Source organism: Peromyscus leucopus, chromosome 8b (genome assembly GCF_004664715.2).
Source record: "Peromyscus leucopus breed LL Stock chromosome 8b, UCI_PerLeu_2.1, whole genome shotgun sequence".
NCBI lineage: Eukaryota > Metazoa > Chordata > Mammalia > Rodentia > Cricetidae > Peromyscus > Peromyscus leucopus.
In genome coordinates this window covers 100,843,568-100,982,688 of record NC_051086.1, presented here as the reverse complement: position 1 = coordinate 100,982,688, position 139,121 = coordinate 100,843,568, and the positions used below count along the sequence as shown (strand labels likewise).

General features: G+C 52.2%; 5 protein-coding genes, 2 long non-coding RNA genes and 1 pseudogene across 8 annotated transcripts in view; 4 read left to right on the top strand and 4 right to left on the bottom strand.

Annotated features, from left to right (window-relative positions):
• Positions 1-4,020, bottom strand: part of Prcd (photoreceptor disc component) — an 8,848-nt gene extending 4,828 nt beyond the window's left edge. The window contains exons 1-4 of the mRNA XM_028889722.2: positions 3,417-4,020; positions 3,074-3,142; positions 1,314-1,392; positions 883-977 (exon numbers count right to left, since the gene is read on the bottom strand). Of these exons, the coding sequence (XP_028745555.1) occupies positions 1,371-1,392; positions 3,074-3,142; positions 3,417-3,487 (162 nt within the window). The 5' untranslated portion in view covers positions 3,488-4,020 and the 3' untranslated portion in view covers positions 883-977; positions 1,314-1,370. The remainder of the gene's footprint in view (positions 1-882; positions 978-1,313; positions 1,393-3,073; positions 3,143-3,416) is intronic.
• A 2,373-nt stretch (positions 4,021-6,393) lies between these two features.
• Positions 6,394-15,611, top strand: Cygb (cytoglobin). 2 transcript variants are annotated; one of them, XM_028889680.2, is made up of 4 exons: positions 6,397-6,636; positions 11,869-12,100; positions 12,427-12,590; positions 14,848-15,611. In XM_028889680.2, exons 1-4 carry the CDS (start codon positions 6,494-6,496, stop codon positions 14,879-14,881), a joined length of 573 nt encoding a protein of 190 aa, XP_028745513.1. In that variant the 5' UTR covers positions 6,397-6,493; the 3' UTR covers positions 14,882-15,611. The 2 variants fall into 2 exon arrangements, with proteins under 2 accessions (XP_028745514.1, XP_028745513.1); XM_028889681.2 differs by lacking the exon at positions 12,427-12,590 and having other exon boundaries at positions 6,394-6,636.
• Positions 15,612-28,169: 12,558 nt separating this feature from the next.
• Positions 28,170-28,779, bottom strand: LOC114707077 (annotated as a pseudogene).
• A 667-nt stretch (positions 28,780-29,446) lies between these two features.
• Positions 29,447-31,177, top strand: LOC119087032. Its single transcript, XR_005090462.1, has 2 exons — positions 29,447-29,487; positions 30,585-31,177. It is a non-coding gene; the product is annotated as an uncharacterized LOC119087032 (long non-coding RNA).
• Positions 31,178-40,506: 9,329 nt separating this feature from the next.
• Positions 40,507-68,664, top strand: Rhbdf2 (rhomboid 5 homolog 2). Its single transcript, XM_028889718.2, has 19 exons — positions 40,507-40,589; positions 54,542-54,695; positions 58,360-58,516; positions 59,559-59,683; positions 61,783-61,978; positions 62,056-62,259; positions 62,825-62,953; positions 63,247-63,365; positions 63,500-63,697; positions 64,619-64,730; positions 64,930-65,004; positions 65,135-65,296; positions 65,515-65,621; positions 65,747-65,810; positions 65,908-66,002; positions 66,224-66,299; positions 66,429-66,529; positions 66,705-66,858; positions 67,405-68,664. The coding sequence occupies exons 3-19, from the start codon at positions 58,373-58,375 to the stop codon at positions 67,822-67,824; spliced, it is 2,481 nt and encodes an 826-aa protein (XP_028745551.1). The 5' UTR covers positions 40,507-40,589; positions 54,542-54,695; positions 58,360-58,372; the 3' UTR covers positions 67,825-68,664.
• A 753-nt stretch (positions 68,665-69,417) lies between these two features.
• Aanat (aralkylamine N-acetyltransferase) lies at positions 69,418-79,678 on the bottom strand. Its single transcript, XM_028889711.2, has 4 exons — positions 79,639-79,678; positions 71,566-71,783; positions 71,137-71,291; positions 69,418-70,607 (listed from the first exon to the last, which is right to left on the bottom strand). The coding sequence occupies exons 2-4, from the start codon at positions 71,726-71,728 to the stop codon at positions 70,302-70,304; spliced, it is 624 nt and encodes a 207-aa protein (XP_028745544.1). The 5' UTR covers positions 71,729-71,783; positions 79,639-79,678; the 3' UTR covers positions 69,418-70,301.
• Positions 79,679-80,517: 839 nt separating this feature from the next.
• On the bottom strand, positions 80,518-93,135 carry LOC114707027. The gene is made up of 3 exons (XR_003736594.2): positions 93,049-93,135; positions 85,287-85,385; positions 80,518-80,677 (listed from the first exon to the last, which is right to left on the bottom strand). It is a non-coding gene; the product is annotated as an uncharacterized LOC114707027 (long non-coding RNA).
• Positions 92,757-138,607, top strand: Ube2o (ubiquitin conjugating enzyme E2 O). The gene is given in 19 exon segments (XM_028889611.2): positions 92,757-92,932; positions 92,935-93,255; positions 124,762-124,821; positions 124,979-125,089; positions 127,164-127,261; positions 127,613-127,676; positions 128,502-128,645; positions 128,949-129,058; positions 129,193-129,343; positions 129,558-130,030; positions 130,369-130,523; positions 130,721-130,833; positions 130,918-131,046; positions 131,542-131,631; positions 132,394-133,090; positions 133,365-133,501; positions 136,039-136,242; positions 136,328-136,385; positions 136,467-138,607. Coding segments are annotated over 19 exon segments (3,894 nt in total). The 5' UTR covers positions 92,757-92,821; the 3' UTR covers positions 137,135-138,607.
• The last annotated feature ends 514 nt before the right edge of the window (positions 138,608-139,121 follow it).

Here is a 139,121-nt window from a genome sequence, read left to right as displayed (position 1 = left end):
GGATCCGGGAGCAGGAGCGGAAATGTGCTTTGATCTCTGCTCTGACCGGGCAGGACAGAAAGGAGAGAAATGGCAAGCAGCTGGGGGCAGAGGAGGCCGTCAGCACAGTGGCAAAACCAGGTGCCACGCTTTCCCCTTCCAACCCGCTGCAGCCCATTTGGAGCGCACACACACGCGTGCACGCGCGCGCACACAGACACAGACACAAAGCACACTCAGAACACAAGCTGGTGTTTGCTCGCATCCAGCGTCAGGCAGACATGCCTCAGATCCAGCTGGCCTTTCTTACTGATAATTTCAGGAGAGCAGCCAATGACAGGGTGAGTTCCAGGGACTGAAAAGAGGCAGATGCCACAGGAATGAGTTATCCCTGTAGAAAAGTGACACGACCCAGCCCTGGACCACAGGGGTTTAACAGAACAGCTCCCGGGCTGACAGATGGCCGGGCCAGCAGCTGCAAAGTCGGGGAGGGGGTGGGCTTGGATCCCCCACCTAACAGCGTGGCGGCGATGGGCTTCTCCCTGTGTCTTCTTGTGCGTGTACCATAGATACCAGGACTGCCACCGTCTGTGGGTTATGGTCGGGAGTCCTTGGGGACAGCACAGGCTGTCGTTTATCCTTCCCTGGCTTCTCAAGTCTTCTTGCTCTCTGCACCTGGCCCTTGCCTGGGATGCTGGGGTTCCCTGCAGTTAGCCTGGGGGAGCCTGGAAAGTCCCTCTCCCTGTGCCTCCTCCAGCTTGGCAGTTCCTCAGAGCAGGAACTCGGGAGTGGGAGCCCAGGAGCACAGGCATCGTCTTCTTCCTGCCAGTGCCAGCCTTGCTTGGGAGCCCTGTAGTCACGGCCTGTCTAGGTGCAGACCTGGGGGCTGGGGGAAGAGCCTACCTTCTCCATGACGGCCTCTCCCATTCTCCCTCCTCCTGCTGCTGCTTCCAGCCCCACCACATCCTCCTGGGATAGGGGGTGAACCAGGACTCCAGCTAGAATGGAAAACCAAAACAGCTCACTGCTCTTTCCCATGCCCAGAGGTGGGATATGTATTTCAGGGCAGCCCATCCCAGACCACTACCCCTCCCTTAGAGGTCTGCAGCACTGCCCTCAGGACCCAGCTCAGCTACCACCTCACCCCCAAGTCTAGAAAGCATGGTCAGGACCACACTGATTCTCTTCAAACCAGCCCTTGCCCTGTGGCCTGAGGCATTAAGTAGCAAGCACAAGACAAACCAACCCTCACTCAACCTCCACCAGTGACCATGAGAGCTACAGACTGCCTCCCATGTCCCTCTGCCCTCCAGGGCTCCTGGTCCTGGCTTTACCTGTCTGGGCCGGTGGGTTACAGTCCCCAGAGCTGAGGTGCCTGAAGAAGTGAGGGCCTACCTCACAGGTTCTTTCTCCCTGGACAGAAGGAATCATTGGAGTCAAAAGCTGGAGGTGTTGGATTGTCATGCTTAGGGCTCCCCTTCCTCTTCCTCCCCCCCCAACCCCAAGCCTCCCCAGCCAGCCCTGTGCAGCCCCCATCAGCAAAACTGGGTGCCAAAGAATTAAGAGGTAACCGGACTGGTCATGGGGTCTGGGCCTTTTTTTTTTTTTTTTTTTTTTAAGGGAAGACAGCTACTTGGAAGATGGTCCCCCATTCAGATCTCCCTCGGCCATTCCATTACTGAGTGATTATAAACAAACAGCCACATCCTACTAAGCCTGAGGTTATTGAGAATTACTGCATAAGAAAGGTTTGGGAGATGGGCGGTGGTGGCACACGTCTTTAATCCCAGCACTCAGGAGGCAGAGGAAGGCGGATCTCTGTGAGTTTGAAGCCAGCCTGGTCTACAGAGCGAGTTCCAGGGCAGCATAGTAAGACCCTGTCTGAAAACAATCAAATGAAAAATAAAATAAAAGAAAGGAAGGTCTAGGGAAGCACAAAGCATCCACTGGCTATGCATCCCAGAAATAGCATTTCAGGAGTAGCATCTCAGGAGTAGCATCCCAAGAGTATGCATCCCGGGAGTAGCATCCCAGGAGTATGCATCCCAGGAGTAGCATCCCAGGAGTGGCATCCTGGGAGTAGCATCCCAGGAGTGGCATCCCGGGAGTACCACTAGCGCTAGCACACTAGCACACTAGCACACTAGCACACTAGCACTGGCCCAGCAGTTAAGTGCTTCCCAGCAGCCTTGCAACTACTGTTTCAACTCCAGCTTTAGGGTCACGGTATGTATTTGCCTTTCCACACTGACTGAGGACAAGTCAGTCGGGACATCCTCCTTCCAGTGGGCCCTGAATCCCAGAGCTCCTGGGAATCATTTTTTGCCCTTTGTTTTCACTAGGAGTGAGAGATGATCTCTAGATGTCTCCCATGCTAGGGAGTCCATGGGCAGGCACATAATGTCTTACACATAAGTACTAGATACTGCTTCGCTTTTTCAGTGTTTTGAAGGGCATAGAGGCCCTTATTATCCAAAAGTCTTTGGTAAGCCAGGGAAGGAAAAGCCAGAAGAATACACAACTTTGCCCCCTACCCCACAAAGGCCACATGGCTTCAACCTAGGGAAGAGTTAACTTTCTGGCCACTGGAGACAGCGTCCTGCCCGCAGGGGCTGCCCAGCCAATGGTACTCAGTGCTGATGACGTCATGCTCCTCCTGCGCCTTCTATTGGGGACTGGACAACGAATCCTGCCGGAGGTTCAGGCATCTGAGATGCAGAGCCGGTTGGTGGCAGAGGAAGGAGGAGGAGGAGGGAGGACCAAGGACAAGAGAGCAAATCACCCCAGGGTGGCTCCTGCCTCCTCCCTCTGCTCCCCGATCCTTCAACAGAAGGTCCTCCTGGGGACTGTCCCACAGTCACGTCACAGAAGCAAAACAACACCGCCCTGGTCCAGAAGAAGGGGTCAAGGGCTCCCTCTGTCACCTAACCTGCCCACCACACACACAAGGAGTGACTCTGGAGAGGGCTAGAACACACACACACACACACACACACACACACACACACACACACACACACACACACACACACGCACACGCACGCACGCCAATCGTTCCCTTGGCACCATTTCCCCGCCCCCCATTCTCCTTCACCTGTCGGAGGACTGAAGGTCTGTGTCCGGGCTGCTGCCCACTACTGCCCCATCCACTCCGCTGGGCTCCCTGGAAGGAAAGAGCAGGCAAGAGAACCTGTAGGCAATGCTCAGCTTCTGTCCCTTCCCCTTTTCACAGTCCAGCAGCGCGGGACTACTGGGCGGGCTGCTCCAACCCAGCGCCACCTGCTCTGAGAGCGGCCCTTTCAGGGTGTCCTTCAAATCCCCTCCCAGACCAGCTAGAGGCCCAGGCAGACACTGCTCACCCTCTGCTTATCTGTAGCCCACCCTGGAAGTTCCTCCCACCCGCAACCCCAATGCACACAGCCCCCTTCGTCTCTCACGGTTCCACCCGGTTGGCAAATCTGCGGCGCCACAGCATGGCCAAGCTGAGCAGGAAGAGGGTGGTGCACATGGCTCAGCTGCCCCATCCCCCCTGAAGACCAACTCTACAGAAGAAAGGCCCAGGTGAGGGGCCTCAATGGCCCTGGCCACCTCTCACAAGCCACCCGCTGTGTTTCCTGAAGTTCCTGGGGACGGATTAGGAGGTTCAAGCTGATTAGTGGAGTCAGCAGAACTGACCTTGTGAAGAGAGATTAAACTCGCCAGGCCCAAGATCTCCCCTCTAGTGGCAGAGTAAGCCAACCTCCTTCAAGGCATACGGGATGGCTCTGAGCGCCTGTCCAGAATGTTCTATTTAGAGCCTTCAGTTCTGCCTGGGTTTCAGCTTCAAGGGCAGGCAGTGCAATCGGGTTAAGTGAGTTACTTCCACAGTGTTAACGGCACCTGCAGAGCACTGAGGGCGTGGCAAACATCAAGGATAGCTTCACAGACGACCTGGGGCCTGGTCCAATGACAAGGACCTGGAAGTCACTGGGGAAGGGGTGGGATCTCAAGTTCAAGCCTGGCTGAGCTACAGAGAGAGCTGGAGGCCAGCCTGGGAAACCTAACGAGAGTGTCAAAGAGGCTCAGTGGTAGATCGCTTACCTCGCTTCCCAAGGCCCTGAGTTCAAGCTCAGTACTGGAGAGAGGGAGCATGGCTGTGGGAGGTATCTGAACTTGCAGGTGCTGGAGAAGGTTGAGCCCTCAGCCATCTCCCGAGGCTGCTGACATGAAAGGACGCAGGACTCTTCAGTGACAGAGCCTGTGAGGCTGAGGGACTGCGCTGTCACAACAGAGCCATCCAGAGAAGGGAAGGGAAGAGGCCTGGCTGAGGAAAGCGGAAAGCCCGGGAGAGCAGAGCATACGTGTGACCCCGGCTCCCTCGCTCCCTCTGGCAGCCCTCTGAACTCTTCTCTCGTTACACTCTCTTTCCAGTAAAAGGCAGAGTCGAGGTGTGCACGCACAGATGTGAACTATAAATTCTGTCTTATATAATGATCTTATGTAATTTAGATGTAAATTATAAGTGTATCGGTTACATGCTAGATTACTGTACCAATACATTCCTATGTTAGGAGGTATGGCAATTGGAGGAGAAGATGAAAATCAATAGAAATATCTTTGCATATCCCCCCTGGACCTCCTGGGCAGTAGAGCAGGAGTCATCAGGGCAGGGCAGGGGCATGTGCAGAGTGATGTTGGGACCTGAACCCACACTGTGCTTCATCCTCTCTAAGACTTTCAGTTTTCCTTCCCTAACCACGATGGGAGGTAATGCCTCCTGCCCAGGAATCCCATCAGGCACCCCAATACTGTGCTCCAGGGACGACCCTGCCCGGTCTGTAAAGGGTCTTGCCGATTGCCATGACTGAATCTTAAAGTCTGGTTTTATGTTTTAGATTTCTTATTTTTGTTATTATTAGTGTGTGTGTGTGTGTGTGTGTGTGTGTGTGTGTGTGTGTGAGAGAGAGAGAGAGAGAGAGAGAGAGAGAGAGAGAGAGAGAGAGAGAGCATGTGGAGGTCAGAGGACAACTTCAGGAGTCCTTCCTTGCCCATGTGGTTCCCAGGGATGGAACTCAGGTCATCAAGGCTTTGGGAGTGGGCCAGCACCTTTAAAGATTCTAAATCAACAGGAGCCCAAGCTGAAGAGGAGAGCCATCTCCTGGGCAGCAGGACAGGACTCCCATCTCACTCACTCCTGAGCAGGGTAAGGGCTAACAGGGAACCTTGAGGAGAACCAGAGCCACCCCACTCATCTGTATCAGGCCCAGTGGGCACTTGTGGTCTCGGGGTTCCCGCTGTCCATGCCCAGGCCCGAGCTGGCAAGGTGAGGTTTCTGGTCTCTCAAGACAGAACAATCCTCCCTCTGTCCCGATCTCTCCTCTCCACGAGCAGTCTACGATGAAGGATTTGCCTTCTGGTTTTCAAATTGAATCCTTGATGGTGACAGATGTCTCCACTGTCCTGTGCCTTGTGACTTCTGGCTCCCCAGATCCTCTCCATCACACCTGACTGCCACTGCCTCTATGAAACTTTACCAAGGCCAGGGCCAGAATTCAGGACAGTGTCTGGTTCTTACCTGTCTGTCACTATTTGGCCACTCGGGACTTCCTTCCTGCTTGCCCTCATGGGGTGGCATCGGTGAGGAGGAAAGGGGAGCACGGGCCTCTGGTTCCCCAGACTGGACATGTGTTCAAGTTCCGAGAGCCAGCAGGAACAGCAGATGAGAAGGGACACTATCCATAGCCCTAAACCTGCCAGAACTTGAGGTCCCCGGGTTTGAGAACAGTGGTTCGGGCCCAGGCTCAGGCTCAGGAGCGGCGGGACTACAGAAGTCCAGCTTTGTCTGCAAGTGTGTCCTCTCCAGCAGGCAACCGGAGGGAGGCAAAGCCTGGGTGTGTTTGACTTTGTGTCAGTTCCCCACCGCGTGAAGGGTACGCACGCGCACAGGTCCAGACACCGCGCACCGAGAGCCGGGTCCCTTCGCCCCCAGCCCCGCACCAGCCCCGGGCGCACGCGGGTGCAGCTCGCTCTGCCCATGCCGCGTGACCCCCTGGTCCTCCCAGCCCCTTCTGCACATTGGCCACACCTACCTCTCCCAGCGAGGACCGCGGTGGCCTTGCTGGCGGGTGGGTGGGCAGGCGGGCAGACGCCAGCCGCGACGCCCCCATCCCGCCCAGTCTTTACCTTGCCAGAATTGGCTCCCCGACACAGGACTGGGGGTTTGGAACGGATTCATTTTTTTAAAACATTTTTTCCCAGCAGACCACATCCCCGCCCCCAGCTCGCAGTCCCCCGCCCCCTGCACATATACCCTGCACACACGCGCGCGCGCACACTCACTCACACACACGCGCGCACACACACACACACACACCCGGCGCGCACAGACACACACACTCCCTCCCTCCCTCCGGCGCTCTACTCCGCGCCCTCCCGCCCTCCCGCCCGCCCGCCCGCCCGCCTCGCACGCACCAACCTCGGCTCCGGCTCCCCGCTCCCGCCGCCTAGCGAAGCCGCGCTGGGCTCGGAGCTGCTCATGGAGAAAGTGCCGGGCGACATGGAGAGAGATCGCAGGGAGCGGAGCGAGGAGCTGTCCGAGGCAGAGAGGAAGGCGGTCCAGGCTACGTGGGCCCGGCTGTATGCCAACTGCGAGGACGTGGGGGTGGCCATCCTGGTGAGGTAGGTGTCGCTCCCGGGGCTTGGCGGGGCCCAGGACAGGGAGGGTGACAGCGGCTGCTGGCAGAGGCGGGCTCGGCCCGCTGCGAGCTCCGGCGCCACCTCCCCAGCGATTGGGGACGGGTCACGGTGGTGGGGGCGCCTTGGGGCGATGGAAACCTTACCAGATTCCTTCCCGGCTCGGGGCGTGGGGCTCTCAAGGAACTAGACGCGAGAGGGCACTTGGTCCCCCTGGCCTCAGAACTCACTCAGCCCGGTCCGTCTTCTTCATGAGTGACCCTAGAGACCCAGCTAAGAGGTATGGCTCAGGCATCTGACCAGCCCCTCAAAGGGGGCTCCCCGTTTTAGAGACAGGCAGAGAAACTGAGGTTCAGCCAGGAAAGGGTTTAAAGAGGAAACGGGACCCCCTGTCCAGCTCGGCCCTTTGGAAGAGTACAGCAGAGGGCAGGGGTCTAGAGGTCAAGAGGCCCAGCTGCTCAGCTGTCCCTCTCGGCCCCAAAAGTGAGGCCAGTGCGAGCTGCAGGTGAGACAGGTGAGTGAGACCATTCGGCTTCTAGGATGCAACGGTGGAGTTTGTTAGGGTTTTTTTGGGGGGGTGGGGGTAGCTTTCAGAAGACAGGGCCCTACTCTGGACCCTCCAGCCAGGTAGGAAGTATAGTGTCTGTCCCCAGCCAGTATCTCTGAGGACCCCCCCCCACCCTAGGTGATGCTGGATTTACACACCTGTACACGCACAATGTCTCCAAGCCCAACAAGCTGGAGACTGACTCCAGCTGCAAATCACATCGAGATCCTTCCAACACATACTGGACCCAGGGGTCCAGGCAGGGCCACCACATTCACCCTCAGCTTCCGTCTTGGCAAGGGGAGGCTGTCAGACCCAGGGCAGAGCAGCAGCCTTTGTGGAGACAGGGTGAGACCTGGGGTGGACCCACAGGACATCGCCTTTCCAGTCCCGGCCCCTCCTCTGGCTCTTCTCCCCTTCTGCCTCTGCCTCCTGCAAGCCTGGGACCTACCCAGCTCCCTGCTGATATGCCTGGATTCCAACTCAGAAGTAGATTTTGGAGGAAAAGAGCAGAAGTATTTTAGAGGAGTTGGGGGAGGGTTCCTGAGGAAGAGGAAGGAGCAGCTATTTCAGAATTCTCTCGCCCAGCAACACTGGCCTGGGTGGCGGGAACCAAGGAGGGCCACTGGGATCCTGAAGCTGCAGACAGATTGGCGGTGTGGGCACCCACACACAAGCACACAGTGGGAATGGAGCCTCGGATGCATGCGCCAGCGCGCATCCCCAGAGGGCTGCTCTCTGCCTGTGTTGCACCCCTAAGCCCACAGAGCACATGTTAGGGCACCAAGAGGAAACAAGGCAAGGTCCACGGGACCTGGAGATGCTCCGCGCAGCCTTGTCAGTGAGTTGCTTCCCCAGGGGGAGGGGCAGAAGGAGGACAGGGTCTGAGGTACTCATTCTCTATCCTGTGAGCCCTTTCTTCTTCGGTAACATCCCCTGACACCCAGGGACCAGGCCTGGCTGGGGAAGGTATTCACTGATAGACTCCAGGCTCGGGAGGCCTACAGTGAACCCGAGAAGACCTGAGATGGCGATCAGATCTGGCTCGCCGCCGAGCTTCCCAACACCACACACTTCACCTAACTCCATGCCTGTATTGACCAAAGCCCGCCTGACAACCCTGGGCCAACACTCAATCAGCCACTCCCCATGGCTCCAGATGCCACCGACTCCTCAGCTGCTATCTGCCCCAGGCCCGGCCAATGGAAAGGGGCAAGACCAAGACCCTTAGCTTCTCATAGCTTCCCAGGACCCATCGTAGATCCTGCTCACAAACTCGTGTTTTGGCAAGCCCAACATGTTCATCCACGGGACCAGGCCCCCTGGCCGCCCCTCCCCCTCGTCTGTCCTCACTGCCCACTCTGCCTGCCGGATAGGAGGCAAGGAAGAGGCTGGCGACCAGCAGGAGTTCCTGGCAGATATGGTGTCGCAGAGGAGGAGCTAGCTGCCTTAGGGTCTGAGGCAGACCCCATGCCGCCAGTCCCTGTCAGAGAGAAGCCCCGGGAGGGAACACCACCCTCCCTCCTGGTTGTAACGCTGACACCTTCCCCCTCACACGCAGACAAGCCTATTTCAGGCTCTTGGAAGCCCAGATGCCTCTGGGAGCTGAGAAACTCCCCAAGACTGGCTGCTGAGGCTTCTCCCTGGCAGCTCAAGCCAGCCAGGGCGGGGTGGGAGGAAACATGGGCTGGAGAGGAAGCCAGGATGACAGAACTCAAGGTCCCTGCTCCCTGGGAAGGTCCTCCCTCAGGGCCACACACAGTGCTGATGTGTGGACTCACCTGCACTCAGGACCCATCCCTGGCCACCAGCGTGGAAGTCTGGTCCATTCTGCTGGTGCCTTTTGAGCAGCCTTGGGGACCAGCCAGTTCCTGATCCATAAGATGGGGAACGGAGCAACACTCAATGAGTGTTCCCTGGGACGCTCTCCTTGGGGAGAGGAAACAACAGCTTCTAGACCTCAGCAACTAAATTCTCTAAGAGATGTCTTGCAAATGGCAACATATCCCCCCCAATCATTTTTTTTTTCAATTGTGAAAGCCAAAAAGCCCGACGTGCTTACTATTTTGTGTAGGGTGAGGAGGGCACGTTTGGATGTCATGGCAAGCATGTGGAAATCAGAGGCCAACTGTCTGGAGTCAGTTCTCTCCTTCCCCCTTGTTGAGGGAGTCTGTCTTGTTTTTACCACTGTACTGTGTCCTAGGGACCCTGTCTCTTAGGAGTGCTGGGGTTAGGCGTGTGCCGTGGTGTCCTGCCTTTGGGTTTTCACACATTCTGAGGACCAAACTTGGTGGCTAGGCTTGTGCACTGAGGGATTTGACTCACTGGCTTTTCTCCTGGCCACTGAGGCATCTTCCCTCATGTGCCCTCGTTCCAAAGCTTCCAGAGAAGTCCTGTGTGTTTTCAGGCCCAGCGCCACCTTGGTCCACACCCATGCGCCTCTGAAGAGGCCAGCTGTGAAGCTTTTCCCAAACTTTAATGACAGGAGGAGGGGGTCATAAAGTGTCTGTTCAAGGTCACACTCAGCATCCAAGAAGGTCCCTCTCCTTCTCCACATGGATGGTGCCCTGGCCACCCATTTAGAACCTTCCTGCCAAAAGCAGCTGTAGCCCCAGAAGGGCAGAGGCTGGCCAGATGTTCTGTGTCTATCTCCCTCACATCAGACTCTCAGGCCTGATCCACAAGCTGTGAGCTTCCTCTGATGCTTCAGAGGGACAGGCGGAGGGTGATGACATCCAGCGACACAGGTCAGGACACTTTACACACTTTCTGAAGAACCATTGAATAAAACAGTTTCTCATTGAGTTCCAGCTAGGGGGCCCAAAGGTTGGGGTGATGAGTCAGAGCATTTGTGAGACCCCCACCTCCACTTACAGTGTGGGGTCTGGTCCAACAGACAGAAAGGGTAGCAGAGAAAACTACCCCATGGCACCAGTGGCCGTAAGTGGCACCAGTGGCTGTGGGTGGCACCAGTGGCCGTGGGTGGCACCAGTGGCCGTGGGTGGCACCAGTGGCCATGGGTGGCACCAGAGGCCGCGGGTGGCACCAGTGGCCGCAAGTGGCACCAGTGGCCGCGGGTGGCACCAGTGGCCGTGGGTGGCACCAGTGGCCGTGGGTGGCACCAGTGGCCGTGGGTGGCACCAGTGGCCGTGGCGGAAAGGCCACACTGGGTGGCCAGAGGGGGGCAGGTCTGACAGGGGACGTGTCATGGAAAGGAAGGCTGGCCAATGGTAAGTGTAGCTGTTGGGCTGGGACGGAGGACTCTGGGCAGCGGCACTGGAGAAGTCGGGGGACAGTTCATAAGAAGTCTGGGACATCTGACTTGGGCATAAAACTAGGGAGCTGATGAATGTTTTTGAGTGTGAGAATGATGTAACAAAAGAAGGCGGGGGAACTAAACCAATTTAGATAAACTTGAGCAGGAAATGGCCAGTGCTAGGAAAGCCCAGATTCTGTGTCAAGGGACTTTTTTTGTGGGGGAGTATGGCGATCATGCCTCCAACCCCATCATTTGAGAGGCAGAGACAGGGGATGTCTGAGTTCAAGACCTCACAGATAAGTAATTACAAACCATACCACAAAGGTAAAATCAGTTGTTTAAATTAGTTCGACCAGTCAGTATTTGCTTCAGGGCACCAAGGAGGAAGAGGCTGAGCTGGGAGAGAAGGTGTCTCTCGTCAGCTCTTCACTGGCTGAGTGAGTACAGATAGGTCACCCCAGCCTCACTTCATTCACAAGGAGGGCTCTCACTAAGGACGCTGCGTTGACTGAGGGACACCTTGCTGATGACAAGCACTTTCCTTCATACTCACAGCCCCCATGGTGTAGGAACGCAACGTGGGTGCCCATTTTACAGATAAGGAATCCGAGGCTCAGAGAAGACAAATAATGAGCGCTCCTCACTCGCCTGGGAGCACCAGACCCTGGATTCAATGCCCAGCACTGAGAGAAAAAGTTAAATAAGAAGCTGGCTATGGGGGTGGGGGACATGGTAGTGCACGCCTGTAACCCCAGCACTCCGGAGACAGAATGTGCAAGTTTCAAAGCCAGCCTGGCCTACACAGAGATCCAGTGAACCAGGGGTGCTTGGCAAGATCTTGTCTCAAAAAAGAAGAGAAAGAAGTGAATCAGGGTACAGTGGCTCACACTTGGGAGGCTGAAGCAGGATGGATGGCTTGAGCCCACAAGTTCAGGGTCATCCTGGGCAACATAGTAAGTCTTTAATGCCTTTAATCCCAGCACTAAGGAGGCAGAGGCAAGCAGATCTCTTTCACTTTGAGGCCAGCTTGGTCTACAGAGTGAGTTTCAGGACAGCCAGGGCTACACAGAGAAACCTTTTATGGAAAAACCAAAAACAAGCCTAGAACAAATGTCCCAGAATCTCTCTCTCTCTGGGTGACCAGAGCAGGCCTCAGTGGGGTGTAGCTCAGACGGTACTCAAGAAGAAGGCAGCCGGTGGCCTGGCACAAGAGGCTGCCAGCCTAAACAGGTCCAGCAGGTGGTCCCTGCAGGGCCTGGCCAGAGGGGGAGCCTGTGGCTGAGGGAGAGCTCCATATGAGCATTACCAGTGCGGGAGTATGCCTGCCTGGTTCTCCACCCCCACCTCCACTTTGGCCCCTCCTGAGGGACTTGGAGCCCTGCTTCAGCCCTCACCCCCTCCCTCCTGCCAGGTTCTTTGTGAACTTCCCATCAGCCAAGCAGTACTTCAGCCAGTTTAGACACATGGAGGACCCCTTGGAGATGGAGAGGAGTCCCCAGCTTCGGAAGCATGCCTGTCGGGTCATGGGGGCCCTCAACACTGTCGTGGAGAACCTGCATGACCCAGACAAGGTCTCCTCTGTGCTTGCCCTGGTCGGCAAGGCCCACGCCCTCAAGCACAAGGTGGAACCGGTGTACTTCAAGGTATGTCCTTCCGTTTGCTCTTGTCCAGAGCCCCCAGGCCACTTGGCCGTAGCTCCCTATGGCCTGTCTGTCGCTCAGGGAGGGCTCCCTGAAGAGCAGAGATGGCCGCTGTGCTGCCAGCCTTTTCCCTCAGAGAGGTCGTGGCAGGAAGGGCAGCATGAGAGAAGGGTGCAGGGCAGAGCTTGTCTTGAGACCACGGTCTCCAGTAACCACCAGGCTGTCAGTTTGCGTCCATCGCCCAGGCCAACACGGCTCTCAGGGATCCTGGGGACGGCGGGAGGCAGGGTGTCCAGGCGTTTACTCCCCCTTCCCTCCTTTGCCCCCAGATTCTCTCTGGGGTCATTCTGGAGGTGATCGCCGAGGAGTTTGCCAATGACTTCCCTCCTGAGACGCAGAAAGCCTGGGCCAAGCTGCGCGGTCTCATCTACAGCCACGTGGCGGCTGCCTACAAGGAAGTGGGCTGGGTACTGCAGGTCCCCAACAGCACCACGTGAGGAGGGGGTGCGGGTGGGCTGGGCAGCCTCCCTGCTGTGTCCCCTCGGGTCCCCTAGGCTTCCCACTGCTCCTGGGACCAGGGACTGACCGCTGGTGGGCGCAGACACAGGAGTCGGGCGCATTGAAGAGCAGGCACCGCACAAAGGGTCTGCGTGGCAGCGCCCTCCTGACCTCAGGCCTGCTTCTGTCCAGCCCCAGCTCTTGGCTTCACAGAGCTGAGAACTCCAAGTTGATTTGTCTGGGCAGTGCTTCTCCATGTCTGGAGCAGGGATGGCTCAGGTCACCCAAGGCTATGACAGTCTCCTGGTGGGGCGTTGGCTCCTCAGACTCCAAGCAGCCCCACCCCTTCCTCCCCACACCAGTCCTTCAGGCCTGTTCCTCATCTCACACTGACCAGCGAGTGCTTCCATACACTGGCAACACAGCTGGAGCCAGGAGGGGTCAGGAGGACATATACACACGCCTGGGCCCACAGGGGACCTCCGTGGGTGTCACTCACAGGGACCCAACTAGGGGATGTTTACTTCCAGTCTGACCAGAGAGAGGCAGCAGTCACTTGCAGGCTCCGACAGGGTGGCCGGACTCATTGACTCCTGCTGGCTAGGAAGGAGCATGTCGAGGGCTGGCCTTCCCAGGCGGTGATGTGGCGGCTGGGAACACTCAGACCCCCTAGACCCCCAGGAGGCAGCGAACTCTGGGAGCTGAATGGAAGGGCAGAGGCAGGGCTGAACTGGGAAAGAGAGGAGCGGGGGCGGGGACAGGAACCAGGGGTCAGCCAGCGGCTTGGACACGTGTTGTGGAGAAACATTCCCGGCAGTTTCCCATGGAAAAGGCTCTTCCGAGGCCCCCCATGCCACCTCCTGTTTACAGGCCTTCCCACCCGGCTCTGCAGAGGAGGTCCCTAAGGGCAGGGGGAGGCCAGGCCCCTTGCCCTTCCTGCCACTGACCAACCAGTCAGGTTGTGTGCCTCCCCCACCTCGGGCAGCTCCCCAGGAGAGCAGAGCAGTTCTCGGGAATGGCTAGTTGCAGCCAGGTCAACTTCAGATGTGTACAGCTGGACCTGGCCTGCCCCAGAGCCTGGAATAATTGAGAGGCAGGAAGAGTTTTACCTGCCGGAGGAGGGCATTGGCCCGGGCGGGAAACTGGGGTTCCCTCCATCTGCCACTGAGAGGGACCAGGGAGGGGAGACAGCGGAGGGGCTCCCCTCCCCCGCACTCTCCTCCCCAGACAGGCTATGCCGCCCAAGATGAGTTTGTTTACAGCCATGACACAAGACTTCCTGCTTTTGGAGAAAAGAGCTTTTTACGGGGCCTGGAGGGACTGTGGGGAGAACTGGCCGGCGAGCCCCAGTGAATCAGAAACACATGGCTGGAGCCTTCCCGCTCCTGCCCCAGCTGGACCCCAGGGACTGAGTGCTGGCCAAACCCCAAACATCATCTTGCCCTGCTTTGGTCCTGGTGGGCTGAATGGGGATGGAAGACACAGGGCCCAGCTAGCCCGGGGCCTAGCCCCTCACCTGGGCCTGACCACCCGTACTGTCTTCCCAGCTGTCACCTTGTGGAACTGGCCCTTCATCCCGTGACAGCCGCTGTCCCCATCTCTGGTCTCCTAGGGTCTTGGGCATGGACCAGGGCCTGCGGATCCCAACCTATTGCCAGGGCCACCCCCACCCCCACCCAGCTGCCTTGCCTCACAGGGTGGGGTGGAATTTTCAGGGCTGACTTCTAGAAGGGCCCTGTCCAACTTCTCTTATCAGGGACACACTGAGCCAGACACCACTGTTTATTGAACTCTCTGCCTCAGGGTGTGTGACTCTGTGTGGGTGGAGGGGCTCTGGGGCGGGGAATGTGACCGCCAGCGAGCTAAAAGGAGTTTCATGGACGGAGACCCTGCGTGGAAGCCAGGCAGTCCTCTGCGAGGACAAGCCGCACATCCTTTTTTCAAATGGATAGAAACAAGTTCACATCTGTGTGGTGTTTGTAAAATGCCTCGGTTCTCAGCAGGCCAGACGCTGGCCACACCCCCTGCTCCTTCAAAGGACAGGTCCAGGCCTCTCTTCTCAAGGGCGACTAGACTAGCTTGAGGTAGCACAATAGGCTGGAGGTAATGGGGGGTTGCGCAACCGTGTTGGGTCTCTCGGTGGAAGTGGCCATGTCTCCTGATTCCCAGTCCCCTTTCCCAGCACCCCAGGTGTCCCATCCGGCCTTCCCCCACCGACCCCAGTAACCTGTCATCTCCTGTCTCATCCACAGCCCACCGACCACGCTGCCCTCTTCCGGGCCATAGGGCCCCTCCCAGCTCCCCCCTCCCTGGCAGCACTTTGGGCAGAAGGCTGAGTTCTGAAGACACTCCTTGACCTTCCATTTCTGGGTGCCAAGGAAGCTGGAGGAATCCCGACTCAACTTCCCGAAAGGAGGCCTTCCTCATGGCCCTGGCCCCCCAGGCTGCTGGGAGGTGGGGCGGCTACCTTGATGCTGAACCTAGCCGTGGGGACCCTTCTGCCTCACAGCAGGGGGCGCTCTCGTCTTGGCTTTTCTACTTACTGTTAGAGAGGGCCCCAGCAAGTGGCCGGTGGGAAGCGAGGACAAGCCTACGAGTCACTGCAGAAAGGAACTAGCCCCGCTTCGTCTGCCCACCAGCATGCAGGCTCACCTCGCCATCTTAGAGTATCACGCACACATGTCTACCATATATACAGATATATCTATATACGACCTCTATATAAATATATATACGTACATATCTATCGCGTGTACCTGCAGGCCCAGAAGCCTGGGTCTTGCCCAGCTATGGGAGGCCAGGAGGAGTCCTGGTCATGCTTCTGGGAAGTTCTATGAGGAGCAGAGAGAAATCCTCCAACAGCACTGGGGGGGGGGCAGTGGTAGAGTTGGGGTGACTCACCTCATCCCCATAGCTCAGCGCTCTGCATTCCTGCCCCTCTACAAAAAAGAAAAGGAAGGAAGGAAGGAAGGAAGGAAGGAAGGAAGGAAGGAAGGAAGGAAGGAAGGAAGGAAGGAAGGAAGGAATCTGGTTTCCCAGGTGTAGTGGCACACACCTGTAATCCCAGAGCTTGGGAGGCAGAGGACAGAGAATCGTGGCAAGTTTGAGGTCAGGTGGTCAATACCTGGTCTCCATGGCATTGAGTTTCAGGCTAGTCGGGGCTACACAGGGAGACCCTGTCTCAAACCAAACAAAATTAAGATCTGGCTGCCCTCGCCCTCCTGGAGGGTTGGCTGACTGATGTGCCCTAGACAGGGCAAGGACCAGGGCACACAAAGAACTCAGAAGATCCCAATGGGGTGGCGGCCAGTGTGTGTCCCCCCTGTATGCGTGTGTGGAGGGGTGAGGAACAGCCTCAGAAAAGAGCCCTAGAATGTCAGCCTTACCTGCTCACTTCAGACGGCAGCCGGCCACAGGACCGGGGACTCCATCCTCAGTGGAGACCCAGGGCCTCTCCCTCCCGCCCTCCTCCAGGCCACCAGGCCATCCTCTCCACCTAGTCTCCTTGACATTGCTGGGGCCCCCGTGTGTACCCCTTGGTCACGTGTACTGTCCCAGAGGGTGTCTTGCTGCTGTGGCTCCTGTGCCTGCATCCCCTCCATCCCGTTCCCACGCAGCCTCCCGATAACCGCCTGTCTTTTTTGTCGTTTCTGATGTTTGTAACCAGATCCAGCTGGGTCATTAAACAGGTCTGTTCTTCCTGTATCTGGCCTCTGTTCTTCCCCGCCCCCGAGACCTGCCTTCACCTCTCTCTTTCCCCTCAGCGGGCGGTGGTTCTAGATAAGGGCATTTTCATCAGAAACAGTTCCATCGAGGGTACCCCTTCCCCTGTGCTGGCCCTGGCTGCTCCTGGGGCGCTCTGTGTGTTGGAACTGAAGATTGATCAGCGGCTAAGCAAGAAGCCAGAAGACGGGGCAGGGGTTGGGTCTGTCTTATTAAAAATTCAGAGAAGCTGGACCTACCTGGTGGCTCACAGCTGTCTCACTGCAGAAGGCTGAGCCCTGAGGGTGGGGCTGGGGGCCCAAGTTGAAAGCCAGCGTAGGCGACTAGGTAAGAACTTGTCTCAAAATGAAAAATGAAGAAAGCTGGGGGCACTGGCCCAGCGTTCACCGGGCTCTGGGCTTCATCTCTGGTACCGCCACTGGGGCATAAAAAAGTCAGTGCCTTTGGGTTTTGTCCTGGAAATCTAGCAAGGACAGCGTCAACGTGGAACAAAGGGCACAATGTCAGAGCTGGGCTTGGTGACACCCTCCTGCCACCCCAACACTCAGCAGTCTGAGATAGGAGGATTACATGTCGGAGGACAGCCTGGGCTACATGATGAGTCTGCCTCAGAAAAGAGGGGGAGGGGAGAGAATGGGGGGCTCGTGTCTAGATGTCGACGCAGAAGGGGCCTATTTGCGTGCTCCAGTCACACAGCCCAAGAGTAAACCTTGACCTTCTCCTAGGCCTGCTCACTGGGCATTCCACACTGGACGCTGAGTGCAGGCCCGGATGCTCCAGAGGTCAGTCCTCGGGTACCGCAGAAAGCCTGCTGGAGTCAGCCTTCAACCTCGAGCTCCCAGCCTAGAATCTCTTCCCAAGCTCTGCTGGCCAGGCCTATCCATCCCCCAGGCAATGGTCACAAGAACAGTATCAAGTCCCTGAGGAGGGATCAAGGAGGTCACCACAGGGAGGGGGTGCAGGAGGAACAGGAAACAGCTTCTGCCCCTTGGGAAGGCTTCAGGCTGTCTGGAAGGACTCAGCTGACATGGGCAGAAGTCTTGTCTCCCAGCCCATGCACTCGAATGTGAGCTGTGCCTTCCTTTATCTTCTGGGCCTGCCTGGCACAGCAGAGCACACGCTGGAAATCCAAAGAATAAATAAATACAGTCTTAGAAAGCAGGACAAGCACCCGGGCCAAGAGCAAGCCGCGAACTGGAGGAGAATGCCGGGTGCCGGGAGGGCAGCGCACACCAGACCTTTCCAGGGAGGGAGTGTGCCAGACTGGTGGCCTCCCAGCTCACACTCAGTCTTGGCGCTGCTGTGTGACTCTGGGCAAGACACCGAGAGCCTGGATTTTAAAATAGGGAGCCTGGTGTGGTGGCGTTCCCAGCTCTGGGGAGGCTAAGGGAGGAGGACGGAGAGTTCAAGACCAGCCTGGATGATGCAGCCAGACACCATCTCAAAACGAAAATACTAATGTCATTAAGCAAAACTGTCTTTCAAGGCAGGCAGAAGAAGCATGGCGGACAACAGGAAAGGTGTCCGGAGCAGGGCTGCCTGCATGGACACAGACTGAGCTCCTGAGCAGAATCCTGTGAGAGAAGTCGGGGTGAGAGGGCGAGGGGTGATCCCTGGGGGACTGGTTGGTGGGGTATTTATTAGAGGGTCATGATGGGGCATCTGAGGTCACGGCGGGGGACCATCCCTGAGAAGACCTCCCCACACAGCAGCCTTGAGAATGGCGTAGGTGGAAACTGGAGTCATCCTGGAACAGGCCATCGAGAAGGACTCTCCCCACTTCCTGTCTTCTAGAGAGGATGTGGGACATCCCACCCGATCCGCCGGGGATGAGGAGGGAACAGGGCAGGATGCTGGAGACTGGGTTTTAAGACAGACAGAGGCAGGGGCAACGTCTGGGCTGAGAATGTCTGGCGCGCAGAACAAACAGTGCTCGTCTGCAGTCAGCCTTCTTTCTGAAAAGCGAAGCAACTGGGTCAGCTCCCCTGGTGAGCTCAAGCTGAGAGCCATCGCAGTGTGGGCAAGGAAGGGGCGGGGGAGCGTTGCGAGGAGACGGCGGCCTCCGCGCAGACGAGGATGCCGGCGGTACAGCCTCACAGCGACCCCTGCTGGCGTCAACGGGAACCTCACCCAAGAAAGCCACCATCTGGCCCGCTTCCGCTGTGGGGGCCCCGGGTCAGGGTGGGGAGCCGCGCATCGGCTCCACCTCCCTCCAAAAGGGATGCAGCCTTACTGACACCTGAGACAAAACCAAAAGTGTGCATGCCTGAACTACAGGAATTACCTTCCCAAAGTCACCAAGTGGAAAAAGTTAATAAACCAAGGCGCTGGCACCAGATAACATGTGTCTATAATCCCAGCGTTTGGTAAACTGAGGCAGGAAGATCCTAAGTTTAAAGCCAACCTTGGCTACTATGTAGTGAGTTCCAGGCCAGCCAGCGTTATGTAGGGTGACCCTTCTCTAAGTAAGCAAATAGAGGAGACGGCTCACCTCCTGAGTGCTTGCCCGTAAGCACAAGAATCCCAACCCAATACCGAGGACCCCGGTAAAAAGCTGGGTATGGTGACACATGCTTGGAGTCCCAGGAGGACCCCTGGGGCTTGCTGTCTAGTCTCCCCTAATTGGTGAACCCCAGGTCCCAGGGGAAGACCCTGTCCCAAAACACCGGTGGAGAGGAACCTAAGGTTGACACCTGACCTTGAGAAGCACACAAAGAAAGGGGGGGTGGAGTGGGGTGGGGGCGGGGGGGTGGGGTGGGTGGGCTTGAAGCTCACGTCTCTAATTCCAGCGCTCAGTAGGCTGAGAAAAGAAACACTTTAAGGTAAAAAGGCTACAGAGTGAGACTCTGCGCAAAGAACAAAGGGGCAGGGGTGGGTCAATTAGTTTCTGTTTTGTTTTTTTGTTTTTGTTTTTGCCAACTTGATACAAGCTAGGATCATCTGGGAAGAGGGAACCTCAACTGAGAAAATGCCCCCATGAGGCTCCTGTAGGCAAGTCTGTGGGGCATTCTCTCTCTCTCTCTCTCTCTCTCTCTCTCTCTCTCTCTCTCTCTCTCTCTCTCTTTCCGGTTTTCAAAACAGTGTTTCACTGTGTAACAGCTTTGTCTGTCCCTGGAACTAGCTGTGTAGTTCAGGAACTAGCTGAAGCCTCTGTAGCGCAGGCTGGCCTCAAACTCACAGAGATCCTCCTGCCTCTGCCTCCCGAGTGCTGGGATTAAAGGCGTGCGCCACCACTGCCTGGCTGGCATTTTCTTGATTAATGATTGGTGTGGGTGGGCCTAGTCCTCTGTGAGCTGTGCCTCCCTTGGGCATGGAGAAAGCCCTGGGGAGCAAGACCTCCTGCCCCCGCCCCCCACCCGCCCCCGAGTGCTGGGGTTAAAGGCATGCGCTGCCACCCCTTGCTCTGACGTCCCTCTGACTGATTAAAATAACCCCTTTCCTCCCCAGGTTGCTTTCAGTCATGGTGTTTATCATCGCAGCAGCAGACAGTCAGCCAGAGCAGGTGTCCTCCTCTGGGGGATGGCCAACATAGCGCCATTTTGTCCCCCATTGCTGCTTTCCCTGAACAGCTGTGCCCCGACCGGCCTGCCTCGGAGAAAGACAGACCCGGGGTAGGGAGAGTTGGGGGTCCTGCTGTGGTCTTGACTAAGGTGCCCAGTTACATACAACCAAGTTGGACGGGCAGTTTAAAAAGAGCAATGGTGCTGGGTGGTGGTGGCCCACGCCCTTAATCCCAGCACTCGGGAGGCAGAGGGGCGCGGATCTCTGAGTTCGAAGCCAGCCTGGTCTACAGAGCGAGTCCCAGGACAGCCAAGACTACCAAGAGAAACCTTGTCTTTAAAAAAAAAAAGAGGCCGGGCGGTGGTGGCGCACGCCTTTAATCCCAGCACTCGGGAGGCAGAGCCAGGCGGATCTCTGTGAGTTCGAGGCCAGCCTGGACTACCAAGTGAGTTCCAGGAAAGGCGCAAAGCTACGCAGAGAAACCCGGTCTCGAAAAACCAAAAAAAAAAAAAGAGAGAGAGAGCAACAGCAAGCTTCAGGGCTACAGCCTGGCTTTACCTTCACGCCCTTTGAGTGGGCTGTGAAGGAGACCTGGGCCTGTTTTACCAACAGCTTTGAGCAGGGCCGGAAGTGAAGCCTGTGGCAAGCAGGTGCTCAGCGGGCAGCGCCATGGCCACCATCCTCAGACCTCGCCAAGAACGGAGGTAGTGTCGAGCCACCTGGGCCACATGCTGGCCTCTCGGCCAGGGCCTCCGTACAGTTCTCCAGACAGCACCTCACTTCCCCTCCATACCCCAGTCTCGTGCATCTACTCTGCCCCATGTCTAGCTCTCTCCTCACCACAACAATCCCTGACCTGGCTCCTCTCCAATGGAAATGGTACCTTTTCTCTCAGGCTGCTCAAGTCTCCTTTCCAGAACCTTCCCTGACAGCCTTTCTGTGAAAGGTACTGCTGTGGGATGTTCTGTATGTCAAATGTGTTGCTCTGATTGGTTAATAAATAAAACACTGATTGGCCAGTAGCCAGGCAGGAAGTATAGGAGGGACAAGAAGAGAGGAGAATTCTGGGAAGTGGAAGGCTGAGGCAGAGACACTGCCAGCCGCCGCCATGAGAAGATGTAAAGATACCGGTAAGCCACGAGCCACGTGGCAGCTTATAGATTAATAGATATGGGTTGATTTAAGATATAAGAACAGTTAGCAAGAAGCCTGCCACGGCCATACAGTTTGTAAGCAAGATAAGTCTCTGTGTTTACTTGGTTGGGTCTGAGTGGCTTCGGGACTGGTGGGTGACAGATTTGTCCTGACCATGGGCCAGGCAGGACCAGAAAAATGCTAGCTACAAGGTACCTTCTTTGGATGTTGCCAGAACAAGCTCAAATGAATACTGTGGTGGACAAACATTGGGAGGTTTGAAAGGAGAAACCCACCTCTCAAGACCATTGGCCCTAGGAGCTGGTGAGATGGCTCAGTGGTTAAGAAAACTGGCTGTTCTTCCAGAGGACCTGGGTTCAATTCCCAGCACCCACATGGCAGCTCACAACTGTCTGTAACTCCAGTTCCAGAGGATCTGACACCCTCACACAGACACACATGCAGGTAAAACACCAATGTACATGAAATAAAAGTTTTTTTTTTTTTTATTAAAAAAAGACCCGTGGTCCTAATGCATCACTTTTGACACTTGGGGCTTGCTGCTGGAAGGTCATGTGACCAGGCTCCTGAACACATCGGGGAGAGGACCAGTGCTTACACAGAGGTGCAGCCGTGGGGATGCCAGAGACGAGACAGCAATCCAAGAATGGTTTTCTTTCTTTCTTTCTTTCTTTCTTTCTTTCTTTCTTTCTTTCTTTCTTTCTTTCTTTCTTTCTTTCTTTCTTTCTTTCCTTCCTTCCTTCCTTCTTTCCTTCCTTTCTTTCTTTCTTTTTCTGTTTCCTTCCTTCCTTCTTTCCTTTCTTCTCTCTCTCTCTCTCTCTCTCTCTCTCTCTCTCTCTCTCTCTCTCTCTCTTTTTTTTAATGACAGGTTCTTGCTGTGTAGGCCCGGCTGGCCTTGAACTTATAACCCTGAAATGATAAGATCACACAAACCCGCCATGACTCTGAGCTTGGAGACTGTATCTGGAAGCTGACTCAACATGACTGCCTGATGGGATGGATGTGTGTGTATGTGTGTGTTGGGGGGTGTCCTGTGGCAGAGTACAGCAGAGCTGACTCCAGGGTCACCATTTTCCAAGGAGAGTTCTGTTGTGTGTGTCAAGCACACGGTGGCCAGTGGACGCTGGATGCTCTAACCACAAGCATCTCAGAGGTGCCAAGGCTGGGATTTCCACTCACGACTGATCAACAAGTAGGATGTGGGAAGCAGAGCCCCTAGCTCAGAGGTGGAAGGGAGGAGAGGGAGGAGGAGGAGCAGGGAGCAGGCAGAAGCCAGGAAGCTGCGGGAAGTGGTCAGCTGGGTCAGCGCTCCAGCTCACTGCTTTGAGGACAGACAGCAAGGCAGGGCCTGGGGAGAGGGAAGCCTGCTTGGAAGGGCAGTAGAGGTGAGCACAAAGCAGAGGTGAGCCCAGGAACACTCACGCGGGTCGGGAGACAGGCCTCAGCAATGAGAAAGGATCCCTGATTCAGAGACGGGGTAGAGGGCAATCAGTGCGTCAGATGGCAAGGGGGAAGTCCGCAAATACAAAGACGGGTACCCTGTCCATCTGGGCATTGTACTGGAAGCTTGTAAACCCCAGGAATTTACTGCTCACCGTTTGGGAGACTGGGAAGATCAAGGAGCCCATTGGTGGGCTCGGGGAGGGCACAGTTTCCAGTCCATACATATTCCTTCCCTGTGTGGTCCTGAGGTGGAAGCGGGTGGAGTCTGACTCCTTTTTGTTTGGTTGGTTTTTTGAGGCAAAATTCTAGGCTGGCCTTGAACTCATTATGTAGCTGAGGATGGGCTTGAACTCCTGATTTTCCTGCTTCCACTTGTCAAGTTTTTCATTGCAGGCATGCACCACCATGCCTGCTTCAGGATCTCTTTATAAGGTCTCCAATCTGCCCAGCATGATTGCTCACGCCCATAATCCCTGCACTTGGGAGGCTTGGTTGAGAGGATTGCCACAGGTTTAAGGCCAACCTGGGCTACATAGTGAGTCTGGGATACATAGCAAAAATCTTATCTTTTAAAAAAGGTATTCTTAAATGTGCGTGATTGTTTTGTCTGCATGTGTATCTGTACTGTGCGTGTTCCTGGTGCTCTCGGAGATCAGAAGAGGGTGTCGGACATGGTGAACTTGCAGATACAGTCTCCAAGCTCAGGACTGAACCCTGGTCCTCTGGAAGAGCAGCCAGTGCTTCTAACTGCTGAGCCGTCTCTGAAGCCCCATAATCCTTTACGTTTTTTACGTGCAGCTTTAGCAGGCTTTGGCAGAATTTTCAAAGATGTGATAAGATTGTTAGGGAAATGTAGGGGACAGGAAACCACGCAAGGACCATGTCCAAGAAGCAGGCAGACTGCAGCCTGGAGGTCGCCAGGGCCGGGACAACAGAAATCATGTGTGAAGCCTCTGCCCTAGACAGACAGGTGCGGAATCCTTCCCTCTTCCCCCTGGCCTTCTGCACATTCCATGCTACACACATACACATTGTGCCAAGTCAGGATCATGTGATAACTACTGGCTTTACTAAGACTCTTGAGGAAGGACATCTCCCAGGGCCACGAAGTGAGTGGGTTTATATCCAGGGCACATGGGATGGTAACAGCATCTAGGGGCTGGGGAGATGGTTCAGTTGGTAGCCACACAAGCATGAGGACCTGAGTTTGAGCCCCAGCAGTGATTCAAATACTGAGTGCAACAGCACACGTGTGTAATCCCAGTGTTGGAGAGGCAGAGCTGGCTAGACAGTCTAGTGGGATTGGCAAACTCCAATTTCAGTGAGAGCCCTTGTCTCAAAATAAGATAGACAGTGTCTTAGTTAGGATTTCAATTTCTGTGAAGAGAGACCATGACCACAGCTACTCTCTCTCTTTTTTTTTTCCTCGAGACAGGGTTTCTCTGTGTAGTTTTGTGCCTTTCCTGGAACTCACGTGGTAGACCAGGCTGGCCTTGAACTCACAGAGATCCACCTGCCTCTGCCTCCCGAGTGCTGGGATTAAAGGCGTGCACCACCACCGCCTGGCTCACAGCACCTCTTATAAAGGAAAAATATTGGGCTGGAGAGATGGCTCAGCGGTTAAGAGGACTAGCTGTTCTTCCAGAGGTCCTGAGTTCAATTCCCAGCAACCACATAGTGGCTCACAATCACAATCTATAATGAGATCTGGCGCCCTCTTCTGGCCTGCAGGGACACATGCAAGCAGAACACTGTATACATAATAAATAAATAAATCTTTAAAAAAAGGGAAAAATATTTAATTGTGGTGGCAGCTTACAGTTCAGATGTTTAGTTCATCATCATCATGGTGGTGGGAAGCATGGTGGCATGGTGCTGGAGAAGGAGCTGAGAGTTCTACATCTTGATCTGAAGGCAACAGGAAGTGAATTGAGACACTGGGCATAGCTTGAGCATAGGAGACCTCAGTGCCCACCCTGACAATGACACACTTTCTCCAACAAGGCCATGCCTACTCCAAAATAGTGCCACTCCCTGAACCCCTCAGTGGTGGCACACGCCTTTAATCCCAGCACTCTGGAGGCAGAGGCAGGTGGATCTCTGTGAGTTTGAGGCCACCATGGTCTACAGAGTAAGTTCCAGGACAGCCAGGACTACACAGAGAAACCCTGTCTCAAAAAAACCAACTAACTAACTAAGTAAATAAATAAATACTGCTGCTCCCTACAAGCCAAGCATTCACATACACGAGCCCAGGGGGCCATACTCATACCCATTCAGACCACCACAGACCGTGATCAGGGAAGATATTAGATATTGATCTCCATCCCCAACATGCACTCTTCTGTGGTGGTTTGAGTAACAATGTCCCCATCAGCTCATGCGTTGGAACCTTTGGTCCCCACTTGGTGGCACTGTTTGAGGAGGTTTAGAAGATGTGGCCTTGTTGGAGGAAGTGTGCCATCTCAGGGCTCTCTCTCTGCGTCCGTGTTTATAGTAAAGGATGTGTGTCCTCAGCATCCTGCTCCAACCATCCACGCCTCCACTCTATGGTCACGGACTCGTCCCTCTGGACTATAAGAACCGTTTTCCTCCTCAGGTCCCCCTGGTTATGGTGTTTTATCACAGCTACAGAAAAATACAGGCACACACAGAAAAACCATGAAACAAATGCAGTGTGACTCTGTAGCAGCGTGGGGGCAGCAGCAGGATTACCAAAATTATCCTGGGTTCAAACAATGCCAGGCCAACCAGCAAGGTATACCCAGTGAGACCCTGTCTCAACGAAAACACAAACTACAATCACTGGCCACTGAAGAAGAGCTAGCCGTGGGGGCTGATGGAGGAAGGTCCCCTCCCGGGGGCCATGGCCTGCTTGTGGTCCAGGTGTGGGTGAAGAGAGGCCAGTTTGAGGCAGGAACTAAACGGATGCAGGATCGTGTTCAAGATCACAGGCTCCATGTGTCCACAAGAGAGGAAAACATTCTGTATGTCAATTGAGCATCCAGAAACAAGCTATTGAGAGAGCCAAGTGCATTTATTCACATAAAGAATCAACTAGTAGCCAGGTGGTGGCGCACGCCATTAATCCCAGCACTTGGGAGGCAGAGGCAGGTGGATCTCTGTGAGTTTGAGGCCAGCCTGGTCTACAGAGCAAGATCCAGGACAGGCGCCAAAACTACACAGAGAAACCATCTCGGGGGATGGGGGAAGAATCAGCTAGCAGGCAGTTTAGCAGCATTTCACATCCATAATCCCTCTCCTTGAGGGGGCGCAGGGGCTGAGGCAGGAGGATGGAAACACCCACCTCCACCCCCAAACCTGAGTTACAGACAGTTGTGAGCCATCTTTTGGGTCCTGGGAACTGAACCCAGGTCCTCTGTAAGAGTAACTAGTGCTCTTAACCACAGGGCCACCTCTCCAGCCCCGGAACATAAATTTTCCCTTTAGCTGTCTCACTTAAGATGCTTTTCTGAGGGCAGGTGTGGTGACAAACCTTTAATCCCAGCACTCAGGAGGCAGAGGCAGGTGGACCTCTGTGAGTTCGAGGCCAGAGTAAGTGCAGGTCTGTATAGAGAGACCCTTTAAACAAGATGTTTTCTTCCCATCATTTTCTGTTTGTTTGTTTACAGAGACAGGGCCTCATGTATCCCATGCTCGTCCCAAACTCACTGTGTAGTCAAGGGTGAGCTTGAATCAAGTCTCTAAGCCTCCAGTCTTCATCTGAGTGCCGAGATTGCTGGAGTGGGTCACCATACCCAATGACGCCCTAATCAGTGGAGACGGAAAAATTGAACCTAGAATTTTAGTTTTTTTGTTTTATTTGAGATAGCATTTCTCTGTGTAGCCCTGGCTGTCCTGGAACTCAATCTGTAGACCAGGCTGGCCTCAAACTCACGGAAATCCTCCTGTCTCTGCCTCCCAAGTGCTGGGATTAAAGACGTGCACCGCCGCCGCCCAGCTTCATAATTTTAAAATACTTTTCTGATGAAAGTTAGAGAACAATTTCCAGGAGCTGATTCTTTTTCCAGCCTGTAGGTCCCAGGGATTAACCTCAGCCTTGATGGTAAGCAGCAGAGCGCGCGTGAGCAGGAGCGTCATGTGGAGAACCATTGCAGTCACAGCTTGGGTTTCACAACTTGTTCTTGGACCTCGGCCGGCATTGTTCTCGCCAGAGCAGCCAAATGCTGCACAAAACCAGCTCAACCGGTTTATTTCACTTCATTCTACAGTACTCCATGGAAGCCCGTGGCTGCCCGGAACGTCCCTGTACATTACATCCTGAGGGTACCACCCACCTTACAGTACCCAGGAGCACCGCTGAATAGCCCGGTTGCTTCCCTAGCAGAAGTGTGGCCCTGGGTTCCTTCTCTAACACTTCATGGACAGAATGTAGTAAGGAGAAAAACAGTCGCTGGGCGGTGGGGGCGCGCGCCTTTAATCCCAGCACTCGGGAGGCAGAGTCAGGCGAATCTTTGTGAGTTCAAGTCCAGTCTGGTCTACAGACAGGCTTCAACACAGAGAAACCCTGTCTTGAAAAAACAAAAAACAAACCAAAACAAAACAACAACAACAAAACAAAAACAGTCTATTAAATGCAGCTAGCCCGCTGTGGTGGTTTGAACGAGAAATATCCCCCATAGTCCCAGTATTTGAATACTTGGTCTCTATTTGGTGGCACTGTCTTGGTAAACTTAGGAGGTGTGGCCTTGCTGGAGGAGGTATGTCACTGTGGGTGTACTTTGAGATTTCAAAGCCTGGTGTGGTTCCAAGCTAGCTCACTCTGCTTCGTAATTGTTGTTTAATATAACAAGCTGTTGGTTTCTTCTTTTTCTTTTTTCCTCAAGAAAGTGACTGCCTTTACTACGAAAACTTTGGCAAATCAATACAGTACCCATTGATACAATAAAATACAATGCTGGAGTCATATATTACTTTAGTGCTAATTTTTACTCCAAAAATATCATTTAAGTACCAAATCCAAACACTGGTTTCCAAAAGAATAGGTTATCTTATACAAGTTAATGTCATTTCAAATTATACAATCTCTCTCTTTTTAAGATTTATTTATTTTTTACGTATACAGAGTTCTGCCTGCATGTATGCCTGCAGGCCAGAAGAGGGCACCAGATTTCATTACAGATGGTTGTGAGCCACCATGTAGTTGCTGGGAATTGAACTCAGGACCTCTGGAAGAGCAGCCAGGCCTCTTAACCTCTGAGGCACCTAACCAGCTCCCACATTTCTTTTTAAAGAGAGTTCCTCGGGGCAAGGCCTGCCAGAGCCATGCTTGCCACACTGGAGCCTGCTAGAGCCTCTTTAACCTCTGCCTCCAGAGTTTGGGATTAAAGGTATGTACCACCCCACGCCCCCCAAAAAAGAGAATTCCTCACACAGGCAGTTCCAGCTCACAGCAGCGGGCAGCTGTGTGGACGTGAGGGTAATTGTGTGGTCGTGAGGGCAGCTGGTCTGTGTTCTGGCTGGTCCGCAGCCAGGTAGCATTCAAGTACCTGAAAGGCTTTAAGAGTCTCCCTAAGAGACTTGAGATCAACATCCATTTCTCTGAGCACTTAAATAACACCACCACCAAACAAACCTGTTCATTGCTCACATGAGCACGAGACTCCTCCAGTCAGTTCCCTCAAGCCCTTATACCTCAGACGGTCACTTTGGTTTAGAAGCTCTCCATCTTTTGTTACCCAGTTCATTAAAAAAATAAATAAATAAAATCTACCTAAAATAGTTGTATCTTTTAAATAGCAAACAAATATGATGTCAGCTCGGAGAGTCCTGGGGGCCTGTAGCTGCACACGGATTTCCACTGTCGTTTTTCCACAGCTGCCATTGGTGTTCTCGTGCTTCCGGTGTTGGCGTTCAGTTTCTGTATCACCCACTGATGCTTCTCGTCCTTCGTTAGCGTTGGAAGATACGGTGCTTGCCATGAGTCCTTCAAGGGAGCTGCTGAGGCTGGCCCCTTTGATGGTGATGGTGGCTTCTTGGGTCAGTTTCCTCCAGGTCCTGGGGCTTGTATGGGAGCCTCTTGTCTACCGAGATCAGATTTGTAAATGAGGTTTGTAAAGTAGACTGGAGCTCTGTTGTCTTCTTTGCCGGGTGGATAGAGAACTCTCTGGCGCGTATGTTTTTCTTCTTTCCACACCAGTAAGAGACTGTACAACGGAAGGAAGGCAGGACCCACTCGGTGCTGAGGAGGCTGTGGCTGTGCAGCTTTCCAGAGGAATCAATGTGTCTATCCAGCACATCAATGCCAACCACACTTGGGTTCATGAGGTATTTCTGCCTTGCAGCGGTGATAACCATTTCCCATGGGTGGTCAAGACGTGCTCCGAAGTCCAGATCTTCATAGTGTCAATCGCCTATCGGGTGCCCCACGGCATCCGGGGATGACAAGGCACAGAAGTTTACTGACCCAACCTTGTCCAGGTAGGAGGGTCTCAAAGTGTTTACACTGGGTATGGTGGCACATGCCTTTAATCCCACCACTCCAAAGGCTGGCAGGCGGATCTCTGAGTTCGAGGCCAGCCTGGTCTACAGAGCGAGTTCCAGGACAGCCAGGGCTGTTATGCAGAGAAACCCTGTTCCAAACAAACAAACAAAAAGGAGTCAGTATTCTGTGAAGCTCCCTGTATTAGTCAGGGTACTCTAGAGTCACAGAACTTATGCAATAAATGCCCCCCCTTCTGTGTATATATATATATGAATGTATATATTCATATATATATTCATATATATATATATATATATATATGAATTTATTGGAATGATTTACAGGCTGCAGTCCAACAATGGTTGGCTGTGAATGTGTGAATGGAAAGTCCAAGAATCTAGAGTTGCTCAGTCCTATGAGGCTGGGTGTCTCAGCTGGTCTTCAGTACATGCTGGAATCCTGAAGAAGCAGCCTCCAATGCCAGTGAGGGAATGGATGTGCTGATGAGGTGAGGGCGATCAGGGAAGAACTAAGCCATCCTTCTTCCCTTGTCCTTATAGACTTCCCGCAGAAGGTGTGGCCCAGATTAAAGGAGTGCCTTCCCACCTCAAAGTCTGAATTAAAGGTGTGTGTCATCTCGTCTCAAGATCCAGATGAAAACCTGGTGTCTTCCAGCCTCAAGATCCAGATCACAAGTGCACCCCCCCCCCATTTCTGGATTGTAGTTCATTCCAGATACAGTCAAGTTGACACTAAGAAAAGCCATCGCATGCATTCCCCCACCTCCTGAAACGCTCATGTACATGCCTGTGTGCCCAACCCCATGCCGGGCACTCCTAAAACTCACTTCTCTCACACTCTTCTATTCACACTAATTGTGAATTAGCCAAACACCAGATTGTGAGGCCAACCACCTTCCTGTGGGGTGGCACAGCCATCTCTGCATTAGGCACACAAAGGACCTGAGGCCAACCTTAGCAACATACACCTTGTCCATAAATAAATAAATAGATGTGTTTCAGCAGTTAGGAGTGCTTGCTTCTGTTCTAGAGGACAGAGTTCAGTTTTCTGCACCCAAAGCAGGCTGCCTGTAATCAACCTCCTGTAACTCCAAATCAGGGGATCTGACATCCTCTTCTGGCCTCTGTATTCATACACCTGTACCCACTCACAAATGCATAGCAAAAAAAATGTTAAAATTTAATATGTGTAAATTAAATAGGTTGCTAGACAAACGGCTTAGTGGTTAAGAGTATGTATTGCTCTTGCAGAGGACTGGGGTTCCCTTCCCTGTACCTCCTCCTAAGCACCTGTTGCTCCAGCTGCAGGGGGATCTGGTGCCCTCTCGAGGCGTCTGCGAGCACTACACTAAGGTGCACAAACCCACCCGCCTACACACATACATATAACTAAAATACTTTCAAATATTTTAAAACATTTTAGTGGAAAGACTGGAGTTGTAGCTCAGTGGCAGAGTGCTTGTCCGGAATGTGAGAGGCATACCCCGGGATCAGCAAGTTTAAAACGTCTCAGGTTATGGGGATGGTCTAGAGCAGTGGTCCTCAGCCTCCCTAATGCTTCAGCCCTTTAATTCAGTTCTTCATGTTGTGCTGACCCCCAATCATAAAATTATTGTCATTGCTACTTTATACTGTAATTTACTACTGCTAGGAATCATAATGCAATGTAATCGTAATCATATTATAATGTCTCGACCCGTAGGTGGAGAAACGTTGGTTTGGAGGGTAAAGATAATCACTACCAAATCTGAAGACCTGCGTTCAATTCTTAGGACCCACACAGTGAAAGAAGAGAGCGAACAGTCACAAGTTGTCCTTTGACCTCTTAATGACTGATGAGGCTGAAGTAGACAAGCCTCCGGGCACCCCGTGAGCGTTCCTAGACTCACTTAACGGGTGGGAAGGCCCTCTCCGAATGCTGGCGGCGCCATCCCACCCGCTGGGGTCCCCGACTGCAGAAAACTGGAAAGCGAGCTGAGCACCAGCGTGCATCTCTGCTTCCTGACTGAGGATGCCGTGTGACCAGCTGCCTCCCGCTCCCGCTGCCTTCTCTGTCACAGCTGACTGTGTCTCAAACCGAGAGCCGAAACAAGCCTTTAAGTTGCTTCTTGGTGGGCGTTTTGTCACAGCGACACACAAGGAACTAATTCCATCACTGGCCGCTTTAACTCCTCTGTGAATTGTCTGCTCTCCTCTCCAACTTCCTACCCCAGTACTTGGTCATTTTTTTAAGGGGCTAATGGGACCTTTGTTTAGCTTTTGGATGCTGATCCTTTATTACATTCATTGGAAATATTTTCTGCTTTTGAGCCTTTTATTTTGTTCACAGCACTCTTGTGGAACAGAAGTTTTTGTTTATTTTTGAGACAGGGTCTCACCTGCTTCTGCCTCCTGAGTGCTGGGATTAAAGGCGTGTAGCTCAACCCTTTTTTGTTGTTGAATCTGATGGGTTTTTAGCTGATGTCTAGGTAAAGTGTCTTTTTAGGGGGGTTCAGCACCCCAAAGCCAGGTCATTTGCCTGCCATCATGAACTAGCAGTGGGGGGATGGGTATACCTGAGCTCTTTTGTCCCCAAAACTGTTCCTCCAGTCCACGAGGGTGACTGCTGGCTCCAGGGAGGTGGGAAGGAGAGACGCTAAGGAGTGTGCCGTCCGGAGAGTCTGACAAGTAGGCAGTTGGGACATTAATTGTAGCTGACAAGGGATCCGAAATAGCAAAGTTCATTCCTTCCCGAAGGCCAGCTAGACTCCCTGGCTGAGAGGAGGGTGGCTCTGGTGAGCGGTGGGAAGCGTAGGCAAGGAGCCGGCTGCCAGGAGGGAAGCAAAGAAGGAGCACAAAGTCACCTTCAAGGAGGGAGGCCCCAGCAAGGGAGAATCCCAAGATCCTGGCCACCTTAGCTTCCGGCCTCATTTCCCGCGGTGCTCGCGCCCTGGTGGCAGGCAGGTCAGACATGGACTCTGGTGCCCTTCAGGAGTCGGCCTGCGCCCTTCTCTACACCTTTAGCCTTGGGGTGACTTTGTGAGGTTTTGTGTCGAGGGGGATATGTGGATTCCTCCTTGCAGTACTGAATATGACCACTAGATGGAGACGCTGCGCCATTAATACTAGCTGCTGTTACTCAATGACCTTGATCCCTTCCTTCCTCTGGAGTTAACTTTTCCTGGGTCCCCTACACCCGGATTTTGCTCCCTGAGTGAGGGAAGGCCAACCCGAGTATACTTGGGGTCTGTGCCAGTAACACTCTGAAGAGAAGGGACATCTCTAGCGTCTTTCCTGTGTCCTGCTGTCCTGGGGTCCTTCCTTTCTCCCTCTCCCAGGACTTTGCCGCTGCTCCTCAATAATTCTCCATCTTCACACAAACCAGCGTGTCCTGAGCACCGCCAGAATGATCCTCTGAAGCGCAAATATTGTTCACCATGATGGTTGGAAAGAGTGCGTGTCACACAAATCCTAAAATGGTCTTTTGTTTGTTTGTTTGTTTGTTTAAGATTTTATTTATCATGTATACAGTGTTCTGTGTGTCTGCTTGCACACCAGAAGAGGGCTCCAGATCTCATTACAGATGGCTATGAGCCACCATGTGGTTGCTGGGAATTGAACTCAGGACCTCTGGAAGAACAGCCAGTGCTCTTAACCTCTGAGCCATCTCTCCAGCCCCCATAAAATGGTCTTTAATAAAACAAACTAACAAACAAACAAACAAAAACAAAACCTGGTGCCAGATATTGGGGTAAAAGCTGAAAGATCAGAGAGACCAAGAACAAGTCACAGCCATGTCTCACCTTGGCCAACTCCACAATCCTTGGACTGAAAGCCTCTGAGTCCTCAGCCGAAAAGGCCTCCCGCTGAAAAGAGGGTTAGTTTCTGTCTCCTCACACCTTACATACCTTTCTCCTCCCAGGGATATCACTTCCTTTCTAGTGCTGGGATTAAAGGCGTGTGATTCTCAAGTACTGGGACTAAAGGTGTGTGCCACCACTGCCTGGCTCTGTTTCTCTCCTAGACTGAGTCAATCTCATGCAGTGCCAGGTGGCTTTGAACTCACAGAGATCCAGATAGATCTCTGCCTCCTGAGTGCTAGGATTGAAGGTGTGTGCCACCACTGCCTGACCTCTATGTTTAGCCCTGGGGCTTATCCTGTTCTCTGATCTTCAAGCAAATTTTATTAGGGTACATAATATATCTCCACATCCTCTCATTTAATTGTTCCATTTTCAAACCGTCCAAAGTATTATCAAACAGAGACAAAACTCTTTCCACTATAATAGTGTTTCCCATTTTTTAATGTGGGGGGAAAATGAACTCTCTCTTTCTGATTTCTTTTGAACTAATTCCCCCCTTTAAGAAATCCCAATTGAGGGATGGGGATTTAGCTCAGTGGTAGAGTCCTTGCCTAGCAAGTACAGGGCCCTGGGTTGGGTCCTCAGCTCAAAAAAAAAAAAAAAAAAAGAAAAAGAAAGAAAGAGAAGAGAAGAAAAAGAAAGAAAGAAGTCCCACTTGACTCACCAAATCTGTGGATAATGACGATTCAGATGACGGTGTGGCAGTGGCCCAAGAAGGGGGCCAGAGAAAGCCAGCACCCATCGGGAGAGGAAAGAAGCTAAAGATCCAGCTGTCTGCATGGGGAAGTGTGCAAAAGTGGCTAGCTCCTGCAGTTTCTGGAGCCCAGAACCTATGGAGTTTGCTGCAGAGGCTGCAACAAAAACAGGCAGCAGAGTAGGAACAGGATTCATGCAACAAGCATGGCCTGGCCCAGGACCCGCCCTGTCTCTGTCCTCTTTAGCTCTGGACACAGCCCTGAATCTCCAAACCTAAACAGGGACCACAGTGAAAAAAAAAAAAAAATTAAAGCCAGGCGGCGGCGGCGCATGCCCTTAATCCCAGCACTTGGGAGGCAGAGGAAGGCAGGTGTCTGTGAGTTCGAGGCCAGCCTGGTCTATAGAGTGAGTTCCAGGACAGCCAGAGCTACACAGAGAAACTCTGTCTTGAAAAACAACACAACACAAAACAAACAAACAAAATTTTAAAAAGCCAGTCACAACACTGAGAATTCATAACCCAGCAGTGAGTCTTTGTGGCTCACGGGTAAGCCAGCCTAGCCTAACTGGTGAGTCCCAGCTAGTGAGAGATACTATCTCAAAATAAGGTGGACAAAGCCTGAGAAACAACTCCTAAGACTGTCCTCCAACTCTCTCTCTCTCTCTCTCTCTCTCTCTCTCTCTCTCTCTCTCTCTCTCTCTCTCTCTCTCTCACACACACACACACACACACACACACACACACACAATCTCAGCTTTCAAAGATGGGAATAAAAAGTTAATGATTGCTGCCAAACTGATTTCAAGATCCTTTTACCAAAATCTTTCCAGAGTTGCAAGGCAAGTCTTGGAGTCTCGAGGCGTGCAAGGACTCGGGTCCCCAGCTGGGAGCATGCACTGCCTTTGATCACAGAGGGCTGCTGGAGATCTCATTTTAAAACTGAGAGCACTTGGCCTTGTGGTACATAACTATAATCCTAGCACTCAAGAAGTGGAGGCAGGAGGATTGCTGAATTTGGAGCCAGCCTGTGATAGAGAGGGAGTTACAGACCAGCTTGGACCCTGTCTAAAAACACCAAAAAAAAAAAAAAAAAAAAATCCCAACAACAATAAACAAAATGTAGCCAGGCACGGTGGTACTCTGTCATCCTAGGACTTGGGAGGGAAAGGGATGAGGAGCAAGAATTCAAGGCCAGAGGCCTGGAGAGATGGCTCAGCAGTTAAGAGCACTGGCTGCTCTTCCAGAGGACCTGGGTTCGATTCCTAGCACCCACATGACAGTTCACAACTGTCTCTAACTCCAGTTCCAGGGGATCCAATACCCTATTCTAGCCTCTACAGGCACCAGGCATGCACATAGTACATAGATCTACATGTGAGTAAAATATTCATACATATAAAACAAAAATAATAAATTTAAAAAAAGAATTGAAGGCCAGTGGGTATGATGACTCACACTTTAGTCCCAGCTCACAGGAGGCAGAGGCAGCAGAATCTCTGTGCGTTTAAGACTAGCCTGGACTACATAGCAAGTTCCAGGCTAGCCAGGAATGCATAATGAGACTTTGTCTCAAGACAAAATAAAGAAACAAACAAAATTTAAGGCCAGTCTGTTCTACAGAGCAAGGTACCATCTCAAAAATTTTTTGAGTTGTTTTTTTGTTTGTTTGTTTGGGACAGGGTTTCTCTAAGTATTCCTGGTTGTCCTGGAACTTATTCTGTAGACCAGGCTGGCCTTGAACTCAGAGATTCATCTGCCTCTGCCTCCCAAGTGCTGGGAAAAGATGTGTACCACCATGCCTGGAGAGGGTTTTTTTTCTTTCTTTCTTTGTTTCTTTCTTTCTTTTTTTAATTTAATTTATTTATATATTGCTGTGGGATATCTTTCTGTATGCTGTGAATATGTGTTGCTCTCATTGGTTGATAAATAAAGCTGTTTGGCCAATGGCAAGGCAGAACAAGGTTAGGCAGTACATTCAAACTAAAGATGGAGATGAAGAAGGGCGGAGACAGGGCAGCTGCCAGGCAGCCGCTGGAGGAGCAAGATGTATTAGAACACAGGTAAAGCCACAAGATACATGGTAAAACACAGGTTAATAGAAATGGGTTAATTTAAGTTGTAAGAGCTTGTTAGTAATAAGCCCGAGCCATAGACCAAACAGTTTGTAATTGATATAAGCCTCTGAGTGATTATTTTAAAAGTGGCTGCAGGACCGAAAAGCCTCCGTTTACAATATATTTTATGTGAGTGTTCTGTCTGCATGTATGCCTGCACACCAGAAGAGGGCATCAGATCCCATTATAGAAGGTTGTGAGCCACCATGTGGTTGCTGGAAATTGAATTCAGGACCTCTGGAAGAACAGTCAGTGCTCTTAACTGCTGAGCCAGTCCAAGTTGTTTTTTGTTTTGTTTTAAGTTATAAAACGTAGTGTATACATCCTGTTTCTTGTTTTCCCCAGTGTATCTTAGAGATAATTCTATATCAACACACAGAGTTGCCTCATTGCCTTTAACAGATGCAACCCGTTTCTCAGTCCCCCACGCCAGGACAAGTGACTCATGGCAGCCAAGCCTGTGACCCCTCTGGACCTCCAGAGCTGGGGCAGCAAGGCACAATCCTCCAATGTCTGAAGCATCACCCCGCCTATCATCCCTGTCCTTGGCCTTCCACAGCCCAGGGGCTGGAGCAGCATCTGGAAGCTGGAGGGTCAGACTGTGCCTGGATACAGTCACAGTCACGGCACCAATGCCTTCCTCTGCCTGATGCTCCTCCCCATCACGGCGTAGAGAGAATGGTACTCACATCATGGGCCTCACATGCATGCCAGGCAAGCTCAGCCACTGACCTGTGCCTCTGACCCCAAGCAAGGGCTGGTTCTTTTGCTGCCATCTGCATGGATGCCCAGCATGTGCCGAGTGTTCAGGAAAGACTTCCTGCATTTGCTTCAAAGAAACAACCCCCAGGTTTGGGGTTATTATCTGCCTTTGCTCCAGCCATGCCTTTCCATGGCTGGGGCCCGGGGAGGAGACTTGTCACCCAGATAACATGAACTGACTCAGGCTCTCATGCCCTCCTCCAAGCACATGGTGCACATAAACTCATGCAAACACACACACACACACACACACACACACACACACACACACACACACTTCGTTTTGTTTTTTGTTTTTTGTTTTTTTTGGTTTTTCGAGACAGGGTTTCTCTGTGTAGCTTTGCGCCTTTCCTGGAACTCACTTGGTAGCCCAGGCTGGCCTCGAACTCACAGAGATCCGCCTGGCTCTGCCTCCCGAGTGCTGGGATTAAAGGCGTGCGCCACCACCGCCCGGCTCTCATTTTATTATTTTTAATGTATTTATTTTCATGTGTATGAGTGTTTTGCCTGCATGTATGTATGCATCATGTGCATGCGCGTGGAGGTGGGATGAGAGCATTAGGTTATTGGAGAAATTATTTTGGCCACTCCACGTAGTTAAAAGGATATTTATTTAATGGCGTAACTCACAAATTAAGTAATGGGTAGGTCGCAGGGTCTGGGGAAGGTGTAATGCAGTCCAGCGGTGTTCTCCGGAGCTCTGCACAGTCAATCTGCACCGGTCAGCGTTCCGGCACCGATGGGGGTTGGAACTTCCAGAACCAAGCTGGAATGGCTACCCACTACATTAGGTCTCCCAGAAGGAGAGTTACTGGTGTCTGCAAGCCCCCATGTGGGTGCTGGGAACTGAACCTGGGTCTCTGCAAGAACAGCAAGTGCTTCCAACCACTGAACCATGTCTCCTGCCCCAGATTTAAGAAGGCGAGTAGATGAATGAAAAACAGGCTGGGCTGGCCAGAGTGGTCTGGTCACGGGATGAGGTGCGGGTCCCTTCACTTCTGCTTCTTATGCTCTCCAAGTGTAGCAAGAAGCAGGCAGGAGGAAACTCAGGAAGTGAGGCCAGCGGTGACATCCAGGGACATGAACTGCTCCCAGCGCAGCTTGGAGTGAATCTGGGCACAGAGCACTATGGGCCATTGGGCCAGGCTTAGTGGTTCAGGACCAACATGAAAGTATAGAGCAACCAAAGACAGTGGCCAGTGGAGTCCAAGGTCAGGAAGCCTCTCTTCCTCCCCGCCCTCTGTGTCCCTTCCTTCCTTCCTTCCTTCCTTCCTTCCTTCCTTCCTTCCTTCCTTCCTTCCTTCCTGCCTTCCTGCCTTCCTTCCTTCCTGTTTTTGATTGGTTTTTATTTTTTGGCGGGTGCTTCTTGTTTGGTTTCCTTGTATGTTTGTTTGGAGGGTTTCGAGACCAGGTCTCTTTGTGTGGCCTTGAACCCACAGAGATCCGTCTGCCTCTGCCTCCCGAGGCTGGGGTTGAAGGTATGTGTGCTGCAGCCAGGATGATTTCCCCTTCTGTCTCTTCACTCTCCACCCAACCGGAGTTTGTGGCAGACACCAAGGAGGTGGGCTGGGGCGCGGGGTGGTTAAGAGCGAGGCAAGAGGGCTGAAGCACTCCCTGGTGTGACTCTCCCCAAAGCCTGCTCTCTGGCTGGGTCAGGAAAGCAGGGGGGGAAACTGAGGCCATTGGCCATTTGGCACTAGGGCTGAGGATGGGGACTCCAGACCTGAGGCACAGTTCTTCCCTACCTTAGTCCCTTTCTGCCACAAGTTTCCACATCAAATCCCCAGTGGGAGGCTAAGCCAGGTCTTTGGCACCTGAAGAAGGGGCAGGCACCCCCTGCCCTTCTGGCCTGCAGCTCTTGGTTAGGGGCTGGACCGAGTGATGGGCGGGGGTGGGGTGTGGGGGTGAGGGGTGGGGTGTGGGGGTGAAGGGTGGAGTGTGGGGGTGAGGGGTGGGGTGTGGGGATGAGGGGTGAGGGGTGGGGTGTGGGGGTGAGGGGTGTGGGGGTGAGGGGTGGGGTGTGGGGGTGAGGGGTGAGGGGTGGGGTGTGGGGGTGAGGGGTGGGGAGTGGGGGTGAGGGGTGGGGTGTGGGGGTGAGGGGTGGGGTGTGGGGATGAGGGGTGAGGGGTGGGGTGTGGGAGTGATGGGCGGGGGCGGGGGTGGGGGTGAGGGGTGGAGTGTGGGGGTGAGGGGTGGGGTGTGGGGGTGAGGGGTGGGGTGTGGGGGTGAGGGGTGGAGTGTGGGGGTGAGGGGTGGAGTGTGGGGGTGAGGGGTGGGGTGTGGGGGTGAGGGGTGAGGGGTGGGGTGTGGGAGTGATGGGCGGGGGTGGGGTGTGGGGGTGAGGGGTGGAGTGTGGGGGTGAGGGGTGGGGTGTGGGGATGAGGGGTGAGGGGTGGGGTGTGGGGGTGAGGGGTGTGGGGGTGAGGGTGGGGTGTGGGGGTGAGGGGTGAGGGGTGGGGTGTGGGAGTGATGGGCGGGGGTGGGGTGTGGGGCTGAGAGGTGAGGTGTGGGGGTGAGGGGCGGGGTGTGGGGGTGAGGGGTGGGTGGGAGTGAGGGGTGGGTGTGGGGGTGAGGGGTGGGGTGTGGGGGTGAGGGGTGGGGTGTGGGGGTGAGGGGTGGGGTGTGGGGTGAGGGGTGAGGGGTGGGGTGTGGGGGTGAGGGGTGTGGGGGTGAGGGGTGGGGTGTGGGGGTGAGGGGTGAGGGGTGGGGTGTGGGAGTGATGGGGGGGGTGGGGTGTGGGGCTGAGAGGTGAGGTGTGGGGGTGAGGGGCGGGGTGTGGGGGTGAGGGGTGGGGTGTGGGAGTGAGGGGTGGGGTGTGGGGGTGAGGGGTGGGGTGTGGGGGTGAGGGGTGGGGTGTGGGGGTGAGGGGTGGGGTGTGGGGTGAGGGGTGGGGTGTGGGGGTGAGGGGTGGGGGTGGGCCGTGGGGTCATAAAGTTCGTCCTTAGCCCAGGGCCAGGGCCAGGAAAATGAAGCATGATTCCCTACCTGGAAGTGGGTAAGAGCACCCCAAGAGGCTGCTTCTCAGGGTGCAGCAGAGCTGGGAGGGGCTTCTGGGTCCAGGAGGGAGCTGAGGAAGCACGGCTCCTCTGGGCCCAGCGTGGCTGCGGATGTAGGCTGTGGGGCAAACTGAGGGGGTGCTGCCCTCAACACTGCTAATAATAGCAAAAATAACAGCAGCTGCTAGGTGGAGCCACGGGGCCTGCAGGGGCTTCCTGATGCTTCCCCTCACTCAGAGAGGAGGAAGCTGAGGCCCACGAAGCTTGGGGAGCTGTCCAAGGCCACAGAGGTAGTCAGTGGACCCCCAGCTCCTGAGAACAGCCGGTTAGCTTGAATCATTTATAGTTATTCCTTGTTACAGTCCATAAAGGAAGCCAGAAGCCCTGGCGGGAGTTGCTGCTTGGTCAGTTATGACTAGGCTAGAATGCCTAAGGTCTGGACCTGGGTCACCCACTGTCTAGGAGGCTGGCCACTACTCCGAGATGTGGAGAGCCTTCCTCTGTCTGCTGCAGGCTCCTCTGTGAAGCCACGTCCAGCCCCAGCAGAAAGCCTCTGCTGCCCAGCAACGCCCTAAGGGAGATCCCTAAAAAAAAAAAAAAAAAACCCGGACTGCCAGCCTCAGGCACCAAGGCTCCGCACACCTCAATCCCCTTTCCAATTGCTCTGTGTTTAGTGCTGGGGTGCTCAAGGGGACAAGACCCAGCTTCCAGCAAGACCTGGTCTGGCCTAGAAGGCATGCCAGGCCTGAGGAGAGGTCATTCTAATGGAGAGAGGAGCAACAGCTGGTAGAGAAGACCAAAGGCTCCCCGGAGGAGGAAGCTGCAGTGACTGGAGCAGCTAGAAAGGATGCCAGCAGAGACTCCTGGAGTCAAAGGAGTCAGAGGTCATGTGAGGAAGAGAAGGGGAGACTGGGCGTTTTCTGTTCGGTTGTTTTGTTGGAGGGGTGTGTGTGTGTGTGTGTGTGTGTGTGTGTGTATTGCTGGGAATCAAACCTAAGATCTGTATGCTAGGCAAGCGCTTAAGAAAGGCCTTAAGAGGAGCAGTCAGAGCCTAATGGACCTCAGGAGGTCCTCCAAGGCAGAAGCCGTGGGCCAACCACGCCCCTCTGAAGCACCGCCCCCACACCAAGAAGCCCCGCCCCAACTAGGCCCCGCCCACGCCCAGGCCCCGCCCCTGCGCCCTCGCGCAGGTAGGGAAGAGGCGGAGCGCCGGAGCCCAGCCTCGGTGGAGCCACCGCCTCGCGGCGCTGCTCGCTCAGCTCGCTGCAGCTTCCCGGGTCGCGCGGACTCTGAGAGGTGAGCGCGGGGCATTGGACGCGGCGGAGCTCGGGTTCACTAGGCCGCGGGTGTCCGAGGGGGAGTCCCGGGACTGCCCGGGACGGCCGCCGGGAGGGTCGGGGGCTGCGTGCCCTGCGGAGCGCCCCAGAGGCCGAGGCTGGACTCTGTGCCCGCTGGGCCGCTGGATACCACACGCAGCTCCTTGGCCTCACCGGGACCAGGACGCCTAAGGGGTTCCCCGGAGCACGGTCACCAATGTCCCGGCGCGTGGTTTGCGCACAAGTTTTTAAAAGCCCAGGGAGGAAGAGGGCACTGCCTAGTGTTGGAACGTGCGGCCCCGCCTTCCACCCAGAAGTCCCTTTTAGACTTTCTTAAGACTCTACTCCCCTTTCTCCCGGGTGAACTCCCAGAGCCCGGGGCTGAAGTTTGTGCGTGGAGCCTAGCCGAGGTGGAAACAGGTGCGGGGGTGGGGAGGGGGGAGGGTCACACCACCAGAGTGGACCGGAGCTCTGAAATTGTACTCAGGAATAATCCTGGTTTATGGACGGAAGGATCTGGGGAGTTGGGCCCCCAGTTGATGTTTCTGCTTTGGGTTAAAGGTTAGGGAGCTGTAGGATCTGTGGGGCCCCGGCCTCTACCCCCACCCCAGGGCAGAGAGAGAACCCAGGTCCATGCCTTGACCCAGCTCCAGGAAACAATGAGCGGGGAGTCTGTAAGAGTTGGAACTTAACAGAGCGGAGGTGATGTGTATCTGAGGAGGAATTGATTGCCCCACGAGTGGAGTGGCAGCTGTTTCTCCGCCGGCTGGGTTGGGGGTTCCAGTGTGTGTGTGTCATCTGCTGGTGGAACAGAGTCCTCAGCATCTGTGTTGTGCTCTTGTGACCCTGTGGGTCAGGGAGAAGAAAATGAAACTTGGTTTTGAGCAGTGGCTCTTGGAGGGCGCTTTTGTCTACTAAGGATGTTTGGCAATTCCTGGAGACATTCCGGCTGTCACTATTCAGGAAGGAAGCATGTGTTGTTGCTAGCATGTCATGGAAGAGACGTAGGACCCCCCCTACAATGCACAGGTCAGCCCCACAGCACAGAACTGGGCCCCCAAAAAGTCAATGTTGAGAAACCATACTGTGACCTGGTCCATCAGGGTACTGCTTGTGAATTCCCCTCGCTACCTCAGTTTTTCCAAGGGCTGTGGGAAGAACCAGGATGAATCTAAGTGAGGTAAAAGAGGTAAGGAGGTGTGAGGGCAGTTTTTGCCTTGGTGAGTGTCCTGCCTTGGTGCTACCAGGGAACGGGCCTTCTCACAGCACAGGCCTGGAGTACTTCACCCAGGATAGCTTCGCACACAGGGTGAGCCAGAGTAACCCTTGAGCTCATGTATCCCTGGAGATGGAGGACGGGCAGGACCAACATCTGTTCCCATAGTTTCCCAAAGCTGGACAAGCTGAGGCTTCATGGATGGGGATGCCATGTGACCGACTGGAATTTTCCTTCTGAACACAGAACTAACTCTTCTGGTTATTTACACCAGGAAAATAACATCCAGGGATAACGGGTCTCCTAATTCCCTGCGGCTCCCCACTCTTTCCTTCCAACAGAACAGATTGCCTCTGTGAGGTGTGAATCCTAGTCAGAGTGAGCACAGGCCCTGTTGCATTTGCTGAGTGACTGTTAAAAGCATCCTACAGAGCAGAGCGCCCAAGGGATGACCAGGAACGGTTGTGTTGGGCTCCTGGGCTCCTAGCTTTCTGGGAATGGAGGTGGAGGGTGTCGCTGGCTAGGTAGGGCAAGGCCAGAAGAGGCAGCCAGACTCTTTCTCCCAATAACTGCCATTTCCATCTCCCCTTGTCCTGTCTGTTTTTGGACTTCTTGCTTGGGAGCCCTGGTAGGGTGAGAAAGGAGGAGAGGGAGACTTTGATTGATTGGATGATTTTGGTCTTTTTGTCCTAAAAGCCCATGTGCCACCAGATCTGGTGTATGTGCCTTGAAATCCAGCACTGGCAGGAGAAAAAAAATCAGGGTTTGTCACCTCAGCCACAGAGTGAGTCTGAGGCCGTTCTGGGCGACATGGGAGACACCGTCTCAAAATTAGCCAAAGACCAGGCCTTTTCAACAGAATATGAGTGTAGTAGTTACACCCACTGTGTGTGTCTCTGAAGGCATAAAGCTGAACACCCAGACTTCCTCAAAGCCACCTACTCCAAACCTGTGACGCCAGCTTCGCTTGCTCATTCTGGTCAGTGACACCCCCCCCCCACACACACACCTGGTATACACTCTGCTGCCTGGGGAGGAGGCTCCTGAAAGAGCAGGGATAAATCCCAGCTCTGGGGGACCACTGGGGTCTCAGCCCTGCTCTGGGCTCACTGATACTTTCCTGTGACCTGCACTGTGGACAGTGGCCTACTGTGTGTGTGTGTGTGTGTGTGTGTGTGTGTGTGTGTGTGTGTGTGTGTTGCCTCCATGTATGTCTATGCAGCATAGATACGCTTGATGCTTGCTGCAGCCAGAAGAAGGTATTAGATCTCCTGGAACTGGAGTTACGGATGGTTGGGAGCTGCCATGTAGGTGCTGGGAACTGAACCCCGGTCCCCTGGAAGAGCAGCCAGTGCTGTTAACTGCTGGGCCATCTGTCCAGCTCCATTGTATAAACTGTGTCCCAGACAGGCACCAGATGACATCAGAAAGACGTCAAAGGGTTGCAGTGTACATGCTTGTGTTCTGGTGACTTGACGCTGCCCTCTGGGCCTGGGTCCCCTCACACAGCATATGGGAGCTGTGTGTTCTCCAAGCAGCTTGCCCGCTCCCCGACACCAGCCCTAACCCAACGTGTCCCTTGGGACTCATGGGATCCCGCCTAGGTATTGCCCCATTGCCTGAGGGGATTTCCAAAGTGACCTCAGCATCTGCGTTGTTGGGAGCAGGCCTAGTCTCCTCTCCAGCTGAGACAGGCTGGGGGCGGAGTGATAGGACTCAGCACTCAGTGCTGGCTGACCTCAGCGGGCTAGCACGGCCCTGAGACAGGGCCTCTCGCTGCCAGGGCAGGCGCCTCTTGGCACACAGGCGGCCTCACAAGAGGAGCCAGCCTCGCCTGCCCCGCTGTTCGGAAGAAGGAAGGTTTTTCCAGAACTGCCCTGCAAGTATCCTTGGCCTCCCCAGGCAGCAGGAAAGGAAAACACTTCTTCTCATCTTCGGGGAGCTATGGAGGGTTGCTGGGTATTACCCTCCCCTGGCCAGATGTAGTCAGGGGCCCAGATGCAAGCATTTGGGGTTCAAACGCTGCTGGGAGGCAGTTTCTGTCCATCCCACCCCCCCACACCCCCCACGTGCGCATAGTGGTTTGAGCCGAGTGAGTTCTGTCTGGCAGGGTGCTGGCCAGAAGAGCAGGTGATCCCAAGCTTAAGGATCAGAAAGCAAGATATTGGAGCCAGCCGACTCGGATCCCCGAGAGTGCTCAGTAGGATGGGAGTCATTAAGGTAGTCTTTGCCTCAGTTTCTCCAGATGTACAGTGGAGGATTATGAGGTGAGGATTTTAATGGTGACTTGTGGACCTCTTCAGCCTGGTTGTGACTGGGGGGAGGGGAGGAGACTGTGAAGTGAGCCAGCACCACACTCCTGAGGTTACATGTGTCTGGAGATAGGTTGCTGTGCCCAGCACAGATCTGGAGAGACCCTGCCTTGTAGGCTACTGGGGTGTCAGATGAGAAAGCACATTCAGATCATCTGAACCCTAAAAGGAGCTGTGACTGGGGCAGAGAACCCCCTGGGGCTGCGGGTATGCTGAGGAACCCTGCTCCTCTGCCTCAGCAGGTGGCCACTGAACCCATGATCACAGTATCACAGCTGGTGTGGAGGAGCTATCTGCCCCTTATCCCTGGCATAAGGTGGGTCTCTGAATGGTGGGAAATGTGCCGCGGGATTCTGGGTAGAAGCAGGACCGAAAACTGAAGGCTCAGCTGAGCCCTAAAGGCCTTTATCAGCCAGGCCTCATAATGACAGCTGCCTCCGCCCTGCCTCCCTTGGTGAGCTCATGTTTGTGAGAGCACTTTGATAAGGAAGAGTGCTCCTCAAGGGTTAGGTGTCAGCACTCCTCGGCCCCTGTGCCGACGGTGGAGGAGGGGTTCGCGAGCCAAAGGTCTTTGCACCCCGTCTACCTAGAGGGAGCTGCCACTCCAGACAGGTCCTCTGGCTGCCTGGCTTTTCCTGTTCCAGGAGTGGTAGGGGAGGACCTGGTGGAGAGGTGCAGACGTGGCTCCATGGTTAAGAGCACCAGCTGTTTGTGCAGAGGACTTGGATTCAGTTCCCAGCATCCATGTGGTGGATTGCAACCGTCTGTAATTCTATTTCCAGGGGACCCAACACCCTCCCCTGGCCTCCATAGGCACTGCGTGTGTGTGTGGTGTACAGACATACATGCAGGTAAACCCCCCCCACACACAAATAATAAAAGTAAATCTTTAAAAATTAAAAAAAAAACAAAAAACCAAAAACAACCTTGCTGGGTGGTAGAAGTATACACCTTTAATCCCAGCACTCAGGAGACAGAAGCAGGGGATGGATCTCTGTGAGTTGGAAGCCAGCCTGATCTATAGAGCGAGGTCCAGGACAGCCAGAACTACACAGAGAAACCCTGTCTCAAAACAACAAATAAATACATAACTCAGGACCCTAGTAGGCTGTAAGCCTACCACTTCCTGACCATGGGATCTAGACCAGGGGTTTAATAATGTTGTGCCTTGATTTTTTTTTTTTTTCTTGCCACCTGTCAAGAAGAATCCTGACACACGACTCTTGGCTCCTTCGTAGACCACGGGGGTCATGATGGTGCAGCTCAGCAGAGGAGGGAAAAAGCCATCGGTTAGCTGCTGGCTGTGCATCAGGCATTGTACATGCAGGATCTGCCCTCTTGTAGTGAATGTCACCCCGACTCATAGCAGAGGAAATTGTGACAGGGTAGCCAGGCCACATGTGACGCTGGCTCCCAGCATGCCTCACTCTTCGACATGAGCGTCCTACACTGCCCCAAAGTGAGCTGGAGAGGGGTGGGCAGGTGCCAATGAAGGTTCACCTGCTATGGGCACAGCTTGAATGGTCCTATGTCTGAATGCCCTAAATCCCTGGTACCCACTGTGTCTGGGGCTGGCATCTTCCTGGAGAAGCAGGGTGCCCCAGGGCAGAGTTCTGGGAAATCAAGTTTATTAGCTTCTTAATGACTGTTTACAAGCTGAAAAGGGTCTGGCTGGCATATTCCCTGTGGAGGGGCTCCTAGCCTGCAGAAGCAGATCCGGGCAGAATGCCAAGCGCCCTGTCTTGAGTATGTTGAGGACGACCACATAGCGCAGCCCGCAATCTTTTGTCGCTTTTGAGTGCTCACACCTGGCCTGGTCACCTCCTCTTTCTTGCTGAATGACCCTGGGCAAGGACTCTGTAGGACAGGATGAGGCTTTGTCCCTCAGTGGAACATGCCGTATGATAGGTGAGCCCTGGTCATTGGTGACAGAGACACCCAGGTCTCAGACTTCAGTGGGGCTCCATAAACAACAAATTAAGTTCAGAGATGTTAAGTGGTTTACTTGAGGTCACACAGGAGAGCCGGGCTCATGACGCCGCCTCCTCTGGTCAGGGAGTAGCTTTGTCTACAGCCATACTCCAAGATGGCAGGTGGAAATTGGGTGGGTGAGTGGCTTGTAAGTATCAGGCGAAACCCCAACTGTGTGCCTGTGGTGGTCACACCTTGGTGTCAGGGAACCCCAGAGAAGTAAAGTGTACCGCTTTACTCAGCTCTTCCCCTCAGGCTGCACCGCATCCTGCCCCAACCCCTGGGCATGTCTCTTCTGGTTTTGAAGACCAATGAAAGAAACCCAATTCCCAGTAGCCAGGGTTCCTATGACAGGCAGATCTTCCATGCCGGAGTTAAGCTCATGTTGATGTGGTACCCAGTGGTGAGAGCTCTCTCTGGGGCCTGTCCTGACACCCGGCCCCCTGGGCAGGGCAGCCGAAGTGGGGCAGAATATACAGTCCCAGGAGAGCAGACTGCTGGATAAGCCTCCTAGAACCCCTTTGGTGTCTTGGTACTGTCCCCTAAAGCTGTGGTCGGCATCCCAGCCCGCAGCCCCGTGACCTGCTGCCTCCTGCCTGGGGTGTGAAAGGGCTCCGTCCTAGGCTCTGCTCAAGGCACCTGCGCCTTTGCGCTCTTGCTGGAGGGGACCTGCCTCCATCGGCAGCTTCCAGAGTCACGATTTCCAGAGGAGCTTTGAGCTGGGGACTCCTGGCTGCATACCCATTTCCCAGTATTTTAGCAGCGTGCGTGCGTGTGTGTTGCTGTGATGGAATCCAGGGCCTTGTATATGCCAAGGACTCAGTACCACTGAGCTACACTCATACCCAATTTCTGCATTTTGAGCTTTAGGGGTACAGAGCTTGCCCCCTCCCCGCACCTCAACCTGCTCCTGTCTCTGCCTGGCTGGCTGGCTAGTGGTCCAGAGAAAGCCCAGAGAGATGGGGGCGGAGGGGAAGATAAGGCTGGCCCTCTAAGAGCAGGGCACCGCACCTACACATAGACATTCTCACACTTACACTGTGCTCTTGGCAGCTCCCTGGGACCCAGTACCCGCTTCCCGTGTCTGTGGTGGGCCAAATTGCTCTAACTGGGTCAGAGGGAGCCCAGAACTTGGGGTCTGACGGGGGAAACCCCCAAAGAAGTCAGCAGGTTGACAAGTCCTTGAACCTGTTCCTGCAGGTCTGGTCTTGTGAAATGAGTTTGGCACAAGCCCTGGGAAGTGGAGGGGAGAGAAGTGGGGCTCTGTGGGGAGGTCTGTGCAGGGTGTGAACCCACAAGCCATTTTTTTTTTCTTTTTTTTTTTGTGGGTGGCCGAGTGTGCTGACTCTGTTACCACCTGCTGCTCCATGCCTCTGGGGAAACGGCCCGTGGGGAAAGGCGCAGCGTCCTTTCCCTGCGTTCCCTGTCCTCCTTGCAGACCATACGTGCTGCTGCTGCTGCCACCCCGTTCTATACCTTGCGACCCTTCCCAGGTCCCGTCCCGTGCCAGCCTGCTCACACAGCTGCCTTTGGCTCCATCCTCACAGCCTCTTACCAGCGCCAGGAGACGTTCAGCAGTGAGTCACTGGCTGTGGGGGACCAATCTGGAGACTTCTTAGGTGGCGGCTCCGTCTTACCTGGGCTGTCCTCCCCGGACAATCAGGGCTGTGGAACTTTGGGAGGTTAGCAACGGTAGCTTTTTTTTTTTGGTCTTTTTTTAACTGGGGATTGCAGCTGTTGAGGGTTCCGCTTCCTCTTTGTAGCTTTCTAAAAAACTCAGAGGTTCCCAGCAGGGCCCTGGGAGGGAGGTATAGTTTTGGTTTCTGTGGCAGGGAAGCTGGGGAGAGAAGTCGCTTCCTTGCCCCTGGCCACACTGTCATCATCCTGTGACTCAGCAGGGACCTGGCATGACGTCCGTCTGCCACCACCCCCTTCCCCTCTGCCCACTCTCTGCATGCTCCAGGACTTGCCCACAGCTCAGAGCTGGACATGGCTTCTGGCCGCGGTGCGCTTTCCTTAGGTCCTCTGCTTAGGTGACCTGTAACGCTCCCCTTTGGTCGTACTCAGTGGTGAATAGTGGTCTCCCCCTTTCCCTGGAGGGGAGAGGGCTACCCACTCCTTGCCCTTTGGCCCCTCCTTCTGTCCTCATTTCTGGCCATATGTGGCCTTGGCTCTTATATCAAGCTCCCACTCCTTTGGGATACAGCTGTCAAGCTACCTTAAAGCCCTGGCTCCTCAAGTCCACAGAGCTTAAGGGAGCAGAGAATTATTAATAAGAATGCTGAGACTTGAGAATCCTGCTGGTGGGAGTGAGCGCCTTGGTGGCAGGCAGGTGGAGATTAGGGGAAGGACCCAGGTCAGACCTGTGGGCAGGTGGACAGGCACCAAGTAGGAATTTGGGCATATGTCTGCACAGTGAGGGAGGGGCCCCTGCCTAGTGTGGTTGGGGGAGCACTCCCTGGGGGTGACCTTGCCTACCATGCTGCCATGCCTGGGTTGGCCCTGCCTTGTGAGGGAGTGGCTGCACCCCACCCTTTGTGGGGAAACCGGATTCTCTGGGCATTCAGGGTAGTTTCTGAGTCTGCGTTTCTGTGAGCCTAGTCCCGGCCACCGCTGGCTGGGCGGTGCTATCTGAAGGCTCTCTGGAGAGCATGCTGACCCTAGTGGAGGACATGGAGGCCATCTATCCAGGGCCCCTGGGGCCACCCCTCTATGTCTGCCCTGCCCCCGTCCCTGCTGGCTACCACTCCAAAGGAAGAGGAAACCCACCCTCAGCCCTGGCTGTTTAATCCAAGCGCATCTCTGGGGCTCTGGCTGGAGAATCTTTTGTGGGGCAGGCTTCTCCCTAGAAGTTAGACCAGGATCCAACTTGGGCAGGTGGCAGAGAGCCGTGACCCTAGCCTTGGCCCCTTCCGCCCCCACCCATGGGCAGCAAGCCTGGGGTCTTGGAGAGCTCGGCGGATATGACTGTGGGTAAGAGGAAGCCTGCTCCCAGGATGTCACAATTTCCTTTGCAGTGAGCAAGCACTTCTGGGGGCGGGAGAGAAGTGGCTGCTGGGCGGCTCCCGCCACTTGTTCTTTGGTCTCTGTGGCCCTTCGTGGACACAGGTCACAGGTCACGCAGGAGCGTAGAGCAAATCTGCTCATCCCCACTGCTCTGCGAGGTAGCTGCCAGCACACCCGGTCCTGGGAAGGGTGGGGGCAGAGGGGTCAGGGGAAGTTCTGGGAGAGATCTCCATTATCTGGGCTGCCTGGGGTCTGAGCTGTCACCATGTCCAACTGCCAGTGAACAGAAAGGAAACTGAGGCACAGGGATTCGGCTACTTATGGACCATCATTCAAGGCTTAGTGCTGTCTTTGCAAGTGATGGTAGAGACTTTCCTGGCATGGGACTCCTCAGCAGCCCTCCCCTGCCCCTGCCGCCAGACTTTCTCTGGGACCCTAAGATTGTCCCAGAGGTTGTGAACTTCCCCTGTCCTGTGGCCACAGTCGTGTCTGCCCTTCCCATCTGAGATTGGCACAGACAGCAGCACAGGGGGTGGGGTGGGGGTGGGAGGGCTCCTGGGTGTATGTCGGGGGGGGGGGACCCCAGCTGGAGCGGCTTGGCATCTGAGGGCGGCTCCTCAGAAGGGAAAAGAGAGCTTATGGCTAACCGGGGAACCGGGCCACTGGGCCTCACCCCCAGCCAGCACCCAGTAACCTCTGTCCAAGCCCTGCAGTGGGACGGAGCAAGGTGAGTGACCTCCAGAGCCAGCTGCAGGGTTTGAGAGATGGCCTCTGCCCAGCGTCCATGCAGACTGACCTCAGCCCCAGCTGCACAGACTCCCACCCCCCTACCCACTCCTCCAACTGGGACTCCACGGGGACTGACTGGGTGTGAGAACAGAGTGGGAGACTCCTGCTGTCAGACTTGGGGTTGCTGAGAGCAGGGTGGTGACCAGACAGGCTCCCAGGGGGGCGGGGTGACACACCTGACAGAAGCAGTGGGGGACAGGGTGGCTGTGCCCCAAGGCGGGCAGGACCGTGGCGCTGAGGGCAGCGTGGTGTCCCGCAGCCCGGAGCTCACATGGGTCCTGACCCTGGACATGCTGCCCAGCCGTGTGCACCATCACCCTGACTCTGAGCAGCAAGATATCTGAGATGAATGACTCATTTTCTGGGTTAAATCTCCTCAAAAGACTTCCGTGGTCTGGGCTGCTGCTGGAGGCCATGCTGTGTCCGTGGTCCTTGTTGCCCCCGGAAACCACATTGTCGGTGATCCTTGCCCCTGCTGGAAACCACGTGGAAGTTGGTGATCCACGCTGCCACCAGCTGCTGTGGGCTCAGGAGCTTCTTCTGCAGTGGTTTCGATGGCTGCAGACTCAACAGAACGACAGACGTGGAAGCCTTCCGTGACAGCCCCTCCCCCGCCCCCACAAAGCAGTCTAGGCATGAAGCTATTGAAGAGAGTCTTTTATAACCCGCATAAGCTTAAATTGTGCCAGGTAGAGGTGCTGCACACCTTTAATCCCAGCACTTGGGAGGTAGAGACAGGTGGATCTCTGTGAGTTCAAAGCCAGCCTGGTCTACAGAGACAGCCAGCGTGGTTACACAGAGAAACACTGTATCAAAAAACCAAAAAAGAAAAACAATTTGATGAAGATGCTGAAGTGTAGTCTTCAAAGTTGATGGTTTCTAGTCGGGGCGGGGTGAGGAAGGACTCCGTTTTCTTTAAGGGGCTGGCCCCTGGAAGTTTCACCATGCTCCAATGAATATATGGGCAACAGAAGTTAGACTTGGTGGGGATTTGGGGGGGTACAAGGAGGGAGGGTGGACCTGGAAGGAAGGGGAAGTGAGTGTGGTTGGGGTGCATTGTATGAAATTCCCAAATAATGAATAAAAATATTAACGTGGGGGGGGGCGGGGAGAAGCAGTAGGGCTGGCCAGGTAGACTAGGTGGAATCTGGCGTGTGGGTGCAGGGCCTCGGATACAGGAGGTGGGAGCTTGGAGGAGGTGCGGGGGATAGAGCTGTGTTTTAGAACTGTTCTGTTGCTGAGGAGAGACACCGTGACCAAGGCAGCTTATAGAAGAGGGCGTTTAATTGGGGGCTTGCCTGCAGTTTCAGGGGGTAGCCCATGCTCATCATGGCAGAGAGCTTGGCAGCAGGCAGAGAAAGAGAAACCGGACCTGGTGTGGGCTTTTGAAACCTCCAAGCCTACTCCCAGCCACACACCTCCTTCAACAAGGCCACATGTGACCCTCCCCAAACAGTTCATCAGCTGGGACCCAAGCATTCAGACACGATCCTGTGGGGCCGCTCTCATCCACACCATCACAGCCTGGCTGGGTCATCCCAGTGCTGACTCTGGGCGGTGCCTTCAGCCCCTCACTCCAGAAGAGTCTTGCTGTTAGCCAGAGTCAGAGTCGGACACTTCTCTGCTGGTGGCCATCTTTGCCACGGCTCCCCTTCTTGCTGCCTGCCCTCCCCATCGGTGCCAGTTTCCCAGGGTAATGTCCGCCCGATGCCCTCTCCCTGCACTCTGGCCCCAGGCGATTGCCACGTTGAGGAGCTTCTGTGTAGAGGCCCCAGGTGAGGCTGTTGTCCTGGAGTTGTCCCCAAGCAGCGTCTCATGTGACCACCAGTGCTCCTCGGAGTCTGACAGTCCAACCCCAGTGTCTTCCATCTGGGATCTCGGAGAACTGTGGGACAGGACTCCTGACACCTTGGGGTGTTGGAGCCAAAGCTGAGGTTGTTGGTCTTGCTTAAAAAGGCAGTAATGTCCTTGTCCAGCTCTACCTCAGTTCTTCAAAGCTGCACCCCCACCACACACACCCACCCCGTGCTCTGTCTGCATCTGTGATATGGAGGGTTTTACAGGCCTCCATACAGAGGGCAAAGCCTAGAAGGCCGTGCAGGTGGAATCAGAGAGAGGCCTAAACCAGCCCCTCCTTCCAGTTCACCCGTGGCAGCCTCTGGGCAGCACAGGCCTCTGCCGATCATGCTTTGAGAATCACTAGGATGCTAGACCATGGCTACCTCCATAGATGACTCCCCAGGCCCATGATGAGGGTGCTCCAGCCCCGAGCGTACCCTGGAAAAGAGGTTGCCAGGTTCCCAAGGTGGCCTCACACCTACTGTCTGACTTGAGTCTGAGCTGCACCCCTTCTCTGCTGTGTGAGCTTAGGTAAGTTAATCAACCCCTCTGAGCCTCTGTTGCCCACCTACACATCAGAAGCGTGATAGCTTCTCTCTTGGAAGATGTTTTGAGGGACGGTGCATGTGGAGGGCTGGGCCAGGCCTGGCACATGTGGTGCTGATCTTGCCCAGACACTGTAGCACTTCCCAGCAGCTCCTGGGGCTTCCTCCAAGGACGGCTCGCTGTGTTCCTCTGCCTTGCTTATGATATATGCCCGAACAGGGCGTTCTAAAGCACAGACACCACGGCGTTCTCTTTCAACTAGTTAATGTTATGTTGTGTGGATTTGATGTCAATACATTAATCAAAAAACAAACACGGCAGAACAGGTCCCCGTCACTTGAGCAATCAGGCTGACTAATGGGAAATAAATCTGTTTTTATTTGTGGGGTTGGAGGGAACCAAGCCCTCCTGCATATGTATGGCCGGCACCATACCTCTGAGCTACAGCCTGGGCCCCTTCTTCCCTTTGTCTGTGCGTGTTTATGCGGGTGTGTCCGTCACGGCACGTGTGTGGAGGGCAGAAAAGCAGCCTCAGTGTTAGCCCTTACCGTCTGCCTTGTTTGGGACAGGGTCTCTGTTGTCCACTGCGTGTACACCAGGCTAGCTGACCCGCAGGCTTCTGAAAGTCCTCGGCCTCCACCTGCTGTCTCGCAGGAGGCATGCTGGGATTACGGGCGCTGCCGCAGTTGGCTCTCCCTGGGTTCTGCACACTTGCATGGCAAGCACTGTCGATCAAGTTGTCCGTCCGTCTGTCCGTGCGTCCGTGTGTGTGTGTGTGTGTGTGTGTGTGTGTGTGAGTGTGTGTGTGTGTGTGTGTGTGTGTGTGTGTGTGTGTGAGGAGCCTGTGCCTGCCAAAGGACAACCTTGGGTGTCATTCCTCAGGGACCATACACCTTTCTTTGTTCTTAGACAAGGTCCCTCACTGCCTGGGACATGGCCAGGTAGGTGAGGCTAGCTGCCCGACCAGCCCCATGGATCCTTCCTGCCTCTTGATCCAGGGCTGGGATTCCAAATCCGTGCTACCACGCCCAGCTCAGGCCTCCATGCTTGTGTGGACAGCACCTCAGGACGGAGCCCATCTCCCCACCGCAGAAAGTAAATCTTACTCAGAAGACAGGGTTGGGCAGATGCCACTGGGGCTGGAGAAATGACTCAGTGCTTCCATTCCCGGCACCCACATGGCGACTCACAGTCGTCTGTAACGCCATTCCAGGGGTCCGAAGCCTCTGGCCTCTGGGTCCCAGGTGCACATGTGGCGTACAGCATACATGCAGGCAGGCACACACACACACATAGTTTTCAAAAGTGTTTGCCACGTGAGCCTGATGTCCTGAGTTAGTCCCTGGCGCCAACGATGGAAAGAGAGATTAAATTAGTTTTCTTTTAAAGCCAACAATTCCTGGACTTGTGAATTGAATATTTATTATTTTTAAGATTTACTTATTTTTATTTGCATGGAGGTTTTTACTCCATGTACGTCTGTGTGAAGGTGCCAGATCCCCTGGAACTAGAGTCACAGACAGTTGTGAGCTGCCATGTGGGTGCTGGGAATTGAATCCGGTTCTCTGAGATAACAGCCAGTGAGTGTTCTTAACTGCTGAGCCGTCTCTTCAGCCCCAGTGAGCTAGGAATAATGGCACACACCTATGATCCCAGCACTCAGGAGGTCAAGAGCAGAATGATCAGGAGTTCAAGGTCATCCTCAGCTGCACAGCAAGTTCAAAGCCAGCCTAGACTGCTTGAGACCTTATCTCTAAAGGATAAAAGACCTTTGTTGTTGGTTTGTTTTGGTTTTTCTTTTTTTTTTTTTCTTCTTTGAGACAGGGTTTCTCTGTGTAGCTTTGCGCCTTTCCTGAAACTCACTTGATAGTCCAGGCTGGCCTTGAACTCACAGAGATTTTCCTGCCTCTGCCTCCCGAGTGCTGGGATTAAAGGCGTGCGCCACCACCGCCGGGCTGTTTTGGTTTTTCAATACAGGATTTCTCCATGTAGTTTTGGTGCCTGTCCTGGATCTCACTATGTTGACCAGGCTGGCCTCAAACTCACAGAGATCTGCCTGGCTTGTCTGTGAGTGGTAGCAGGTTAAGTTAATAGCCCAAGTTCAGTGGCCACATGGACCTTGGCTGGAGCAGCACTCTGAAGGGCCCTCACTCTGGGTCTCCTCCTGCCCCTCCTGTGGGAGACGGGTGAGGTCAGGAAAATGGGACGATTTGGAGGTTGGCCTGCCCCCTCTAACCTGTCCTGTTCTCACAGGTTGGCAGCTGTCCTGCCTGGCCTACAGCCGTCTGTCAAGTCACTCCATCTGTCCACCACAACCCCAGGAGCGTCCACAGAGCAAGGAAAGGAGCGGAACATGGTGTAAGACGCCCTCCCAAGCACAGGAAGCAGGGACCTCACATACCTGAAGGTAGGAAGCTGGTGGCCCGGTGGTGGCCTCAGGCACCGCTAGGAGACGGGGCTGGGGGCTGCTCAGGCGGCCAAGGGGGAGCCTCTGAGTAAGTGGCATTCAGACTAAGCCAGAAGGTCCTCTCTACCATGTGATGGTCAGGGATCAGAGCGACGTGCGCAGACAGAGCCCAGCTTCCGAGGAACCCAGGACCTTGCGCGTACAAGACTGATGTGTTGGCCTCTTGACTCTAGCTCTAGCTCTGTTTGGTTTTCTTTTTATGTTGTTTATTTTGAGACAGGACTTTCTATGTAGCCCTGGCTAGCCTTGAACTCACAGCAATCCTCCTGTCAGCCTCCCAAATGCTGGGATTACAGATATGTACCACCATGCCCTGGTTTATTTTTTTTAATCTTATTTTTTTTGATGTGTATGTGTGCATTCTGTGTGTGCAGGGGCCTGGGAAGTCAGAAGGCATCCTATCGCCTGGAACTGGAGTTACAGGCTATTGTGAGCCACCTGATGTGGGTGCTGGGAACTGAACTCAGGTCCTCTGGAAGAGCAGCCGGTTCTTAACCACTGAGCCATCTCTCTGGTCTCTCCCTTTCCTTCTCCTCTTTTTCTTCCAATACAATTGAATCCCTCGAATTCTTTGTGTAGCCCCGACCATGTCTTCAACTCTCAAATTTTCCACTTTTATTTATTCTATGTAAATGTGTGTTTATGTTCTATACATACGACAGTGTGCCTACAGAGGTCAAAGGGCAACTTATACAAGAGACGATTCTCTCCTTCCAGTGTGGGTTTTATTTTATTTTATTTTATTTTTTGGTTTTTCGAGACAGGGTTTCTCTGTGTAGCTTTGCGCCTTTCCTGGAACTCACTTGGTAGACCAGGCTGGCCTCGAACTCACAGAGATCCGCCTGGCTCTGCCTCCTGAGTGCTGGGATTAAAGGCGTGCGCCACCACCGCCCAGCCCAGTGTGGGTTTTAAAGATCGAACTCATATTGTCAAGTTTGATGGCAAGCGAGCGCCTTTACCCTGAGCCTTCTCAGCGACCTGGGCTCTAAATCACAATCCTCCTCCTGTCTCTGCCTCCTGAGTGCTGGGATTATAGACGTGTGCCACTATGCCTTTTGTGAGGGGCATCTTCACTTAGATAATGCTCAAGGTCATGGCCTGGCTCAGCACGTCAGTCCTCCATGTGTTGAGCAGGTGTTAAGATGAGGACATTGTATGAATCTGCACCCTTCTGTCTGTCCAGCCCTCCATTGACAGACACCGGGTGGTTGTCACCTTTCAGCTCTGGTGAATGCAGTGCTGGGGACATTCCCGCACAGTGTGTGGGGACAGCCCTTGAGGGATGTTCTGAGGGGTCCCTTCTAGGGAGAATGTGCTTTTTCTCTCTTTCCTATACAGGTGGAAGTCTGAGCGGCAGTCCTTCAGCACGCTCACTGAGGCAAGCCAGCGCCACTTGTGGGTCAAGCTGGGGGCGCCCACCTCCAGCTGAGGGGCCGGAGTGCCGCAGTCAGAACACAGCTGGGGGGGGGGCACATGGAGCCTGGGGGCACATGGAGGAGCTTGGCCTTGAAGAACAGGATCTTGGAACTGAGCAGAGAGAGATAGGCATGGTTTTTAGATTTAAGTTCCATTGGAAGGGACTTAAGGGCAACAGGTGGAGGGTGGGGAGACTTATGAGCTCTTTCAGGTGAGAGCAGGCTGTGGAGAAGGATAGATGGAGAGAACTAGAGGCCTTGAGAGCTGGCTCAGTGGTTAAGAGCACTTGTTCTTAGAGGACCTGGTGTAATTCCCAGCACCCATGTTGTGGCTTGCAGCTATCCATGACTCCAGTTCCAGAGGATCCGCTGCGCTCTTTGGGCCTCCATAGGCACCAGGCATGTGTATTGGGCACTACTGCACATGCAAGCAAAACACTCATACACATAAAATAAATAAACTAAAAAGTAAAATTAAAAGCTACCGAGAGCTGGAAATTGGGGCTCCATGTGGTGGCTGTCAATCATGGCGCCCCCCCTGCCCACCATGGCCTCCTGAGCTTCCCAGAGCTGCAGGGACAGAAACAGACAGCGGGTGCCTCATCTTGGAGCCATCAAAAGGGAGTGGGATTCAGCGGCCCAGTCCAAGCAGGGAAAAGTTCCCTAACAGGGTGCACAACCACCTCCTTTTTACAGGGCCACCTGTCCAGATCCGTTGAAGTTCTCAGCACCCATGTTCAGGCCAGCCTCCTGTGTCCAGTGCTGTCTTTAATACTTTACACACCCACACACCCACACAGTATGATCAACACTAAACAAAACATCCTGTGTAACCATCCATCAGGAATTGATCTTGGTGTGTTCCACTTAGAGAGGGCTTCTCTGTCCTCAAAGAAGGCAAAGATGTCCATCTGTGTGCTCCCGAGGGAAGGGGGTCCACACCAGACCCGAGAAGCTGGGCCGGTCTCAGAAGCCAGGCTGTTTGCTGGAGCACAAAGGCTGCCCTGAGGGACGGCCTCAAGCTCGTTTTCTGCTTTGCCACGCTCAGTCTTTTTGTTCAGTGAGCGTGAATCACCTTTGTTGTTAAAATAGAAATACCAGGGCTGGGGATGTGGCTCATTTGGGAGAGCGTTTGCCTAGCATGCATGGAGCCCTGCGCTGGATTCATAGCACCACATATACCAGACGGCAGCACATGCCTGTAATCCCAGCACGTGGGAGGGAGAGGCAGGAGAATTAAGGAGTTCACAGTCACCATTAGAAACGCAGCAAGTTCAAGGCTAGCCTGGGATGAAGGAAAGAAAAAAATGAGAACTACCAGGCTAGTAGCAGTTTTGATTATCTTTCTCTTTTCTTTTTCTAATAGATGTAGCCCAAGCTGACCTAGTCCATGCTACCCTCAAACTCACAATATTCTCTTCTCAGTCTTCCAAGCACTGGGATTACAGGCTTGTACTAACTACACAGAGGCATGTGATATTGCTGAGGCTGGCCTTGAACTCCTGGGCCCAAGTGATAGTCCTTCCCTCGGCTCCCAAGCAGCTGGGATTATAGGCTGGCACCACTGTAAGAGGCTTTCACTTCACTCTGAGGAGGCAGCCTTGAGGGACCTGCGTGGTGGGAATTGGGCAGAACCACCACTTCCTGTGCATAACAAGGCCTGCCTCCCCAGGAGAAGCGCCTGCCCTTCGTAGTTGACCCCTGGTGGCAGCAGCTGGTGCCTGCCCAGCAGCAGCAGCAAGAGCACCAGTTGGCAGTTTGCCGTGCTTGGTTGTCTCGAGTGTTCCTGTCCGTTGAACATTCCCCCAGAGACCGAGGAAGGGCCCTCTGTCCATGGCCACCCCTGGCCCCGACTTGCTCTGACCACACCCACTCCTCATTCTTCTGCTCCTCTCACGGTTTGGTTCTCACCAAAGCAGAGAGACCAGGAAGGGGCCGCGGTGGGGTCAAGGCTCTCCTCACCCCTGCTAGTCAGAAATGCAAATGAAAGTCAGAAATAGACCCCAAGTTCCTCGCCCCCCTGGTCAGGTGTGGCCTGGCTGCCTCTCTCTCTTTCTGGAGCTCGGTCTGAGGCCACACGAGGCAGGTTGGTGCTGGCCTTGGGCTGCCTTCCCTGGGTCCGAGATCCCCAAGGCCCTCGAGTCCTGCCACCTCTACATGCCTGTTCTGTCACCCCATCTCTCCTCTAGCGTCGTGTCCACCATGGCCTCAGCTGACAAGAATGGCAGCAACCTCTCTTCTGTGTCTGGTAGCCGCCTGCAGAGCCGGAAGCCACCCAACCTATCCATCACTATCCCACCCCCGGAGACCCAGGCCCCCAGCGAGCAGGAGAGCATGCTTCCTGAGGTGAGAGCTGGAGACATAGCCACAGGCAGCAGGTGCGCCCTCCGGCACAGCACCCGCTGGGTGGTTGCACTTCCCAGTCACGCCCATCCATCATGGTCCACTGGCGGCCCAGCAGCCTCCGTGTGGGCCCGAAATATTGCAGGGGGCGAGGCCTTGAACTCTGGAACTTTGGGAGCTCTTTTGCCTGGTGGCCAAGGAACAAGGAACACTGTCCTTGAGAAAAGGGCTTGTTGGCAAGCCTGGGCTCTGGTTGTTTACATGTCCCCTCTCCGGCCCTGACTGGCCTTTTCTGAGGGGGTGTGGGCTATCTGTGGTGGCCTGTGTGGGTGCAGGGTCCCACAGTGCCAGCAACCCACTCCTGTAGCTCCTGGCTCTTGGGGGGATGGGTCAGTGTTTCTGTCCGTTTGGACTCCTGTCCCATAAAGAGCTCATTGAGAGCAGGCCCCAGATAGCGTAGGCTTTGCACACAGCCTCAGACATAAAGAGGAGCTGTGTTGGGGCCGCCAGCTCACCCTGAGGGCTCTGTAGGACACGTGAAAAGAGGCAAGACCATCCCAGATCATGGGCAGATCATGTATAGGGAGGATTTGCTGGGGTTTCCTGGAAAACGTGATGTGTTTTGTTCCTTTTTTTGAGACAGGGTCCACGTAGCCCAGGTTAGCCTCGAGCTTGCTATGTAATCAACAGTTACCTTGAGCTTCTGATTTTTGGCCTCTCCTTCTTGAGTACTAGGGTTGCACGTGTTCACTACCTGGTGCATATAGTGCTGGGACTCGAACCCAGGGCCTGTGTATGCCGGGCAAGCACTCTGCCAACTTGAGCTACATCCCCAGGCCTTGCTAGAAAACACTAGGAAAAGTTTATTTTAAGTTCAGAATGAAGGACTTGTGGAGGGTGGGGTGCAGCTCAGTAGTCTAGTGTTAAAGTGGCCTGGCGTGTCAAAGGGTCTGGGCTCTGTCCCCAACACTGCAGTAACAAGGAGGGAATGGGGACACAAAAATGGGCTAAGTGCTCAGCACATGTCCTCCTCGCTGCCCCGCAGAGGCCCAAGAACCCAGCCTACCTGAAGAGTGTCAGCCTCCAGGAACCCCGAGGACGATGGCAGGACGGCACAGAGAAACGCCCTGGCTTCCGCCGCCAGGCCTCTCTGTCCCAGAGCATCCGCAAGTGAGCACCCGGGCCCCTCCTGGACACCCCAGCAGCCTGCACACTCTGGGCACCTGATCTCTCCCAGGGCCTGAGCCCTGTGTCCCCTTTCCAGAAGGAGTAGACAGAGTCAGTAAGAGACAGCTCCCTGAGGAGGTGGATGCCAGAATCGAGTGTGGCGTGGATGGGGGAGCCCACCCCAGGTGTGAGCCTGACAGGATGTGCCGCAGCATGCTGCCGAGGGGCCTCCCAGTCCCTCTCCTCATGATGTAGCCGTCACTGGGGACTCACTGGGGCTCAGGGAAGCTGATTCCCGGGGCCCTGAGGGTCTACGGTGCAGCAGGTGGTTTAGCTTATATACACACAGGAGCACACATGCCATCAACCTCGGGTCACCTCTCCACACACACACAGACACAGACACACACACAGACACACACACACACACACACACACACCACCACCACCATCCCTTATACCACTTTCCCTAAACACACAATCCGTTACCTCCGTTACCTCATACACAGGTACCCTCAACCTACACATCACCTTCCCCGTGTACACACACCCACACGACACTTCTCACCTCCCAGAACACACATACTGTCATCCCCCATGCTGCCTCCTTTAAACACATGCACTTTTATCCCTCACCTCCCTGTGCACACACACGCACACCATCATCACCCCCCACCTCCCTGTGCACACACACATCATCACCCACCCCTGTGCACACACATGCACCATCACCCCACCCCTGTGCACACACACACCATCACCCCACCACACACCTCACCCCCTCCCTGTGCACACACACACCATCACCCCCACCTCCCTGTGCACACGCACACCATCACCCCCACCTCCCTGTGCACACGCACACCATCACCCCCCACCTCCCTGTGCACACACACACCATCACCCCCACCTCCCTGTGCACACACATGCACCATCACCCCCACCTCCCTGTGCACACACACATCATCACCCACCCCTGTGCACACACATGCACCATCACCCCCACCTCCCTGTGCACACACACACCATCACCCCCACCTCCCTGTGCACACACACACCATCACCCCCACCTCCCCTGCACATACACGCACACCATCACCCCCACCTCCCTGTGCACACACACACCATCACCCCCACCTCCCTGTGCACACACACACCATCACCCCCACCTCCCTGTGCACACACACCATCACCCCCACCTCCCTGTGCACACACACACACCATCACCCCCCACCTCCCTGTGCACACACACACCATCACCCCCACCTCCCTGTGCACACACACACCATCACCCCCACCTCCCTGTGCACACACACACCATCACCCCCACCTCCCTGTGCACACACACACCATCACCCCCACCTCCCTGTGCACACACACACCATCACCCCCACCTCCCTGTGCACACACACACCATCACCCCCACCTCCCTGTGCACACACATGCACCATCACCCCCACCTCCCTGTGCACACACACATCATCACCCACCCCTGTGCACACACATGCACCATCACCCCCACCTCCCTGTGCACACACACACCATCACCCCCACCTCCCTGTGCACACACACACCATCACCCCCACCTCCCCTGCACATACACGCACACCATCACCCCCACCTCCCTGTGCACACACACACCATCACCCCCACCTCCCTGTGCACACACACCATCACCCCCACCTCCCTGTGCACACACACCATCACCCCCACCTCCCTGTGCACACACACACACCATCACCCCCACCTCCCTGTGCACACACACACACCATCACCCCCACCTCCCTGTGCACACACACACCATCACCCCCACCTCCCTGTGCACACACACATCATCACCCACCCCTGTGCACACACACACCATCACCCCCACCTCCCCTCACACACACACACATACCATCACCCCCACCTCCCTGTGCACACACACACCATCACCCCCCACCTCCCTGTGCACACACACACCATCACCCCCCACCTCCCTGTGCACACACACACACCATCACCCCCACCTCCCCTCACACACACGTGTACAGGACCCCTCACACTCCCTCCCCTCCCTCGAAGCGCGTGCACAGGTTGCAGCTCCCGTGTCTGTTTCACAGGGGCACGGCCCAGTGGTTCGGGGTCAGTGGCGACTGGGAAGGCAAGCGGCAGAACTGGCAGCGCCGCAGTCTGCACCACTGCAGCGTGCACTATGGCAGACTCAAGGCCTCGTGCCAGAGGGAACTGGAGCTGCCCAGCCAGGAGGCGCCCTCCTTCCAGGGCACCGAGTCTCCGAAACCCTGCAAGATGCCCAAGGTGGGCTTCGTGGAAGTGTGGGGCAGTGGGCAGCTCTCCCGGGCCTGGGCACCTGGCTCACCCACTGCCTCTTGCAGATCGTGGATCCGCTGGCCCGGGGGCGGGCCTTCCGCCACCCGGATGAGGTGGACCGGCCTCACGCTCCCCACCCACCTCTGACTCCAGGGGTCTTGTCCCTCACATCCTTCACCAGCGTCCGCTCTGGCTACTCCCATCTGCCCCGCCGCAAAAGGATCTCGGTTGCCCATATGAGCTTTCAGGCAGCCGCCGCCCTCCTCAAGGTGAGACCCGCGCTGAAGGATGTATGTCTCCATCCGTGGCCGCCACTCAGCTCACCTGGGTGTCCGCTCTCTGTGTCAAAGCTGTGAGTGCATGCATACCCAGAAGACCAGGGATACCTGTGTACCGGGCCCCAGTTCCCCTGCGAGACCCTCACCGACCCTGTGTTTTAGGAAGCTCCTTTCTCCGGTTGTGGGGGGAATGACAGGAGATGAAGGATCTTACCAGTGGGCAAGGGCCTAGTGCGCTGGGCCAAGAGGCAGCAGTGAGGGGCACAGCCCCAGACTGAGCGTGATAGCATGGAATATGGACGCCTTGAGTATTGGGGTGCCGACCACTCATGTGAACAGGCAGGAGGCTGCGAGGGAAAAGCTGATCTGAAACCTTGGCAGGAGAGGCTGTGTAGGTCAGCAGTCGCTGGAGCCCCATCCTGGCCTCCTGCTCCGGGCAGCTCCTTCGGCCCATCCACTTATCAGATGCTCCATGCCTTTGCCAGTCTGCAAGCTGCCCCTTTGGTCCTGGGTTCTGGGTCTTAATGCTGAGGGAATGCTTGTGTTCCACGCCCAGGGGCGCTCAGTGCTGGATGCCACTGGGCAGCGGTGCCGGAATGTCAAGCGCAGCTTTGCCTACCCCAGCTTCCTGGAGGAGGATGCGGTGGACGGCGCAGACACCTTCGACTCCTCCTTTTTTAGTAAGGCAAGCATGGGGCGTGGACTCTCTGGGCAGGGGCTGGGGTGGCCTGGGAGCTGGGAGAAGTAGCCTTGGCCTTGACTGTGTCCTGCCAGGATCCCTGAAAGGTCCAAAGGCAGGATGGGGTGTGTCCTTTGTGAGCCATTGGGCTGGGCTCCCATAGCGGGGGATGTGGAGTCAGGGATGAGGAGCATGTGGCTTCCCCTTCCATCCTGAAGAGGCCGCACAGATTGGTGTGCCAGGGGATGATACTTGGGACAGTGACTCCTTACCCTGTCTCTGGTGCCCCTCTACTCCAGGAAGAAATGAGCTCCATGCACGATGATGTATTTGAGTCTCCTCCACTCTCCGCTAGCAATTTCCGAGGGGTCCCACACTCCGCCTCCCCAGTCTCCCCTGATGGAGTCCAAATCCCTCTGTGAGTACAGGTGGGCACTCTCCAGTGCCCGGCCCTTTCATCTATCTGCCAGGCTCTGCTCCCCCCCTCCCCCCATGCCCCCCCCCCGTTCACCCTGGGAGGGTCCTCAGGCTGAGAACCTTTGTCACCACCAGAAAAGAGTACAGCGGCCGGCCCCCAGCTCCTGGGACCCAGCGCGGCAAGCGCATTGCCTCCAAAGTAAAGCACTTTGCGTTTGACCGGAAGAAGCGGCACTACGGCCTGGGCGTGGTGGGCAACTGGCTGAACCGCAGCTACCGCCGCAGCATCAGCAGCACCGTGCAGCGGCAGCTGGAGAGCTTTGACAGCCACCGGTGAGCCCCCAGGAGCCAGCCTGAGCCGGGGACTGTTTCCAGAGCCCCCAGACCTCTCTGGGCCCTCACCCCAAACACGGCCCCTCTTGTTCGGTAAACGTCTCAAGAGCGCCCCCTGCAGGTCTGTCTCGTAATGACAAGCTCCCAGACGCGCGCGGGTATGAAGGTGGAGAGAACCCACTCCCCAAAGTTGTCCTCTGACCTCCACATTCATGTCATGTCGTGTGCACACTCACCCCAATATACATCATGCACACACACACACACACACACACAAATAATAAATAAATAATTTAATGTTTAATCCCAGTATTCAAGAGGCAGAGGTAGACAGAGCTCTGTGAGTTCAAAGCCAGCCTGGTCTATATATTGAATTGTAGCTAATGTTCCATAGAGATACCTTGTCTCAAAACCAAAGAAGTTAAAACAGAACAAAAGGAGTTGAAGCCTGGAGTGAGGGATTCTGGGGGAAGTTGGGCACAGAAATGTTAAGGGAAACTGGAAATAAAAAATGAGATAGTCACAGTATGATCGGCAATGTGATCCGATAGACATCGGACTCCGAATTATACAAAGTAAGAAATGACAGGTGTGGAGGGTGAGTGGCTGGGGTAAGGGGTAGGCGGAGTCTCCCAGCTGATGTGAAGTGTGTACAAGGCCCTGGGCTGTTCCAGGAAATGCATGCAGAGGAGAAAGGAAGAGATGAGCATAGCCAGCCCTGACAGTTAGCAGTAGCGAGGGTGATGCTGATCTTCATCCACATCCCATCCGGGGTTTTAAAGAGAGACACCTGGAGATGCAGCTTCTGAGTTTCTGTGGGGAAGGCTGAACTGGGGTGATCGGAGAGCCCGGGGAAGTCTGTCACGTCCAGGGGAAGGCAGGGCGAGAACTTGCTGGGCTGACGGAGGCCTCTGTCTACAGGCCCTACTTTACCTACTGGCTGACCTTTGTGCACATCATCATCACCCTGCTGGTGATCTGCACCTACGGCATCGCACCCGTGGGCTTTGCCCAGCATGTCACCACCCAGCTGGTGAGTAGGGCTCTCCCAGGGGGCTTCAGCACGCTGGGCACCAAGCGTCTCCCACCACGGCGGCCTGGCCCAAGGTGGAGCTGCTGAGGTTCACAGCCTGAGACTTTCCTAGAGGCTCCATTCTGGGGATGCCACCCACCCCTCTCCTCTCCCACTCAGGACTCTGGCTCCTCTAATGCCTCAAACTACCTCCTTGTAGGTGCTGAAGAACAGAGGTGTATACGAGAGTGTGAAATACATCCAGCAGGAGAACTTCTGGATTGGCCCCAGCTCGGTGAGGCTCGGGCTGGGAATGCCTGGGAGCCCTGTCCCCTATCACTCCACACTGGGTAGTGAGCAGTTGGGGGCGGCCCGCCCCTTCTGAGTATGGAGTGCTGGCTCACCAGCCCCTCTCCCAATCCCAGATTGACCTGATCCACCTAGGAGCCAAGTTCTCACCCTGCATCCGGAAAGACAAGCAGATTGAGCAGCTGGTGCAGAGGGAGCGTGACATTGAGCGCGCCTCGGGCTGCTGCGTCCAGAATGACCGCTCGGGCTGCATCCAGACCCAGAAGAAGGACTGCTCGGTGGGTCCAGCCCCCTAACCCTGCCAGCTCCACCACATCGCTCCTTCCCAGCCCAGCCCAGCAGACAAGCCCAAAGCTGGGCTGGGAGAGTTGGGCAGAATGGCTGGAAGTACCTGAGCCTGGGGAAATGGGAGGAGCCCTTGTCCCAGAGGGTTCCCCGCCTGCACCATCTGAATGGCATTGCCCTGGCATGACCTGACCTCCTCTCCGCTGTCTAGGAGACGCTGGCCACTTTTGTGAAGTGGCAGAATGATACTGGGCCCTCAGATACGTCTGACCAGGGTCAGAAGCAGCCGTCAGCTGTTGTGTGTCACCAGGACCCCAGGTACAGCCCAGAGCCACCCGTGGGTCCAGAGTGGCACCCAGCCATCGGAGCTGCCTCTGGACTGCTGGCGGGTGGCTGCGGCAGGCTGGGGTGGCCCCACTCTTCATTTCGCCCACTGCTTTCAGGACTTGTGAAGAGCCAGCCTCCAGTGGGGCCCACATCTGGCCTGATGACATTACCAAGTGGCCGGTACGTGAGTGACTCATGCAGAAGGCTGTCGGATGAGGGTGGGGACGTTTGGCTTCCTGTCACTGAGGCCCACCGCCATCGCCACCCTCTGTCTTAGATTTGCACAGAGCAGGCCCAGAGCAACCACACGGGCTTACTGCACATAGACTGTGAGATCAAAGGCCGACCCTGCTGCATTGGTACCAAGGGCAGGTGAGCCAGCGCCCCCCAGCCCCGCAGGCTGATGGGCCTCTGCAACGGTCCTCCGTTCTCTGCTCGTGGGTGATGGGGCGGCGGGGTGGGGGTGGAGGTGGGGGCAGTGAGACAGAAGGGAGCTGGCTCCGTCCTGCCTGCCGTGACCAGGTGCTGGGCTCCAGCCTCGGTGGGCAGGGGCCCTCTGGAACGCTCATACCCTGTCGGCTCCCTGTCCACAGCTGTGAGATCACCACTCGGGAGTACTGTGAGTTCATGCATGGCTATTTCCACGAGGAGGCCACGCTCTGTTCCCAGGTAGGCAAAGGCTGTCTGGGTAGTAGAAGCCGCAGGGGTGCTAAGGCTCACTGGATCCTTCCCATTTGGAAGCCTTAGACCTGGCCTGCCTCCTAGGGCAGCACTAACAACCCTGTGTCCCCTACCCAGGTGCACTGCTTGGACAAGGTGTGCGGGCTACTGCCTTTCCTCAACCCTGAGGTTCCCGACCAGTTCTACCGGATCTGGCTGTCTCTCTTCCTGCATGCTGGGTAAGAGGTGCCTTGCTGCCCCTTGCCCAGACTCCTGTGCCTTCCCACCTAGATGCTAGAGAAAGGGCTTCTGGACCGGGCACAGCAGGCTCAACCTGACTGCACCTGTGGTGTGCCCAGCTGGTGGGCATGGGCACGTGGGAAAGGCTGACGATGCTCACGTCTCTACCCCCAGCATAGTGCACTGCCTTGTGTCTGTGGTCTTCCAAATGACCATCCTGAGGGATCTGGAGAAGCTGGCTGGCTGGCACCGGATCTCCATCATCTTCATCCTCAGTGGCATCACAGGCAACCTGGCCAGTGCCATCTTTCTCCCCTATCGGGCAGAGGTAGGACTTGGGAGACAAGGGGTGGATGGGGTGTGCCCTTCCTCTTGGGCCTCAAGCTTTGTGGCATGTGAGGAGGGCCGACCCCACTGCTTCTTGCCCTAGTCTGACCCCAGGAGCTGCAGGAAGGGCACAGAGCCCCTGCTGTGTCCAGCTGAGCTACAGATGGACAGTTAAGCTGGAACCTACTGATTGGTCCCATAATTCTTGGCAGCGGGGACAGGGACAGTCTTGAGTCACCAGGGATCCCCACTCCTTGCTCAGTGAAACCCTCCATGTGGCTGCTCTCCACCCTCAGGAGGAGAGGTCTCTTGAGCCATTCACCTTGAGTCTGTTGCTCTTTCTGGTCTGTGCCCTGTCCACTGCCTGTGGTCTCCTCAGAGCAGGCTGGCTTGTGCTAAGTCCCAGGGTCCCACACCCAGGTTTTCTGCAAGGATGTGCAGAGTAAGCCCAGCAGCTCCTGCCTCATCCTCTGAGTGCGAGATGTGCCCCAGAGCTGGTACCCCGTACCCAGAGTCAATGTGCCACCTCTCTCCTCCCCGACCCCAGGTGGGCCCAGCTGGGTCACAGTTTGGCCTCCTTGCGTGCCTCTTTGTGGAGCTTTTCCAGAGCTGGCAGCTGCTGGAGCGACCGTGGAAGGCTTTCTTCAACCTCTCGGCCATTGTGCTTTTCCTCTTCATCTGTGGCCTCCTGCCCTGGATAGACAACATTGCCCACATCTTCGGTTTCCTCAGTGGCATGCTGCTGGCCTTTGCCTTCCTACCCTACATCACCTTCGGCACCAGTGACAAGTACCGCAAGCGAGCTCTCATCCTGGTGTCGCTGGTGGTCTTCGCTGGGCTCTTCGCCTCCCTGGTGCTATGGCTCTACTTCTACCCCATCAACTGGCCCTGGATCGAGTACCTCACCTGCTTCCCCTTCACCAGTCGGTTCTGTGAGAAGTATGAGCTGGACCAGGTGCTACACTAACTCCGCAGAGGCGGGGTCTGTGGGGACTGCGGGGGCCCTGCACTCGCTCTCCAGGCAAGGGTGACTCCACAGGACACAGGTAGTGCAGGCGGGCTCCCCGGGGAGGTGAGACCTCCCTTTCTCCGGTCCGGATGTTCCTGACCCAAGCCTGGGGGACATCCAGGTCACCTGTGTCTTCACAGCTCAGGTCCTAGGCCCTGCCTGCCTTTCTTCCCCTGCGGAGACAATTGCTGTTCTTCCCAGGCTCAGGGCTCTGCCTGTGCGGGTGCTGTCTTCTGTCATCACTGTGACCGTGACCTCGCCAGACACACAGCTGCTCCCTCAGCTGTCTTCAGGGTCGAGGTCCCTACCATGCTGCTATGACCCGTCTTCCTGTTTCTCCTCTCCTCCCAGTCCTCCAAGCCCTTCCTGCGTTTGTCCGTGGACTCCTGCACCCGCTCCTCAGGCTCCTGGACAGAGCACTGTGGTAAAGGCTTTGGCCGTTGTCCAGGGGCAGTGACAAGCAAGGAGAGAAAGCTCCGTGGGGATGCTAAGGGCTTCTGTTCAGCGAAGAAGCCAGATCTGCTGAGCCACCAGCTCGGCCCTAGCTCTGGCATCTGTATCTGGCCACACGGGCCGGCTCTGATGTTGGGATGTCCTCACCACCTCCGCCTCACTCCTGCCTATGTGGCCAGGGGCTGAGCCACCTTGAGGACTGGCTCCCTGGGGATGCTTGAGGCTCAGCCAGGCCTGGTGTTTTGTTTGTTTTTCCAATTTATATTATGGTCCTAATTTTTTACAGTAACGCTAAGTTTGTATGGACGATGTCTCAAGTTTATTAAATAGCATTCTCTATCAAAATACTGCTTTTAGCCTCAAGCCTCTGGGAGATTGAAAACTCAAACTTGGAGCTAGAGAGGTGGCTCACTTCTGTCCTTGAGGAGGACCTGGGTTCAGGTCCCATCTTAGTCCCCATGTCAGGCGGTCCACAACCACTGTCACCTCAGCCCCACGGGTCCAGTGCTCTCCTTCTGCCTCCACGAGCACCCTCTCACACAGACACACTGAACAAAGATATAAAAATGAACATTTCTTAAAAAATACTCAAGCCAGGCAATGGTAGTACACACCTTTAAGCCCAGGACTCAGGAGTCAGAGGCAGGCAGATCTCTGAGTTCAAGGCCAGCCTGGTCTACAGAGCGGGTTCCAGAACATCCAAGGCTACACAGAGAAACCCTGTCTCAAAAACAAACAAAAATCACTCAGAGACTGGAGATATTAAAAGCACTGTCTGTTCTTCCAGAAGATCTGGGTTCAGTTCCCAGAACCCACATGGCAGATCACCTGTAACTACAGTTCCAGGGGATCCGACTCCATCTGGTCTCCACAGGCACCTGCATGTATCTCTGTACCAGACACACCAGATATACATGCAGGCACGCACACACACAAAATTTCTTTAAATGTTTTTAATTTTGAAAGCCAGGTATGGTGGCACATGCCTTAATCCCAACACTTGAGAGGCAGAGGTAGATGGACTTCTAAGTTTGAGGGCAGCCTGGTCTACATAGTGAGTCCTAGGTCAGCCTGAGTTATGTAGTAAGACCCTTTCTCAAAAAATAATTTTTTTAATTAAAAAATAAAGACTTGGGTGTGAGGGCAGCAGCCATGAGGCTGAGGCAGACTGGGAAACTTGGGATTTCTCTGGCATTTAGTTGAGCCAAAAACCAGACTGAGGTGGCCAGGAAGACGCCGAGGACCGGGACAGGACTGGGTTGCATGGAGCACCCCGAGATCTCAACCCCAACTGCTCTGCCTTTGCTCCGGGGCAGAAAGCGAGCTGACCATCTGCAGGAACGGCCTGTTTTGGCAGAGGCGACTTGGTGGGAGGTCAGGTGGTGTTTGCTCCTCCAATCAGCTCCCTCAGGAGACCCTGCACACACCCATGGGCCACAGCCACCGGGGACATAACTGCTTTATTAGTGGGGCTGGAGGGGGAACCAGGATCGAAGCAGAATGTGAGCGGGCATACTGGGGCCCAAGTGCAGGGGTGTGGCCCTGCAGCACTTCCCAACCCCAAGGTGGCCACTAGTCCCAGGTCCTGGTCCCAGGCCCTTCTCAAATTCAGCTGCTGGGTGCCCCTCATTCCCAGTTAGCCAGGAAGGGGTGTCAGTCTTGGACGCGGAGAGGGCAGGTAGAGGAGGAAGTGTGGGGACAGACCTCCCGCTGCTCCGGCTCCCCATCCTGATCTTGCTTTGTACACAGTTTAGAATCCAAGAAGTCCTGGGGACAGACGGCAGCCTATGCTGGGGTGAAGCCGCCTCCACCTCGTGTGCCCTTTTGGACCCTTACCTCTCTACTCCAGTTGGCAGCTGCCGGCTCCTTCATGCTAGCCAGCTCTACTTGGGTGGACCCTAGGCAGAGAGGGTGTGGCGTGGGCGTTCGGAGCCCCCGGCCTGCTGCTCCCACCCTCTTCCCGGCCAAGTGGGCGGCTTGGGTCAACAGCCGCTGTTCCTGCGCAGAAAGGCGTGGCACCGTAGGGAACACTGGAGCTCTGTGAAGGCGAGGGAGCCCACGGTGACGGCGCATGGGCCCACAGCCTGGAAGCCAAATTTCTCATAGAAGGGCACCAGTGCATCTTCGCACATGAGCACGGCCCGCCGCACGGCCGGCCGGCTCCCCAGGTGGTGCAGGTATCGCCAGAGCAGGACCGAGCCCTTGCCCTGCTGTCTGAAGGTGTGGTGCACTGCCAGCACGTGCAGGTGAGCCGTGCGGCCTCCAGGCCTGTGCAGCGTCAGCGATTCCTGGGGGCGGGCACGGGACGGGAGTCTGGGTTACTTCGCTGATGCCTGCTCCTCCTCCAAACCCAACTCTAACCAAAAGGAAGGGTGTCCCAGGCACCAGAGTAGCCGGGGCTCCCTTCTCACCACGACAGGGCCCCACTCTGAGCCACATCTACAGTCCTACAGACCAAACTTCAAAGGTCTTTTGAGACTCTGAAGCAGTAATTTTCAACCTGTGGATTGTAACCCCTTAGGGTCTAACTACCCTTTCACAGGGGTCACCTAAGACGATTGGAAAACAGGTATTTACATTACGATTCATAACAGTAACAAATTAGAGTTAATGAAGTCACAACGAAAATCATTTCGTGGTTGGGATCACCACAACATGAGAAACTATATTAAAGGGCCACAGTGGTAGGAAGGTTGAGAACACTGCTCTAGAGGGCTGGGCAGACGACTCTGGCCTTGGGAGGGGCCTGCTGCTTGGATTTACTTTGCTCGGAAGGAGGCGTCCATCTCTGAGGAGCCCCACCCCACCTGCCCTCACCTGAGTAAGTCTCTCCTTGTCCCAAAGTGAGCCGATGATGAAGGCCACGAGGCGACCCTCCTCGAACCAGCCCAATGACAGCTCTGGACACAGGGTTAGGAAGTGTCGGATCTCATCCAGGTAGAGGGGACAGGTACCCGAGACAGAGATAAAGGCTGTGACAGATGGCAAGGGTGAATGACAGTTTGCTCTGCCGCCTGTCCACTGTTTGTACACAAGTGGTCCCTAGGATGCCCCCCTCTAGGGAAGCATGTGACCCTGGACTGTTGCCTCCTAGTCTAGAGCACACATCATTCTGTGTGTGTGTGTGTGTGTGTGTGTGTGTGTGTGTGTGTGCACACATGCATATCCTCAAATTTAACTCCCAAAGGCCGGAGCCTCAGGGTAAGACGACAGTCAACTCAGAGTACCCTCCCAAGGGCCACTCACCTTCACGCTCGATCTCAAACACACTGATGGCATCCTCGGGAGTGAGGCAGCGGAACTCGCTGGCAGGGAGTGTGTGGCGCCGCTGGCAGCCTAGGAACTCTGAGGTCCCAGGTGGCAGGCCCAGGGCCTCGGGTTTCAGGGAGTGGATGCTCAACATGGGCATCTGGCTGCTGAACCCTCCCAGGGGTTCTCCAGCTTCAGAAGTGGTCCCTTAGCACCTGTCAGAGAAGAGAGAGAGGCTGGCCTTCATCTTGAAGAATGCAAGTCAGGTGTCTCTGGCGATAGATCCAGTCCCCAGGTGTCTGGACCTCCAGGCAAATCCCAGGAACTTGAAATGTTAGTGTATCTCCTCATTTTCGCTCAAGAGCTAAAGGTCGGGCTGGAGAGATGGCTCAGCAGTTAAGAGCACTGGCTACTCTTACAGAGGACCCAGTTCAATTCCCAGCACCCACATAACATAGCAGCTCACAACTGTAACTACAAGATCTGACACCCTCACACAGACATACATGCAGGCAAAACACCAATGCACATAAAATAAAAATAAATTAAAAAAAAAAAAAAAAAAGCTAGAGGTCCCTCAGAGCAGTTGTCCAAAACTCCAGACAGATTCCACTGCCCTCGAGGTATCTGAGCCTTGGTAGATTGTAGACACACCAACACTATTGCCCAAGGGTGCAGTAGAGCAAGGATGCATGAACCTCCAACCTCATCTACTGACTCTGTGGGGTGGGAAGGCACCGAGGCCCCTGATACCACCCGTCATGTGGCTTGTCTTACCCAGAGGGGAGACGTCTAGTCTTGTGAATGAGATAGTATGGCCAGGAGATTTTCTTAGTTTTTGTTTTTTAAAGGAAAGGTGCCTTTGTGGATATGTGCACATGTGTGCATGAGCCCACAGAGGCCAGAGGCATTGGGCCTGGAGCTGGAGCTACAGATGCTTGTGATCTGCCTAGTGTGGGTGCTGGGAACTGAACTGAGACCACAGGGAGAGGGACATGTGCTCTTGATCTCTGAGCCATCTCTCCTTCCCCAGGCTGGGAGCTTTTTAGATTGCCCCAGGCTTTAATCCAGGAGAAAAATCTCTTTAATTAATGTGAGCCTGAGCACCACGTTTTCCCAGATGACGTCAGACTACGTCAAGCTCAGGAGATGGGGGATAAGATGGTTAAAGAGTCTGAGACTGCAGAGTCCCAGGTGGGGAGGGTCAGGTATGGAGGACACTCAGGAAAAATGTCCACCAGCTTAGACTCATAGAACATGCCCGTGTGGGTACCCTCTTTCCTATAACATCCCACAAACTGGTCATCCTTAGAGGATGCCTTCCACACATCTGCCTTCAAAGGGGGCTGCGAGTTAAGGTGGGACAGCTCAGCAGGTAAAGGCACTTGGCACCAAGCCTGAGAACCTGAGCTTGGTCCCTGGGACCCACATGATAGAGGGAGAGAACCAACTCTTACAAGTTGTCCTCTGTCTTGCACATGTGCACACCCACACATGCACATAAAATAAATAAATAAAATGCAATACAAATTCTTTTTTTTTTACATGGGTGGTGGAGGTAGTCCAAGCATGAGGGAGAGGATCTAAGCACAGTCTTCAAAACACAAGAAAAACCCAGGTGCAGTGCCCATTGCCCAGTATCTGCAAACCTAGCACTGGTCAAGACAGAACTGGGCAAACCCTGGGGCTCCCTGGCCCCCTTAGCCAGCCTAACCTACCTGGTGAACCTCAGAACGGTAAGGAATCCTATCCCCAAAAATGAAGGAGACAGCTGCTGAGGGATGACAACCAACCTCTGGCCTCCATTACACATGCACACACACATACACACAAAGAGTCGGGGATAAGGACCCACTTACCAGAACTGTAAGGAGTCCAAGTGTCCCCAACACAGAGCTAGTCACCTGGGGGCTGTCACCAGGTGCAGGAACCCAGAGAACCCGAGACGCCTGTCTGCAAAGCAGCTGTGGTACATATCCCCGTGGCAGCATGTGATGTGCTTGGAGATTTCTAATCCCCCTGGCCCTGCCTCCCATGTTACACCAGGTGGGATGATGCCAGAGGGACTTGGCAGTCAGGCCCTGGCCCCATCCCGCTGAGGACAGGCGTCAGCAGTGGCACTGAGGACGCAGGAGGAATTACCAGTAGCTGTCTCAGGCCCTTGGCCCTAGGAAGAGCATGGGCTTAGCCTGGGGGGTCTGACTGTAATCCCTCTTCTGTCCTGAGCTGGCTGGGCACCAGCAATCACCTTCTGTCCCTCGGAGGCCAGTTTGCCCATGCCTCTGAGGGTCTTTCCTGGTCTGGCAGCCTGCTACTACTTATAGCCACAAACCTGGGGAGGCAGGTTCTACAACCCACAGGTCATCCTGCCAGGTGGGTGTAACTGTCTCCCTTTTACAGAGGAGGAAATTGAGCTCTATTCAATAACATCATGGACCCCGTCAGGCACCAAGAGAGTAGGAAAGTCCTCAGGAACAGTTTCCATAGTCTTCAGAGCAGAAACCCCTAAATGCCACCAACCAAAGTGAGAGCTATGGGTTTATACAAAAGGTCATTACAAACCACCACCATGCAGCACCCTGGAGAACACCAACACAAAGGTGACAGAGGCCAGGAAAGAAGAAACACGTGGTAGTTTCTAGTCTATCACGTGATCCGGGTGTTAGGACCGGGCAGGTGGCTGCCCAGGGGCTGGCCTTAGGAATGCTGGTGAGGTAACTGTTCCGTTGAACGATGCACGCAACCTCCTATATGTACGTGACTCTGTCCCTCACACAGCTGGGTCCCCATCCTTCGCGCTCACACCTCACTCCGCCTCCCTTAGCTCTGCTCTGCCCAGCACCTGCCCTGTCCATTTACCATAAGCCCCCCTGCTCCTTGTGGGTACCAGGCTCCTAGTCAGCTCAAGGCACTGAGCCAGGAGGTGCATTCCCCGAAGCCACCACCAGAGGGTGCACCTGCTAGTATCCATGATTCTTGAAGAGGGACAGCAGTTCCAACTTGGACCCTTGGGGAGACCAGGGCCTGTGCAGGCACCGCCATCACACACCTATTTTGCTGTCTGTGGGGTCCTCTTTGCCCAGGGCCCCTCTTTGCTGTCTGATGCCCCAGTCGTCACGACCGCTTCTTCCCTGGGCACTTCTCTCGCCTGCAGGAGACCCTCAGCAGACGTCTCATGGTTGATCAGAAAGACCTCCTTAGGTTTGGTTTTGGGCCTGGTGGGGAACACATTGAGGACCCCAGCACCCATACTGCAACGTCCAGGGTTTCCCAAGGCTTGTGTCCTTCTTAGTTGGTGGTTCCATTGCACCCCCTGGTGTCCAATCACAACCACCTGTGTATGCCCACAGTCCCATGGCAAGTCTGCATTCCTTTTCACTGCCCATCCTCACGGCTAGGCACCGCTGGAAAACACCTCTCCACACGCTGACCTTCTGATACATGGCTAAACTGGGGAACCCCACACACTGCAGCAGCCAAGAGAGGAAAGTGAAGGGGAGGGGAGGTGATGGCTGGGGCCTCTGCTGGCCAATAGGAAAAAAGCACTCTACTGGCCTGGGGACCTGGCAGAATGCTTACCTAGCCCAGCACTGTTATATGTAGTGGCAGAGGCCTGTGATCCCAGCATATGTGATGGGGAGGCAGGATCAGGAGTTCAAGGTCATCCTCAGCCACATAGGGAGTTCAAGGTCGATCTTAGTTATAACAGATGCTGAGAGAGAGAGAGGCAGAGGGAAAGCATCCCAGATTGATGGGTACAATGATCGAAGATAGGAAGCCCTGAACTGATACACCAAAGCCCTCCCTCAATATCAGGAGGGAGGAGAGTTTCTTTCTAGTTCCAGCTATGAGACTTCACTGAGACCCTCCAGAATACCCAAGCCACTCCCACCTCTGGGTGAAAGACCCTAGCCCTTCAGGCTTACACCCCCAAGCCTCAGGAAAAGAGAAACTTCAAGCACCAGGAAATGAGAAACTAAAAATCTAGTTCCAAGGGCAACCTGACTTAGCCATTGTTCAATCTCCCCTGCAACCATATAACAATGTAAAGAGATTTCTGTTAAGAGATGTGCTCAACTTTGACTGGGATAGTTGCAGGTGTTCCAGGAAGGACCACCGTGACCTGTGTGTAAACTCCACTCCTGCCCTGATACCCCCCTTGAGGTTTCAGGAAGAATGTACCTGTTGACGTAACTGTACCCCCTCTGTGATCACTCTGTACCCAGACCATGATCTTGTGAAACGAAATTGTATGGGAATTGTAATCTTGTGGGTTTTTCCTTTATAAGCCCTTATGGGGCTGCAGTAAGATGTGGCTCTTGCTCTTAGGAGGAGGGTTTGCCCTTCTATATAGAAGCTTTAATAAATCCTCTTGCATTTGCATCAACTGGACTGAAGTCTGGGTTCTTGGGGCATCCACTCAAGACTCCCAGATTTGGGGTCCAACATGGGGGCTCCTGCTCCCTAGACACCATGATTAAATTAGCCTGACCTCAGCTTTTGTGTAGGACTGCCAAATTTATTTGTTTGTTTGTTTGGAGTTTTGGGGGACAGGGTTTCTCTGTGTAGCCCCGGCTGGCCTGGAACTCACTCTGTAGATCAGGCTGGCCCCCTACTCACAGAGATTCACCTGCCACTGCTGGGATTAAAGTGTGCACCACCACACCTGGTCCTCTTCCTTTCTTCAGTACTGAACTGTAACCTTAAACTTTGGATCTTATTGCATCTGGCTTCTAAGTGCTGGGATTAGCGGGCACCACTGTGCTCAGCTTCTGGGACTTCCAGGCTTAGCAAATAAAAAGTACAAGTGCCCAGTGAAATTTAAATGTTAAATAAGCAACAATCTTTTTCAATAACCTTATGGTTTTTTGTTTGTTTGTTTGTTTTGTTTTTTTTTTACCCCGAGACAGGGTTTCTTTGTGTAGTTTTGGTGCCTGTCCTGGATCTCGCTCTGTAGACCAGGCTGGCCTCAAACAGAGATCCGCCTGGTGAGTGCTGGGATTAAAGGCGAGTGCCACCACCACCTGGCTAATTTTATGTTTTTATTATTATTTTTAATTATGTGTGCCTGTGGGGAGGTGTTCATGGGAGTGCAGGTGCTTGTTCAGGAGTGTGTCTGATCCCCCAGAGATGGAGTTTCGGGTGGTTATGAGTCATCTGATGTGGAAGCTAGAATAAACCCAGGTTCTCTACATGAGCAGTGTATTAGTCAGGGTTCTCTAGAGGAGCGGAACTGATAGAATAATACACACATACATATTTTTATGCCCAGATCTCAGGGACCCCCAAAAGACCACCGCGGAGACTGAATCCCGCATGTAAAAGCAAAGAGTCTTTATTCTCTTCAAGCTCCAAGCTTGGTCTCTCTGTCTGTCCAACATAGCAGTGAGAGCAGAGAGCCCCGAGCTCAGGTGGGGTGGGGTTTTTATCAGCAGAAGTTGGAGTGAAGGCATTTCCAGGACCCTGATTGGCTGACAATTGTCTAAGGGTATCTGTAAAACAAAAATAGGTAAGTGCTAGACTCTGGGACATCTGGTCACCTTATCTAATGGTTGGAATGTTTGGAATGTCAGGTACTTCCTCATCCTTGGGTGGAACCCTGGGTGATATCGGCTTAAGGCTTTTCCTGGATCTGGGTGTTGCCTGCCAGTAAGCCTGTCACAGAAGCTGTGTCTAGGCACCTAAGCCTGTCATGGCTGCTGTTTGGTCAAGCTGTTTTGGGACCCCTACACACACACACACACACACACACACACACACACACACACACACACACACACATCTATACATGTATGTATGTATGGTGCTCTTAAGCACTGAGCCATCTCTCCAGGCCATGAACAATCTTTCAAATAGAAGCAGCGACTCTGGTTTGCTTTCTGTTGCTATGATAAATACCATGACCAAAAGCAACTTGAGGAAGAAAGAGTTTATTTCACCTTACAGCTTACAGTCCATCATGATGGGAAGTCAGGGCAGGAGCTCAAGGCGGGAACTGAAGTAGAAACTATGGAGGAATGCTTCTCACTGGCTTGCTCTTTATGGCTTCCTTAGCTTTCTTTCTTTATTTAAAGATTTATTTATTATGTATACAGTGTTCTGCCTGCACACCAGAAAAGGGTACCAGATCTCATTACAGATGGTTGTGAGCCACCATGTGGGTGCTGGGAATTGAACTCAGGACCTCTGGAAGAGCAACCAGTGCTCTGAACCTCTGAGCCATCTCTCCATCCCCAGTTTGCTCTCTTTTACAACCCAGGACCACCTGACCAGGCGTGGCACTGCCCACAGTGCACTAGACCCTCACATAGCAATCAATAATCCAGAAAATGCCCCACAGACATGCTCACAGGGTAATGTGATGGAGGCAATTCCTCAGCTGACATTTCCTCTTTCCAGATGTGTCTAGGTTTGCTGACAGAAAAACTAGTTGGGTGGTGGTGGTGCACTCCTTCAATCCCAGCACTTGGGAGGCAGAGGCTGTCGGATCTCTGTGAGTTCGAGGTCAGAGCGAGTTCCAGGATGACCAGGAGTGTTTCACAGAGAAACCCAGTCTTGAAAAACCAAAACCAAAACCAAAACCAAACAAATCAAACAAACAAAAAAAAAATTGACAAAAATTAAGCCGCACAGGAGGACCCTGCACTATTGAGGCCTCGGCCATCACTGTTTATCTGAAAACTCACCCAGTTTCACCGTTTGACAGGACAGAGAGAGCCAGGGAGAACCCCATACCACATTATGATCAGAAGAGCCAGTGTGCTGAGCTGCAGAGGGCCCTGAGACCCTCGGTCTGCAAACACCTTTAAAGTGCCCTATGCCCTGTTGTTCATGTGACCCATCTATTTTCCTGTAATAAGGAACCAAACTGAAGCCATTTTGGATAGAACTTCCATTTTGAATAAGGGCCAAATAAAGTTTAAGTTCCCAAGACCTCCCCAGACCTTCCTGGGTAACAGACATCTTGGTTGGCAAGTTGAGACATGAATGGTGGACAAGACACACCCCCACACTTGAGTAAACCAACCAATGAGAACAAGGTATCATAAGGAAATGTTCCTAGAAAAGTCCCCTAATCCCTGAATACTGATAGGTGAAAAATGTAACTATAACTTGGCACAGATGTTTGTGATTCTCAGTGTCATGTGAATCCTAATTGGTCTTAATAATAAAAACCTGGAGTCAGATATCAGGGTGAAAGCTAAAAGATCAGAGAAGGAGAGCAGCCAGCCACTGTGAAACTTCTTACCTCTAGGAATACTGAGACCAAAAGGGCCTAGCTCCTGTCTCCACCTTGCCTTATCACTTCCTCTCTCTGACCAGCCATATCACTTCCTGTTTCCTCCTCCCAAGTTTTAGGATTAAAGGCATGTGCCTCCCAAGTACTGGGATCAAAGGCATGAGATCCCAAGTGCTGGGATTAAGGATGTGTGCCACCATGGTCTGGCCTCTAGTGGCCAGCTCCACACTCTGATTTTCAGACAAGCTTTATTTGTTAGAGCACAGACAAAATATCACATTTCTCCCTTTTTGTCTAAAATTTAAAAAAGAACATTATAACTAATATAAAAAACCATATACAATAAGTACAATAACTATATACAATATATACAGGCAATAAATACATCAATAATGTCTAGTCCACTGGCATTTGACAAATTCAGAGAAAATACTCCATTATCTATCCTATCTTGGGGTGTCCAAAAGGTTGTACCTAATTCACTTTCTATTCTAACTTGCATTACCAAAATTATTTTTTAATGTCTCTCAACCTTATACAATTTACACCTCTTTAGTGAATTTCTTTTCTGGATTTGTTAACAAGGAAAACTATAACTATCTAGTCCTCAACTCCCTCAGAGCCCCAAGAAGGAAATAATATTACCTAAGAAAGTAGGAAGTACAAACAATCAACTTCCAAAAAATGTGAGAAATGACAGAAACAGATGGCTGCCTGGACAGTCACCCAAGGTTCCTCTACAATGTTGGGAGCATCATCTTCAGCCTACAGGCCTAGCATATCTGACAGACTTAATCTGTGAAACAGGATTTTCTAAAGGACCTTCCTACCTTGTTTTGGCAAAGTTCAGCAGTCCTTTCTTTTGTGTCCTGCTTGTTCATTTGGACAGCATACTGTCAGCAGTCTCTTGCCCAGTGGCTAACTTTTGCCACAAAGAAAGTAAATTCCACATAGAGTTTCTTCGATGCCCATCATCTTCTCTTAAGTAGATTGATGCTGCCAGGAGCAGACATGTCTCATTGTTATTAAAAAAAAAAAAAGAAGAACCTTATGTTATTAAAACATCTTAAATGCCATATTCTGTAGATCTCTGAAGTGTTTGAAGACAACCTGTCTATCTAAAAATATATCTGTTTGACCTTGAAAACATACCTAACATGACTACAAGTTTAATTGTAATAGGTGACTAACTACTAACCTGCATTTCCTTATTATCCTAAATGGTTGGTAATAATAACTTTCAAGGACTAGAAATTTGTATTACATTGTTAAATAACCTGTATAAGTACAATACCTTAAACAAGAGTAGAAATGTAACCAGGCGGTGGTGGCGCATGCCTTTAATCCCAGCACTCGGGAGGCAGAGCCAGGCGGATCTCTGTGAGTTCGAGGCCAGCCTGGGCTACCAAGTGAGTCCCAGGAAAGGTGCAAAGCTACACAGAGAAACCCTGTCTCGAAAGAACCAAAAAAAAAAAAAAAAAAAAAAAAAAAAGAGTAGAAATGTATGTACAGTATGTTCTAACAAAATTAATCTCAAATTTCTATCAATATATAAAGACCATATCAAAGTAAAATATTTAAAACTAGTAGTTGTTTTTTAAAAATAGATTCAATAATCTACCCCTTTATCCTGTCATTTCTATACCCCCTTTTTTCTTTTTAGAACAAGATCCCTGAATTAATCTCCTTTGTTTAGCTTTTTCCCCGACCATTACCAACAACAACTTGTAACCAACTACCCTAAACAATGACAAATATCCGTAACCCATTGAAAGACCAAACACCACCTACCCTACATATTAGGAATGTGGGCGTTGTGTTCTTAAATTTACTTCCTGCTGTCTGAGGGCAACGTCATCTTTAGAGGATCTTGAAAAGAAAAATTTAGGTTAATTGTCAAGTCTTGGGAGAGCTAACTATATCCTTTGTTGTTCATTCTCTGCATAATGGGAAAGTGCAGGGCTTGTCTCAAGTCCTGGCTAGTCTGTGAGGTTGGATCATCTCAGCTAGCTACTTCGAAATTGTCCTGAGCAGTTTGTAGTCCAAAGCTGATCTTTACGTAGTGTTTTTCAGCTTAGTGGTGTTAAGTTGGAGGATTGCTGGAGGTAAGAAGTCTTTCTAGTGGCTGCTGCTCTGCTTCTCTGGTCTTTCAGCTTTCATGCTGATATCTGACTCTTGGTTTTTGTTTTTGTTTTCGAGACAGGGTTTCTCTGTGTAGCTTTGCATCTTTCCTGGATCTCGCTCTGTAGACCAGGCTGGCCTCGAACTCACAAAGATCTGCCTGGCTCTGCCTCCCGAGTGCTGGGATTAAAGGCGTGCGCCACCACCCAGCACTCACAACCTTCTATAACTCCAGTTTAAAGGACTCCATCACTCTCTTCTGGCCTCTGTGGGCACCAGACATTCACATGGCACACAGACCATACATTCAGGTAAAACGCCCATACACAAAACATAAAAATAAATAATTAGGGGGCTGGAGATGGCTCAGTGGTTATGAGCATTAGCAACTCTTCTAAAGGACCCAGGTTTGAGTCCCAGCACCTACGTGGTGGCTCACAACCATCTGCAACTCCAGTTCTAGGGGATTCCAATGCCCTCCCCTGGCTTCCACTGGTGCCGCACACGTGACACACTTACATACATGCAGGCAAATACCTGTACACACAAAAGAAAAAGAATTCTTAAAAATAAATAAATCATTAGAAAAAAATTCTAGACAGGTGGTGGTGGTGGTGGTGGTGGTGGTGGTGCATGCCTTTGATCTCAGCCCTCAGGAGGCAGAGCCATGCGGATCTCTGTGAGTTCGAGGCCAGCCTGGTCTACAGAGCGATTCAGGACAGGAACCAAAACTACACAGAGAAATCCTGTCTCGAAAAAAAAAATAAACAAACAAACAAACAAACAAATAAATACAAATACAAAACCTGGGTCAGCCCTAGAGACACTGATCTTAGCATTCTAGACTGGGACACGAGAAGCTGAGGCAGTCCCCTGCCACCCACAGCTCAGACCAAGCTGAGAACCACTGCTCCTCTGTCTTTCTCCACAGCTTTCTAGGCCTGGCAGGGCCGCACCTGTTTGTCTTCTTCATGGGGAGTCAGTGCCTCAGCCCCCACTGGCCAGAAGGCCTGTGAAGAGTGGGGAAGGGGGGCATGAGGACCCAAAAAGAATTCCTGGAGAGAAACAGAATGCCACAGAGATGGAACCATCTCACAGCACCCTGTAGCCTGCTTTCCCCCGGGGATACCATCCCTGCCAGGAAATGGCGTTTGTTTCTGTCTGCTCTGCCGCCTGTGGTTCTGCCCAGGCTCAGGGGGCAGCGGGCTCAGGGGACCACAGGCTCGGGACGGAGGGAAAAGCACCGGCCTTGTAAGGAGGCTAAATATGCATGTGAGCCCCAAAGTCTTTGTTCTTGACACCTCCTCATCCTCCAGCTCCAACCTGTGATCAGGTGGCTTGCATGTGTTTGGAGTGGGTCCCTCAGGAGTCCATTTACTGAGAAGCTGGTCTTCAGCGTGACAGTGTTGGGAGGAGGGGGTTGAGCCCCTTTAAGGGGTGGGTCCCTGCGGGAAGTAATTGAACATACTGCTTTCAAAAAGCATTGATGTAATTCTCCTAGGACCCTGGTTATTTCTATCAAGAGAGTGTCTGGAAGTCTCTCTCTAGCTTGCTATCTTGACATATGACACCTCTTCACACACATGCTCCATGTGATGTCATGTCACCAGGCCTTTCCAGAAACTGAGTACATGGGGCTCTGAGATCTTGGACTTTCATCCTCCAAAACTATATTACCTTGTAAAGTACCCAGCACGAGGCACTTCATCACAGCCTTGGATAATGGACTGATACTCCGCCCACCAGCCCCAACCAACTCCTCACTGGCTAAATCCAATGGCCCCTCCCCAGTTCCCACAGCGAGAAGCACTATAGGATAGGACTATAAACTGACTCCCCCAACCAGGATGCCTTTGAAAATACATGAGGATTGCTGGCTTAGGGAAGGCTATCTATCCTCTTTCCAGGGCATCCAGTCTGCAGGGCCTTGGGCTGTGATGACCACATCTCTCTATTGCAACTCCATCCTCTCCTGGTTCTTCCTCACAGCCTGTCTGTAATTCCAGCCTGCCTGCCTGCCTTCTTTTCCTTCCCTCCCTGCCTCCTTCCCTTCCTTCCTCTGCCTCTCCCCTCCTGCTGGAAATTGGAAACAAGGCCTCAAGCATGCTAGGCAAACCCTGTACCTCTGAGCTATGTTCTCAACCCAGATTCCTCTCCTGTCTGTCCTTTAAGGGTTGATGCCCCAGAGCACAGAGGATGTCTAGGGCCGGGAGACAACTCATGTAACATCGTAATTCCATCCTATATGTGTCCAAACTCATAGAAGGTGTGACAACAAGAGTGATTACTAATATGTCATTGGATGATGGTGTGCTCCTGCTTGAGGATTATAACAAGAGGGGTATGCTGTACTGAGGGAGATTGTGGGGAGGGAGGGGGAATTTGAGTGCTTTCTACTCAATTTTGCTGTGACCTGAAAACTGCCACAAGTAATAAAGCCTTTAAGAAAGCTAATGTTGCTAGGCCATGGTGGCACACACCTTTAATCCCTGCACTTGAGAGGCAGAGCCAGGAGGATCTCTGAGTTCGAGGTCAGCTTGGTCTACAGAGCTAGTTCCAGGACAGCCAAGACTGTTACACAAAGAAACTCTGTCTCGAAAAACAAAACAAACAAGAAAAAAAGAAAATTAATGTCTCCTTGCAGGGACATGTGACTAAACAAAGTGTGCGTATGATGGGATGCTACTCGGCCATTAAGAAGAACGCAGATGTAAGTTTCCCCTCTGATGAACCTGGGAATATGCTGAGTGAAAGAAGAGATGCACAATGGGAGGGGTGTTAGGTGTGCTGAGGGCTGGGATTTGGGGTTGTGCCTTGTTGGGGGAAGAGCTATTAATAGGAAGAATGGTGAGGTCATGAGGTGGGGACAAGCAGGACATGTTCCAATCAGAATCCAAAGGACACAACAGACAACACCATCAAGTGCCACCAAGAATGAGGAACAGATCTCAGATTCTGCTAACAAGGTCGCTCCTGATGCCCCCTGCCCCACTTTGTGTGTGTGTGTGTGTGTGTGTGTGTGTGTGTGTGTGTGTGTGTGTGTGTAGTCTCATATTGAAGCCTAGACTAGCCTGGAATTTAGTCTCACACTGCAGCCCAGGCTAGCTCAAGCTTACTGTGACCATCCTGCTTCAGAGTGCTGGGGTTACAGGAAACAACCACACTAAACTCGACTCAGATGACCCTAAACAGAAGGATTGGGGGGGACATCAATCTGTGGTTAAAAGTTCTTGCCACCCAAGCACGAAGCCGGAAGTTTATCCCCTGAAGCCAGGTAAATGTTGGGTGGGCATAGACAGTCAGCCTTTAATTCTCACCGCAGAAGGCAGAGACCAGGGATCTCTGGAGGAAGCTGGCTAGCAAAACTGGCCATATTAACAAGCTCTGGGTTTGATTGAGAGACCCTGACTCAATGAATAGTGTAGAAGAGTGATGGAGAATGATTCTTCGCATCACCCTTGTGCACATGTACACATATACAACATGCAAACACGTTTGCACCCTCTCTCTCTCTCTCTCTCTCTCTCTCTCTCTCTCTCTCTGATAAATCAAAGACTCCTCTCTAGAGAGAGGGATGGTGTCCAGGCTAAGTACAGAGGGGTAGCAAGCAGAGGTGGTGGAGGGTGGCCATTGGCCAGAGGCATGGTGACTCACCAACATGGCTGGGGTCTGTAACAGTCCCACCCTGTCTCTAGGCCTGAGGCCTGCAGCAATTGGAGAGCTCACTGCTGCAACAGCAGTGAATATCTGCCCAGGCCTGTGACAGGACACAAGACCCCTGGCTAAGGAAGCTTCTAGTGAGGGGCCACACCTGCTCCACTCTGTGTATCCTCACTTGAAGTTGGTCTTGCCGATCCCGCACTATATCATTTTGAGTTATTTTCTTCACCTTTGTGTGCCCGTCCCCCCCCCCCCCCCCCCGCAGTTTCCTAGGGAAATGGAATAGCCCTGGGCTGAGAGGCAGATGCTGCCGATGTAGCGAGACATTCTTGGGAGCTCCACCTGCTGGACATCACAGGAAGTGCGTCAGGGCAATGATGACTTGCTGGGTCTCCTGGAGGAGAGGGAGACAGACAGGACACACAGGACTCTGGGGCCAGAAGCACTGGGAACTCAACGTCAGGCTAGGCCTTTTTGTGCTGGACCTACCCTGGGTGAAGCAGATTTCTTTAGTCAAGAGAATGGCTGGGAGTTGTGAGCAAGAGGGCCAGATGGGTATGGAATGTTCTGAATTACTTTCTCCAAGCTTCCAAGAACCACTTTAGCAGCAGGTTCATACAACTTCTGGGGCCCCTGTTGGGGTAATAAGCCCTGTAAATGCACTGAAAGTACTCCAGGACCCATATACCGTCCTTACCCAGCATCCTTCAGGCCCAGTCTCCCGGTCTGCAGACACTGTCCGAGCTCTCAGAGGAGAGTCTCTTCCTTCCCTTGGGATTTAAAGCTGGTGATGGACCTGTGCAGAGAAGAGAGATGGAACCGAATCTAGGAATTGGGGGAGGGGCAAGGAAGAGGAGGCCAGACTTCTGTGGATCTAAAAGGCTCCAGAAGCTGGGTATAGTGGCGCACGCCTTTAATTCCAACTCTCAGCATTCAGGAGACAGAGATAGGCCTCTGTGAGTTCAAGGCCAGCCTAGTCTACATAGTGAGTGCCAGCACAGCCAGAGCTCTATAGTGAGACCCTGTCTTGAAAACAAAAAAACAAAACAACAGCACAAGGGATCAGGAAGTAGGCACTTCAAGATTTTGTGCAGTGTGCATGGGTGCATGGGTGCATGGGTGCATGGGTGCATGGGTGCATGTGTACATGCGTTTGCAGCATTGATGGTGACACCAGGAGTCTCCGAAATCTCTCCTCACTTTTATTTCTCAAAGCGGTTTTCTTGCTCACTGATTCTAGCTAGTCAGGCCCGCCAGCTTGCCCGAGCATCCTTTGTGTTTGTCTCTGACTAGTGGTGTAACAGGCTGCCACCAAGCCTGCCCAGATTTCAGTGGGTTATGGGGATCCTTACACCTGCACAGCACTCCCTGGATCTGTTGCGCTATCTCCTCAGCCTCTACTTCAGGATTTTCTTGAGTGCAGTGACCCAGATATCCCTGGGTGACTTGCAGTCCCACTTTTCCTAGTCAGGGTCCTCCACACATTCCCTAAGGTTGCCTAGTAAATTTTTTTTTTTAAGGCAGGGCCTCTTTATATAGCCCTGACTGTCCTGAAACTCACTCTGTAGAGCAGGCTGGTCTTGAACTCACAGAGATCCGCCTGCCTCTGCCTCCCGAGTGCTGGGATTAAAGGCGTGTGCCACCACCGCCCGGCCTCCCCCCCTTTTTCATATAGATAGAAATGTACATATACATATACATAATTCATATACATAGAAATGTATTCTCATTTTATATGTAAAGGATGTTTTGCCTGAATCTGTGCACCACATGTGTGCAGGGCCTGCAGAAGCCAGAAGAGGGCGTCGGATCCCCTGGAACTAGAGTTACAGATGGTTGTGAGCCACACCATGTGGCTGCAGTTCAGGGCCCAGAAAGGAGTCACCCCTCAAGGCCTGGGAGCATCTGGGATCTGGTGAAATCCCTGAGAGGCACCAAAAGGTGGTAAGGGACTTTCAGAGGCTCGGGCTTCACAGTGGCTCCAGTGCAGCTCAAACTGGGGGGGCGGGGTGAGGAGGGGTTGCATGGGGGGGGCTGCGTGGGCATCAGCAGCCTGAAGACCTCTTCCCATTCCTGGCTTCAGTGCATGAGGTGCATGTGGGGGGCATAGGAAACTCACCAGAGGGAGGTTCAGAAATGGCAGGCCTTTTTGTATCTACCCACGTGACGCATTAGCAAACTCCAGGGCTGTTGCCAGGCACAACACTGGGCACACAACAGTCCAGTGTTGTCTAGTGGTGGTGAGATCAGCATTTAAATCAGACATTCTCACCTCCGACCTAGCAGGTTCTGGACAATCTATGCAAAGCACAGAACTGGGCATGAAGTTACACCTCGGTGAGCGGAGCTATTATTAGCCATTATAACCAGAAGCTGTGGAATAAACGGGCTACTTCTCCCTGCTTCACTCAGTGATTGGGAAGGGAGGGGCACTGCCTTTTCATATTAAAGCAATAAATACAGGCACAAGCCGGAGCAAAATGCAAAACTCACTTGGATTTTGGGTGTGGTGTGGTATGCATCCATGTGAATGCATGCTCACGTACGTGTGGGCACACGGTGTGTTTGGGCGAGCTTGCATTTGTGTGCTCATGGGTGTGAAGACCAGAGTGGATGTCAGGTATCTTTCTGGATTGTATTGAAGTAGGGTGTCTTCGTCAGGGTTTCTATTGTTGTGATGAAACACCGTGACCAAAATGAGTCGGGGAGGAAGGGGTTTATTTGGCTTATACTTCCACATCAGAGTCCATCTCTGAAAGAATTCAGGACAGGAACTCAAACAGGGCAGGAACCTGGAGGCAGGAGCTGATGCAGAGGCCATGGAGGGGTGCTGCTTACTGGCTTGCTTTCCATGGCTTGCTCAGCCTGCTTTCTTATAGAACTCAGGACCTCCAGCCCAGGGATGGCATCACCCACAGTGGGCTGGGCCCTCCCCCATCAATCAGTAATTAAGAAAATGCCCTACAGGCTTGCCTACAGCCCAGTCTTATAGAGACACTTTCTTAACAGAGGTTCCCTCCTCTTAGATAACTTTAGTTCGTGTCAAGTAGACATAGACCTACGCACACCCAAGGTCTCTCACTCCAATCCACGGCACACTGATTTAGCGTGTCTACTAACCGGCTTGCCCTAGCCACGTCCTCTCTCCACCTCCTGAGCACTGGCACTACAGGTAGGTCACATGCCTGTCCAGCATTGCCAGGCGAGCTGGCGATCCGAACCCTGGTTCTAACACCTGATTGGCAAGTGTTTTACCCCTGAGCCATCATTTCCTCCAGTGTCCTCACCAGGAGTTTTAACATTAAACACACCTTTGGCCCTGCCTTGCTCTATATCATTAGGCTTCTTCCTCACCCCACTTCTACCTCTCAGGACAAAAGGACAAGTGGACTATGCCCCACAGTCAGGAGCTGCTCAGAGGGAGGTCCGGCAAGGCAGCAGAACCTAGAGATGCTGCCTGCTTGGAGCCATTGCTACCAGCAACCTCAGGCACTAGGTACCGTGGGTCTGGTGTTAGTAAGACAGGGTTAATAATGCCGGTACATAATGGTGATAACATACGTGAAAGAGCCTGGCACAATGCCAGCTCAACAATACATGTTTAACACATGTTAGGTTATAGGAGGTACAAAGCAATGGGACTTTCATTTGTTTGTTTTGAGACAGGATCTCACCATGTTCATCTAACTTCCAGAATTTAAGAGGCTACTATTGCAGCTGTTAAATTGCCCAGATTTTTGTAGGTAAGGAAATGAGAACTTGTCTCTTAGCAATGTTTTTGTTTTGTTTTTTAGGGATTCCTATAGCTCAGGCTTGCTTCAAACTTCTTGTGCAGTTGACGATGATCTTGAACTTCTGATCCTCCGGCCTGCACCTCCCAGCTGCTGGGAATCCAGGCGTGTGTGCCAACATAACGGGTTTATTCAGGGCTTTGTGCATGCTAGGATAGCACTCTGACAACTAAGCTTCATGCCCAGCTCTTTACAACCTTAATTTTTTGTTTATGATTTTTTGTTTTGTTTTGTTTTTTGAGACAGGGTTTCTCAGTGTAGCCTTGGCTATCCTGGAACTAGCTCTGTAGCTCTGTAGACCAGGCTGGCCTTGAACTCACAAAGATCCACCTGCCTCTGCCTCCTGAGTGCTGGTACTAAAGGCATGAGTCACTACTGCTTGGTCATTTGTGGTTTTTTGAGACAGCATTTCTCTGTGTAGTTCTCGATGTCCTGGAATTCACACTGTAGACCAGGCTAGCCTCCAACTCACAGAGATCCTCCTGTCTATGCCTTCTGAGTGCTGGGATTAAAAGTGTAAGCCACCATAACCGGCTACCATTAACTTCTGATGGCCATGCTACATTGATGAAAAAGCCCTGACTTGAGACTCAAGCTTGCCTCTAAATGACATCCCAGCTTTCCCTCAGCTTTTAGCCGTGTGTGTGTGTGTGTGTGTGTGTGTGTGTGTGTGTGTGTGTGTGTGTAATACTTGAATTTTCCAAATTTTGGGTCCATAGACAACCTGCCTGAGTCCAAAATTTTACCAATGGTACTTAAATATTTGGTCCAGGGAACCTTATGTATCTGGCTCTGTGCAGGTTATTTTTTAAATTTTTGTAAATTTATTTTTACTTGTTTTTTGAGATAGGATCTGGAACTTGATTTGGAGACCAGGCTGGCTTCAAACTCACAGAGATCTGCCTTGGTTCAGCCTCCTGAGTGCTGGGATTAAAGGTGTTTTCCACCATGCCAGGTGTAAATTTTAGTTATATTTTATGTGTATGAGTGTTTTGCTTATATGTCTGTGCAATACATGTATGCAGTGCTGGAGGAGGCCAGAAGACAGCATCAGATGCCCTGGAACTGGAGTTGTGAGCCCCCACCTGGTTGCTGGGAATTGAACCTGGGTCCTCTGGAAGAGCAGTCACTGCTCTTAACTGCTAAGCCATCTCTCCAGCCCCTGTGCATGTTAATCTTTACCTGATTGTAGTTCCATATAACCAGTATCTGGAAAATTACCCAAAGTACAGGGGTCTGCCCTTTTTTCCTTTTGAAGAGCCTAAATACTGTAATAACAAACCACCTGGCTAATTGTCATTGACTGTCTTAAGAGAAAATGTGTGAAAAATGCTTTTGATTGATAAAGTTTAGGGGAAGATCTTCAGCATTCTTAATATCTTTTAAATAGCCCATTAGAAATCCTTCATCTGAGCTGGCACGCCTTTAATCCCAGCACTCAGGAGACAGAGCCAGGCTGATTTCTGTGAGTTCGAGGCCCGCCTGGTCTACAGAGTGAGTTCCAGGACAGGCACCAAAACTACACAGACGAACTCTGTCTTGAAAAACCAAAAAAAAAAAAAAACTCTTTATCTGAGAATGTGTCTAAATCTTACTAAGGTGACACACCAAATTAATAGAATTACTATTTATATTTTACAATGGTAATAAGGAGCCAACCACAGAGTGGCTGAATAACAGTTCTGCCAGTCCGCAGTTTAGTCTAGGCAGGGGGTTTGAAGTATTATAGTAATGATTAAATGTTATGGAGAGAGCTATATGCCAGGCACAGTTCGACACTGTTTAATCTCAGCCCAGCAACGATGCAGGCATCGCTATTATCAAATCCATTTTACACACAAGAAGACTGAGGCGGAGGAAGCCAACCTAAGCTGGCCCACCCCTTCAAGTCTTCCTCTGACTTCTACAGGAAGCTGTGGCATGCCTAGGCTCATGATTACACAAATCACACACACACACACACACACACACACACACACACACCAAATAAAGAACAAATGTAATCAAGTTTTTAATTAAGAAAAGGACTGGCAAGCCGGGCAGTGGTGGCGCACGCCTTTAATCTCAGCACTCGGGAGGCAGAGGCAGGCTGATCGCTGTGAGTTCAAGGCCAGCCTGGGCTACAGAGTGAGATCCAGGACAGGCTCTAAGGCTACACTAAGGAAACCCTGTTTCGAAAAAAACAATAAACACATTAATAATAAAGAAAAGGGCTGGCAGGGAGGCTCAGGGGGTAAAGGCACCTGCCATCAAGCCTGACAACCTGAGTTCGAACCCCAGAATCTAGCTGAAGGAGAAAACAGTTCCTGCAGGTTGTCCATGGCTCTTCCACTGTCCTCCCCAAAAGAATAGAAGAATAGTTTCAGGAAGAAAGAAAGAAACTCAGTTGCTTATTTTGCTTTTTTTTTGTTTTTTTTTTTTTGTTTGTTTGTTTTGTTTTGTTTTTCGAGACAGGGTTTCTCTGTGTAGCTTTGCGCCTTTCCTGGAACTCGCTTTGGAGACCAGGCTGGCCTCGAACTCACGGAGATCTGCCTGCCTCTGCCTCCCGAGTGCTGGGATTAAAGGCATGCGCCACCGCCGCCCAGCTTTATTTTGCTTTTTATAGATCAGTAATAGCCAATATTTGGAATCATAACTCCTACTTTTTTTGTTGTTGTTTTGTTTTTTCAAGACAGGGTTTTACTATGTAGCTCTGGCTGTCCTGGAATTCACTGTGTAGAGCAGGCTGCCCTAGAACTCAGAAATCTGCCTGGTTTTCTTCTTTCTTTCTTTTCTCTTCCTTTCTTTCTTTTCTTTTCTTTTTTCTTTTTTTGTTTGTTTTTGAGACAGGGTTTCTCTGTGTAGCTTTGGAGCCTGTCCTGGATCTCACTCTGTAGACCAGGCTGGCCTTGAACTCACAGAGATCAGCCTGCCTCTGCCTCCAGAGTGCTGGGATTAAAGGCATGAGCCATTACCATCCAGCATCTGGTTCTTGTTTTTAATCCCTCCCAACTCCCCCTCCCAATAGGAGGCCTCAACTGAGCTCTGGATTCACCAAGAAGCGTTTAAAGGTAAACCAGTGATGCTTCTGATTGCTGATTTTTCTTATGTCTCTCTGGGCTCCCATCACAACCTCTAGGCAAATCCCTAAGGGGTCATGACCTTCCAAGTTCTGCTTGGGACTCTGCTTACTCCATACCTATCTATTACAGCTTTGCTTACAAGCTGCCTTCGAGTTGCTTTTTCAGTTATTTAATAAGTATTTGTTTTATGTGCCCAACTAGATTGTCCTCTAAGGCACATGTTAAAGGTATGCACCACCACACTGAACTGACAACTTTAAAAAATTATTTTGATTATATGTGTGTATATGATGTGTATGGGCACAAGTGTGCCACAGTGGCATGTGAGCAACTAGAGGACAAAGATGGTGTCACTTGAAGGGCTACAACTAGACTGGGCTGCCAAGGGAGCTTGTTAGAACTTGTTGACTGACTAGGCATGGTAACACACACCTTTAATCCCAGTACTCACTTGGGAGGCAGAGTCAGACAGATTTCTGAGTTTGAGCCCAGCCTGGTTTACATAGTGAATCCAGGCCAGCCAGGGCTATGTAGTAAGATCCTGTCTCAAGAAAGTAAAAAGTTTAAAAAAAAAAAAAAACTATTATAGGAAAATGAAAAAGAATTGGGGGATTGATGAGATGGCTCAGTAGGCAAAGCATTTGCCACACAAGCCTGATGACCTGAGTTCAATCCACAGAACCCACATAAAGGTGAAAAGAGAGAACCAATCCACTAAGTTGTACTCTAACCTCCATATATCACTTGTGCATCCATCATATGCAAATATAATTTTATATTTATATATAAATATATAAATATAAAATTATATATATTTTTATATATATTTATATATCATAATAATTTTAAAATTTAATTTGATTTACTTTTTTTTTTTCATGCTAGGGTTTCTCTGTGTAGCCCTGGCTATTCTGGAACTCACTCTGTAGACCAGGCTGGCCTCGTACTCAGGAGACTCGCCTACCTCTGCCTCCAAGAGTTGGGATTAAAGGCATGTGCAACCACCAACCGGCTTAATTAAAAAAAAAAAAAAAAAGTTGTTGTCAGCCAGGTGCGCAGTCTCCGCCCCTCTACTCCTCTGTGGCCACTGCCCTTGCTTCCACCCCCGATCCTGCCTCTTAATTCCCTGCCGCCTTGCCACGCCCCGCGGCAGTCCTTCCGCCGACCCAAGCATCTTCAGCGTCCCCTAGCGACCGGGCGGCGGCTCCTAGCAACAGCATCCCAGCGCCCTAACGACGGCGGCACGCAGGGCCACGTCAGCGCGCTTGGCCCCGCCCCCGCGCCGCCGGCCCCGCCTCCCCGCGCTTAGGCTGCTGCCGCCGCTACTGCCGCCGCTGTAGCAGTCGCCGCCGCCCGAGAGAGACTCGCGCAGAGCAGTTATGGCGGATCCCGCAGCGTCCGCGCCCGCGCCCGCACCCGCTCCCGCCCAGGCCCCGGCCGCCGCCGCAGCCGCCGCCCCGACCCCGACCCCGGCCGCAGCCCCGCCGCCGCCGCCCCGCCGCCCGCGCCCGCCACGGACTCGGCCTCAGGGCCATCCTCCGAATCCGGCCCCGAAGCGGGCTCGCAACGCCTGCTGTTCTCTCACGACCTAGTGTCGGGCCGTTACCGCGGCTCGGTGCACTTCGGGCTGGTGCGCCTCATCCACGGCGAGGACTCGGACTCGGAGGGCGAGGAGGACGGCCGCGGCAGCTCGGGCTGCTCCGAGGCCGGGGGCGCGGGCCACGAGGAGGGCCGGGCCAGCCCGCTGCGGCGCGGCTACGTGCGCGTCCAGTGGTACCCGGAGGGCGTCAAGCAGCACGTAAAGGAGACCAAGGTGAGGCGGGCCGGCGCGGCCCGGAGGGCTGGCGGGGGCTCAGCGCTCGGTGCACCGTCATCGCACCGGCCTGGGCGCGCACGCCGGCGGGGCTCCCGGCTCGGGGCGAGGGGAGGGGCCTTGCGAGCGATGCTCGGCTGTGGTGTGGGCCTCGGGGTGATGGACGTGCGCGGACGCCCGTGGGGACCTCCTCAGGCTCTGTCTGAGGCGTGTTCGGCTTTACACTAGTGCGGCGTTTTGCTGGCACCCTCCCTCTCCAAAAAAAAAAAAAAAAAAGCTCCGTGCTGCATTGTGCTTCCAGAAGGGAAGGCCGTGCCGGCGAGGGCTTGGCTGTGGGCATTCCAAAACAAAGATCGCGGTGAAAACCCAAGAAGTTGAGCAGATGCTGGCAGAATGAATGCGTGGTGGGGAAGCGGCCTGGCGTCTTTCTTGTTTTAACGCCGCTGCCTCCTTTGAATTGCTGCAGAGAACTTTGGAGGAAAAGGATGAACAGCCCAGAGCCATGATATTAATAGTACTGGGGGAGATGGTGGCAGCTGCGACTGGGTGTCTTTGGACTTCTTGGGGTGGGGTGTCCTGGGCAGCCGTGGGTAGAGGAGAGGGACCAGTGGGAAAAGCTGCCGGGTTTTTTCTCAACCTGGAGCTGTTAGGCAAATACCACACTCCCCTACGGTGTTGGGATGAGGCTAGTGACTGGAGCAGTTCTACAAAAGAGGTCTGTCACCATAGACCTTAAACCAGGGTTGGTTTGGAGGCCTGTTTCCCTGAGTGTAATTTCTACCAGTGAGGCTCTTCCAAACACATTTTTATCTCTCAGCTCTCCCTCTCCTGCCCAATCAGGAGACATTTCTAAGCATGAATCAGGCCTGCCTGTTTAAGGTCCCTTGGAAGGTGAGAGGTCTGATCTTGCGGGATGCTTTTAATTCATTAATTTTTTCAGTGCTAAAGGTTGAACCCAGGGCCTTGATACTAGACCTGTGCTTTTCCACAGAGCTACATCCTCAAACTGTTTTACTTTTTTTTTTTCCTGGTTTTTTTCAAGACAGGGTTTCTCTGTAGTTTTGGTGCCTGCCCTGGATCTTGCTCTGTAGATCAGGCTGGCCTCAAATTCAGAGATCCACCTGGCTCTGCCTCCCAAGTTCTAGGACACACCACCCGGCCATTTTACTTTATTTTGAGAGTAAATCATGCCAAGTTGTCCAAGCTGGCCTGGAAATTTTGATATTTCCACAGCTGCTCTAGTATGGGGGAAATAAAGGAGCCACCACCAAACCCATCATGGGAGGCTCCTTAGAAATTAAGGGCCTGATGTGTCCCTTGCCTTTAATCCCAGCACTCAGTAGTTGAGGCCAGCCTGGTCCACATAGTGAGTTCCAGGACAGCCAGAGCTACATAATGAGGAAAAAAAAGTTAATCTGGGATTTTCCTACTGGGAGAAAAAGACAGCAGAGGACTATGGCTTCATGCCCTGCTGAGAAGGGAGACTGCGGGTGGAGAATGGATGACAGGAGCCCAGGGAGGGGAAGCCCCACTCCTGAGTTCTAGTTACTGTGCAGGAGTGATTGCTGACACTGGCATCTCTTTTATTACCAAGTGTGCATCCACAGGCACAAATCCACACACACCTCAGCTTCTCAGAAAAAGAAATAGGGCAACAGCTCCTCCGATTCTTAAGAAAACAGAGTTTGTTCCCAAAAGTATTTGGGAAATAATCCATTCTGAGACAGAATGCCTATTAAAAATGGTCGGTGTTGTGTGGGGAAAATGTCTGCGTTGTGTTGCCGGTGGTTTTCTGAGAGGTTCAGAAAATCCATTCCATCATCTAGCTTTTCCAGAGGTTTCTGACTCCAACCCTGGCTCAGGGAGCCGGGCCCAGCTCTGCCACCGGGCACCGCCATTTCTCTCAGTTGTTTCTGTTCATCGTCACTTGGGCGGTTAACTTTGTTTACAACTATCGTCCCTCTGCCTCCCCCAACATACATAAGAAAATTGGACCAAAATTTGACCTGAAAAGCCTATTTTGGAGTTACGTAGAAAACAACTTTAAAAGGCTTCTGTTTGGGTAGCTTTTGAAGTGCATCGGAGCCCATCTTGTGTTTCCTCTACTATGGCAATTTTTGTAGCTTCTGGCAAAAGGATTCCAAGGAACGGTGGTCTGAGTATCCACTCACTGCAGGTTGCTAAGAACTAGGGAGCAGATGTTTTAGAGAGGGTGTACATTTATAGGTATCTGCTGTCTGTCACCATGAGCTACAGATAACAGAAGTGGATCCTGGGATCATACAGTACTTTGTTTAGGGAGTTTGCCCTCCCCTCCCCCACCTTATTCATCCTACCAACAGAATGGGTGTGTGCTGAAAAGGTTTGAGTGTCATCACGAATCTGGTTATGTTATTGGCAGAATAAAATGGCTGGATTTCTCTGTAGCCTTGGCTGTCCTGGAGCTAACTATGTAGACCAGGCTGGCCTCAAACTCAAAGATATCTGCCTGCCTCTCAAGTCCTGGAGTTAAAGATTAACACCAATACACTCTTTTTTTGTGAGACAAGGTTCTCTATGTTGCTCTGGCTGTCCTGGAACTCCCTGTATACCAGGTTGGCCTGGAACTTACTATGTAAACTCAGAGATTCTCCTGCCTCTGCCTCCCAAGCGCTGGGATTAAAGGCATGCGCCACTGCACCTAGCATCACCCAATGTTTTAGTGTTTCTAGTGCTGTGATAAAACACCATGACCAAAAGCAAATTGGGAAGGAAAAGGTTTATTTCAGTTTACAGCTTATAGTTTAAGCGTCCAGGAAGTCTCAGAGATCTGCCACCTGAATGTTGGGATTAAAGGCATGCACCACCATTGCTTGGTTTTGTTTTGTTTTGTTTTTTGACAGTTATTGGAATAGTTTTACTGTGTCTGTTTGGAGTATTCCTTACACCATGGGGTATTTTTGTAGTTTATTACATGTTCAGTTCGAGAATGTGAGTGAGACTTAATACTAGTGTCCCTTCCCCTGGATTTCACTCTCACCCAGGCTGCTAAGACACTGTATTGTAGCCAAGCTGGCCTGAAACTCACCATCCTCCTGCCTCAGCTTTCTGAATAGCTGGGATTTCAGTGTGTACTGCCATGTCTGGCTTAATACCTCCCTCCCTTTAAAAAGATTTGTTTTTATTTTTAATTGGTGTGTGGGTGTGTATGTCTGTGTAGGGTTATGTGAACTGCCTGACATGGGTGGTGGGAACTGAACTTGGGTCCTAGAAGAACAGTAAGCACTCTTAACTGCTGAGCCATCTCTCCAGTCCTAATGCTTTTCTCTAAATATAAGTTTTTAGTGGACATATTTAGAAAGAAAGATGGAGATAGGCAGCAAGCCCTACGCCCTTCTTGTCCCTCAGTGTAACTGAGCAGTAGAGATAAAGTTGCTGCTTCCTGGAGCATGGGATTTATGTTGTGTTCCTGAAGCTCTTAGCAGCCAAGCTTAAGCTTCTTTAGAACTTAAAGAACAGTCAGGTGTGGTTGTGCACACCCTTAGTCCTGGCACTCTTACCCTTGCACACCCTTAGTCCTGGCACTCTTATCCTTGCACACCTTTAGTCCTGGCACTCTTATCCTTGCACATCCTTAGTCCTGGCACTCTTATCCTTGCATACCCTTAGTCCTGGCACTCTTATCCTTGCACACCCTTAGTCCTGGCACTCTTATCCTTGCACACCCTTAGTCCTGGCACTCTTATCCTTGCACACCCTTAGTCCTGGCACTCTTATCCTTGCACACCCTTAGTCCTGGCACTCTTCATCTCTGAGTTCTAGGCCACCTTGGACTACATAGTGAGTTCATGACAGCCTGGGCTACATAGAGAGACCCAGTTGTTGTTGTTCTTTTTTTAAAGACACCCTCCACCTCCCCACCCCCTGAAAAGGAACTTAAGCAAACAGCCAGATGCTCTCCTGGGCTCTTCTCCCCAGCTTCCTGACCAGCCTGGTGGCCCGTACCTTGGCTCCAAACTTCTCACCTAGTCTCTGTGGAGGCTTGCCCTTTCCCCAGCTCATCCTTTGAGTACCATCCTGAAATGAAGCCAGAGGCCACCAGCCCCTTACTGACCTGAACCCTGCTAGACAAAGTGGTCTTCCTTGTCCGCCACCTGTGATGCTGGGACAGCGCAATCCTATGAGGACAGAGTCCAGCTGCAGACTGTCAATGAGCCCAAGTTCAAGATTCCTTCCGGTGGTGTTTGTTCCAGCTTTTTTACTTTCTCTTCTCCCCCACCCCCCACTTCCTTCCTTTCTTCCCTTACTAGGGTCTCATGTCACCCATACAGCCCTCAAACTCACCTTGTAGCAGAGGCCGACTTTGTACTTCTGGTCCTCCTGCCTCCCCTTCCCAAGTGCTGGGGAGGCAGGCAGATGTGTGCCACCACACACCACTGGTGCTTTCCCACCTCTTGTGTGTTGTCTTTTAAGTTGCTGGAAGGAACACTTAGTGTCTCTCAGATTTGAGACACGGTTTCTCTAAATTCAAGCTGCCTGCTATTACACTGCCTTTGTGAGACTGTGTTTGTGTGTGTGTGTGTGTGTGTGTGTGTAGCTCCTTGATGACAGGTCCCTCCGGAATTGGCTTTGCAGTTTATTTTTGGTTCCTACTCAGGCCAGCATTTCCATGGGGAAAGCTATTTAGGTGTAGCATCATAGCCCAAGAAGTTTGTCTCACTTGTCCAGGTGCGGGGGCCCATTAAAAGGAATTGTTCTTAGTGATGTAACAGGAAGGAGTTATGTAAGGTTAAAGCAAGATGCAGGACTAAGTGCTTCTAAATTGCATTTTATTCAGATAGGATCACAGCTTGGAGACTCTTAACAGCTGTCCTGTGATTTTATTTTGTCCCTTGTTTTCCCCCTCTTCTAACTCCTTGGCCTTGAGGCCACAATTGTGTCTCTGTGTGGTAATTGCCTGACTCAAGGGCACTTTGACCAGATGAGGGATGTGTGTTTGTACTGCAGTTGGAAGTCAAAACCCTTGGGTGTTCTTCTGGCTAGCACCTGCTCTGATTGACCTTGGCTAAATCATCGCCTCATCTCTTCAGTGGGAAGTGAGATGACTCGCTAGCCCCTGGAGTGAGCCTGCACTGGTCGAGTGTGGTCAGAGTGGGGTGGCCACTTGATCATTCAGAAGCTGTTCTCATTAGTGGAACATCACCTCTCTGGAAAGCTTGTTTCAGCGGCGTGAGTGATGGTGATAAGTGTGACTGGGGGCCTTTTTTAGCAGTACTCAAGAATCTTGGGGTGTTAGGGTTGGCTTTGGGAGCCCTTTCCATCCGGGCTCGAGAACTCTTACAACTTAGTGACTGCAAGAAATTTAGTGGGGCGGTGGTGGCACACGCCTTTAACCCCAGCACTTAGGAGGCAGAGGCAGGATGGTCTCTGAGTTTAAGACCAGTCTGGTCTGCAGAGCGAGTGCCAGGGCTACACAGAGACCCTGTCATGAAAAACCAAGGAGAGTGGGGGAGGAGAGAAAATTTAGTAGTGCCCAGTTAAAGCAGCACCTGACTGCCTCCATCCAGGACAGACAGAACAGCTGTAGGTATACAGCTGACGTGTATGGTTCCCCAAATCTGGAGGACATCATCACTGTCAGCAGCAAGCAGCAGTAGTAGTATTTTTTGAGGCATAGTCTCACTGTGTAGCCCTGGCTACACAGTGTAAGTATGTAGACCAGACTGGCCTCCAACTTACTGCAAACCACTTGGCTCTGCCTCCCAAATGCTGTGATTAAAGATGTGCTCCAACTTGGCTGGAAGATCTCTTTTGACATTTTTGAAAGATTGGTAGCAAGGATGAATCTCAAGGATTAGAATGATGTTTTTGTCTTAGGATCCCAGCTCAGACCTACCCTCTTTGTTGTGCACCAGACACTCAGTGTTTTGCAGTGTTTGCTCACAGAACTGTCTGAGTGAGATGCTGTAATTGACTCCATGGTTCATAGGAGAAAAGTGAGAGCTGTCCACGTGGAGGGACCTGCAGACTGGCTGAAGGAAGTGTCATTTGTTCTTACCTGAGACTGTAAAGGTTTGGGATTCAGCCATGCTTGTGTACATACAGGAACCACAAACGGGGGTTGCCACAGCCATTCAGTTGCTGAATATGAAAGCCTTAGTGGGACAGGGAGTAGCCCCGGCTGAACATGGTTGCATGATTCCTATGTCTTTTATTTATTTATTTATTTATTTATTTATTTATTTATTTATTTATTTATTTATTTAATTCTGTCTTGTCCTTGACCTTGTAAGAATTTTTTTTCAAAGGTTTATTTATTTATTATGTATACAGTATTCTATCTGCATGTGTCCCTGCAGGCGAGAAGAGGGCACCAGATCTCATTACGGGTGGTTGTGAGCCACCATATGGTTGCTGGGAATTGAACTCAGGACCTCTGGAAGAGCAGTCAGTGCTCTTAACCACTGAGCCACCTCTCCAGCCCCCTCCTATGTCTTTTATTATTCCTATAATAAAAACCTGGAGCTAGATATTGGGAAATGCTGAAAGATCAGAGAGACAAAGGAACAAGCCACAGCAATTCTCACCTTGCCAGCTCTACGAATCCTCAGACTGAATGCCTCTGAGTCCTCAGCCGAAAGGCCCTCTAGTTCCTATCTCCTCATGTTTTATATGCTTTTCTCAGCCCAGCCACATCAACTTTCTTTCTTTCTTTTTTTTTTTTTTTTTTTTTTTTTTTTTTTGGTTTTTCGAAACAGGGTTTTTCTATGTAGCTTTGGGCCTTTCCTGGAACTCACTTGGTAGCCCAGGCTGGCCTCGAACTCACAGAGATCCGCCTGCCTCTGCCTCCCCAGTGCTGGGATTAAAGACTTGCGCCGCGCTGCCACCACCACCACCACCACCTGGCACTAAACCTTGCTTTTTTTCTCTTCCATTTTCCTGTTTAATCAAGAACTCTGTGGCGCACGCCTTTAATCTCAGAGGCAGAGGCAGGCAGATCTCTGAGTCCGAGGCCATCCTGGTCTACAGAGTGAGATCCAGGACAGGCACCAAAACTACACAGAGAAACCCTGTCTTGAGGGGGGAAAATTTACCCTATCTTTGTAAAATGGAAAAACTGCTCTCTCTGTTCTCTCTCTGCTCTCTGCTCTGCTCCTTTTCCCCCTCCCTTCTCCCCAGGTCTGGCTCCCCTCTCTCTCCCCCTCTTTTCCACTCAATAAATCTCTAAAAGAAAAAAAAAAAGGAAAAATTGCCAGGTGGTGGTGGTGGTGGTGGTGGTGGTGGTGGTGGTGGTGGTGGTGGTGGTGCATGCCTTTAATCCCAGCACTCGGTAGAGGCAGTGAGTTCGAGGCCAGCCTGGTCTACAAAGCAAGTTCCAGAACAGCCAAGGCTACACAGAGAACTGTCTTTTACTATTTTACACACCACTGGGCCTCATGGACTCCCCTGGAACCTATTTGGGGCCCACATTTAAAAAAAAGAAGTGCAGTTATCACATGTAATGTGAATGACACGGGCACATGATCAGTGTCAGCTGCCCCTGGTGGTCCCCTCCCTCCGAATGGAGTCAGGTCCATTGCTGTGGGTTCTCCTGGGACAGTATGAGCTGAGCTCCTGTTTTGGTCCCTAGAAGCTCCGAGAGTCACTGCCTGACTGTCCTGTCCTTGGGTGAGGTGGGACCACTAACTGAACTTGGCAATCTAAAGTGGGGAAGGCAGCACTTAGTTAGGAAGGGTTAGAAAGCTGACCAGCTGAAGGGCCACTCACTGTCCCAGTGCTTACTCAGTAGGAGCTTGGTACTTTTGAATGTAGCTCTTTCCTCAGGCTCTGCCTACTGGGGTGGAGGGCGGGGTCAGGACTTCTGTGGAGCCTCCTCTTGCAGAGCAGGAGCACACATTCAGAACCCCTGTATCTGGCACCTCAGCCAGCCCCAGGGGTCTATTAGGAACCACCTGATCTGTGACTACAGACAGGGAAGAGTCAAGTGCTTGCTTGCTTGTGTGTGTGTGTGTGTGTGTGTGTGTGTGTGTGTGTGTGTGTGTGTGAATAAAATTGAATCATAATGGCTGTTTGAATTTATCTATTCCAGCGTTTTTTTGCCCTTCAGCTTAGGGTGACTGTGTTGAATGAAACCTTGGTCACGTGTGTCCAGGTTGCCTAGAGTCCTAGACAAATGTGTGCGGTGTTCTTGCAGGGAAGGATAATTCAAAGCTAGTTTCCATGATTTAGTGGACCTCCCTCCTACCTTTGGCCTTTCATCTGGCCTCTCACACACAGTAGGAAAACACTATGCTCCTCACAAGGACCCAGTCAGCAGTAAATATGGAATGGCCGCCGTTAAGGCGTTAAATCTGGTTGGTTATAATATGACAGACATTTTCAAGGTTTTTGCCTGTTTCAAAAGACTGCAGCAGCAGCATTTACTGCTCTTCATCTGGGCCACGGGACTGAGACACTTGCTGTGTCACTTTTGGTTCAACCTGATAACATGGCCACATCTGGGAAACAGTCTGACTGGCAATTTAAAGGTTTAAAAAAAAAAAAGATACTGAGTCATGCTTGGGGGTTGGGGGAGAGCCAGTCAGCTCTACCCAACCAGCCCAGAAAGATGAAAACATAGCTAACACTGACAGAGATTTCCTTCAGGCTCCCTCAAAGAGAGTGTCCTTCATTTGCATACTGCAGCAAGAACCTGGGCTCTGGCAGGCTTTCTGCCCGTCTCATTTCTGAGCCTTTTGTGAGAGCCGCTGCTGGGATGTACAGGGTTGCCGTAGCAGCCTTGAGGGCTTTCTCACCGGCTTGTGTGACTGCTGGCCCCTGAAGGCTAGGTGGGAAGTTTACCGGCACACAACTGTGTGTCTCTCCAAAGCATCAGGCTTGGCATATATGGTGCTGGAAGCATCTCATATTTGTCTGCTTCTGCTTAATGACTTAAGGGACTTTGAGGGCTCTGAAGGTTGATGACATCATCTTTTAGCCAGGGGAAAAAACCTTTCTTCCCTGCTTCTGGGGTATCCCAGTCCTGTGCTGGTGGAATTGATAGTCTCCCATTTCTCATGATCCCCCACCTTTGGCCTTCCATCTGGCCTGTCACACTGGATGGGATGGCTCCCCAGAGGTCGTAGGTGACTGGGGAGTTCCTGGTTTGCTGTCTAGTCACTGTCCTCCTTTAGGCCCGTTGATGTTATTGAATGTGGTCAGCTCTCTCTCTCTCTCTCTCTCTCTGAACATTTGTTTTGTGTTTATATGTGTGTGGGCACGTGTGCTGTGGAACACATTTGGAGGTCAGAGGACAACTTGGGAGAGTTGGTCCTCTTCTACTACCATGTGGGTCCCGGGAATCGAACTCAAGATTGTCAGCCTCGGCAGCAAGCACCTTTACCCCTTGAGCCATCCCAGCAGCCCCCGATCATGCCCTTGGAGACTTCTTCTGTGTGCTCATTGTATCTGACTGTCCCAAAGTTTTCTTTTTTCTTCCCCTGAGGCCTTCCCCAACCTCTCTTCTTTGCTCTCCTCTCTCCTCTGTTCTGCTCTCCTCTCTTCTCTGCTCTCCTCTCCCTTCCTAGGTTCTAATGCATCTGGTACCTGCCTCTGGATGAGTGCCACATCTGCATCGCCTTCCTAGCTTCCTGCTGAAAAGCCCTGTCAAGCCACCTAGCACCTCAGACTATATGGGTGTGAAGTCTTGTCATCTGACTGCCCTCCCCTCCCCCAAGTGTGAAGCATTAAAAACACCTCTCCCCCCCAGCTTTTTAATATGAAAACACTTCAGACATTGAGAAGAGCTGAAAGACTAGACCCTGATTACTAATTGCCAGCCACCGTGAGTCAGCAGCTGCTGTCACTCTGCCATCTGGCTTCATCTGTGTGTATGAAATGCTTCCTTGGGAGCCACTTCGGCGTTAGGCGCAGACACGATGGCAGTACACTGTCAGTGCCTAGGCTCTCGGCTCCTGGCAGTCAGAGCGTTGCCACCCTTAGAAAGTCCCTCCACCCAGTGCTTAGCCCTTTGCTGTCGGATTGTTGAGCCGTCCTTTGTTTCCTGGGCCTGCTTTTCTTTACTCCCCTTCTTTGTTTACTTGGGATTCAACCCATGGCCTCATGCATGTTAGGTGAGTGCTCTCACACTGTAGCCTCTCATTACTTTTGATTCTGACACAGGCTCTTACTAAGTTGCCTGGGCTGGCCTTGAGCTGACCCCGTAGAATCCACCCCAGTGCTGGCTCAGTTTCTGGAGTAATTGGTACTACAGACCTGCCCACCACGTCTGGCAGCTTGCTCACTTCTTCCCTAGATCCTTGGCTTGTTCCTTTCCTGGGCTAGAGTGACATCTCCCTGTCTTCAGGCTCTCCTCCAGTCCAGACAACTTCAGGTTGACCTGCAGGAGACTGCTTACACTCTCAGAGCCGCCTTGCCCAGCTGAGGTGTCTACGCGTCCTTCCTTCCTTCCTTCCTTCCTTCTCAGTTGTCTACAGCCAGTCTGACAGCTTTCCCCAGTTCACACGTGCTCCAGTGCCCAATGCCCCAGGGCTCACTGGCATTCCTTCTTGTGAAACAAGGATAGCAAAAGAGCTGCGTCTGCAGATTCTTAGGAAACAGGAAGGCCAGCACTTACTCCTTCCAACTTATTCATGAAGACTCTCCAGTATTCGTCATTTGTTTTCTTCCTTTTTTTTTTTTTTTTTTTTTTTGGTGGTAGTGGTGCTTGGAATGAAACCCAGGGCCTTGTACAAATCTAATAAGCACTCTACTACTGAGCTATCTCTGTAGATACCCTCCATCTTCAGTGTCTTGTGCTGGAGCTGTGCCCCTTGCCTGCCCCTCATGCCAGCTCTTCTCTCCTCTTAGTTGGCACATTGATCATGTCATTTATTACCCAGACTGGGCTCCTTAAAAGCACTATGAAGAATTACTCCAGGCCCAACCCACGTGAGTATCCTAATACTAAGAGCATAGTCATAAGACACCGTATTGCAGTTTAGTGTTCTGGTGGCCTCCATCACGAGGCTTGCAGGCAGAGTACATATGTGGTGGGCTAGGACAGAGCTAGATGTGCTCTGTCCTGTCAGAAACAGACATCCTGCCCACAGCCTCCCAGGACAGGCTGGGTGAGGATGTCCCCTCCGGAGGAAAGTCACCTGTTTGCTGCTGCTCTGAGTTACCTTCCAGCCTCTCAGCAGCACTGCTTGGAGTGACTCTGAACACATCTGGAGTTCTTGTGCCTGGAGTAACTAAGTTACGGTTAAGTTGTAGTAACTTGAGGTTAAGCATGTGTGTTTCCTCCTTGATCAGTGTGACTCCTTTGCACAGCTCGGGTCTTGTGTGCTGCCTGCATGGACACTCTGGGAGTGTTCAAGAGCTTAGGCTGCAGTTGTACTGATTATGGCAGGCCTGCTGCTTGGGAGAAGTTTAAAGCCATGTTAAACATGGATGTAACCACCACAGTTATCAGGGGTCCGCAGTGGAGGAAGTGAGGGAAGTGTGAATGAACACGGCCTAGGCTAACTCCAGGCAGATGCACCTGCCTGCACATGGGCCTCTTCAGTGTAGATGGCTCAGTAGGTCTAACAAGTTCCAGTGATGCTTCTGCTAGCCGGGCCTGCCCTCTGAATCACACTGATGACATGTGGGTCCTTCAAAGCCCCATGGGTTCAGAGGTTCACTTTTTAAACCTTCTACCCAAGTTTTAGTGTGCAGTTGATTTTGAGTATTTCTTTTTCCCACAGAGAAGGAGGGAGGGAGGGAGGGAGGGAGGGAGGGAGGGAGGGAGGGAGGGAGGGAGGGAGAGAATTGGTATGTTAATAAGCCAGAAATCATCAAAAGGTGGCCACCAAAGACTGGCTGACTAGGTAAAACTAATGACTACTGTATCTTTCTCCTCCCTCTGCTATTGCTGCTGCTGCTGGTGGTTATTAGTACATAATGCTTGCTTGTCTGGGGTGAAAATACAAGGTTTCTGAGTGTGATGTAAGCACTCCAAGAGGAGATGATAGTTGTTTTACTGGACTTGCTCTTGCATAAAGCCTGGCTCAGTGAGCTGCTGCTGGGGACACAACTTTCTACATGCTGTCTCCCCCAAAGTGGCTGGTCTCCATTTTAGAGATGGAGAGAAACCCAGAGAGTGTTTGTAACTTGCCCAAGGTCAGATAGCTAGCCCAAGGCAGAATCCAGATTTGAACCCAGGCCTGTTTGTGCTACTAAAGTGAAGAGTTGACACTAGCTAACTTCTCTTGCTCTGGGCCATATGGCTGCAGGGAGAAGACACTCTCTACCCTCTAGACCAGGGACCAGCAAGCTTTTTCTGGAAGGGACTGATGATAAATGTTAGGCTTATGGGCTTCACTGTCTTCCATCACCGCTCATCAGTTCTGCACATAAGCACTTGGGGATGATAACCAAATGAATGGCCAGAGAGTTCCAGTAAAACTTTATCTTACAGTTGCTTTGTTTTTGAGAAAAGGTCTCACTACATATCACTGGTTTAGGGAGGTTTGCTGGGGAGGGAGTGCGTACCTGCATGTAAGGCTGCAGGAGCTAAGCCCATGTGAAGGTGCAGTTCACATTCAGTGGTGTAGGAGCTTGGGGTAGGAAGAATATCATATAGATATACTTTTAGCCCTTGAGAGAGAAGAGCGTGGAACAACAGTGGCAGCTGGAAGGGCAGCTGGAGCAGGAGTGCATGTAGGGTGCTGGACAAATGATCTGTTCAGCTGTTCCAAACGCATGGCTGAGTGTGACGGCGCATGCCTATAACCCCAGTACTTGAGAGGCTGAGGCAAGAGGGTGGAGAGTTTGAGACCAGCCTGAGCTTACATAGCCAGACCCTATCTCAAAAAAGCAGAACAAAACTTAGACACCATAATTCCTCTAACCTAAAAATTGCTGTGGACCTCAGTGGAGTTTTATTATATGAGTTGCATCTCTTAAGGCTTTGGCATGCAAGACATTAAAATAAATTTTAGAACACAAGGGTATCAGACACAATTTCCATCAGCCATAAAAGCAATGACATCATCATACGTGGATCTATGAGAAGATGAGAGCGAAAAGGTGAATAACATCTTAATGTTAGGAGAGCGCTTTGGCCTCAGCCTTCCTAAAGGGATCTCAGGGACACTGGACTGTTTAGAGAACTGAGCTAGAAATAGAATGGAAGGAGAGAGCTGCTAAGAGATGCTGGTCCTGACCACAGATAACGGGACTCCATCCCCATGCACATGTTCTGCTCTAGGCACAGCTGGAAGGGTTTTCTAAGATGTTCATTTTAAAGCATTCTTTAATTACTGTTTATTATGTTCTTGTGTTTTGGTTGCATACACCACTTATGTGCCTGGTACTCTCAGAGGCCAGATTCCCTGAAACTGTAGTTACAGACAGGAATCAGACCGGTGCCTTCTCAAAGAGCGGAAATACTCCTAACCACAGAGACATCTCTCCAGCTCCATGTCCACTTTCTTTTTGTTTTTGTTTTTTTTGTGTGTGACAAGGTTTCTCTGTGTAGCTTTGGAGCCTATCCTGGAACTCACTCTGTAGACTAGGCTAGCCTTGAACACACAGAGCTCTGCCTGCCTCTGCCTCCCCTTTGCTAGGATTAAAGGCGTGTGCCACCATCGTCCATTCCTGTTCACTTTCCTCAGCCTTCTTGCCCAAGCTCAGTGAAGCAGGTAGTGTTATTATTTTACAGATGAGGACAAGTCTGGGACCCTGCTCAAGGTCATGAGTCTAACATGGAAGAACTTAGGTTAAATCTGGGCAGTGTCCCCCAGCTACCTAGTCAGCTGTCCCTTAAAAGACTTTGCAACCTGCTTGCTCTGTGGCATACAGGTCTTTGAGTAACAGACTCGGGAGCTAGTGAGGCCCCACTGCAGAGGGGCAGTAGATGGATGACCTGACGTGGCTCACTGTGAATTAGTAGCCAGCTGGAGAGTGTGCAGACAGGAAACTTCTGCAGTGCAGATGAGCTGTCTTAGGGCATTTCACGGGCATGACTTTGCATGTACGCCGAGCGTGGAGTGTTGAACGGGTTGGATTTTAGAACAAAATGACCCCAACTGTGAACTAGCAACTTAATCAGAAGCCGGGGAGGAAAGCCTGTGTTGACTTAGGATAGACTGGAAAGGCTTTCCCAGGTTAACTTATGCTCTTTAACTTTAGGCCTAACTCCCCAGTGAGAACCTAAGACAGTGATAAAAGCTTTGAGAGTGAGCAGTGGGTAGAGAGGAAGACAGGGCCATGAGAAGGTTTGTCAGATGGAGACCATGGAAGGCATTTGGGGAGTAGCAGGTGTCCCTGCCTGGCACAGAGTTGAGGCTGGAGTGCTGGGGGATGGGGAACAGCGCAGACAGAGTAGTGGTCAAAGTTATGCCAGGGTTTCCGAGGATCACAGAGATGAGGTGCTGTTTTGTTCTAATGATGGTAAAATATTGAAGTAAACACAGCAGTGTGTGCCTTCCTAGAGTCACGCAGATGGACCCGGCCATCTCAGCTTTTTTTTTATCATCCTGTCTGGGACCTGGTCTCCCTCAGTCCAACAAACTTCCCAAACCTCTCAGAGATTTTTCACTTTTAGAGAAACCCTTTATAAAAGTAGACTTTAGCCTGTGACTCTAGCTCCAAGGGGATTTGATTCCCTCTGGTCCCTTCTGGTCTCTGTGCTTATCCCCTACATACACACTTAAATAATCTTAACACCCCCCCCCCCCAAACGGTCACTGTAAATACATGGTTACTGCTGTGAGATCTAGAAGAGTGACAAGGACCCAGGACTCTTCCTCCAGAAGAGTAGTATGCACAGAAGACCAGTGTGAGGAGAGTCTGTGCTGGGTTTTTTTGTATGTTTGTGTGTGCTTGTTTATATATGTGTGTATGCATGTGTGTGTAGGTGCTTGGGTGTGCTGCATGAATGGGAGGCTCGAGGGTCAACATTGAGTGTTTTCCTTAATCACTTTCCCCACCTTTTTGTTTTTGAGATGAAATCTCTCTATGTGGCCCTTTGGCTGGCTTGGAACTCTATGTAGACCAGGCTAGTGTCAAACTCAAAGAAATCTCCCTGCCTGTGCCTCTCAAGTAGTGGGATTAAAGGTGTGTACCACCATGGCAGTATAATTTTATATATGTATGTATTTTCAATTTTAAAATATTTATTTATGTTTATGAGTGTTTTGCTTGTATGTCTGTGTACCATGTGTGCGCCTGGTGCCTGCACATATCAGAAGAGGCCATCAGATCCCTGGGACTGGAGTTACAGAGGGTTGGGAGCCACCATGTGCATGCTGGGAATTGAACTCATGGCCTCTGAAAGAGCAGCCAGTGCTCTTAACTGTTGAGCCGTCTCTTCACTCCTGAATCCAAACCTTTTTGAGATAGCGTTCAGATTTCAGAGCATTTCAAAGTTTTGGAATAAGGATGTCCAATCTGTACCCCCACCCCCCCCAAAAAAAAAATCCAAGAATCGTAAAAATTGGGCTTAAAAGTTTCCTGTAATGCAGTCACCAAGATAACTGCTTTGTATTTTATATTCCAGTGGATGTTTATTTTAATCTTTTATAATATATAAACATTTCTGCTCAGAAAAGTCTCTCATGCTAACTGTACTCTTCTCACTCCTACTAAACTGTACAAAGTGGTACGGTTCCAGAGGGCTGTGAGCGCATGCGACTGTGAGTGCGTGCCGAGAGGGACCAGGTTTGCAGTGCCCTGGGCACTTTTGTCTCAGCAGTGGACACCTGAAATTGACGATGTTCTGGAGTGCACAGGCAGACCAGAGCTCAGCCTCTGGAAGTCACCCTCTGCCTCCTGTCACCTGTGTGCTCCTCCTGCTGTGGGGCTGTTGGGCAGCACATCTACATGTTTTGAAGTATCCTGCTTGTTTTTTCCAGTAATGGTTGTTGTGGCATTCCTACTCCAGTTCCCTTCTGAAGGGCTGTTGCAGTGTGCAGGACCTTTGCTCTAGTTGGGTGCAGTGGGGTCAGTGTTCTCAAACATGCAGACAAGCACTTGGCACTAGTTAGAAATGAAGTAAGTGACTCTGGTCTTTCACTTCCCATAAGACTCCTGAGATGGAGGTTCATTTCAAAGGTGTGTGTGTGTGTGTGTGTGTGTGTGTGTGTGTGTGTGTGTGTGTGTAAGGCTTCTGTTTCAAAAATAGCAACGTTAGTATGTTTATGAGTGTATATGTGTGTGTATGAGGTCAGGAGCATGTATGTGTAGAATCAAAGGGCATCTTATGTCTTCCTGAATCGTTCTCTACCTTATGTCCCAGACAGGCCTCTGACTATTGTAAGGTTGAGGATCTAGTGAGCTGTGGAGTATGAACTCAGTCCTCATGATTATCTGGCAGGCACACTACTGACTGAGCTGCCCACCCACCTCCTAGAAAAGCATCTTGAGAGGACTTCTGCTGAAAGCATGCAATGTCCTTAGAGAGGGACTAACTCTGGTCTGTCTCCTTGGATCTGTTCAGATGGTCTCACAGCTTAAAGAATAGGGGACTAACTTCGTTGACATTATACTTTTTTTTTTTTAATAAAGATTTACTTATTTATTTAGTGTACACTGGGGCTTTTGCTTGTATGTATGTTTGTATGAGGGTGTCAGAGCTCCTGGAACGGGAGTTACACACAGTTGTGAGTTGCCATGTGGGTGCTGAGAATTGAACCTTGGTCCTTTGGAAGAGCAGCCAGGGCTCTTAACCACTGAGCCATCTCTCCAGACCCACATTATACTCTTTTACATCTTTGTCTTAATTTGCTTAGGATAAGTTCCTACATGGAATGGCTGGGTGCATTTAAAGACCCTTGGTTCATTTTAACTGTCATCTCAGTGGGTAGTGTCTGTTTGCAGTGCATTTCAGAGTGCCTGTTGCCTAGTATGATGGTGAGGATTTGGGGTGACATGCAGGATGCTGGGCTCATTAGCAGTATCTAGAGGGTTGGGATACAGTTGGCTAACTGTCTCCTTCACCCTGGGTCTGGGGCTGTCCTTGTACAGGATAGGTTAGTCTGTGGTACCTTGAGCTTAGGCGGTGATTCAGCCCCCATGCATATGACTAGACCAGGGGGTGAAGTGAGCCAGGAGGAGCATGTGCAGATCTGTCATTACCATGTCCACAAATAAATAAATAAATAAACTGGAAATGACAGGTTTCTGCTCCCTGAGGAATGGATAAGCTTACCTCTGAGGTGCTGAGCAGATAACCTGACCTTATGGGACAGTTAACTCTGCTTGCCTCTCCACACTGTGGTTGGAAGCCATTTAGTATGAGTGAAATAGTTTCGGGGAGCTACTGCTGGTTTGGCTCATGAAACTATTTTCTCACTGAGATCAGCCCCAGAGCCTTTGCATGCTAGTCAAGTGCTCTACCACTGAGCTATACCTGAAATTTGATATTTCTTCCTGGTGGAACCATCAAAAGCTCATCTCTGACTTTTTGAAATGGGCAGAGTACATTATTTGTTAATCTCTAGTCGTAAGGCTAACTTGAAATCTAAATGTTCCTGTGTCTGAATAGATACATGCAAATGGCACAGTATTCCAAAAAGCCAAAAGAGCATATTTGTCATGTTTCTGTGACCAGGTCTGTTCCATGCATATTCTAGTGTATATATGTCTGGGTTACTTTTTGTTTTTGTTTTTGTTTTTTTGTTCTTGTTTTATATGGTTTCATGTTTTTAGCTGAGCATGTCCTTAAACTTCTGATCCTCCTTCCTCTATCTCCTGAATGCTGAAATACTGTGTCATCTTGCCAGGTTTATGTAGTTTTGAGAATCTAGGCGAGAACTCAGCCCCAGCTCCCCTCCTCCCCCTGTATATTGTGTGTGTGTCTTTTTTTCTTTTTAGGGTCTATGTAGCTCTGGCAGACCTGGAACTCACTATGTAGACCATGCTGGACTCAAAATTTCAGATCCTCTTGCCTAGGCCTCCTAAGTAGCTGGGACTCCGAGCCCACACCGCTGCAGATCTCCTCTCTGCTTCATTATGCACAAAGTTTTCTGTGTAACTGTTCTACACTGTCCAGGTTAGCTTTGGATCTTGATAACCCTGGGTCAGCTCAGACAGTTCTTTGGAGTGGATCTTTGGTTCCTATCTGCTTTGCAGATCCTGTCCCTCAGAGCCCTTCAGGTATGTCGCCTCCTTCCTTTCCTCTCTGAAGTGTGGTCTTTTTTGCCAGTCTGCTGAGCTGGATCCAGTTTTAGTGCAGCCACAGGGAGGAGGCTGGCTCTGCTGTTTAGGGAATCCCGGGATCCCTCTTGGGGTGGAGTTTTCTCAGTAGCCTGTGGTGCCACAGATGGGGTATGTGAATCAGGGCTATTTGAATTTGAACAGGGTGTATTTTAAAAATCTTAAGGGACCAAGTATTTCTATCAATACCCCTGTCCTTGGCATTTTGTCCTTCAGAATTGTTCAGCTAATTTTCTTTCTTTGCCTTTACTTGGGTTCTGAGCATCGAAATCAAGTTGTCAGACTTGAGCTGCAAGAGCCTTTATCCACAGCCTACGCAGTGTGATAGATGTGTGATAGATTGGTCATTTGTGTATCTTCGTTAGACATATGACTGTTTAAGTAAATTGTTTTTTTGCTTTTTTTTTTTGTGTGTGTGTGTTTATTTTAGTTTGTTTGTTGTTTTCGAGACAGGATTTCTTTGTGTAACCTTGGCTGTCCTGGAACTTACTCTGTAGACCAGGCCGGCCTCAAACTCTCAAAGACCCACCTGCCTTTGCCTCCTGAGTGCTGGGATTAAAGGCGTGCAGAACTCCTTCAAAGCTGTTTTTGGCTTTTTTTTTTTTTTTGGTTTTTCAAGACAGGGTTTCTCTTGTGTAGCTTTGCGACTTTCCTGGAACTCACTTGGTAGCCCAGGCTGGCCTCGAACTCACAGAGATCCGCCTGCCTCTGCCTCCCGAGTGCTGGGATTAAAGGCGTGCGCCACCATCGCCCGACTGTTTTTGGCTTTTTAAAAGATTATTTTGTGTATGAGTGTTTGCCTGCATGTATATCTTATATCATATGTATGCTTTGGATCCCCTGGAACAGAGTTACAGATGGTTGTGAGCCACCATGGGAACTGAACTCAGGTCCTCTGCAAGATCAGCCTGTGCTCTTAAGCACTGAGCCAACTCCAACTCCCACATTTTTGAATTGGATTATTTGGCCTCTTGCTAGGCCTTGACCTTGGGATCCTATTCATCCTTTGAGTTTGACCACTGGTGTGCAGGTGTCTTGCATTGTTTTGGTAGTTAAACCCTGTTCCTATTTATACCTACTGTTAGGATCTGAGACTTTCAGCAGCTGAAAGCGTTAAGTTCCAGATCTCCCTAGCAACAGTATTCTAGCTCTAAAACCTTGAGCTGCACACCTTCCCTGGTTCTTCCTGGACAGTGGACAGGCTTCCCAGTGTCTTGTCCCAGTGTTGGTTTGTGAAAGATAGAGATTGTGCACCTGTCTTGTGACCTCTGTAGTTCGCAGCATGATCCCCTTTACACAGTAGGTGGACTGTTGGTTGCCCAACAGGAGCATAACACTTTGGGAATGGCAGTGCTCTGGGGTCGTTTGGCACTTTAATGGTCATGGAAAAGAGGACCTTGCCTGTGTGCTGTGGGTGGGAGGCCTTGAGTTTCCCCAGTGTGTCTTGGCTGCTAGTTGGCCTTGTTGGAGTAATGTGTCACTGGGCAAACTTTGGGATTTCACACTCACCTTATTCCCAGTATGCTTTCTCTCTTTGCTTCCTGCTGTGGGTCAGATGTTAGCTCTCAGCTGTTCTTTCGGCCATGCCTTTCCTCCGCCATCATGAACTAACCCTCTGAAACTGTGAGCTGGATTATACCTTTTTAAATGGCCTTGACCATAAGGCTTTGTCACAGCAATGGAAAAGTAATCCAGAAGACAAACTTCTGGGCCAGGGTACTGACCAGAGGTGTTGCGCAAAGGTTCTCATGCCTGCTGTGGCCAGCCATTATGGATTGTTTCCACCTCAGCAGTGCTGGCCTACTTGAAAAGGAGCCATGTGTCAAAAAGGTGGCTGCTGCAAGGAGCCTTTTAGGGACCTGATAGCTCACCTGTCTTTGAGGTTCTAGGGTAAAGCCACTGTGGCCCCCTTGCATGAGAGCAGCAGGTGCTGTTCTGGGCTTGGCCTTTCCCAGCCTTGGGAAAACAAACAAAAATATCCACTATACAGTGGTGTGTGCCAGTCGACTTTAGAGATTGTTGGGATTGTCAACCTGTTCTCATCCCTGGTATTCTCATCCCTGGAATCTTATATCTCATCTGGCTTTCCCAAGCCCTTGCTTCCCTGTGGAAGAGTCCCAGCTGGCCACAGGGGTGTGAAAAGCAGTTGTTCTGGTAGGCCATGAGTCCTGCCTGTGTGAGTTTGCTCAGCCGCATGTCACTGGAAAGTTCTAGTGTGGTCTTCTTTGGCCACCAGGAGTGATCCAAAACAAAAGCAAGACTGTGAGGAAATGAGACTGCCATAGGATGGATGGTCAGCACTCATACTCTTTAGTGGGACCCTGCCTCTTTCCCCACCCCAGCCCCCACAGCCTCAGTTCAAGTCTCTCATGGATTATTTTTACTGCCTTTTCCTACTATATTTGCATTTTTAAAAATAGCAATGCTGAGTGAATCCTTTCTTGGGCAAGTCTGCCTAGCAAAGCAGGATAATGCACTTTGTAGAGTGGCTATTGATCAACTGTCAGTTTGCAACTTTGGGGAGCATGGCCACAGGAAGCCACTGCCCTGCCTGGGTGAGGTGAGACGCCTTGCTCAGCCTCAGGAGGGCTGGTGACTTGACACTGCCTACAGGTCACATTATACAGTGGGGACAAAGTAGGAGGGACACCCCCAAGAAGATCCCGAGGGCCAACCCAGAGATCGGGACTGGCATCCTCCCACCAGGGCACACTCCTTTCTTCCCTGTGGAGACTTTACTGTAGTTTATTCGTGACCAGGGCCTACCTCTAAAGCTGCGCTCCTGTGCAGGAAGCTGCGCTGCCACCTGGAAATCTTTAGGATGGCAAAACAGTGTCATCTGCATGTTAGCAGAATCTGATCTTTGCTTCCATGGCAACAGCTGGCTGGGTCCAGTCCTTCCTCTCTTTCTCAGCACTTCCCATTCCCCTAGCACTGGCCCAGCTTGGAATCTGGCCCACCTGAGCAGAGTCTCTCAAAGCTGAGGCCATATCCTTTGAAGACTTGGTGCCAGTGTGTCTGTCCCCAGGGCTGACCCACAGAAAGGGTTGTCAGGGAATTCTGAGTAGTATACAGAGTTAATTATTTTAAGCCACCATGCTTTCACGCCTTGATCTACAGGCCAGTCTATTAAAAACAAATGTCTCAGTGGAGTGTGATACACATACCTGTGATTCAGGAACCTGAGGCAGGGAGTTCAGGGTTAGCCTGGGCTATATAGTGAGACCTGAAAGAAAGAAACAAAAGGAATGGATTCCCAGTTTGTATGGCACCTCTGAGGCCCTGGGTTCAGTTCCCGGGCCTGGGGGAAAAAAAAAAATCTACATATTCATCCAATAGATTTGAAGTGGAAAAAAAATCAGAATGCTTTTTTTTTTTCCAATTAGAATGTGTGTGTGTGTGTGTGTGTGTGTGTGTGTGTGTGTGTGTGTGTGTGTAAAACAGGGTCTCATTATGTAGCCTTAGTTGGCTGGGAACTTTGTATATGTAGACTAGGCTGACCTCAAACTCTGCCTCTGCCTCCCAAGTACTAGGATTAAAGCCATATACCACTATGCCTGGCTTTTTTTTAATGTGTGTGGGTGGCTTGCCTGAATGTGTGTCTGCACCATGTGTATGCCTGGTGTCTGAGGAGGCCAGGAGAAGGTGCTGAATCAGTGGGGCTGGAGTTACAGACTATTGTCAGTTATATGGGTTCTGGGAACTGAACCCTGGACCTCTGAAAGAGCAGAGTGCCCTTAATCACTGAGCCATCTCTCCAGCCCCAGAACTCTATTTTTAAAGCACTCTATGGGAATCAGCAGCCACACTAAACGGCCTCTTCCTCCTGAGAGCCCATTGGCTACCTCCATTTTTGCTGCTCCATGACCCTGCTGTTTCAGCAAGCCCGAGTTCATTGCAAGACTCCCCTAATTTTAAGGGATCCTTATTGGTTTCCACCAGTTACCCTTCAAAAGCTGCTCAGCATCATGTGGCCAGCCACCCACCACTTTGTGGTTGCTCAGTGCAAGATGCAGCATCCTCGCCCTCAGGACCTATGCCCTCTGTCAGGTTTGTGATGGGCTCATGAGGCCAGAGAGTCCTCTAAAGGTTGTGCATTCCTAGGGGAAGGAATGTGTAATTGTGTAGGAAGCATCATCATTGGTTCTGGTCTTGGTGCCCTTGTCTGTACCCTACCTGTTCTACCACCCTGTCCCTAGGGTGGGCCTGGTGTGTGAGACTTACTTCAGCATGGCTCAGCCCAGCGTCTCCTGAGGTGCCCAGCTGTATGGCCCATCTTGGTGTTCTTTCCTCCAGTAACTCTGCTGGGCTGGAGATGTCCTGTTTCCTGTCCTGGGACTTGAGTGTTGCTGTTCATCTCTGTAGCCAAGAGCCCTTTGTAACATTATTGAGGTATGTTAGCATCAACCTCTGAGGACAGGCTCATATCAGCTCTCTGTGTGCATTCTGATGTGCTCTAATCCAGCCTCCAGTCATAACCCATCACCGCGATGGGAGTGTATCCCAACTCATAAAAGGAGTAGGTAGAGATGTTGATCACATAAGCTAGAAGGTTATTAATATTACACAATTTATTGTGGGGTTTCCTCATGAGTCTCCCCTGGTAGACCTAAAATCCTTTCAATTTAATAATGTACTGAAGTAATACAACTGTGTTAATTTCTGTATCTCATTCCATCCTTTGTGAATGTGACTTCACATGCATTTGGCTTCTCTGGCCTGAGCTATTAGCTCTTTGGGAGACTGACTTGGTGCTCTAGTCCCTAAGGGCCATGCTTACTGAGGCTTGTCATTTCAGCTGATTTACTTTGGGTTCTGTAGGGATGTACTTCCCAAACAGATCACTCATGTGCTAAGAGTAGAAGCATGGCCTACAGCAAGAAGAGGTGCTAGGCAGGTGGCACTCAGGGTCCCCAGAGACTTTGTAGAACATAAGCTGTGGAGCTGCAGCTGGAAGAGTGCATCTAGCTTGGTGCTGCCCTTTCCCCAGGGAGTCTTCTGGTTCCCAGGAGGTGCCTTGGCACCCACTTGGGAATGACAGTGCTGTGTCCTCAGCAAAACCTGGTTCTTGTGTGTGTGTGCCCCCACCTAGAACCCCACTTTTCCCTGTGCATTTGGCCCCCCTGTGACTAGCTGTGATCTTGTCTCACTGTACTTGAGGAATAGATCTTGCTCCAATGTACTTGAGTACTTTCGGTGGGTGCTTTTGCTCTGTTTCCTGTCCTGAGACACTTGTTGTTGCCATGCCCTGGAAGAAATGGAGGTGGAAAAATGGGTATTTAATGTCTTTGGACTTAGTGATTCACCCAAATAGTGATGTCACTCCCTCAGAAGCAATCTTGGTCAGTTCTGGTGTCTGCAGATCGGTTGTTCCCTTGGGACACCAACATGCCCAAGGTGGTTTCTTTTCGTTGTCCTGGAAATGGCTAGTGTGGGTGTTTGTAAAGCAAGTGATGCTATTGGGGTCCTGAGAGGTAGGCCCCTCCACACAAAGTCTGCCTAGACTGGCTCTGCTCACTGCACTCAACCTGGCCCTCTAGCTCCTCTCGTCCTGGGGAACATAGCTTCAAGAGATACAGACAGACCTTTCCGCTATTTCTGTGATGGGTCCTCCTCTTTCCCATTTTGGTTTTGTTTTTAGACACAGTCTCTGTGTAGCATCATACCCTAGCCCCCAAGTCATGACTCCTGCCTCAGCCTCCTGTGTGCCGAGGTGACGGGTGCATACCACCGTGCCTGGCTGCTTTTCAACTTTGCATTTTTACTTCTGGAAGAGAGCCCCGCTCCTTTTGATGGCACATTCTTTGCTCCCAACTCTGCCACAAGTGTCTTTGCTGACCATCTAAACACTGCATTGTAAAGACCAGCCTCTTACCTTCCAGGCTTATCTTTTCCAGCCTTCCCTCTCTTAGCAGGCAGCTGGATGCAGTCCACTCTTTGTCCCCTCAACAGTCTACACCCCTAGCTTATCCCAGCCCAGCTGGTAACTAATTGCTGCAGGTCCCAGGCAGTGATGCCATTGTGTCCCATGCCACAGCCTGCTACATAACTCCTGACTGTGGGCTGCCTGTCTTGCAGTATGAGAACAGAGGTCCCCAGGGAAAGGATGGGACGGGACTGCCCTGCAGTGGGGTGTCTGTCCTGTTCCAATATTTCAAGGATGCAGGTCCTGTGCAGCCTAGCTCCTCCTGCTGTCTAGAACAGGAATCTGTCATGGTACTCAGCTTAGCAGCAAGTTCAGTCCTGAAATGTTGAGGTGCAGTTTCATTGTTCCTCATCAGATACAGTATCCATCCTTTCTACTTTCTGTACTTCCTGCCTTCCACAGGGGATCAAACTCAGGGCCTTAGGCATGCTAGACTCTACTAGTAAATGCTACCCCTTGTGTTTATCTTCTTGTATCATCCTGAATCTATAGGAAACATTTAAAAAACTACTGACTGACTCTGTAGACCCCATTCTGTGCATTCACAGAGCTTCTATAGGGTGGTTCCTGGAGCATGTTTGGAATGTTGTAGCCAAAGAGGCCAACAATAATAATTCAAATGCTTTTTAAACTATTTATTTTTGAGACAGGATCTCACTATCTAGTCTCAGCTAGTCCAGAACACACAATATAGACCAGGCTGGCCTCAAACTCACAGAACTCCTCCTCCTCCTTCCAAGTGCTGGGACTAAAGGCGCACACCACCACACTTGGCCTGCGTTTCTTCGCTTTCCTCCTTCCACTCTCCCTTAGGCCCTCTGGCCAAGAACGTATGTTGTGGAAGTCAAGTCTTCCCTCCTATGGAGGAGCTGATGCTGAGTTGTTCCCACCAGCTGAGCCACATGGTGGTCAACTGCTCCGAGAAAGTCCTTACTCTGGAACAAGCCGGAATCCCTGACCAGTCAAATGCCCATTCTAGTGTGGAATTGGGAAGACACTGGAAGAGGGGCCCGGTTCCCCCAAACAGGAAGCCCTGTTTTTCTGCTGCCTCTGCATTTACCACTGTAGCTGATGGAGGGATGTTTTAAGGAAGGCCAGAACTATACATTTCCGGGGTGGGGGGGGGTGTCTTAAATTTGGACATCCAGATGCTTGTTTTGTTGCTGGTGAGAAGATGTCTCTTCCTCTGCTGGGCATGAGGATTCTTAGAGGTCTCAAGCTTTCCAACTTTTGACAGTGGGCCCTAATAACCAGTTTACTTTGTGACACAGGCCATGTGTGTCTTTATCACATAACTGAAAAGGCTTTCTCAGAATAGCACCTATCCCTCCTGCATGTATGTAGTGCATCCAGATACTTCCTCTTCTTTCCAGTGCTGCCCGTGACCGCCCACTAATGGGTTATGACCTGTGGTTTGAAAACCACTGCTGTTCTAGGATTTCCAACACTTTCAGATGTCCACAGAAGAATGAACTCTTCGGTCTGGCATGAGGAGCTTCCCAGTCCACTTAGTCAGATGAGGGCTAGGCTGGACCAGTCCTTCAGTGAGGTAGGACAATGTGCTGCGGAGCGGGGACAGGCAAAAGCAGGAGGTCCTTCAGGGACAACAGATCCAGAGGCACCTTCACCAGGGTCTACGATAGGCTGAGCAAGCCTTCCTCCACACCCTCAGTCGACCACTGTCTGATGTCGTTTTGGGGACCATGCTAGGGAGGGACGTGCTGGTCAGATGTTCCACCTTTAGACGCCATTCCTCGTCCTTCCTTCTCTCCTCATCTGTGTGTCTAGGACACAGATCCAGCTCAGGCTGTGTGGGGAGTAGGTGGCTTACTTACCTCCTTGGCAAGTAGCAAATAGGGACTAAACCTTCCATGCTAGTCTGATGGAGTGTTCCCTTCACGCATCTGGTTGGAGTCTTAGCCAGGTGAATAGCTTCAGTCTCGGTGTGGCCTCGCTCAGTCAGTGGTGGGAAACCTACCTCTCTCTTTGAATACAAGTCAAACAGGGTCTACTCTAAACTGTCCCTGTTTCTCCACTCACCAGGGATGCTACTTATCCTTGAACACTTACCAAGCTGCAGTGGGTGTGAAGCTTAAATGGCGCTAGGCATTCCAGCTCCCAAGTAAATGAAAGACCCAGTCCTGATGACACCCCTGCCCCCAGGAATCTGGAACATCTCATCTGAGACCGAGGCACAGTCGCTTCTCTCATTTTGGCTTTCCCTGGTTTTGACAGGAGATGATTGACAGTGGTGTGACTGGTACCTCCTCTTCTTGAGACGTACCTGTTTAGGCCCGTTAAGATGCTTTCTGTAGGGATGGAGAGATGGTTCTTGCAGAGGACCCAAGTTTGGTTCCCAGTATTGATGTCAGATGACTTACAATTGCCTGTAACTATAGCTCCAGGGATTCTGTGGACACCTGCGTTCATGTGCACATGCCCACGCACAGATGTACTCATATGCACATAATTAAAAATAAAATTTTAAATTGCCCTTCCCGTGGCCTTCGGGCAGCTCTGCCCTGTTGAGGAGCCCCGTTAGTTGGAGCCGTCTCTCCTTAGCTTCCTGTTTTCAGTCGTGGAGAATTTCATATGGGAAATCTTTAGTGCACGTGGTCCACCAAGGTCAGTTTTATGAATGAGCTTCTGGAGTGGGAGCAGGACAGCTCAAGCTCAAAGTGCAGCCCAGGGAGGCAGTTCGGGGAGTGGCCTCTTCGGCAGTGGGCCTTTGGGAGCCCAAACCAGGGAGGACAGCCTGCCCGCTCTACAGCAGCACCTTCTCCCTGGGACTGCTGGCCTCGGCCTTCTCCGCATCATTTGTACAGTTGTGATGGGTGAGTGGATGTGGGTTCACTCGTTCCTGCCTGTGCCTGTGGAGGCCAGAGGTCAGCAGCAGGTGTCCTCGTTTGTCATCCTCAATCCTTTTTGATTGTTTGATGTGTCTGGTTGTTTTGCCTGCGTGTGTATATGTGCATCACTTGTGTGCAGAGCCCTGCCCAGGGGAGTCCTGTGAATTTTTATTTTTAATTGTTTTTGAAGTAAAATGGGTTGGAGAAATGCTCAGCCTTTAAGAGTAACAGCTTCTTCCAGAGGAGCTGAATTTGGTTCTAAGCGCACATGTCAGGCAATTCACAAGTGCCTATAACTCCAGTTCCAAGTGACTGAACACCCTCCTCTAGTCTCCATGGGTACCGCACACATGTGTGCACAGAAACACAGATACATATAAACACTAAAACCGTAACATTCTTACAATTACGTTTAGTCTGTGTATGATGCTTGTATACCATGATAGATGTGTAGAGGTCAGAGGACACATGTGGGAATCAGTTCTCTTCTACCATCTGGCTTCCATCAGGTTGTCAGGCTTGGTGGCAAGTGCCATTATCACTGACCCTCTTGCTTATTTATATGTATTTGTTTAGCCATGTTTATGTATTTTGTGGGGTGGGGAACAAATGTGTCATGGCACTTACATGATGGGAGAGGACACCTTTCAAGCATTGGTTCTTTCTTCCTCCCTTCCTCCCTCCCCCCCCCCCCTGTTTGTTTGAGACAGGGTTTCTCTGTGTAGCTTTGGAGCCTGTCCTGTATCTCGCTCTGTAGACTAGGCTGGCCACGAACTCACAGATCTGCCTGCCTCTGCCTCTGGAGTGCTGGGATTAAATGTGTGAGCCACCACCACCCAGCGCGTTGGTTCTTTTCTACCATGTGGAATGTAGGAGTGGATCTTGTTGTCAGGGTGACAAGTCCCCTACCCACCAGCCCTCTTGTCAGCTCCTCCATGTTCTGTTTTGCTTGTAAACAGCTCCCTGAATCTGAAGTTCATTTACTCTGTTGTCTAGTCGGGCTGGCCAGGGAGTCTGGGGATCCACTTCTCTTTGTCCCTGACCCCTGCCCAGGACTCAGGTTACAGACACCAGTGCACCTGGCTTTTTATGGGGACTGAGGATCCGAACTCGGGTCCTCATGTCTGCACATCAGACTTTACCCACTGAACCATCTCCTCAGCCTAGTGTATAGCTTTTATATGTCAGTTTAAAAAAGTAAATGATATGGTAACACATAGCTTTAATCTGCACAAGAGGCAGAGGCATCTGAGTTTGAGGCCAGCTTGGTCTAAAAAGTCAGTTCTAGACCAGCCAAAGCACAATGAGACCCTGTCTTAAATGGGGGGCCGCAATAAATGGGGTGCAGATGAGGTAGTAGAGATGACCTTTGACCCAGCTTGTTTCCCAGTGTCCTGTGCCACCTCAGATTTCTCAGCCTGGACATTGCTGACCAATCACAGGCATGAGCGGTCCTTTGTATCGGAAGACGTAGAACAGACTTGGCCCCAACAGCCTCTGCCACGTGTGACAGCCTGGGATATCAGCAGCCATTTCCAGATGTCCCTGAGTGAGAAGATGGAGCGGCTCCCAGTTGAAAATCACAGACCCAGTTCTTGCCCTTGCCAACAGGCAGATGGTCCCAGTGTGTTACCTTGGCTCAGAGCCCACAGGGACTTCTGCCTTGCTCAGGATGGGCTTTCCTAGGGCCTGAGTAACCTCTCAGTCTCCAGACACTGCCCAGCATATCTATAAGGCTGCTCTTATCTCTGGAAAGCTCACTGCCTTACCTAGGTCTGTGGTCAGATGTCACCTCAGAGTGACCTCTTTATAACCCCCATGTTGCATTTTGTGTGTGTGTGTCTCTGAACACGGCCTGGCCTGTGTCTGCTCTGCTTCCCTCACTGCCCTGGAGCTGGAGCCAGGCAGAGCAGAGGCTGGACACAGACACTTGGACAGCCTCAGTGTTGTCTGGACAGGGGATGATTTAAAGCCGCCTTCCCCCCTCCACAGCATGGCCCTGAGTTGTTTCCAGAGGAGACAATGAGACTGCCCCTTGCCATGTTCCATTACATGTACCAAAGTGACCCATGTTTATTTCACACCAGCCATGACTCCTCCTACGCAGAGCCAAACATTTGGTGTCATGGCTTCTCTCCCGCTGTTCCAAAACGTCTGTTTACCGATGCTTTCCAGGAAATGCTAAACATTAGCTGGCCAACTCTGAGTTGCTGAGCACTTTAGAGGCTATGACAGTTAAAATCTACAGGTTCCCACTCAAGTCTGGTTCTGGTGACCGGGTCGTGATGGCAGCATTCAGGGCACTCACTGGAGGCAGGGACTTGGGTTTATCCAACAGCTCTAATTTTGCAGTAGAATCCCCTTTTCTACTCAAGCATGTGCAGTGTAGTGCAGTCTGGTGTTCACTTCCTGGTGATGTCTGGCACCTGTGACTTAAGTACTTGACCTTTCAGGATGGAGCGTGTGGACCCACTGGAGATATGTTTTACTCTGTCCTGTCTCTGCAGCTCTTGGGAGGGATACGTGCCGTGTAGTGAAAGAAAGAAAAAAACAGGAGCAGGGCTGCCAAGTTCAGGCCCAGGCTCTGTAGCTTCTGTGAGCTGTGTGACCTTGAGTAGCTTTCTGTGTGTCTGCTTACTTACCTGTAAAATGTTGATGACAGTGCCGGGCAGCGGTGGCGCACGCCTTTAATCCCAGGTAGAGCCAGGCAGATATCTGAGTTCGAGGACAGGCACCAAAACTACACAGAGAAACCGTCTCCAAAAACAAAACAAAACAAAAATGTTGATGACAGTTAGGGTGGTGGTAATGTGTACTTCATGGAGTTTTGGGCACCTCAAGGGTAACACATGCAGTATCCAGAAACCAGCCTGGGATCTATAGTGCAGAGCAGAGGAAGCTCCTCAGAGCCACAGCAGGACCTAACAGAACGGGGATGTTGAGAAGCAGAGCCCATGCTAGGGCACGGAAGGAAAGGGAAGGGGCATTGAGTAGAACTGTGTGGTGCGGCATTACCCAAGCTGCAGAGCAGAGAGACAGTCACAGAGGATGATAGAGAGCCTTACCTGTCCCCTTTCAAGACTGGCAAGGCCAAGAGAGTGGCACATGGTAACCCCCCCACCCTTTTTTACTGTCTTCCTCCCTACTGCTCCCGGTGCCAGTAGGTCTCTGGGGAGATGGAGCTCCTTGTAATGGCAGGATCGGAAGAGCTGAAGACAGTTTCCAGGTGGAGAGCCACACTCTGAGCCGAGAAGCAAGGGGGGGGGTCACTCTCCTATGGGATCCCTCCTGGTATACAGGGTCTCTGCTTCATGCCAGTGAAGGCCTGTACATATGTAGGCCTCCCCTCCTTCCTAGCAGTGCCTGGATCTGACAGAGGCCACCAGGAACATGATCTGCAGACTCAGCTCAAAGCTCTTCTTAAGGACCCTCTACCCCTTGAATTTCCCAAATGCAGCTTCTGGGTTTGTTTGTTTGTTTTTTTATGGCTTAGGCCACTAATTGGTGGTTTTGTGACCTCTAAGCTAAGGGGCAATTGAGGTAGGGTGGGGCAGCACCAAATGTCTTCACAGTTAGAAAGGGGCACTGGCCTCTTCACATACCCCTCATAGCCTTGAAGCAGAGGAGGGAAGAGCCTTTCAAGACCTCAGCCTATGTCCCAGGGGCCAGGCAGCCAGGCAGCAATGGGTGATTGCAGCAACTGTTGGAACATGTGCAAGTCAGTGCTTCTTTGTGGCCTCCTAGATCCTGTCACAGGTGCCCAGAGTTGGCTGCTGAGGTGCCATGTGCACATGTAGACAGCAGGCTGATGTTTCTTAGCACCAATCACAAGGCTGTTGTTGTCTGGAACAGGTCCTGGGTCCCTATGGGAATTTTGCATTCCTGCTTGGCAGTGGTCCGTTGCCTCCATTAAGTCACATCCTACTTCTGGAGTTTGTTTAGCTCTCCTTGCCAGAGCATCGGTGACCTTGTAGTAGAATCATCCTTCACAGTTGAGAGGAGAGCCCTTTGCTAGGGGTACTGGATGGGTGGAGTTTGAGGGGATAGCTCTTCCTGGTGTGTATGTAGTTGTCAGTCTTTGAAGAGGGGAGATGCAGAGCTCTCCACCACTTACAGCAGAGGAGTGGCAGGGAGCAGTCCAGATTTGTAGACCCAAGAACAGAGGAGACAAACTAGCCGGGCAGAGAACCAGCTCTGCCTGGGCTGTCAGAGGCTGTCCAGCAGCTTGGTAGCAGTAGATGGCAGATGGGGGGGGGGGGTTCTCGGGGATCAGGACAGGCTCTGCAATGCCACAGATAAGGAACATGCTGCAGCTGGGCAGGCAGGGTGACCCAGATTAGGAGGGTGGTGTCCAGTGATAGCTGGCTTCAGGGTACCAGCCACAGCCCAGTGTCATGCCAGTCCCCCACCCAGTCCTGAGCACTGATCAGCCAGGGTCAGAGGGCAGGCACTTGGAGAAGGATTTTACTTATCAGGATGTTTGCTTTTGTAGAATGAGCTAAACCCTGGGTAGAAGGCATTCTGCCTTCAGATCTGCTGTTTGCATGTCTCTCACTCACATTTTCTTTACAGCTGAAACTAGAGGACCGGTCTGTGGTACCCCGGGATGTGGTCCGCCATATGCGTTCAACCGTGAGTCTCTTGTCCCCATCCCATCCTGAGTCTTGAGCCTCTCTGCTCCCACTCTTGTTTGGAGGAAAGCTGCCTGGTTGGGGAGTGGAGGTCACTTGGGACTATCTTGGTGGGGTGTGCCATGGCAGCCTTGTGGGAAACTTTCTCCCTCCCCTAGGACAGTCAGTGTGGCACGGTGATAGATGTCAACATTGACTGTGCTGTCAAGCTCATTGGCACCAACTGCATCATCTACCCTGTCAACAGCAAGGACCTCCAACACATCTGGGTAAGTGACCTCGCTCTCATCTTGGCTGTATGACATCTGTGCTGCTCCTGTGTGGTCTTGCTGGGTCGGATGGCACAGTGCTTGTTCACTGCAGCCAGCCTGCTCCTGGCATCCTCAGTGTCGCTCTTGCAAGTGAGCTCTTAGACATGAGGTCAGGGTGTGCTCTTCCTCAGCGTTAGCACCAGTCACTGACGAGTGTGGTTATTTTACTTGTTTTCTCCCCTAACACTGACATTTGTTTGTTTGCTTAATGTGTGAGACTGTTTTGCCTGCGTGTGGTCTGTGTACCACTTACATATCTGGTATCAGAACGAGTTGGATTTTCTGGAACTGGAGTTACAGATGGTTATGAGCTGCCATGTGGGTGCTGGGAATAGAACCCAGGTCCTCAGCAAGAGCAGCCAGTGCTCTTACCGGCTGAGCCGTCTCTCCAGTTCCATTTAACACTTAACTTTTAAAACAAGAGGGCTGGAGAGATGGCTCAGCAGGTAAGAGTACTTGTTCTTGGTAAGGACCTATGGTTCCAGAGAATTCAGCTCTGTCCTTTGACCCCCTAAGAGCACCAGGCACACACGTGGCACACATAAACACACATGCAGCAAAGTTTTCATACACGTAAAGATAAATAACAACAAAACAGGTTTCTTTTTAAATAATTGATTTTTGTCAATGACTTGAGTCTTACTAATAACTTTAGTTGGTGTGTAGTTGGTGTGCCTCCTTCTCTGGTGTCTGCAGCTGTTCACCCTCCCACTTACTCCGATCATCTCCGTCCAGCACCTCCCCTAGCCTTTGTCTCCTGAACCATCAGGAAGAAAGCTACATGTACAGCACCCCTGCTCACTAGACAAGGGGTCTGCCCAAGCCTCTGACTGTTCAGTCATCCCAACAGCGTCCTTTCCCTCTGGGCCCTGAGCTCGTTCAGGAAGACCCCTGGCATTTGCTTGTTAGTTCTTCCTTTTCTTTTCCACCTGGGATCGATCCTCCCCAGTCTGTCTTCTCTTCCATCCTGGACAGTGATGCTTCTAGTACTGTGACCTTCACCTTCAACAGCACATGCAAACTCACTACCAGCATGCCCGATGCCCTGTCCAGCTGCCCCCGGGCTTTATGTCCAGTAGCTACACTGCCACTGGGGACTCCCTCAGCACTCAGGTCTGGTTGGTCTGCACAGCACTCTACTGTTTTTTTTAAAAAAAAAAAAAAAAGCCCTCTTACATCACCCTTATATTACCCTTGTGAGTAATTATATCCCATAGAGAAATAGGCCACAGATAGCATCCTTGTCAGATAGTCATCTGAAAGCCATATCCTTGGGTATGTTGCCACCTAAGTGGGCCACCACTCTGACAGTCACACATGGTGACCTGAGGTCATCGTTCCTCATTTGTATTGATTGGCAGCTCTTCTGTGTGGAAGAGCTGTGCCTGCTGCCCTGTTCGTTCGCTTATCATTTTTATATGAGTGTACACTCCAGTTCTGTTTTATTTTTTTATTTTTTTTTTGGTTTTTTGAGACAGGGTTTCTCTGTGTAGCTTTGCGCCTTTCCTGGAACTCACTTGGTAGCCCAGGCTGGCCTCGAACTCACAGAGATCCACCTGCCTCTGCCTCCCCAGTGCTGGGATTAAAGGCATGCGCCACCACCGCCCGGCCAGTTCTGTTTTATTTTATGGCTTATAGTACAGTTCCCTCATCACATGTTTTGCTTTAATTGTCCCAAACTAGGAAGCTCTTTGGTCTGTCTAGCTTCTGTCTGCTGAACACTTTTTTCAGCAGTGAGAGCACTGCCTTCAGTGTCCATGGTGAACTGACCTTTTTATTCAAGGCTCTCTGTCCACAAAGCCCGCCTCCCAAGCATGCCCGCCTCCTGGCTTTGTTTTGTCTCCTTTGCCACTGTGCGATACTCCCACCTCCTAGGCAGTCCACACACTACTGCTGCCCACTCACTGGAAAGGGGCTTGGGATGCAGTGCAAATAAATTGTCTAGAACCTTCCTTCTACATCTTAGCACAGTAAAGAAAGAAAATCCCAGGCCCTGTGCTCTTGCTCACTGCCCTGTGTCCTTGGTCTGTAGCCCTTCATGTATGGAGACTACATCGCCTATGACTGCTGGCTAGGAAAGGTCTATGACTTGAAGAACCAGATCATCCTCAAGTTGTCTAACGGTGCCAGGTAGGGATGGCTGCCTGTTCCAGAGTGGTGCACAGGAGTTTCTGCAGGAGCTATGGGGTCAGGTGTGGTCCAGGACAGTGACCTGTACCCCAGGCTAACTCTGTGATCTCCTGCTACAGCTCAGGTTTGGGACTATCTGAGCTTAGTAGTATGACTCCATCTAAATGTCTCTGAGGGTTGGTGCTCTGTTCTGCATGTGTTAATGGTGGCAGGCATTGATGTGGGCTAAGCTGTAGGTGGAAGATAAATGGTATGTTTTAGGGCATGTTTATAAAGTCTTGGTGCCTCTGGTCCCTGGTGTTGGTGCATACTGTGCCCTGGTGGAGACCAAGCCTCTGTCCTCTGTTTCAGGTGCTCCATGAATACAGAAGATGGCGCCAAACTCTATGATGTCTGTCCACATGTCAGCGACTCGGTACATATGCTCTATCAGAGGGGTCACCCTGCTCTCTTCCTCACCTGCTTTGGCATGAGAACTGTCCGAGGCTAGACAAGGGATTGTGAGGGGCAGGGGGGGTGCAGTGTGCACCAGAGCAGCTGGAGGCCTGGGCAGGGCTGGAAGCAAATACTAGCACTGTATTTGAGTTGTGTTAGTCATTTTGTTTGGATGGTTGACTGGGCTGGGGGTGTGTTTTAAGATTTATTGTATGAGCGAATCAGAAAGAGAATGTGTTTGTAGGAGTGTATGGAGGCAAGAAGAGGTGTCAGATCCCCTGGGATTGGAATTAGAGGTGATTGTGAGCCACAAGTTTGGTTTTGGGAACCAAAACCCAAACGTGGGTCCTCTGCAAGAGCAGCCAGTGCTCTTAACCACTCCAGCCCCTGGTTTTTGAGACAGTCTTGCTCTGCAGCTCAGGCTAACCTCCAGCACCAACTCCCCCGAGTGCTAGGATTGCAGGTGTGCTGCCACGGTTGTTGTGGCTCTGTTCTCTCAGCCCTCAGTACACAGTCGCTTAGGCCAGCCGGATGTGCCAGCAGACGAGCACACGGAGGTGTAGTGTACTAGGGGTGTGTGATTACCCAGGTGTGTGTGCCACTGCTCTCTAGAGCTTTGGTCCTAGTGTATGATTCCTGGGCCCCCAGTTTGTACCAGGCTTGGAAAGTGTATCCTCTGTAGACTGTGCTTCAGGGAGCTTCAGGAAGGCCATGTCATGTGGGGTCCTCCTGCAAGGCAAGCACAGAGCACCACTGGCCGAGGAGGCCTACTCAAGTGCATTTTCCTTTGCTCCCGACCCTTCAGGGTCTCTTCTTTGATGACTCCTATGGCTTCTACCCAGGCCAAGTGCTCATTGGCCCTGCTAAGATCTTCTCCAGTGTCCAGTGGCTCTCGGGGGTCAAGCCTGTACTCAGCACCAAAAGCAAGTTCCGTGTGGTGGTGGAGGAGGTAAGGGCCCAACTGGTGGGGTGAGGACTGAGTCATAAGCTCTAGGCCCTGGGGCTCAGCTGCTTCCCTCCAACCTGCTCCCCAGGACCCAAACCCTGCTGACCTGAAAGGGATTGGAGCGCGGGGCAGCCCAGGTTCTAGTCGTGGGGGCTGATTGGCAGACATCCCTCCCCTTGCAGTGCTCAGGGAGAGTGGAGGGATCTCAACTCCTAACTCGTGGGTGGCCACAGTGTATCTGTGTGGTGCTGGAGACCTTGAAAGTCCACCTCTGACCACACCCCTGTCCCACTCAACTGTCCCCAGGTTCAGGTTGTGGAGTTGAAAGTCACATGGATTACCAAGAGTTTCTGCCCTGGGGGCCCGGACAGCGTTAGCCCCCCACCTTCTGTCATCACTCAGGAAAACCTAGGCAGGTGAGCGTGCCCCTACCCCAAAAACCCCAGGGACTCATCCGGGCATGTCTTGGTTGGGCCATAAATGCATGAGAGGGCCAAGCATCCCACCTGCCTCTCAGAAGTCCATCCAAGCTCCCATTTTTTCTCTTCAGGGTGAAGCGTCTCGGATGCTTTGACCATGCTCAGCGGCAGCTTGGGGAACGCTGTCTATATGTCTTCCCAGCCAAGGTAGAGCCGGCCAAGATTGCCTGGGAATGTCCAGAAAAAAACTGCGCCCAGGGGGAGGGCTCTATGGCCAAGAAGGTATGTCCTTGAGGTGGGTGGGTGTGGGCACTCATGGAACTGGCCGTGAGCCATTTCCACAGCCAGCAAGGTGGGTCTGGGCTCTAGGCCTTGGGGGGCAGCCATGAGGACCCTTGCTGACCACTTAGGTGGTTGTAGCTCTACTCCCCAAGACAGGGCCAGGGTGGGCCTGCCTGCCTCACTCCACAACCGCCTCTCTGCTCTGCTCTCACAGGTGAAGCGCCTATTAAAGAAACAGGTTGTGAGGATCATGTCCTGCGCCCCAGATACCCAGTGCCCTAGGGACCATTCCATGGAGGACCCAGACAAGAAAGGGGAAGCCAGAGCCAAGAGTGAAGTAGGGTCTACCAGCCCCGAGGAGCAGCCTGATGGATCCGCCAGCTCAGTGGAGATGCAAGACGAGGGGCCAGAGGAGCCTCAGGAGACCGGCGAGCCACTGCCCCCCTTCCTGTTGAAAGAGGGCGCCGAGGACGGGCTGCACTCGGCAGAGCAGGACGCCGACGACGAGGCCGCTGACGACACAGATGACACCAGCTCAGTGACCTCCTCCGCCAGTTCGACGACCTCCTCCCAGAGCGGCAGCGGCACTGGTCGTAAAAAGAGCATTCCCTTGTCCATCAAAAACTTGAAGCGAAAACACAAGAGAAAGAAGAATAAGATTACGCGTGACTTCAAGCCTGGGGACAGGTAATTCCCAGTGTTCCTCATCCTGCAGGGCCCAGGGAAGAGCCCATCTCAGGGCTCACATATGTACTCAGTAGCTCTGCGTGCCTTGTAAGAGCTCATGGTGCTCCCATGGGGGAGGGGTGGCTAGGGCAGGCCTTGGTAAACAGGGGAAGAGTGGTGTGGGATGGTGGCTTTGTGGGACCACGTTTGCCTGAGCTCTCCCTACGGTACTGGCCCCAGAGAACGTATCACGCTTGGGGCACAGGTGAGCTTTACACACAGTAGACTCTTACCCTGCCCACTTGAGACTCAGGCCTGGAAGGGATGGAAGGTCACCTTCTCATGGGCCCGCACTGCAGGGTGGCTGTGGAGGTGGTGACTACGATGACCTCAGCTGACGTGATGTGGCAGGATGGCTCTGTGGAATGCAACATCCGTTCCAACGACCTCTTCCCGGTACACCACCTGGACAACAACGAATTCTGCCCCGGAGACTTTGTGGTGGACAAGCGAGGTAGTGCTAAGCCTCAGGGTGGCCAATGGGACACTCTAGACAAGGCCAGGGGCCAGTGGGGATAGGACTTGGGGCCTCTGAGTACTTTTTGAAGTCCTCTCTTTAACAGGCCAGGGGAGCCTTTGTGGTTTGAAGTGTGGTTGCAGTCAGGCATCCCAGGGCTTTTTAGGCAGTCACATCCCTTCTGGTTTCCCTAGTCCAGAGCTGCCCAGACCCTGCTGTCTATGGTGTGGTGCAGTCCGGGGACCATGTTGGCCGTACCTGCATGGTGAAGTGGTTCAAACTGCGGCCTAGTGGGGATGACGTGGAGGTGAGTCTACTGTCCTGCCTCTGTTGGATGGGCTCCGCGGAAAGGGTGAGGCCCCGGCTCATGCCAGCCTGGCTTATTCCACAGCTCATTGGAGAAGAGGAGGATGTGAGTGTCTACGACATTGCTGACCACCCTGACTTTCGCTTCCGCACAACTGATATTGTCATCCGCATTGGTAACACTGAGGACGGGGCTCTGCCCAAGGAGGATGAGGTAGGTATACTCTCCAAATTCATGCTCTGGGGAGTGCCTGCAGTACCTGACCCTGCCACCAGGTGGCTGCAGGCACTAAGACCTGAAAGTTTTACAACTCTGTGTCCCAGGATGGTTGGCATGGCCTGCATCAGAGACAGGCAGCCCAGGCACCTGCAGGCCTTGGGCTTCTTGGGCCCTGCAAGTCATTCCTTAGAGGAGTCACAGTCAGCAGCAGCAGAGTCTAGGCAGGTTTGGAAGTGGAACTTGAGCTAGACCTGAAGCAAAAGGTGGGGATGTTGGGAGAGGTCAACAAGACAGATTCTAGACAGAGGGCCGAAACAAACTCTGAAGGCCCAGTACCCACGCTGGGAGGAGTCCAGAGCCAGGCAGGCCAGGACAATACTTGTGCAGAGAGAGTTGCTGCAGACTTGGGAAGGCCACTTAGTATTTGCTGCCAGGCCAGGGATGGGCCATCCCTTGTCACCCATTTGACTCTGTCCCCTTGTCCTTCAGCCATCAGTGGGCCAGGTGGCCCGAGTAGACGTCAGTAGCAAGGTGGAAGTGGTGTGGGCTGACAACTCAAAAACCATCATCCTGCCACAGGTAAGGCTGGCGAGAGCCTGACCAGCGGCCAGGGATTACCCTGGCCTCTCTCGGGCTGCTTGCTGCTGCCCTTGAAGGTGGCTCTCTAGCCTTCGCACATGAGCTCCAGGAACTGGATCCCACAGGTGTGAGGTTCCCACACTTCTAGATTGCTCTAGACTCCTCACATACTGTGTTGAGCCATGCAGGGTATTTCTTGCCACTGTTTCTAGGATAACTGTTGACAGATAAGGAAGAGTGAGAAAAGGCGGGCCCCAGTTCAGCTGACCCCATACATAGTCCAACTTTCCTTTCCTGGTACACACAAGAGGGCGGGCCAAGGAGGCAGAGAATGGTTTGTCCCTCACCTTGGCAGCCAGCCATTCTAGGGGAGAGCAGGGCACAGTGTGACCAACTCTGTGCACCTGCTTTGCCTGCCAGTAAGGCTACCCACTTCTAGTGCAGCCCACAAAGCCCGTCCACCCTCGCACCTGGCCTGAGTGCTGGAGGTGGGCTGGCTTTGCTGAGGTTTCCTTGTGCCCCTCGTTGCCCAGAGCCTGAGAGAAGGTGGTACACGCATTAACTGGGCTTCGTGTACAGCTTGGGATTAGAAGGTAAGCAATGGGCCCCTTGCAGAGAACTGGAATCTTGTAGCATGGACAGGGCTTCAGATGCAGAGTTGAGGGCAGAGAAGAGGGGAGGGGCTCACCGAGGCCGCCGCGAGTCGTCCACAGGAAGGCAAAGGGCCAGAGTTGTGTCTGAATTGCTGTCTTCTGCCCCCAGCACTTATACAACATCGAGTCCGAGATCGAGGAGTCGGACTACGATTCGGTAGAAGGCAGCACCAGTGGCGCCTCTTCAGATGAGTGGGAAGATGACAGTGACAGCTGGGAGACAGACAATGGGCTGGTAGATGACGAGCACCCCAAGATAGAAGACCTGGCCATCCTACCCCCAGAGCAGCTGGCTGCCCCTGAGGAGGACAAGGGGGTGGTAATCAGTGAAGAGGCAGCCACAGCTGCCATCCAGGGGGCGGTGGCCATGGCTGCCCCCGTGGCAGGGCTGATGGAGAAAGCTGGCAAGGATGGGCCTCCCAAGAGTTTCCGGGAGCTGAAAGAGGCCATCAAGATCCTGGAGAGCCTCAAGAACATGACTGTGGAGCAGCTGCTCACAGGGTCCCCCACCTCTCCCACGGTGGAGCCTGAGAAGCCGACCCGGGAGAAGAAGTTTCTGGACGACATCAAGAAGCTACAGGAGAACCTCAAGAAGACCCTAGACAATGTGGCCATCGCTGAGGAGGAGAAGATGGAGGCGGTGCCCGACACAGAACGCAAGGAAGACAAACCCGAGGCACAGTCACCAGTGAAGGCCGAGTGGCCCAGTGAGACTCCTGTGCTCTGTCAACAGTGTGGTGGAAAACCTGGTGTCACCTTCACCAGTGCCAAGGGCGAGGTGTTCTCTGTGCTGGAGTTTGCACCCTGTGAGTCAGCCTGAATGGCTGTCGTCCTTCCTCATCCCCCCAGAATTCCTGTTTCTACAACACACCTGGAGGCCAAGTGGCTTATGCTCCCTTCTCACTGCCCCTGTCCCCTGCCCTGCCCCAGGGGTAGTAGTGGGAGGCACCTGGGCTCCTTCACCATCTGGAATCTCTCAGGCAGCAACTGTCCAGGTCACACTCTCGGGCATTGTGGGTTTGGAGTTGACGGGGCCTGGGTCGGGGCCTGGGTCAGGGCCTGACTCTCCTCTCCTTGCAGCAAACCACTCCTTCAAGAAGATTGAGTTCCAGCCTCCAGAAGCCAAGAAGTTCTTCAGCACAGTACGAAAGGAGATGGCTCTGCTGGCTACCTCCCTGCCCGACGGCATCATGGTCAAGACATTCGAGGACAGGATGGCAAGTGGGCTGCTGGGAACTTGGGGACCACTGGGGACTAAGGTGTAGCAGCACCCACAGGGGCCAGGTGGTCCTTCTTCTAGAAAGTAGCCGGGCGGTGGTGGCGCACACCTTTAATCCCAGCATTGGGAGGCAGAGACAGGCGGATCTCTTGAGTCCAGACCAGCCTGATCTACAGAGCGAGTCCAGAACAACCTGTCTCAACAAAAGTAGCTTTGAACCCGTGTAAGATTCAGCCTAAGAGGAGTTTGGCTGCCTTTTTTGTATACCTTTCCTATCCCCCAAATCAGAGGCCTTTCCTCCCTCTCAGGGGGCTCCTTTCAGAGGACCTTGTCTGAAACGGCGCTGTCCCGCAGTGTCACCGCCACATGTGATTCTCCGTGTAGTCTGTCATCACATGCAGCTGCCCTTTGGACTCACGCCAGGAACTCATGGTGGTCCTGACCCAGCTTCTCAAGGGCTAGAGACACACCTGTTGCACTTAGGAAAATTCTTTCAGAGAATTCCAGCGTGGTGCAGCTCTGCTGAGGGAATATGAAAAAAGCACCTACTTTTTGTTTTGTTGATGCTTTTTCTCCGTGTCTGCAAGATACCTCCCCAGGGTCCCTCAGACCTGGGGCAGGGCCCTTCTTTCTCTCTTTCCCAGCTACTCTCTGCTCTGCTCTGGAACCCTGGTAGAAGGTTATAACTGATACAAGAAAAGTACATATAATATGTATACATATAATAATATACATATAATAATATATAGTCAAGAATTACATTAACGATGTCCAGTCCATAGACATTTAACAAATTCAGAGAAAATACTCCATTATCTGTCCTTTTTTGGTGAATCCAAAAGTTGTATCTAATTCATTTTCTATCCTAACTTTCATTACCAACTGAAAACTATCTTTTAATGTCTTTCAAACTTATACAAACTTATACACTGGTTAGTGAGTTGCTTTTCTGAATTTGTTAACAAGGAAAACTATATAAATTATCTAGTCTTCAACTCCCTCAGAGACCCAAAAAGGAAATATTACCTAAGAAAGCAGGACGTGCACACAATCAACTTACAAAAAATATGAGAAATGACAGAAGCAGCTGGCTGCCTGGACAGTCACCCAAGGTTCCTCTGCAAGGTTCCTATAGGCCTAGCATATCTGACAGACTCCTCTGTGAAGCAGGATTTTCTGAAGGGCTACCCTACCTTGTCTTGACAGAGTTTGGCAGTCCTTTCTTTTGTGTCCTGCTTGTCCATTTGGACAGCATGCTGTCAGCAGTTGAGGCCAGGACATTTTCTTGCCCAGTGGCTAACTTGCCACAAAGAAAGTAAACTCTATAAGGAGTTTCTTCGATGCCCATCATCTTCTCTGAAGTAGATTGGTGCTGCCAGGTGTAGACATGTCTCATGGTCATTAAAAAAAAAAGTATTTATGTTATTAAAACATCTTAAATGCCATATTCTATAGATCTCTGAAGTGTTTGAAGATGGCCTGTTTATCTAACATATATCTCTGTTTGACCTTGGAAACGTACCTACCCTGACAAGTTCCATTGTAATAGGTGACTAACTACTAACCTGCATTTCTTTATATCCTAAATAGTTGATAATAATAACTTTCAAGGACTAGCAATTTTTGCATTACATTGTTAAATGAGCTATATAGGGTACAATACCTTGAACAAGAGTAGAAACATATGTACAATATGTTCTAACAAAATTAATCTCAAATTTGTATTAATATACAAAATTTGTATACAGTATACAAAAATCCAATCCAATGTAAAATACTTAAAACTAGTAGTTGGCGCTGGGTGGCATGGTGCACGCCTTTAATCCCAGCACTCGGGAGGTAGAACCAGGCAGATCTCTGTAATTCGAGGTCAGCCTGGTCTACAGAATGAGATCCAGGACAGGCACTAAAGCTACACAGAGAAACCCTGTCTGGAAAAACAAAAAAAATTAGTAGTTGCTTTTTAAAAGTAGATTCAATAATTTACTTTTTTTTTTCTTATCACATCCGTATTTTCCTTTTTTCAGAGTAGATTCAATAATCTACCCTTTTACCTTTTATCCTATCATTTCTTGTGTGTGTGTGTGTGTGTGTGTGTGTGTGTGTGTGCGCGCGAACGCGCGCGCGCGCGCGCTTTTGTTCAAGACAGGGGTTCTCTATGTAGTTTTGGAGTCTGTCCTGAAACTCGCTCTGTAGACCAGGTTGACTTGAACTCAGAGATTCACCTGCCTATGCCTCCTGAGTGCCAGGATCAAAGGTGTGCGCCGCCACCTCCCGGCCTCCTACCATTTCTGTATCTTTTTTTTTTTTTTTTCAGAGTAGATTCAGTAATCTACCTTTTTATCTTATCATTTCTACATAATACATTTCTATATCAACTTCAGTCTGAGGATTTGTGGAGTTGGTGGAGACGTGGCAGTGGCTTGTTCCTTTGTCTCTCTGATCTTTCAGCTTTTACCCCAATATCTGGCTTCCGGGTTTTTTATTAGTAAGACCATTCAGCAGTTCATGATACAATCCCATGTTCCCTTCCAGGACCTCTTCTCAGCACTAATCAAGGGCCCCACCCGGACTCCCTATGAAGATGGCCTTTACCTGTTTGACATCCAGCTTCCCAACATCTACCCAGCGGTGCCCCCCCACTTCTGCTACCTCTCCCAGTGCAGTGGCCGCCTGAACCCCAACCTCTATGACAACGGGAAGGTGTGCGTCAGCCTCCTGGGTACCTGGATTGGAAAGGTGAGGATGGGCCCCAGTGGAGACGGTGGCACAGTGGGGCTGGTGTCCGTCTGGGACAGACCTGAAGGTTCAGTTTGTGTTTCAGGGGACAGAGAGGTGGACGAGCAAATCCAGTCTTCTCCAGGTGCTCATTTCCATCCAAGGTACGATAATGGGCTGGCAGGCACACTGACAGGCAATTCCCAAGCCCGCCTTCGTGACTTAGTAAGGACTTTCTCTGGCAGGTCTGATCCTGGTAAATGAGCCATACTACAACGAAGCTGGCTTTGATAGTGACCGGGGCCTGCAGGAAGGCTACGAGAACAGTCGCTGCTACAATGAGATGGCGTTGATCCGCGTGGTGCAGTCCATGACCCAGTTGGTGCGACGGCCTCCTGAGGTCTTCGAGCAGGAGATCCGGCAGCACTTCAGTGTGGGTGGCTGGCGTCTGGTGAGCCGCATTGAGTCCTGGTTGGAAACCCACGCCATGCTAGAGAGGGCCCAGGCACTGCCCAACGGAGTCCCTAAAGACAGCAGCTCTCTGGAGCCCCTGGCTGCAGCTGAACTCTCCGACTCCGGCCGAGAAGAGCCCGAGGATGTAGGGATGGCCCCTGGGGAGGCCTCCCAGGGCTCAGACTCCGAGAGTGGTGCCCAGGGCCCGGCCTCAGCCAGCAGGGACCACACAGAGCAGACTGAGACAGCCCCTGATGCGGCGGCAGCGCCCAGCGTTAGACCAAAGAGGAGGAGGAAGAGCTACCGCAGCTTCCTGCCTGAGAAGAGCGGCTACCCTGACATCGGCTTCCCCCTCTTCCCGCTTTCCAAGGGCTTCATCAAGAGCATCCGAGGGGTCCTCACACAGTTCCGTGCTGCCCTGCTCGAGGCAGGCATGCCGGAGAGCTCAGAGGACAAGTAGCGGCCAGGGCTTGAGAAAGGAGTGTCATGGTGGGAGAGGCCAGCCGCTGCCTGCTCCCTCCCTCCCTCCCTGAGATTTTGCCCCTCTCCTGCCCCTTCCTCTCCCCAGTTGGAGCCTTCCACGGCCCTCTCCTCCCTGCGGCAAGTTTGATGAAGTGCAAGAAGTGTCCCGAGATGCTGCGTTCTATCCCTCAGTGATGTTTCAAAGGCAGGTCCCTGAGGCACTGGGAACTCCACTGGTGTCCCTTTTGTTGCCCCAGGCAGAATGTCCTGGCCCTTGTTCCCTAGCTGTCCCTTCTCAGGTCAGAGGTGGGGTGTTGAGGAACCTGCAAGTGGCAGGAGGGTGGACGTGCCTTGCATGAAGCGCGGCTGCTCCTGCAATACTCCTGGTCCCTTTCCTCCTCAGCTCGACTGTAGCCTCCCCACACCGCAGACCCTCCTGCTGCCACGCTGGGTCCTCTACTTCCCCATACCTCCATCTCTTGGAGCTGTGGCTGCTGCGGCCGCTGTGGCCTGTCAGTGCGTTATAGCCCTTAGACCTGTTGCACTTACTCTCTAAGAGAGGTTGGGACTAAGCTAAGGTTCGGTAACACCAAGAGAGGTGGTAACCCCCACAGGGACATGGAGGTAAGGACAGGGTGCCGCTGGGAAAGAGATGGCTGTAGGTGCCTTGCTCTTCCAGTCCAAGCTGGCAGCGACACTGGCAGTCCTGCCCAGACCTGCCTGGGTGGGCTCTACTGACATCCGCTCCAGCCAGCCTCATTTTGTCCCTACTGAGGCCACAGGAGCATCTGCACAAACCAGGCCAGCAACAAAGGCCTCTCCCCATCCAGTGGCTCCTGTCAGCCTTGGCTTATAGACTCTGCAAGCGCAGTCGGAGGGAGGGGGGAGAGAGGGAGGGAGGGAGGCTGGGAGGCTGGATGCCAGCGGGAGCTCCACCCCACCCCACAGGCGCAGAGGTTTACAAGTTTCTAAGCTTTTGATAATGTGAAGCTCCAGATCAGAGGATGCTGTGGAGCACATTGCAGCTCTGTCATTTCCGGTGTATGTATGTAATATTTAAGGTTGGGAAAATAAATCTCAAAAGCTAACTCTTACTACAAAAAAAGGCAAAAGACAAAACAGACAAAAAAAAAAAAAAAAAAAAAAAAAGCCAAAGCATGATGCGTCTTGTCAGCCTTAATGGGCTCCACGCCTGTGCTGTGCAAGTACCGCCGGGCATCAGAGCCTTGGGAAGGACAGAACCGGAAACTGGAACACTCACCGGGAACCCGTCGCTACCTTGCGGACATCATGAGTGCCTGGTGGGACTGTGCATCCCGGGGCATTATTCATGTGGAGATGTGAATGCCTACTGCTTATAATATCTGTATAAAGTGCTGTGTGATTAAACTTTTTTTTTACTTGCATTTTTTGGGGGGGCTGGCTCATTAACAAGACAAAGTGACACCATTAAACCTGCCTCTGCCGTTCATTCGGGCTCTGTTGCCTTCTGTGTGCCAGGGCCCACCCTCCCACACCATTTCCTCAAGGTAGTCTGTAGCAGTGGGTCTTCCTCTCCAGGCCTGCGGTCTGTTGGGGTTGGCAGTGAGTATCCGGATGGCAGTCAGCTCTCAACACTGGGTAGTGGACACCAGTGTGCCTGAGTATCTGGGCTCCAAGCTGGAATGGTTGCCAGTCTGGGGAGCATTCGCTGCTTTCCTGGGCTTTCCTCTCTTCCTGCCTTGAACTGCTAAGGAAGAGTTGGAAGGGCTGAGGTGCCTTGGGTGAGCCTAGAGATGTCATGAGTGTAACCCAATTTTTTTTTTTTTTTTTTAAGGAACTGCTGCCTGTCATTTTTGTTTGAAATCTGTCAGAACCCCTTCCCTGGAGAGAGATTAGCAAGTCTTCCCTTCATAAGGTCCCAACAACAAAGTTCAGGTCCACCAAAGCTCCCCCTGGAGAGCCAGTGAGCTTTCTGGGCTTAGTTGCAGAGCATGGACGAGGGG

Bases quoted from the DNA above. Each gene is read 5' to 3' on its own strand.
- Cygb (XM_028889680.2), top strand. From the start codon at position 6,494: ATGGAGAAAGTGCCGGGCGACATGGAGAGAGATCGCAGGGAGCGGAGC. The intron at 6,637-11,868 runs GTAGGTGTCGCT...CCCTCCTGCCAG, and splicing joins GGGGTGGCCATCCTGGTGAG to GTTCTTTGTGAACTTCCCAT. The intron at 12,101-12,426 runs GTATGTCCTTCC...CTTTGCCCCCAG, and splicing joins TGGAACCGGTGTACTTCAAG to ATTCTCTCTGGGGTCATTCT.
- Rhbdf2 (XM_028889718.2), top strand. From the start codon at position 58,373: ATGGCCTCAGCTGACAAGAATGGCAGCAACCTCTCTTCTGTGTCTGGT. The intron at 62,260-62,824 runs GTGAGACCCGCG...TTCCACGCCCAG, and splicing joins CAGCCGCCGCCCTCCTCAAG to GGGCGCTCAGTGCTGGATGC. The intron at 65,297-65,514 runs GTGGGTCCAGCC...TCCGCTGTCTAG, and splicing joins CCCAGAAGAAGGACTGCTCG to GAGACGCTGGCCACTTTTGT.
- Aanat (XM_028889711.2), bottom strand. From the start codon at position 71,728: ATGCCCATGTTGAGCATCCACTCCCTGAAACCCGAGGCCCTGGGCCTG. The intron at 71,292-71,565 runs GTGAGTGGCCCT...CATCTGTCACAG, and splicing joins GTTTGAGATCGAGCGTGAAG to CCTTTATCTCTGTCTCGGGT. The intron at 70,608-71,136 runs GTGAGGGCAGGT...GCCCGCCCCCAG, and splicing joins ACAAGGAGAGACTTACTCAG to GAATCGCTGACGCTGCACAG.